Below are 144,179 nucleotides of genomic sequence, written 5' to 3'. Positions count from 1 at the left end.
AAAGGAACAAAATACTAATATACACAATGTAGATGAATCTCAAAGCCAATATGCTGAGTAAAGAAGCCAGACACGAGAGTGAATACTGTGTGATGACAGACAGAAAGCGGATTAGTGGCTGCCCAGGGCTGAGGCAGGCTGGTATTAACGGCCCAGAGGAACACGGGTGATAGAAATGTTCTGTATCTTGACTGAGGTGGTAGTTACATGGGAGTAGACATTTGTCAGAACCCATCAAATGAACACTTAAAATGGGTGAATTTTATTGCGTACAAATTGTATTTCAGTAAGATTGCTTTAAATATTAATGCAATCCAAAGTGCTTATCATGCCTATAGTATCCCACCCTCCTTTTCCCTTCTCACCTTTCCCACCTCTCTCCCCCTGCCCTCCATCCTGGCCACGCCAGCCAGCTTCCCTGATATTCTTCACATCGTCCACGCACATTCCTATCTCTAGGGCTTTGCCCTTACTGTCCCCTGCAGATGTCCACATGACTCACTCCATCACCTCCTTCAGAGCTCTGTTTAAAAGGTACCTACCAGAGTGGCTTCTCTGACCCCAGCCCTCGCATAAAGTAACACCCACCTAGTAATTCCCTAGCCTCTGCCCTCTTCCTTTTCCATAGCACATCCTGACACTGTATACTTGTATTGGTTTGCTGTCTGTCTCCCCTAGGAGCCTCAATAGCAGTGGGACTCCGTCGTAATTGACAGTACGTTGAGGCCTGGAGCAGAGTCTGGTGTGTAGGAGACAATCATTCCTTATGAATGAATGAATGAATGAATGAATGAATGAATGAGGCCCTTTGTCAAGCATCCTTTCCCTTCTCCCTACTGTTTTTCCCTTAAAAAGGGGGGAAATCCTTTAATATCAAAAAGATCTTTCTCAGAGATGTACCTACTCTACCACAAAACGGTCTTTCATTCTGAAAATTAATAACAATAATAGAATATTTACTTCTCAGTTTCATTATCAGCCTTTGAGTATTTCACCAGCTCTCTCTATTACACCTAAGAACATTGAATGGATATTTGTCCTATATTTGTATAACTAAAACACCCTAAAACAAAGAACCGTTTTTCCAATGTGACGTCTGTCTTTAACACCAGAGACTGGTAGAAAGTTAAATGTGCCAGTGACTTAAAAACTGCAGAATCTCTCAACAATGTTTTTGTTCTGCCTCAGTGATCACCCTTCTAAATGTATATTTATTTATTTACATAATTCGGATTATACACCATGATGACATACAGTTCATTACCCTGTTTTTCTCTTTTAACATTAGAGAGTATTTTCCATGTCATTAATAAATCCCGGAAAGTATAATTGTTAATGGCTACAGAATGTTACATCATATAGATGTACCATAGTTTATTTAATCACTCTCTTACTATGGAATATTTAGTTTGTCTCCTTTTAAAAAAAATCAATTATAAATAATGAATGTCATGGTGTATAAATTTTTGCCTGAATTTCTGAGTATTTCCTAGAGGCAGAATCCCAGCCCCGAAGTGTGTGTGTGTGTGTGTGTGTGTGTGTGTGTGTGTTTTAAGGTTTTTAATACATAGTCCCAATTTGTGTTTTAAGTTTTCAATGCCTAGTCCCAACTTGTTTTTGAGAAGAGAGATGACAATTTAAATGGCCACCAACAGAATATGAGAGTTCTGTGTCACTTCGTCCTCACTGGCACACTGGGCATTACCAGGTCTTAAGTCTTTGCTGATTTGGTAGATAAGAAATGCTATCTTGTCTTAATTTATATTTCTCTGATGACTGGCAAAGTGGAACATCTTTTCGCATGTTTATTGACTACTTGTATTTCATCTTCTGTGAATTGTTTATGTTATTTTCCCATTTTATAATAGAAGTGTTAGTGTTATCTTAATGAATTGTCAGAGCTCTCCGTATATAATAAGGATATTAACTCTTATAGTAATCCTTGTTGAAAATCTTTGTTTTCAGTTTGATTGCCTTTAATTGTGTTTATGTTGCTTCTTGAAATATATAAATCTTTCTACTGTTGCTTATGTTGTTCTCTGTTTAGGAAGTCCCTTGGTATCCCCGGATGATTACAAGGAGCATTGCATAGCCTATCTCCTCCCACCCCGACTTTGTTATTTTTTATTATGTAAAAGTCCACACATACATAGGGGAAGAGAAAATACATTGATTCTGGGATTTGCTTCAAGGTAATCTGCAGGGGGCAGGAAAGCTCATGGGTCCAATGAGAGTGACCATGAACCAATGGTCATTGTAGTTAGAAGCTCTCTCTACTTTTGTAAGATAATGTGATCTGGTTGACACATTGGGGGGCCAAAGGGCAGCCCTTTCCTGACCCCTTTTCTGTGATAGACACTGTCCTGGAAGCCTCTCATCACCCCCGTTGAATCCTACAACCACCCTTGGAGGAAGGAATCACTAGTCCCATTTTATAGATGAGGACATTGAGATTCAAATGGATGAATTACCCAACGTCACATCATGGGGAAATGTCGAACCTGGATCTGAACTCAGATCCTCCTGACCCAAGTTTCATGTTCCTTCTACTAGAAATATCTCCTTTGGAGCAGGGAATTAAATGGAAGAGAAGGTGTGCTTCTCGCATACAGGTGGGCTTCTCTCACACAACTTACTCCCAGGCTCCTCTTTGGCACACTCCCAGGAGAAGGGGCTCAGATTAGAAATTAATCTGATTTGTTAAAAAATAAGAAATGTAATATTTCTTGTTCGGTTGACTTTATGGAACAAGATTCAGGCCTGCTACTCATTCATTTCATCGTCATTGTTTCAGGGGTCAGTGTTCGGCACCCACAGTGTACCAGTTAAGTCTCACTTTCCTTGTCACGTCCCTGCCCTGCCCCCACCCCCACTTCCTCTCCACCCCCCTCTTCCCAAGAGAGACCCCTGAAAGCAAGGCATTCACCCCCAGGCTTGGCAAGGCTTTGGGGTCTAGGCGGTTCTCAGACTCCAGAGGCCAGATGCTGAGAAGAAAGGAAGGAAAGGAATCCCTAGATGCCTCTGGCATCTAGGCAAGGCCTCTAGGGAAGCTGGCGTCTCCTACTCAGGAAATCCCTGATTATCTGCCAAAGACTGAACGTGAAGTTCTCTGACAATACCAGTGAGGAGGACACGTTTTACACAACGACAGGACTATATCTCTGGCTAAATTGGTGATGGTGGGAAATTGAGACAAAAAAGCAGGAAATTTAAAGGGGGTAGAGGGGTCGAGGGAGAGAGAGAGAGAGAGAGAGAGAGAGAGAGGACAATGTGCACAGAACAGAGAGAGATAGAGAGATAGATACAGAAGCAGAGAGAGTCATAGAAACAATCTCCAAGAGACCAAGGTGAGAGGTAGAGAGACAAGAACAGATAAAGACGACCCCACAGACAGGGAGGGGTGCTTGTGGATTGAGTGAAAAGCTATAGACACAGGAAGGGTACCCAACATCCGCCCCCCCTCAGAAAAAGAAAAAGACTTGATTTGAGGTCACTTACAATAAAGATCCATGTGCAATAAACAATAAGCATAAAAGTACAAATTCAAAACCAAGCTATTATGGAAGAGGGGAAAAACTAATGATACCCAAGACATAGCTGTCGTGAACTGCCACTTGAGCGGTCCACAGTGAACCACTGGGTTTCCATGCTCTTGTGTACCACCTCCTCTTGACTCTGGACTGTCCCCATGACCCGTTTTAACCAGTATTATGTGGCGGAAGGGACACTGTGCCAATTCCAAACCTAGACCTTAAGAAGTCCTGGCAGCTTCTTTTTTTGTGTGCGTGTGCTCAAGAAACCAGCCGCAAAGCAAGAAGTCTGAGGAGACTGAGGCCAGCTTGCCACTGTGAGGATGCTGAGCTCACCACCTGGAGAGGCCATCGAGCAACAGAGGAACTCAGACCACAGTGAGATGCAAGGCCCCAGACGATACAACCCACATCAAGCTGTGCCAGCCAGCCCTCAGCTGAAGCCACATGGAGCAGAGACGAGCCCCCCACACCAGGCTCTGCTCACATTGCAGCGTCAGGAGCGAATACTAAAATGGTTGTGTTTTAAGTCACAACATTTTTCATTGTTCATTATGCAGCAATAGGTAACTGAAATACTGGCTTACTCTAATAACAGAAAGTAAATCCAATGGATTCCATCATTTTCTTTGACTGGATGAGGTGGGAGACTTGGTGCACATCTTTTCTCTGAATACCCACAAATGACGCTCAGCTCCTAATGGTAAAATCACCAAGGAAAATCTCAAAAGAATATGGTCACACATACACACACACACACACACACACACACACACACACACACACACACACCTGCTAGAGGATGGTAATCACGCTGCTGCTGCTGAGCACAGGGTGATTGAGGGGGGCGGGGGTAAAGACAATGAGTGCTTCTTGTTTTATTAGCACTTAGCATATGTCAGTTTGTCCCATATTATACATGAGAAGACTGAGGCTCGGGGATATGAATGACTGCCCAGGGTCTTACACCTTATACTTGTCAGGGCCATGATTTGAGCCCAGACCCACCATTAGGGCTGTTAGTGTTCAACTAAATCAAGCAGAATAAACAAATCCCTATTTAGGAGCTCTGAATTCAGAGTCACCTTCTGTGTCTCAAAGACTCAGAAGCTGACATGCTCACCAGACCTTCTTGTCTGGGGAAAGGGAGAAAGGACAGGCGGTGCTCTCACCCTCTCAGGGTGGGCTGCGTCTTTGGTGGGATCTTTTATCCAGACCAGATCCCCAGGCAAGGCTCCAGATCAGGGCCGCCCCAACCCCAGCCCTATGCATTTGTCAGATGGGCCGGCAGACCCACTCCTGGAGGAAGGGCTTGACTTCGCAAGGCCTGGAGGAGAAATCGCTTGACTCTGAAATTGGTTCCAGGAATGCTTTTGCTCCCATTATTATACTGCCTTCCCTGACACCCCCTCCCCCAGCACTTTTTTTTTTACACTAAACTTTCTCTGAATTCACCTGATTTTTCCCATCTCCTTTACATTCTTTATAGCAATGGAGAAATAATCACCACTTCTCCAGCAGGGTGATGGGAGTGTGCAATATTAACTGTAAATCAGGCAGAAATTGGTAGAAGGGGAAGGGTTTGATGAGGTGCAGAGACATTATATCATTTTAAAGCACTTTTCTGGTCTCCGGTAATCCCCATGTAAATGAAAAGGAGGCAACGTGCCTTTCTCTCCGAGGCTGCCGATAGGAATGCAGAGAAAATGTTCCTGGAAGGGAGAACCCAGGGCCAAGAAGGTTGCCTGGGGCCTGACAGAGGAGGCAGAAATCCCCGGGGCTGTGCCCCCAATCCGTCCAAACCAGAGCTGAGCATACACCTCGGACGTAAATAATCCTGGAAGTGCTGTGACTTCTTGGAAGATAAGGACTCGGCTTCGGAGTGGGGAGGACAGGCTATGCGCCAACAGTCGGCAGACCTGTGTCAAACCACCCTGTAGCCCAGTGGACTCAACCAGGAGTGGCACTGCCCCCAAGGGGGAGTCTGGAATGTATGGGGACGTTGGGGACTTTGTCAGTGGTCGCAATGACTGGTAGGCACTACAGAACTTGGTAGAAATCAATGATGCTAAACATCCAAAAATGCATGGAACACTCCCACATAATGAAGAACGGTCCCTCCTAAAATGCCACTAGCTCCCCATGTCCCGTGCCTTCCTCATACAAAGAACATGGTTTTCCTAAAAAATGAACACCTATCAAGACCCATCTCTGCAGGGGCCATCACTTAGTCTAGGCTTACTGACTGCTGGTTTAACTGAATTCAACTACCTCCATGTCACCTAATCTAAGATGTCACTGATTATAAAGGAAATCATTGTTTTATATACTACTAAGAAAGGAAAACACACTGTGACCCAGTGCTTTCTCATCACTTAGATTTTTACTTTATACTTATTTAAAATGTTCTTTCATATTTATTTAATCATTATTATATATCAAGGAATATTGTAAGTACAAAGAATATTATATGTGCAATGAATTGCTGACAGTATCCTAGCCTTCCTACTCAGGGTCCAACTCTTTTGGATCATGTTTCAACTCGGAGTCAGCAATATCCATATTTTCCCACACAGTCTCATCCTCTGAGACATCAAGAGTGTACATGATGCTGAATTTCTTCAAAGAGCGCTCCACCAGCATCTCCGGGATTTTCTTCCAAGCTATTGCTATCCATATTGCATTTGGGATGCTGGCTCTTTCTTGATCTTTTCAGTAGGTGTCAACAGGAGGTTTTCAGACAATAAACAAGACATAGGAGTCTCCTTCCTCAAATGGTCGCAGAATATTTTGTTGCCTGACCCATCGAGGTGCTGGCTGTTGGTGCCCAGCTGGGCCTCCCAGCATAACCAAGGAGGTTGCACATGTTCAGTGAGTGATGGTGACATCACCACCACTACTTGAAGAGTGGCAGTTGTAAAACAATAACAGAGGCCCTGACTGTAGCGATGCTAAAATGGGAAGAGGCAGATATTTTGGAATCTATGAAACGTAGTATTAGAAAATCAGTGGGCCTGCATGGATCCATGCCCAGAGCTAGCATGCATACACACACCCTGGGAAACTTTCTCAGAGACCAGGTCTTCAGACATGCCTGGGCTGCCTGTCCCAGGTGTGTGCTGTAGGGGTGGCAGATTTAGCAAATAAATATACAGGACCCCAGTTAAATTTGAATTTCATATCCAAACCAAATAATTTTAGTATAACTAAGTTCCAAATAGTTTATGGAATATTCTCCTACGAAAAAGAAATCGTTTATCTGAGATTTGAAATTAACTGGGCATCTTATATTTGATCTTATCTGGCAACCCTACTATGGTGCTTATTACAAAGCTAATACATGCAGATCTGGCCAGGATGCTGGGCGCCGCCTTGGGTGTTTGCAGGTCTCTGGCTGTCCCACTGGCTCTTCTCTCATGCGTACAAGCTCACGGCAGGGATGAGAAGGCCTGCTTTAAGCCCTCCTGGCTCATTTATAACCAGCCATGAACCACAGTTTGGCTCGTGAATCACTCGTACTGCACTTACTAGTCAATGAGTTTGGGATAATAGGGAGGAGTTAGGCCAGGCCAGGGGCCTGGGGGTGGGAGTAGGAGGGTCACAGCCCAATGCAAAGACAGACAGACCTTCACAACCTGGGGCGAGGCTCCAACAGAGACACTGAAGCCATGCTGACTGAGGGTCTCAGGGGGTTTTCCTGAGCAAGGTATATTTTGGACAAGTAGAGAAGTGGAAACAAGCTTCCAGGCCGAGGGAATGATTTGCACAAAGCAGCATAAATATGAAGGTGCCAGAGATGCTCTAAGAAAAGAGAGAAGTCTGGTGTGCTTGGACTATGAGGTACATTGGGAAGAAATGTGGAGGGAACCAAGGTGGACTCTGTGATTTTGGACTGTTAGGGACCACTCTGAGCCAGATTCCTGACCATCAAACAGACAGGTACTCAGCCTGAGAAGTCCTAGGGCACCAAACAGTACGGTGAATACCACTTCTGAGAGCACGAGGATTAATGAAGGATTTCAGACATGAGATGCTCACAATGAGATCTATTTTGAAAATAATCACAACAATAGTTCTACCACCTGTGGAGTACTTATTACCTTCCGAACACTTTGCTATCGTCAAAAATAATAGTAACAGAAGCTACTGTGTAGGTACCACATATCAGATTACCATGGCATTAGGTGCTAGGCATGGTGATAAGCACTTACAAGCATAATCTCATTTGGTCTTTACAACATCCCTCTGAGGCTAGTTTTTATTATCCCCATGTCTTAGACAATGAAACTGACACTCAATGCAATGACCAGATTTGCCCAAAGTCACACAGTCATTGGTGGCTGAGCCAGGACAGGAATCCAGACTGCTGACATTTAGGCCCAGTTGCCAACTCTCCCTGAGTAACTGAAACTCCTAGAAAGCCACAGAGGTTCCCTTGCATGGCATATTCTGCAGGCTTCCCTGGGAGATGGCAGAAGACGTGGCTCTCCAAGCACAAAGAAAGGCTAAAATCAAAATTCCATGTGCATCTTAATTTCCATGCGTATTTTCAATGACAAATGAGGCTGCAATTAGAAAGCCCCTAGCCAAAATTCAAGCCACATGCAAACAGACTGCGGTCAACATCCACAGGGGGTCGGCTCAGCTCAGGGAACCAAGTCTCAGTGGGAGGGTCCCTGAACTGGGGGTCCCCGGCGTTTGCAGCCTAAAGGACTAGAGGCAGGCGCCTGATGTCCCTGCCAAGTGCGTGCAATTACAGCAATTCTCTCAGTGCTGCAGACTCCCGGGAAAGAGTCATCTGTCCTTCGGTTAAACTGATTAGGAATCACTTTCTCTGTTTCAGAATCATTCCTGAATCTCAGCAGTGAGTAGAGTTGCTGCACAGACTTCCAAATCAACATGGCTCTTAACTCTTCCAGGATCATCCCAGATGCCCTGCGCAGTCCTGGGGGTTTTTGTTTCTGAGCCCTTCCACTCTTGCCAGGTTATTTCGTAGCATATTACCTGGAGGGCAGTAGTGTTCACTCCTTTCATGTCTCACCTTTGGGAAGTTTGGCAAATGCAGTTCAGGAGCTCCTCCTCCATCCCATTCAGGGTGGTGGGTCCCTCTGGAGCTTGGGTGGCCTGGGTAGGGCCAGAAGGCAGCCCATGGGGTGCCCATGGTTGGTCAGCTATGAGATGTGGACTCCTGTGGCCCCTGGCCTTGAAGGTGTGATGGTTTCTCTATCACACCCAGCTCCTGGATAACTGTAAGGTGCCCGGCAGCCCTTTTATAGAAGTTTCTTACCTTTGTTGGCATTATTCGTCTGTTCTCTGTCATAGAACAATCTCGAAATCTCAGTGGTTTACCACAGCACACATTTATTAGGTTGGTGCAAAAGTAATTGCGGTTTTTGCAATTATTTTTAACCTTTTAAACTGCGATTACTTTTGCACCAACTCATATTTTCAAATCCCTGGGTCTACAGGTTGACCTTGGCTGAATGAGTTCACGTGGATCAGTGTGGACGCAGGGTTCAGGTTGGGTTCAGGCCTCCTCTGCGTGTCTCATTTTGGGGTCCAGGACACAGGGGCAGTAGCTGCCTGGAGCATGCTTTTTCCATGGCAGATCACAGGGGCACAAGAAGGCTGAAAAGAAGCAGGGATGGATCCCAGCATCTCAGCTCCACAGTGGCACAAAGTCACTATTACCCACATTTCAAAGGCCAAAGCAAGTCATCTGACCCAGGTCATCACCAATGGAGAAACATATGCCACCCACTGTGGTTGCAGGAACCACAAAGTCACATGATGAAAGGTATGGCTGTGAAATTCTAACTCAGAGAGGGCGCAGAGAATCAGAGCAATAAACACAGTATCATTTGAGTTTGCACTGGGACACCCTGTTCCTAACATCTGCAGCAGGGTAGCCTGGCACACCTGAGATGAACAGTGAGTCTGGACACTAATGGGGCCACACATCTGGAGCTGCCGTGGGAACAGGGCATGGGGCTGTGGTTCCTTCCAGAATGTACATGTGACCCCACTGTGACCCCACTGTGACCCTGTGACCTATAATCACTGAAACAATAGAACAACTTGCGCACCTGGATTCACAGGACCAATGCCTCTTCCCCAAGTACGTTGACTTGTCCTGGAGAACCCAGTGTTCTCAGAGGGGAGCTCAGGCCCTCGTCTTCCACAGCCAGAGCCTCACTGGCCTCAAAAAGACCTCATGCAGCTCAGCATCCAACAATGCTCATAGCCCACCTCACTGCAGCGATCTGACAGACACCCCTGAGTCTTGGCACAGAGACTTTCCACACTAGGCTGGGAAGGGTGCATATAGGGCTTCTCATCAGACCCCTGTGTGTACAGATGGGGAAACTGAGGCCCAAGAAAGGAAAGGCACCGTGGAGTCAGTGGCAGGGCTCCCTATCTCCCAACTTAGTGCTTTCCATCTCAGGGAACCCAAGACCTCTTAGCCCCCCGCCCCCATCGCTCATTTTATCCCCCCGCTGACCTTGTCTCTGTCGGACTTGGGCTCTTCAAGAATCCTGGCAGAAGCTGCTGGGCCAGCCCATCTGTTTCTATTTGAGAGGAATGGCATTTTCTCAGGGAGGACAAATTGGTGATGGAACCAGGGACAGGAGTTTGGCCAAGAAACCCAGGGCCTGTACAAGGCGGGGCCAGGCTGATGGAGAGGTGTCTGGGTTTCAGCCTCCAATTAGCACCCTCTGTTCTTAGAGCTGCTGACTGAGACGGCTGCTGAGCAGCTGGAAGGGAGCAGGCTGGCTGGTCAGCTGGTGAATGAGCACTAATTGGGTGTCAAGAACGCCAGGGCCCACTGGCTCCCCTCACCTCCCCACCAAACTCTCAGAGACCACCACAGAGAGCCCAGGGGCGGAAGGCAGCTAATTGGTCCGGCTTGCCCGGCAATCCCTTTCTCCACATTCTGATGCCCTGTCATTCAGCTTCCTTTGTCTTCCATTTCAAGGGCTTGGGGAAAATTGCCCACATCTGCTGAGAAGTTTCCTGTAAACCTTGGGGTAGGAGGGAAGCTCATTTTAAAAGAGGCTCTAAGCAGGGACGTTTTGGCACATTTCCCACAAGTGGTCCCAGTTGTCTTGACTGTGCAGAACTGTGGGGACAGCCCTCCTACACACTCCTTCACACTCTTGCTTGTCCATATTTTTAGACAAGAGTTTCCAAGTCACCCTAAAGCTAATGAAATACTTGTGTTGCCTTCTGCCTGGCAGCATCACTGCTCACTTGGGAGGGAAGAAAAACTATTAATAATACTTCATTTTCCCCACACTTTAACTAGAAGAAACCACACTTACTTGAGAGGAAGTAGGTGTGGATTTGAACGAGCATGTGGCACAAACACACGGCTGTCTGGTGACCCTTGTTTTAAGTACGCCAGACACAAAATGTTGAACTTAGAGAGAAATAAGACTGGAATTTCTGTAAGAGGTAGGGCTGAGATGATATTTTGAGATATGAACACAATCTGTGCTTTTGTTCCCCTGTATTTTCCCAGCTCTCTCCTACCCCCAGGCAAGTCGCCACCACTGTGCTCATTGCTTCAGGGGGAGAGGTGCAGTAAGGCAAAAACCAGGAGTAGCCCGCAAATCTCTCTGGCTTTTGTGTTCCACTGGGGAAGGGGACTTCTCAGGCCTGGACAAGTGTCCCGAAGCAGGGGGAAAGCTGGCTTCACTCTCCATCCCTTCTTCAGAAGACCAGATAGGAATCCCATCCCCACCCGAACCCCCAGATCAGGGAAGAGACAAAAGGGAGAAGAGAGAAGCTATTCTCACCAACCCCTCTGGGAGGGTCACCCAGACAGATAGAACTGTGAATAACCCATAAATCATTCTCCACCTCAAGCGTGACTCAGAAGCGACAGAAAGCCACTAGGCCATACAGGAAAGCATACAAGAGGGTGCTACGGGACCAATGACCAGGGCCAAGAGGCCTATTCCCTCACTCTCCCTCCCAATGCTTTGGCTCTGCCGGACAGCCCCGAATTGCAACTCTTCCCTATGAATAGTGATCTCTAAGAAAGACTGAAGTCAATGTCTACCCCTTAAGCTCTATGAAGTGAGGGTTCAAAGTCAAAATTCAATCTAGTAATAGAAAAAAAATGTTTAAGGTAATATGCCTTACACACATGAATGGGTAGACATGGCATCTGTGGCCTTGACACATTTTTATATCACCTTCTCAGAGGCCTTCCTCCACTACCTCACCCTCCATTCAGTCTCTATCCTCATGGCCTGCTCTTTCTCCATAGCGTTCATCATTATCAAACATTACATTAGATATCTGTGTGTATTTAGTTATTGTCTTTGCTCACGAGGGCAGTGATGTTGTCTGTTTTGTTCACTGTTGTACCTCCAATGCCTAGAAGAAAGCCCAGCACACAGCAGTCTCACTAAATAGGTGCTGAACGAAGGAGCACATTGTGTGCTCTGTGGTGACCCCTGCTGGCAAAGGGGATATTGCACCCCAACTCTATTAAACATTATCACTGCTGAACCAAAAAGGAGGAGGGAGCACTTTTCCCCGGTACTGTGGGTGATAGCATTGGGAAATTTCAGGCATAGGAGAAATTTTTTTCTGGACCTAAGACAAAGACTTAAGAGGGAGCCTAGAGATGGGTGTATAAAATGGGGTGAGGGTGAACCATGAATCTAGTGAAAAAAAGAAAAAAAAGGAAAAGAAGGAAACGTGATGGGGGGGTCGGGGAGAGCCTTTGACTCTCAGAGTCTAGCCACCGAGCTTCTCATTCTGCAGGGCTGTCATCTTCCTCCAATTTAATTCTCCTTTTTTCCCCTCTTTTATTTCAATTTAATCCCTCAGATTTTTAGGTGGGAAGAGAGAAGGTGAGGAGAGGGTGACAGTAGCAAGAGAAGTATAAGGCCCACAGTAGAGGAGCTTAAAACCAAGCTAAGGAGATGGGACAGAATGAGTTTGTCTTGACCTCCTCTAGCATCTCCAGAGGACTTTGCCTTCTGCCATTTTGATGCTGCAAATCACTTTCCCATATATTTCTTTAGTGGGTCTCTCCATGACCTGTCCTGGCAGGCAGGATAATCATTCACAAGCCCCATTTTATGGAAACTTGAGCTCAGAGAAGAAAATGACTTTTCCAAAGTCCCCACAAAGAATCCTGGCAGGGGCAAGATCCACACCCAAGTCTTCTCAATCTTACCCTTTTTTGTGTTCTAGTTCAGAGGTTTAGGTCATGGAGGAGCACCAACTCCCCCTGGGGAGATGAGGGATGCAGCTAGGAAACAGACAGTAGAACTCAGCAGAGCAGCAGAATCCGGGGGCCTCCAGGAGCCTAGAGGCGGAAGAGCTAACCCCATCTCCTGTAAAAGTTTTGACTGCAGTTATCTTCCCACGAATGCCATCATTTTATGACTGGAACTTTGATAAAATGGGAACCTTGAGGTTCTCCAGCAGGGGTCAGCAAGCCAGGTCCACCGCCCCCCCCCCCGCCCCCTCCACCCCACCGGGCATCCACACCCTGGTCTTTGTAAGAGGAAACCTCTGACTGCACCCCTGGGAATGTTTGCCCCATTTCATTATCAAACTGCTTGCAATTATCAAACAGTGCTCCCTGAAGTTGACCTTTAGCTGGGGAACAGCTATATTTAGAGAAAACCAGCCCTTTGTAATTACCCCCACTCAGATTACTTAAAGGTCGACTGCAGATGTGACAGTTTGATCTGTGGGAAGGACTGTTTCCAGGATCCCTGGATAATTATTCAAACCAGACAACAATTAGCAAATGTTTTTTGCAAATGAATCCATCCCTGTTGTTCAGCCCCAGAAGGGAGCCCAGAAGGCTCACCAGGCCAAAGTAGTACCCTGGAGATATAATAAGAACAATCCCCTTGTGCACATCCCTTTACAGTTTACAAAGAACTTCCTCTCTCACCCCCCCCCCTTACTCCTTACATCAGCTCTATGTGAGATACACATTCCAACTTTACAGAAGAGGAAACTGAGGCTCAGAGAGGTGGACTTGCCCAGAGTCACATAATTGAATCCAGACTTAGAGAGGGATCTTCTGACTCCAAATCACTTGCTCTTTCCTAAGAAAATCCCTCTTTCAGCAAATAGGTGCTGACTGTCTACTTTGAGCCTGGCTTCTTATTGTGCTGCAGAAAGGACAGGAAGACCTTGGCATTGTCCTTGGTGTTTGAAAACTCAGCACATTGGGTTGGGGGTGGGGAGAGACATGAACCATTGAAACCCCAGAGGTAGCAGCGTCTCTAGTGAGTGTCCATAAACCTCCCTGCAAGAACAACTTTGGGCATCAGACATTAAAGATCAATCTATTTAAAGAGATTAAGGAGACTTTTTGTGCAAATCCAGCAAAGACAATGGACAAAGGCTCCAGACTGAAAGGGAGAAAAAGCATAAAAATGGAGTCGACGGATATCTTCCATTAGCACATTTAAAGTAACTAAATAATGAAATGGCACATGTCATCTGATGCCAGTATGAGGAGGGATTGAGGATGTGAATGACATTCCCTTGAGCATAATTTTCTTAGTTTTAAAGTATTCCCCTGGAGCCCAGAGCTTCTAAAAAACCCATGGAAGAGCAAGTTAGGCAAAGAGGGTCTCAAAGCCCTACTTTCCTTAACTCAGAGAAGCTCCATTTATATCTGTCTTACATTTTGAGCTTCCATTAAAGAAAGGAGTCCATGATTTTTAAAAATGTAAAAACTATTGGTTTATAGACTTAATCGTAGGTGTGGTGTTTAAAGACATTTATTAATACAAATTACCATGAGTATCGACTCCACAATTTCTTAAAGTACAAAAAACTAAAAGATAATTGTTGACATTGTCTTTAAACAAACAATTCAGGTCAACTGACTGGTCAATCATCAGATTCTAACAAGGTGAAATAATGATTAAAAATAAGAATGCCAATATTGAGCAGTAACATCTATTTGGAGCTAACTGTATGTTAGGGACTATTCTAAATACTTCACAGGCATTAACTCGTTGGCTTGTCCCCACAACCCTGTGAGGTGGGTATTATGGGTCCTGATATCACCCCCATTTTATAGGGACGTAACTGAGGCACAGAGAGTTCACAGAAGGTGATTCAATGAGCCATGCACTTAGGTTGAGTGACACCAACTGCACAAAGGTGGGTGGATAGAGCTACAGAGAAACTGCAGCCCAAGTGAAAGAGATGGAGGAGTTCCGGTAGACTTCGTTTTCCCTCTCAACCGGGACAAGGAGCAGGAGAAGGCTACCAAATAAGTAGGAACTTGGATCCCTCTCACAGCTGATGGTGACGTGAGCTCAACAACCAGGGACTTCTAGGTGGAGATGGGGTGGCTACTGCATCTCATCCCAATTCAGAGGTTCTGCAGTTTCCAAATGATGTGCATTTGGAGATGGAGGGTCTTTTGAACAACCCAGGTTTTGAGATCTCAAGCTCACAAGGGCACCCAATAGGCGTGGTGTGGAGGGGGTCACAGTCTTCATTATATCCCCAGTTGAACCTCCACTGGGGAGAAATTAATACCTCATGAAAATGTGTATTTCAGGTTTGCTCATGCTAGGCTTAAGAGAGAAAAAGAAAGAGAAGGAAAAAAAAACGGCAAAGTTTTAATAAACTCTTAGTAGAAACTCCGCTGTAAAGATACTGTGTAACTCATTAGGGAAGATATTTGTCGAACACTTCAGAAGCACTCATTTATCTACAAACAATATTTCTTTTTCCACTTATTATATCAGATTTCCATTATTCTATGTATTCATGCAAATCCCCAAAGGCCTGTCCTGGCTGCAGTCCCTTTCAGTCAGCTGATATTTACTGAGCAACTTCCCCGGCTCAGGCCCTTGGCTACGCTCTGGGGTTGCAGTGGGGAAAGAAAGGCATGGAACTCACCAGCTAGGTCTGCACTGTCCCATACCATAACCGCTAGCTAGCCCATGTGGCTATTTTACAGTTAGCGTTTAATTAGTTAGCTAAAAGAAAATAAAAACTTAATTCCTCAGTCACACCAGCCACGTTTCGAGTGTTTAACGTGTGGACCGACTTGTGTTCTGTGAACACAGTGCAAAGAACACCCCCACCATTGCAGAAAGTTCCATGGGAAGCCCCGGTCGCTAAAGCAATGCCTGTATTGATTGGGAGGCAAACGTGTTTTAATCACTAGTTACTCTGTACAGTCATGGTTGCCTATCCTTCTAAATATTTGCTAATTCTGGTGTTTAAATCAATGCAGACTGGCTCAGCTCAGGTTGGTACAAATGAGTAGTTCTCGGATACCTCTGGACAACGTGAGTTTGGTAGCAAAGAGATTCTTCAGGAGGACATAATGTATAGACACAAGCAGATGGCAGTGTGCAGTGCACCAGCTCCCCGGAGCAGGCACTACAGTGTTTGTACACATGGACTCACATATACTCACACACATGCACACGCGCACACATGCTCCGGCTCGCTGGGATACACACACATTCATTAACACACACTCAGACACGCACGTTCTTACACACCTGTGATTTTATGTGCAATCACATCCAGCTCTTACACACACACACACACACACACACACACACACAGTTTTACACAAATGCATCCTGCGTTGCTACTGGATTGTCACACATGATTGAGTTGGCTACAGTTAAGTTCTGTGGCTTTTCGCCATCCTGATGTAATGCAGAAACACATGGGCCAATTTTTCTTGCATTTTCCAGATTCGAGATAAATGGTCGGGGAGCTCCACGGTGACCCTGTCCCTGGGATCCGTCCATTCATTCACTGTTCAGCAAACATTGATTGAGGGACTAGAAATCCACGGAATCACAGAGGAGTGTTGGTAACTGAACCACAAAAATCCCATTGTGAGTAGCAGACAACCCCGGAGAGGGGGAGGGTGTCATGTTATAGAATCCAGGGTCTGAAGTCCCTACCCTGGGACCAAAAATGCAAACAGTGACCCTATCACCTTCCCACCGCCACATCCCCAAATCCAGTTACAGGGCGTGCATGCAGCAACCAGCTCAGCTCTCAGGTCCCCCAGGGTCTGCCTTGGGAGCTTCACCCTTCGTCACCCTTCCTGGGGCAGCACCCTTCCTGTGTCTAGTGGCTGAGCGAGGTGTGGGTGTGAGGGCTGACCATTTCTGCCAGAGATGGACACCTCGATGAACACACTTGTTCCAAACTCCCCATCAGGTTGGCCATGACCTTGTTGGGCTTGCACCATAGTTTAGCTTCTTCCCCTGCCCAATTCTGCTTAGGTTCCCTCTCCTTCACAGGTGTTGATATAACATCTTGTTATCAACATCTGCTTCTAGAGAAGGCAACCTGCAACAAGAAGCCTCACCCCTGCACTGTCCATCATAAATCAGCCATTGTCTGTGCCCACAAGGCTGCCCCTGGATATTTCCAAACCTTTGGAATCCAGGAGGAGGTGGGGAGAGGGTGGCCCTCCAAAGCAGCTGCGCTTTGCCCAGACTTCACCAAGTCTCCTGGATTTCCGTTTATTTCTGTGCAGGATTTCTTGCACGGAATCTTACCAGGTATTTCATAAAAGGAGAGCTCTATCCATTCCTGGCCCTCTCCCACCACTACCTGACGAAAACACTCAAACCCAGGCCAAATGGGAACAGTGCATATCATCTGCTCTAACCTTGTCCCCAGAACACCCCTCCCCTCTTCTGCTCTAAAATAAAAGCTGCCACGCAAATCCATGGTTATGAAGCAGACCCAGGATGGGGGGCAGTGGGTGGAGAGAATTGGGGGAGGAGCAGGAGTAAGCCCTATTCCACATGTAAAACACCTATCCCTGAGCCTGGTCCACAGTGAGTGTCCAATAAATGAGAGCTATTATCATTATCATTATCATTATTATTATTATTATTAACCATAAAGCTATCACCAGAAGTCAGTCTGCAGGCAGCGGGAGGCAATGTGGGCTGCTCCCTACTCCAGATCACTGACCCAGGGTAAGTGGTGGTAATTACGACTTTGAGGAATACTAGTAACAGTGCCAAGTTCCAGAATAGCTAAAGCATTGAGTTGAGAGGCCTCTGGCTCAGCTCGGAGCTACCAGGCTGAGCAGACATTTGCACAGTTGGCCATGTGGCAAGGTGAGGGCAATTCAGGGACACTCTGGAAATACTGTCCCTCCTGGCCCCCAGGAGAGGACAGAGCCCCTCGTGGGCACACAGTGGGGAAGGGGATTAGTGTCAGCATGTGAAAGGACCACAGGATTGCAAGCCTGTTGCAGCGACCCCAACCCAGCGGCCTGGGCCTGTGGAAGCCCTTGTGTGCTCATTAAGGACCTCTGCATGGGCCCTGCTTCATAGGGAGCCACAGGTCTCCATGCAGCCTGGTGAGGCCTCACCCCAGGCTGCGCTACGCTGCCAATTATTTGCCATGAAAGCACCACATCGGGATGAAGCCTCATGGGACTCGCTCAGGGCTGCCTGCACAGACTTGCACGAGGCCCAGATGAACGTGAGGCTTAGGGCCCAAGAAGTTGATGGTTTCCTTTCTGGAAAAGCGATTCTTTCCCCCCACCTCCCTCTTTAAAAATTTGCCCCTGCCTTACCCTGAATAACCAATAGGCAAACAGACAGGCCCAGTGAAGTCTCAGCCATTGAGAGAGTAGCTAAAATTGTGTATTTCCTGCAATTCCCTATGCCTCTCTACCTCTTCCAGCTGCAAGTCCCAGGGGCAGCAGAACACAACAAGGCAGGGCAGGGCCCAGCAGTGAGCTTCGGGTAGCCCAGCACCTCGCCTCTATCTCCTGTCTCTTCAAAGTTCATCAATTCCCTCTAACTGGGAAGTGAAGGTGGGGATGTCCCCCAAATTCCTCCTGGCCAGGGGCCTGAACTTCTGCAGAATGCTTTGGCTCAGAGTGCAGAATGAGCCTCCATTTCCTCATGATAAAGCAATGGGGTCTTTTTTGATGGCTTCCATGATCAATTACTTCCCACCAAGTCCACACCCCTTGAGGTCCAGGCACTGAACCATCATACTCTTCCTGCCTCCAAGCTTTTGGCACACGCCATTTCTTCTCCTTGAAAGGTCCTTCTCCCTCATCCACCTGTGAACGCCCAGTCATTGGTCAATGCCCATCTCAAGAGTCAGTTCCTCTTTGTAACTCTCCTTGACCTCCTTCCCCCACCCTCACTCTATTCCCGATATGCACTGAGCCCCTCCTCAGGGCTCCCCCTACACTTTGAGCTTCCTCCTAACTTTGCAATGCCCTTGTCTGTCTCCTTGCAAGCTGCTCCACAGTGGGGGACCCTGACCCTTTCATCTGTGTACCTTTGGCATCTGGCAACTGGAAGGCATAGTTCATATGCATTTCAGTGATGTAAAATGGACACAGGTGGAAGGAAAGGACAGAGAAAAGAAGGGACTCAGAAGAAACTAAAAAAAAGACAGGGAGAGAGAATGAAGAAGAGAAGAAGGGAGAGAGAGAATGGAAAAGAGGGAGAAAGAGTTGGAGAGATGGAGAAACGGGGATAAGAGCAGTCACTCACGGACCTGATCCTTTCATACTTTCTGTGGGAAGCTCCTTGTGCCAATGCTACTCCTGAAGACCTGGGAATGCCTGCCTGGGGAGACATCTGAGGTGGCAGTAAAGGGCAAAAGCAGGAACGCCACAAAGGGTGCACCTGGAGAAAGTGCTATGATGTCAAGTGGCTTCTAAGCCAACCCCGAGGTAAACCACACGCCAGGTTCTAGTGAAAATCCTGGCTTGAGCTCCACATACTCCTCCTGCTTTATTCTCCATCCTCCAATCTGCCCACCTTGGGCCCTGACCCTGGCCCTTGACCAAGCACTCCTCTGGCCTGCAAGAGGTAGCTAGCCTTTCTTCCTCTCGCCTAAATCAAAACCACTTGGAACATTCTCTTCATTCTAGCTCCCTCCCTTACTCCCCAGTCATGTCTGGCTTAAGATATTAAAATTCTAAACTTGGTTAGAATGTAAACTATTTCAAACTGATTTCTAAATAATTATTCCCTATACTGTCTACATGTGCTAAAGTGAGACGCATACCTCGTTTTCAGGCAGATCCTCATTATAAAACGCGGGCTAGGTGGAAACTCAAGAACTTTATTTACTCATAAATCACGAGGCCCACATTTCTCCAATGAATTGCCTATCGGTGCCAGGACAGCAAGGCTAAAGGAGCGCTGAAATGGACATGCATCTTGCCCCTCAGTTCACAGCTCCGGTCCTCTAGTTAACGCTGGGAACAGTGCCCACTCATAGACCCCACACACTGTGGAAATCTGCAGGCCTTTTCATAGTCAGCAACTTGAGTTTGAGAGACTCCATACCTGGCCGAACCTCCCAGAGATGGATCGATCTTGGTCCCCTATGCTGCACAGAGGCCAAATGCCGGCTGAAATGAATGAATGAAAACTAAATGGAGGCGTGAATGAATACATGTGTGTGGGGAAAAATCAGCGAATGAATATGTGAATGAGTAAATGAATCAGGACATGAGGAGATCCACTGAGCACTAGACGATACTCCAGTTGGCCAGGTGGCACGATTGCAAGATCAGGCCCTGGCAAGCTACATCACAGCCTTTATAAACACTTCCTTTTTCCATGGCAGGTGTGATCTGCTCTATGGAAAGATATTTAAAGCTTAGAATGGGACACAAGCATATTGTCCCTTGCACTTTAATGTAAACCAGCCAAGGCTTCACGATGATTTTCGATCTCAAAACCTTCAAAGACAGCCTCAGAATTGAAGTCCGGGACTGTCTGGGGCCAAGGCGTCCAAGGAAGACATAGGGTGCTGCAGGAGGTAGTGGGCACACGGTCGATGGGGTTTGTTAGCAGACACTGGCTATGATGAAGATGATCCACTTCTCTGACAGGCAAGGTACCTTCCGAGTCTGAGTCCTCTGTGCTCCATGTAAGTGGAAAAATCATCACCCAGGTCCTTACACCCCGAGTTTTTCCCTTTGTGTGACACTTCAGTACCTGATTTTTTTTTCTTTTGAAGCATTCAATAAACAGTAGCTATATGTCATTCATCTGTGAAATGACAGTCTGGATTCCCAAACATAAAAATTCCATAGCAGCCCCTCATGGCATTTATCATAGTTTAACAAAAATATGTGGGAGTGTTTGATTCAAGTCTGGTTTCCCTACTAGCAGATTAATATTTCTCCTCTTATTTTAGAAGTCAGTGTAGTATGGTGCTTAAGAGTGTGAGCTGAGTTCATACTCTTTCTTTTTTTACCTATACTGTGTGATATTGGGCAAGCTACTTAACTTCTCTGTGCCTCAATTTCCTCATCTGTAAAAAAGAGGCTAGTACCTGCCTTACTGGGGTTGTTGTGAGTGTTAAATGAAATATAACAAATGCACTTTGAACAGTGCCTGACACACAATAAGTAACCAAAGCTGTTATTTTAATATGTACTTTATTTTTAGAGGAAAAACTACAGAGTCACAAGTATTTTTCCTCAGAATTTTATAAATATTTTCCATTATATTTGAGCATAATTTGAAGATAAATCAGACATCAATCTTGTCTGATAATTGTTTTCTTGTTGTCTGATAGTTGTTAGGATACTTTCCTAAGTTTTTAATTTCCTTCAGCGTTTCTTCCCAGCCCTTAGTGGATATTTTTGTTTGAAGATGTGTCGTTTTTTTAACTCAAGGACATTTTCTTCTAATAGTTCTTTGATTACAGTTTCACCTCTGTAAAGCTCTCTGCTTCTGGGACTTCCACGAAATGGATGGTGAATTTCCTGGATGTCCTCCGTACCCATTTTTGCTTATATTTCTTCGTTCTTTTTAAAGTTATTTTCTTTTTCCTTAAAAATTTCTGTGAAACCTCCTCATAATTTTCATCTGAGTTTAGGGAGAACTTCTCAAGCTGCTTTTCTAATTAATCAGGTTGGTTTCTGAAGTTTCCATTCTGCTATGTGCAGCCTTAATGGAATAGAAAGAAATGGAAATCATAGCTTTCCTTTCTAAGAACTCTTTATTGTTTTCAGATTGATCTTTTTAAATTATCTTAACAACACCTCAACTCTCACTAAAAATACAATTAAAAGGGCTTTTTAAAAGCTCTTCCCTAATTTCCTGAAAGTATTTCTTTTTCTGGGTATAATTTTGCTGAATGTTCAGATTAGTCCCTCAGGCCCTCTCTTGGAATCGCTGTCTTTTCACAAAACCAGCAAGCAGCTTTTCACCATTTACTGATACTTGTTGATGATGCCTAGAGTTGTTTCACTTTGGATAATCTGTTGTTGATTAGTAAGTCACTCTACCTTTTCCCAAAAGTGACAGGGCAATCAGCAATTAGGGTTTATAAATTAGAATGAGCTTTAGCTACAAGTGATAGAAAATCGAAAATAACAGTGGTTTAAACAAGATGTAAATTTATTTCTCTCTTGGGCAAAAGAAATCCAGAAGTTGTCGGTCTAGAACTGATAATGGTTTCCAGTGTCAGGAACTCTAGCTCATTCAATATAGTTGCTCCTGCATATGGTCTTTATTTCATAGTCCAAAATGAATGCTTCAGGTCCTGCCATCACGTCTATAATCCAGCCAGCAATAAGAAGGTAGAGAAAAACAATCACACACCCTCTCTTTAGGAACACTTTCTGAAAATGACCCTCACCATTTCTACTTACATTCTAGTGGCCAGAACTCAATCACATGACCATACCTACCTGCAAGGGAGGCTAGGAAATGTAATTTTTATTCTGGGTGACAAGCTAAAACATTCTACGAAAGAAGAGGAGAATGAATATTAGGGTACAGCCAGAACTCATTCTTTTTTTGCAATCTTGGGGGTGACTGTAGGAGGAGTAAGCCTTCCCTCTTCCTTCCTCTCTTGCCAGAAGTTTCTGACATAGAACTTTGCCGTTCTTAATTTCCATCTGCATACCACTTTGATCCAAGAAGAATTAATGGGCTAAGGCAGAGTGGACTTTGTTGTCACTCATTCCACTACTTGTCCCTATCTGGACTCTCCTCGTCTTTTGTTTCATTTTGTTTTTTTGCTAAACTTCCCAAGAGTTTCAAATAACTAAGATCTCTTTGTGGTTTTCCAAAATTATGTAGAATTTCCCTGTTACTTTGGTTGCAGCAGTTCAGCAGGAATGATGAGAAAAAATCAAATTCGAGAGCTTAGTGGGCATCTTGGTTCAAGAACATAAAATACAAATTTGAACGTATGAGTCCTCTGTTTAAAATCCTGTCCTCAATAAGCACATGAAAAGATGTCAATATCATTAGTCCCTAGGGAAACACACATTAAAACACCATGAGATACCACTACAAACCCACGAGAATGGCTCAAATTAAACCACGTAGAGCTCCTGGAATTCTCGTACATTACTGGTAGGAATGCAAAATATGACAACTTTTGAAAATAGTTTGGTAGAAATTAAATATACGTTTATCATCTGACCCAACAATTCCACTCCTAGACATTTACTCAAGAGAAACGAAAGCATGTGTCCACACAAAGACTCACACATGAATGTTCATAACAGCTTTATTTGTACTAGAAACTAGAAAACAACCCCAATGGGCATCGACAGGCAAAGAGGTACACAAATGGTGAAACCCCACGCAATAAACTACTTATTCAACAATGAAAAGGAACGCAGCGCTGATACAACATGGATCAAACCCATCATGCAAAATTCATGCGAAAATAAACGAAATGAATCTATACCGTGACAGAAAGCAAATCAGTGGGTGCGTGGGCAGGGGGTGGGAGTGGGGATTAACTGTAAAAAGGGATGACGAAACTTTGGGGTATCATAATTGTGGTGGTGTTTGCTTGAGTGAATGAACTGGTTAAAATTCATCAAACTGTATACTTACAAGAGGTGCATGGGTGCATTTTACTGTGTGTAACATACTGCAGTAAAGTTGATTTAAGAAAGGAAAATAAAAAACCGTCCTGCTTCCTATGTCCGAAAGGATAAAGCTCAAACTCTCTGAAAAACATACCGTGTTTTATGATCTGGCCCCTGCCTCCTTCTGCAGCCTTCAAATATCCACGTGATCACTGTGACCTGCTCAAAACTCCAACCAGCTATGTCTTTGATGAAGAGAGTACTATGCGAGGGGAAGTCCATTATAGCTTAATAAATGCAGTATTCTTGGCAGATACTATCCTTCAGGTCCTGGGATGGGAAGAAGTAATAAAAGGAGATCTAACTGGCAAGAGGCCTAGGAACTGTTGAAAGAAGGCTCTCTATGTGCCCCCATCTTTAACACCTAAATGTCAGTGCCCGGCAGAGCTTACCCACTGCAACAACATGCTCCTACATAAGGATTTTTGCCAGGACAGCCCCGTTATTTTCCCGCTTGGAAACAAATTTTAAAATTAAAAAAAAAAAAAACAAGCAAAAAACCTCAGATACTTTCAGTCACTCATTCTACACCACCCGTAATTTGTCACTCTGTCTTGAAATCTTCCCCTGCATGGCTTGGCTTTAATGGGTTCAGCATTTAGTGAGCGAGGCAGTGGATTATGTGCGAAATGCATTAACCTCTCACATGATTGTAAAAATTGCCTTAATAAAATAGAGCTAAATCCTACTTAGTAGCAATAAAACAGAAGCCACTACGTTCCAGGATGCTAATGACCCGTGAGTCATTCCTTTTGATTTTAGAACGTTGAACATTTGGAATTTGTCCCTTTTTATGAAACTTTTAAGCTTGGATAACTGCTGGAAAATGACACCAGTTAAAATAAGTTTCCTGCTCACAGATAACCAGAAAGCCAAGGAACGTCCATCATCTTGTTAAAGCTCCATCATCCTGAGACAGCCTGAGAGTTTGAGGGCACAGATGTAAACGGCAAACAGGAAAGAACTGATTATAATAACTAATATTTTCCTAGTGCGTTCCTGCTTACAAAGCTGTTTTTCACCTATATCAACTGATTCAACTCACATAACAGACTTGTGAAGTAGGTACTGTTATCTCCGCTTTTTAGATAAAGACATTGAGATTCAGAGAGCTAAAGTAATTTGTCCACATTTTCACAGCTAATTGGATGAACTGGTACTGGGAGCCAGGTCCTCTGAAGTCAAGTCCCACACCACCTCTAACTGCTGTTTTCAGCTTTATCTTTAACAACAGTCACCTCTTATGAAATGGAAGCAAAGGGCAATGGGGGCTTAATAACCTGAAACATGGCAATGCTTTAGCCTCCTCCCTTCCCAGCAGAGTGAGGTTTATCACGTCAGCGTCTGTTATCTTGTATCAATACCATGGTTTTCTGCTGGTGCTTATAATAACCATAATAACAGGAGCAGTCATCGTGTAATAGTAATAATAACAAAAACAGTAATAATAGTACCCGCTATTTTGTCTGAGCACTGTGTCAGGCACCAAGTGTCTTGCGTGTCTTATCTCATTGAATCCTCACCACAAGGTGGTAAATATTACTACTATTCCCCATTTTCCAGATGAGGAAACTAGGGATCAGAGGAATTAAGAAACTTGATCAGTCATGGGTTAACTATACAATTGCGCCCAATTTTTGACCCCTCCTCATGTCAATGTGATTTTGTAGAGCTTCCCATAAAGAAGTGGGGATATTTCCATATTCCTTGAATCCTGTCTCTGACTTGCTTTGGCCAAGAGGATACAGCAAAAATGATGATGTGCCAGTTCTGAGTTGGTATACTTCCACTCTCGCTCAGAACCCTGCCACAACCCTGACAACAAGCTCACGCTTACCCACTGAAGGATAAGAGGCTAGCTACATGGGCAAAGCTATTTGTTCTAGTTCAGGCCATCCTAGACCAGCCAGCCCCCAGCTGACCCACTAGGTGACCACAAACACATGAGCAAGCCAAGCCAAGATCAGCCAAGTCTGGCTCAGACCAACAGAACGCCCCCCCATCAACCCATAGATGAAGCAGAAATAAGCCACTAGGTTATGGGATAGTTTGTTATGCAGCAGTAACTAACTGATACAAAATGGAAGCAGGACTTAAACATTGGTTTTATAGGCTCCACAGCCTGGACTCTTTCATATATGCCCTGTGGATAAGTCATGCCCTTCTAAACAACTCCAGGCAGAATGGTTAGGAGAAATGTCAATGTCATCCCTGGGAGATAGGTTAGAATTCCTTGTGCACTAAGACCTTGGGCCATTGTCTATTTAGGTACGAAAGGTTAAGACCCAGATGCTTGGGTTCTAAATCCAGTTCTGCTACTAGGTCTGCATAACCTTGAGCAAGCCGTCCATTTCTGTAAGTTTCCATGATCTTATCCATAAGATGAAAAGCTCAGGATGTATTTGCTCAAAAATTAATGTTTGCCAACAGTTGCTGTGTTAAGCAATGTGCTACATGCCAAGGATACAAAACTTATAAAATTCTCATCCTTAAGAAGAAGCTCATAGTCTAATGGAGACATAAACATTGCAAACAGAAAAAAGAAAAAAGAGGCAACATATAGCTGTTGTGTTGGGTGGAATAATGATTCCCCAAAGATGTCCACATGTTAGTCCTGTGCCCGGGAATTTGTGCCATTCTTCAAGCTCCAGCTCAGGTCGCAGCCTCCTCTTAGGAACCCTCCCCACTCCCTTGTTTCTTTGTGTCCATCACAGGAATGGAGCCTTCTCCACGGTGCTTGGGAATTGCCTATTTACCTATCTGCCTTTCTACTTGTACATTAACTATATTTTTGTATTTTCACTATTCTTGATGCTCTGGCATCTGGGTCTCGCTGAACAAGGGAGAGACTGTCTCTCCCAGGGCTAACTAATTCTTAGGACAGAAAATTACTCCCCTGCAAGTGAGCCATTCAAATTAAAGCAACCCATCCAAGCCCATCTCCTCATTCACCCCCTGTATTGGGCTCTCACAGGGCTCTTCCATTCCAGTATTCCCCTGCCAGAATCAGCCCTGGGCCAGGTACCAGAAACTCAGGACAGCCCCTAAAACCCAGAGCCCACTGAAGTTATTCAATCTAGCCAATCTGAAGCTGCTTACCCTGCTTTGCCTGTTTCTTCCTTCAGAAACCATAATAAAGGCTCTTGCCCACATTTCCTCCCACTCCTGTCTCCTGACTGACCCTGGTACTTGCCGGTGTTACCCTGCATATTGTGGCAAGCACCCTCCTCTTAGGAACTGTAACAACTTCCTTTTCAATGGCAATTGTCTCCTGATCTGTTGGCCTCACCACACCGGAATAACAATAAAACCTACATTTTAAAACAGCTTGTCTGTGAACTCCTCCAGGGCAAGGACTTTCTCTTATTGCTACCTTGTACTGAGCACTCCCTGAGTGATAGGTGCTGTGCTCAGTCTTTTACCTGCATTATCTCATTGATTTTCACAGCAGCATGGTGAGGCAGGTACTGACCACTCCCAATTTACACACGAGGGAAGAAAGCCAGCGACTGGAAAAGCCACGATTCAAACACAGGTCTCTCTGGCTCCCAGCTCAGCTTCAGGTTACCCCCCTAAGAGAGTCGTCTCACACTCAAAGGCCCCAGACTCAACCTCAGGACCTCTGCAAACAGAGCTGCTAGGCACAGGTGCACAATTTTCACAAAGGCACCTGACCAGTGGAGCAGGACAAGAAAAATCAGCGCCTGTCACTTGCCAAGCTGGGCACCCTCAAGGCTGTTTCCCTCCAGGGGGCTCCTTTTTCCAGTTCTCACTCAGGTGCCAAGTAGACTAGCCCTACATAAGAACAGCAGTTTGTTAATGTCTCCTATGATGTCTGCTAATGTCATTTCTCCATTGCATTGCACAGGGAGGTCACATTCTGATGTACATTCCAGTACAAACATCAGGCTGTCACAAATGTGTCAAACCAAGGCTCAAGGCTTCAAGCACTGAGCTCAATTGTGCCCTGCCCGTTTAATCATGCTCTCATTCCCTTTTTGTCTATCATAGACTGAGCCTGTTCCTCAAATCAATTCAGTTGTCTCTGCAAGGGGGGATTCCCAGAGACATGTATTTTAAACACCTTAACTTTTGCCAGTGTAATATACCTGTAAGTGATGATAGCTTTGCGACTTGAGCTCTATGATAATACCAAGTAGTTCTTGTCCCTCCAAACCAACCTTTGGAATTATAAATGACCCCGTCTGAGTTCCATGAAGCAGCCTGACCCCGGACACTGTGAGACCTCTCCTGCCCTTATGAGCAGGGCACGTACTTTTTGTCCTAACAGATGGACTGGACCAGCTCCACTGACTCATAGTCCCGAGCTCTTGCTTTTAAAAGCAATCTCTTAGCTCTGCCACAAGAATGTCATTTTTGCAAAAGATATGTACACAGTCGTACAACCATGGACAACCTCGGAGAAACTGTAGGTACACAGTGAGGACCCAAAGCTGGCACCAAACTGTGGGCACATAGTGAGGACCCAAAGTGTGGCTCTGTGACTGCCTGTGTTGCTCCAGATCAATGACACTCCTCAGCCCTTGACCACAGGAACCCATGAAGTCATCAGATGATGCCCTCTGTGCCCCAGGCAGTCACAGCATCACACTTCCATCACAGCCAGAGAGCCAGCCCCACAGCCTGGCCTGGGAGGTCCAAAGACACAGGCCACATGCAGAAGTCCCACTGACCCTGCCAAATGGCCCAGAGCCCCCACTGCCTTTTATGGATCTGCCTGGCTTTAGAGCAGGCTGAGAGGCAGTGCACAGAAAGTCAGTCCAACCAGGAAGCGTTGGGCACAAGAGGAATGGCAATGTGTTTCAGAAACCATGACGCATCACATAAACAGTCTATAAATAAAGGGTCCCGCTGTGAGCACTACTTTTGTCACACACCTCCCCACAACCCTGATTTCCACCTCGCCTTTACCCCCGGAATGAGTTCTTGCTTTAGAATTGGGTGCAGCTTGGTTTCGATCTCAACTTCTCCACCTACGGATTGTGCAAACTTAGCCACATTCTTCAACCTCCCTATGCCTCAGTTTCCTAATTTGTAAATTGGAAGTAAAAATAGTCCTCCTCCCGTAAAATTATGAAGAGTGTATGGATACAGAGCTTAACACAATGCCTGACACAGACTGATGAACCCGTCTTCACACTCTCTGGCCTTTACAGATGCTGTTCCCTCTACTCCTAATTCCCTTCCCGCTTCTTAGTCTTAGAATTCCTTTTTTGCCTTTCGAGGAATTCTTGACACTACTCTTTGAGGAAATAGTCCCCATCTCCTATAGCTGTGATCAGCACAGCATCTGGAGTGTCCACACAATAGAGCCCCTCCCCACACAATAGACCACACTCACCACACGGTTCTTTCTCCCCAGCTGTGAAATCCCAAGGACAGGAATTATGTCATCCATCTTTGGACCCCCAAACTATGGTTCCATGCCTGGTACAAAACAGATGCTCAATAAAGGTTGGCTGACTTAATTTGAGTAATGAATTAGTTATACTCATCAATGAGGGAAAAGCAAGGAAAACCCGGGTAGAACCTGACAGCTGTGTAAGGCATAATGGGCTTAAGTCTCCCTTTGAGAAGTATAATAAACCCTACAGCAATGATTCTCTACGCTACTGATTTCCTTGGTCTGGGTTGGGACTTGGGAACCTGATCTTTTAACAGCTTCCCCGGTATTCTAGTGCACAGCCAGGTTTGAGAACCACTCCTCTACCATCCTGTCACATGAGTTCAAAGGAGGGGCAGTTCCTCAGGCTCCCCATATCTCACACAGCCCCAAGGGGTGGTGCCTATTTACAGGGCTGGTCCTTGGGCTCATATCTGGCAGCTAAGCATCATGGAAAGGGCCAGGTGAGAAAATGGGGCTGGACAGACAGGTGGGGTGCAGAAGACAAGTGAAAGGGGTCTGAACTGAGGGATGGGTCTCTACCAAAACCATCATCCTTCAAGACCTAAGTCAACCCTCACTTCTGAAAGGGATTTTGCTCAGGCACCTCCATGCCCTGAAGCTGTCTGTAGCTCCTGCCTGCTTCTCCCCAAGGCAGCACTCTCCTCTGAACACCCTCCAAGAATCTCAGGGATCCTCAGATGGTTGGTGAATACCAAGGGAAAGTGAAAAGACTGAATTACAGAGTATTTTTTTTTAAGCATTCTAACTGCCTTCATAGGTAAAAAGTTCTCCCACTAAAAACTAACAGAATAGACCCAGAGCTGCACTAAGGAAGAGAGAAGTAACTTGCAATTAGCACACTGTTGGTGTGTAAACAGCAGTCTTAAAGTAGTTGAAAATAGTTGGTTTGCTTGTATGAATTAACATTCCTCTGCAATGTTATGATAACAATGGCCTTCCTTAGTTTTCCTGAACTCTCCACCTAATCTTGTTTACATTCTTTTTAATAGTGAAAAGGAAGCTGGTTTTACTGGCTACAAATCATCTTCGACTGCAAACCACTGAAGTCTGAATTAATGAGCTTGAACTGTGTGCATGTGCAGCCGGAAGCTGTCTCCGCTCCCTTTACATGAGTTTTTCTTCAAGGCCCATCTCTCAGATGACAGAGCCTCCTTCCCCTTGGCAAATTCTATTACTATCCCTCCTCCCCATTTACAGACAAGAAAGTGGAGGCACAAAAAGCTAACCCAAATTGCCTGAGTGGCACAGCACCTGAGCCCAGGAAATCTCTCCCAGCGCCTGTGTTCTTAATCACAAAAGTCCCAATCTTGGAGAAAAGTGTCAAATTCTAGCTCTGCCATCAACCATGTTCTCTCCTGCTAGAGAGAGTAGCTAACGAGCCCTGGGGCTTCCCCGTGAGGCCCTGCATGGCATGGCATGACCCTTCCTCTTGGGAACTGTAACAAACTATCTTTTCAATTGCAGTTGTTTCCTGATCTATTGTCTTCACCATACCTGAACTTGTTTTCTCATCTGTAAAATGAGGATAATAATGCTGACTCTTAGGTTTGTTGTGGAGAGGAAATGAGATGATGCAGGTAAAGCACTTAAGGCTGCATCTACTCCACAGTAAGAACTTAATGAAAGGCACATTATCTCTGGCCTCGTTCCTGTTGTTGTCATTTGTACTCTTTGCTCCTAACTCCAACATTGTGCAGGTGAGGAAACAAAGACCCAGAGAGGTGTGACATAAGGCATTCTACCCAGTGTCCCATGGCAAGTTGATGATGGAGCAGGCTGGAACTCCGGTCTCCTGGCTGCCCTTCTCCAACAGCTAAATTCCCATGCCGGAGGCCTGCCATTCCCTCTGCAGAAGCTTTCTCCCACTAAGAAGGTCTTGCTTTTGAGGTACACATGCAGGTGAAACTGTCAAGATTTTCCTTTTGTTTTGCTCCCAATTTACTCAACAAGCTTTTCAACACGTGACGTAAGTAACGGGAGATGATGTGAACACGCATGGCTAACCCTTTAAAGCTTGTAATCAAAACCTTTCAGGAAAACAGAGAGTGAATTCCTGCTAGGTCAGCCTTTCTTTATCTCTGGAGTTCTTTTCGAATTCTTTGCAGGTGGTGAGTAGGGGTAGGGTGCCTCCACTTCTCCCACCTCCCCAAATTGGCCTCAGCAGAGCTGCCAGGGACCTGTGACAGTGTAGATCACAGATGAAGGGGCGGCCTCCCATAAACAATTGTCCCATCCCTCCTCCTACACCAAACACTGCCTCACTGCCATGGTTCTCTATCCTGGGACACAGTCATTCAATATCCAAGTGTAATGCGGGGTCTCTGGTCCTGTTCCCCGCACAAGATTGCAGGATATGGTGAGGCCAAAAAGAAACAACAACGGAGCCATGGATAGGGGGTTCATCCACTATATTCTCAATGGCAACTGGTCAAGACAAAAGCAAACATCCGCCAGTTCCCCAAGGAGGGGTCTTCCTGCACCTCCGTCTCATTGGCGGCTGAGCAAGACACAGGAAGTAGGATCCACATGATCCGCAATCCGCCATCTGCGCTTGCTAACCCCACTTGCTAGCCGCAATCCACCACCCACTTCTCTGCCAACCAACCAACCTCCTAGCGTAGCCACAGCAGTTATAGCAGTGGCCAATGGCCAATCGGTAACCACTGCTGGCCACCCAGCCGCAGCGGATGGCAATCTTATTACAGCTGATGGCCATCTAATAACAGAGCCAGCACCTTTCCACGTGAGGCCAAGAGCCTGGAAACTGCTCCCTGGGACTCTGTCCCCACACCAAGTCCTTCTGAAATCAAAACCCCTTGCATACAGTTTAAACAACAAAATAAATAGAATGGTATTGGTTTGACCCAAAGTAAAAATAAAAATTATCTATGAGACCATACAGAGATCAATAAATGATTGAACAAAAAATAAATGAGGGAGAAGAGACCAATTTCCTGTGCAGAAGAATTCCAAATAATTTATGTAGCTACCGTGTCCCCAGGGAGATGGAGCATAACTCCCCGCCCTTAAGTGAGGGCTGTGCACAGTGACATTCTTCCAAAGAGGACAGGAAAGGGGGAATAAAGGGTAACTTTTCAGTGGAGAGATTTCACCAACAGAACCTCTGTCAGGTGATCTAGGTTTGTACCAACTGTGATAAGTCGTGTAGGTCATATGCACCCTTGATACGATGTTGTGGGGACAAAACCCCCAAAAAGCAGTTTCCAGGCTCTCGGCCTCACATAGAAAGGTGCTGGCTCGGGTAGTAAATGGCCATCAACTGTGATCAGATGCCAGCAGCTGTGGCTAGTTGGCCGTCAGCTGTAACCCGTAGGCCATTGGCCACTAATATAACGGCTGTGGCTACGCTAGCAGGGAAAGGAATGGGGGCTAGCGAGAAGATGGTGGCTGGCAAGCGCGGACTGCTGTTAGGCAGATTATGTAGATCCTGCTTCCTGTGTCTCCAGCCCAGCCGCCAGCGAGAATATATTGGTTTGACTCCCCTACTTATGGCTCCGTGGGTGTTCCTTTTTGGCCTTACCGTGTCCTGCGTTCTTGGGCGGGGAGCGGGAGCTGAGACCCTGCACGACGAATGGTGCAGCGAGCAGGGTCCCCTGCGTGACACTTGGCGTAGTCGGCAGGATACGGTGCTGGCCAAAGCTTTCCGAAGGGCAGTGGAGCAGTTTGTGCGTATGAAAGCTCAGTCTGAGGAAGACCAGGAGGAGCAGCTGCCGGAGAGCTCGATTCCCGTGGAGGGGTGGAAAGACGTGGATGGTTCCCCAACCAGCAGAGGCCGGAGAAAGCGGAGAAAGCGGAGAAAGCGAAGGTTGTTGCCGCCCTGTGGGCTGGGAACTGCTTGTTGAGGCAGCCCGGATGCAGGACTTTTAGTCCCAGGAGGAAATGCTTGCTGAGTCCTCCGTGGGAGATGAGGGTGAGGTCAAGGTTATCCCTCACCCCCAGGACAGCCCTGGCGAATGACTATGGACTATGGGGAATTGCCTTCTATCCCTAATTTAATGGACGCTTGACTGTTTGGGAACATACCATCATGTAGTGGGACTGGTTGATGTTTGCTTTTGTGTCTTGACTGGCCGCCATTGATAATATGTAAGCACCTTGATGTGAGCTGCTGTTGTTCCAGCACGGTACCCCGAGAGGCACAGAGAGAGAGTGGCAGTGCCCTGAGAGCCCTGGCTGTGTCCAGGAAGTCTGGCTGTGTCCAGAGAGAGTGGCAGTGCCCTGAGGCCCTGGCTGTGTCCAGGAAGTCTGGCTGTGTCCAGAGAGTGGCAGTGCCCTGAGAGGCCCTGGCTGTGTCCAGGAAGTCTGGCTGTGCCCAGAGAGAGTGGCAGTGCCCTGAGGCCCTGGCTGTGTCCAGGAAGTCTGGCTGTGTCCAGAGAGAGTGGCAGTGCCCTGAGAAACTCTGGCTGTGCCCGGGGAGACAGGTGGTACCCTAAGAAGCCCAGGAAGTCTGGCTGTGACCAGAAGTACTGTGGTGGTCCCCTGAGAAAACCTGGCTGTGCCCGGGGAGACAGGTGGTACCCTAAGAAGCCCAGGATGTCTGGCTGTGCCCAGAAGTACTGGTGGTGCCCTGAAAAACCCTGGCTGTGCCCAGAGAGCCTGGCTGTGTTCAGGATAGTGCATTCACCTCCAGGCTCCTTGCACAGGGCCCCTCGCAGAAGACGCTTGTCGCGTAGATTGTGAGGCGAGACCCTGTAGGGGTGGAGTGTGGGGACAAAACCCCCAAAAAGCAGTTTCCAGGCTCTCGGCCTCACATAGAAAGGTGCTGGCTCGGGTAGTAAATGGCCATCAACTGTGATCAGATGCCAGCAGCTGTGGCTAGTTGGCCGTCAGCTGTAACCCGTAGGCCATTGGCCACTAATATAACGGCTGTGGCTACGCTAGCAGGGAAAGGAATGGGGGCTAGCGAGAAGATGGTGGCTGGCAAGCGCGGACTGCTGTTAGGCAGATTATGTAGATCCTGCTTCCTGTGTCTCCAGCCCAGCCGCCAGCGAGAATATATTGGTTTGACTCCCCTACTTATGGCTCCGTGGGTGTTCCTTTTTGGCCTTACCGTGTCCTGCGTTCTTGGGCGGGGAGCGGGAGCTGAGACCCTGCACGACAAATGGCGCAGCGAGCAGGGTCCCCTGCGCGACAGATGTGATGAAAATGGTACTTCACCTCTGGGCTCTTCCAAAAACTCACAACCCCGGTCTAATCATCAAAAGAATATCAGACAGATCCCGGTTCAGGCACATTCTGTAAAATACCTGGTCTGTGCTCCTCAAATTTTTCAAAGTCATTGAGCAAAGAACAATCTTAGAAACCGTCACAGCCAAGAGGAGCCCAAGGAGACACGATGACTAAACATAATGTGGTCTCCTAGATGGGGTCCAACAAAAGATAAAGGACATTAGGAAAAAACTTAAAAGTCTGAATGAAACAGACTTTAATAAGAATGTATCAAGATTGGTTCATGAATAATAATAAATGTACCACACTAATACAAGATGATAATAATAGGGGAAACTGGGTGTGGATTATATGGGAAATCTTGTACCATCTTCACACTTTTTCTCCAAATCTAAAACTACTTTAAAATAAAAGTTTATTTAAAAACAACAACAACAACAACAAAAAAAGAAAATCTGGTCGAATAGTCCAGGACAGACCAGCTTATGTTGCATTACCTCAGAATCATGAATAATGCTGGAAGGCCATTGTCATGCGGGGCGGCCTGCGGGGTCTCAGCTCCTGCTCCCCACATAAGAACACTGGACATGGTGAGGCCAAAAAGGAGCACCCACGGAGCCATAAGTAGGGGAGTCATATCACATTCTCTCTTGCTAGCCCCCATCCTTTCTGCCAGCGTAGCCACAGCAGTTATATTAGTGGCCAATGGCTTACGGGTTACAGCTGACGGCCAAGTAGCCACAGCTGATGGCCATCTGATTACAGTTAATGGCCATTTACTACCCAAGCCAGCACCTTTCTATGTGAGGCCGAGAGCCTAGAAACTGCTTTTTGGGGCGTTGTCCCCACAGCCATTTGTTCCACAGTCTTGGAATTCTTCATTTGGGGGAAGTGGGAGGAGGGAGGCCAGGCACTGAGTATGTGGGCAGAACCTGCCTTCCCTCTCCTATCATCTCCCTTTTCATCTGCTTTAGACCCTCAGCTTCCACATAGCATTTTTACTGAAACAAAGGATTCCTCTGCTCAAAAGAATGAAAGCTACTGACGTAGTCCAACCCCATCACAAAAGGCCCAGAAGGAAAAAGGAGCGTTCTCCCGGGGATTCACCAAGGAAGGGACAGAGCTGAAGCTGGAGCCACACATGGGGTGGCGGGAGTGAGGGGGGGAAGAGGGGTACCTGGGACCACCCCTCAGGTGTTGCCCAGGCTCTCACCTCTGAGCCTGGGGCTCCTTGAGGCAGGTACAGTGTCAGGTTCATCTGTGTCTGTAGAACACAGAAGAATGCCCGAGAGGGAGGAGCTCAGAGAGTCCCATGGGATGAATGAATGATAGTGTTCCCAGCACATGACTGTTCCAAAATATCAATGCTAGTCAAGCCTAGAAAATTCTGCTGACATTTCAAATAAATGCAAAATAGAGGTCTCCCTGGTCTGTGTCCCTATATTTGATTTTATTAAAACAGACTCTTCTATATCTTTCATTGAGCCTGGATACTGGAGACTGGCTTTGGAGAGATGTTCATGCATTCGTTCATTCATTTTAAAAGCTTTACTGAGTATCTTCTACATATTATTAACAATAGGAGCAATAATATTTATACAATAAGCATCCACTGAGCACCTGCTATGAGTCAGTCTCTATCCCAGGCATGACACATACAGCCCCAAATAAGATAGACACACCCTTACCCTCAGAGAGCTTACATTCCAGTGCCCTAACAGGGGGTCCTAATTGCTGTTCGACGCTTTCTGAGTGCCAGACATTGTGCTCAGAGTTTCTCATTTAATCCTCACAACAGCTCTATAGGTAAGCACTATTGATGTCCCACGTTTTAGATGAGGAAGTTGAGGCTTAGCTATTTGTCCCAAGTCACTCAGCCAACAAGTAGTTGAGCCAGGATTTGAACCCGAGCACTATGAATCAAGAACACTCCTCCTATGAAGGAGTCAGCGTGGGCCGTGGGGCCTGGATGATGCAACACACACCAGGCACCACAGTCAAGTGGAAAATGAAGCAGCCCTTTATTACCAGCAGCTGGCCATGAGTCCAGCGTCCCTTTCTTACCTCCTTGCACGCAGGACTCCATGGGAAAAGCTGAGGCACGGAGTAAGCTTTGCCAGGAAGCCTGAACCTCCAAACCTAGTCTCCACGTGACTTATCTCTCAGGCTCAGGCACAGAAGCTGCATCAGAGAGGAGGGTGGCAGGACTGGGTGCCAGGCAGAGGAGGCTCAGAGCCCCTGTTCCTACCTTTAAGACACAGACACGCCACCCACTGGTACAGTTTGTTCCAGAGAATGTCCTTACTCTGATCAATCAGATTATTAACATCTCCTCCAGTGGGAGGGTACCATAGGAAGGGATTACAGAGGGGGCACTTTCCCAGGCACGAAAGAAGGCATAAGTGCTTTCTTATCTACACACAGAGAGGAGATATGGGCAGAAAGGAAGAAGCATTCCGTTATTACACTGTGGGCCAGAGTCTGGTCTGATCACAGGTGATCTAAGGAGAATTAGACGGGGTTCCTGTTCTAAAGTGACTCACATGTGGCTGAGAGAAACTACAAACTTACACATGAATCATACAGCCCAGCAGGACTGGACCAGCTGGTTAGGGTGGGAAAGGCTTCCTAGAGCAGGGGAAAGCCTTGCTTTCTTCATTCGAGCTGGGTTTTGACGCATGCGTTAAAGTTCTCTACACAGAGAAGGGAGAATAAGAATCCAGCAGTAAGGGCCAAGATCCAGAACATAGCCTCAGGTGGGTCAGGAGGCTGAAGTATTGAGTGTGCCTGGGGCGTGGACAGTCTGGCAAGAGTGAGAGGAAATTAGGCTGGGAAGATGGGCAGCAAGTCAGACTGCAACTTGTGTGTGATGCTAGGAAACTCGGCCTCTTTTTTCAATAAGCAATGAAGCTAGGGATAAGCTTTGAGTGATTTTGTCAGGAAAGGGGAGAGTTGTGGGTTGGAAGGCTTATGTGGTCAGATTTGTGGTTTAGAAATTTATTCTAACAATCAGTCTGAAGAATTCATTTTCATTCATATAATTGTCGGGCACCTACCATTCCCTGACACTCCACAAGCGGCTGGATATACAATGGTGAAGTGAATAGATATAATTCCAGCCATGGTTGAGCTTGTGGATTGGCAGCACAGATAGGTGCTAGCTAAGTATTTAATTCCAGTTGTGACAAGTCTATCGAGGAAAAGCCCAGGGGATGATGAGTACGTATATCTAGGGAATATATAACCTACTGGGGATATCAGAGAAGCCTTCCCTAAACAAGTGGCATTTGAGGTGAGACCTGAAAACTGAGAAGCATCTGCTCAGAGGGCTACAGGAAAGTGTTCCTAGTGTGAAGGAACAGTATGTGCAAAGGTCCTGAGGTGGGGAGGAGCATGGCACAGTAGAAAAACACAAAGGTGGCCAGTGTGCCTGGAATATAATGAGCATAGGCGAGGGTGGGATTGAAAAGGGGGGACAAGAGCAAGACAGGACAGGGTCTCAAAAGCCATGGTAAAGATCTCGGATGTGATCTTATTATCAGAGTCAAACCACTAAACAGTTTTAAGAAAAAAGATGACAAGATCATGGGATAATGTAGCAGTTTAGAAAGACTTTCTCCTGTTATGTGGAAAACGTATTGGAAGAAGTCTCCATGAAAGCCAGGGGATCATTAAGAGGTAGAATCAGCGAGATTTGGTGATGGTCTGTTTTGAAGTGAAGAGGAAAAGGGAGAATGTGAGTCTAAGGATTTGAATTTAGAGGGAAGGGCAGATGACAACCCAGAGGGCACACAAAGGAGAAAGAACTGGCAGGTCTTGGCAGGGACCAGGGATGTCTGTGCGAGAACACTTCTTGCAACTCTCACTATTCACGAAAAAAAGCACAAAGGGGAATTTCCAAAAGGTGGGAGGGGCTGGGCTGGAAAAGAGACCAAGAGAGGGCACTTCTAAAATCTACTGCTTGTACCTCCCAGGGAAGCTGGCAGGGAGAAGTTGGGAATCTTGTGAAGCCCTGTCCTGACCCCACAGGGGCAAAACTTTTCTCAGCTAAATGAAGCAGAATCAAGGATCTGAAACATATTGTACCCATTAGAAAAAAAATGCAAATCAGAAAGTCAGGCATTTGTGTCCATGACAACAGGGGGGGGGAGACCATATTTTGGCAAATCTGAGTTCATTTATATTCAAATAAATATTTCAGTCTATGACTCTGGCACTTTTTTGCATGAGATATTTCAGAACCATATTGAATGTCGCTCTCATGCTAAGAACTTGAGAATTAAAATGAGGGCCAATTTCAAAATCTATCAGGTTCCAAGATTTAGGTTTGGTTTTATCTCAAGGAATGAAAAGGAATGATAAACTACGGAGTGATTCAGCACATTTGTATATAGACTTTTTAAACTGGAAAGCCCAGTTCCATATTATCCTCTGCAGGCCCTTCTCTGTTAAAATGGAAAAACAGGTCCAAACAAGGCTAAATATCACACAGTTAATCACCAGAAACTCCAAGATATTATCTCTAGTAAATCCTGTAATTCCCCACTAAAATCACCAGCAACGTTTTAAAATATTCCCTTCCATCCTTTTTTCTGTGCATATATCTTTTACATACTAGTTAAAGTCTTAGTACACATACAATTTTGCACGATAAGCATTTCCCCCAAGTCATTAAAAACTTTTCATATACAAGAAGAAGGTAATGCATGAATAATATCTGCCCTGTAAATATACTATAAATTTACTCAATCATTGATTGAATTCATGGTTGACTATTTAGTCTCCAATATTTTTATCATTTAAAAAAAACAATGAGTTAGAAAAACAACAACAACAATGTGTTGGATATCTTTGTATTTAAATCTTTACTCATCAGATGATTTCCTTGGGCTTGATTCTTAGACATGGAATTATTGGGGTAAACAGTATAAGCATTTGAAAGGCTCCTGATGTATCCTGTGTTCCACAAGAGGTTATACTGTTGTTAGTGGAATGTGAGATGCTGATCTCAGCATATGCTCACCAACACATTACACACCACTCCAGGCATCAAGGAACGCACGCCCAGTGAGAGGCGAGACGAGAGACACCCAAATAAACCACCTTCTACCTGAATTTAGAGGAGTAAAGGAGAGGTGCCCCTGCCATTGCAGTGGGGAGATTTCCTTAATTAGGTGCTGACTTTGCTTTCTGGGAGAATCTTCCATATTCATTATTTTTTGTGGCTCCTGACTGAGCTCTCAGAGATTTTTTCCTTGTCCATTATCCATTATCTTCCGTGGCCACATCTGAAGTGGGTGTAGAACATTCCTTCCTTTAAGGCTGTGCAACTTTTGTAGCTGCTTTCTTGCAAATTCAGGGACTCAGGAGTTGTTGTAAGGCTAATTAGCCCAATCTCTCTTGAGCTCATCTCGTTCTTGCAATACAATGTCAAAAGCAGAGAGTGAAATCCAGCACAGTATCACTTTGTCTTTTCCAACTGTGTCCCCTGGAGCAACAGGCTCAGGAGGTGTGTGGTCTCCCTGCCAAGTCAACACAGGTGACAATTGTACCACAGGTTTTGCCCCTGTATATCATGGGTTTCCGTATTTCCAGCCTCCAAGATCAGTTTCCACCAAGGCAATGTCCCATATTTTAGGTTTTTGTAACCGTAACAGCCCACTTCTGGTACCAAATTCTGTATTAGTTAAGGTGATGCTAGCTGCTGGAGCATATAACCCCCTGCGTTAGTGGATTACCATATATAAGTTTTTTAAATATATTAGATACATAGTGCAATGTGAATTGTTGTTTTTTTTTTAATTCCCTTAAAGTCTAAGAGGGGGTCTTGATCTGACCAGTAAGCTGTTGTTCTCTACTAAGTGATTCTACTGGTGGCTCTGTCATTTTCAGTCCTTGGCTTCTGAGGTCACCCTGCTCACCTGTATCAAGCTGGGAGAGGGAAAGAGTCCAGGGAATTGAATGTTGGAGTTTTCCTGGCCAGGTCTGGAAGTGGCTCATATCAGTTCCAGTAACATGTCATTGGCCAGAACTTAGTCACATGGCCACGCTTAACAGCAAAAGAGAATGAGACATGCAGTCATCTACAAGGCGACAAGGAAGACAAATGGCTTTGGGTGAATTCATAGCAGCGTCTTCCACCCCTTTCAAGGTCCAGCCCCACGCCTGCACTGTTCATATCATTCACCTCCCCCTAATCTTGGCCCTGTCAACAGAACCCACCTTTATCTAATATGCTGATATTTTGTTCATCACAAATTTTTTTCATCAATTTTGACTTTTTAAAATATTGCACAAAAATACTATTTATCTTAAAGACCCAGTTTTTTGGCCTCCCCTTAAATTTTGCCTTGAGGTGAGTGTCCATTCATCTCTCCCAAGTCCAGGCCCTGCTCATGCTGCAGAATCAGGAACAGGAACCCCACTTGGGACTAATTTTTCCCCAACCTGAGGGACTTATTTTCCACTTTCTTCTTTTTCAAAGGAAAGCTCACCCGTGAGGTTCCTCCATCATTTTTTATCCCGTATGTCATGATGGAAATAGAACTAGGCAAGGAGGCAAATCCTAATTCAGCCACAGACCAGTTAGCTGTGTGGCATGGCACCAATTGCTCGACCTCTCTGTGTCTGCTTATCTGTAAAGTGAGGATCACAGTCCTGAGTCATGGGGTTCCTGTGCTAAATAAATGAGCACATGAGAAAGACCTCGGGACCAGGATCATGAAGGCATATAATAAATATTGTCAGAATCTGAGTCCAAAATGAAAAGGCCAGCCCTGGCTAGGTTATATGTAAAACACAGAAACAAATTTTTGTCCTCCTTTTACACCTCAGTCAGGAGTCAAATGAAATGATATGTGCAAGGAGTCCTAAAAAAGAATGAAACTTGTGGTTGTACATCTACAACCACATTGAGGCTAGGTTGTGACCTGAATTCGCCGCCCCCCCCCCCCCCGAAATGTTCTCACTTTTAAATAGGCTGCTTGGTGGAGCAGGAGAGGGATGGGAGAGAAGGCAGCCTGGGGTGGGGTGGGTGGTGACTTTGCCTCCTTTTAAGCACAGTGATTTTTCCTAGCAACGCCCATCAACCTGAAACTCTACCATGCCTCTTACAAAATACTTGCCAGGAGTTCTTCCCCGAAAGGGTCCAGCCCTTGCCACAAAGCATTTTTAGCACATTCAAACCAGAATTTTGAGCATTGATTCAAAGCGGTCCTATGACATCATGCACGGAATATATAGAAAACTTCCATGAGTGGAATATTTGATTTAGCCTCGTGGCCAACTGCACATCTGTCTGGCACAGCTGCAGGAGCCACGCACTATTCCGGGCACTGTGGGGAGAAGTAGAGTGACAGGCGGCATGGTCTCTGCTCCTGAGAGGCTCACAGTTATGGGGCCTCTCTGAAGTGGATAGACACATGAAACCAAAACACACCTTCACAACGCAGAACTCTTTGGGCTGCAAGTAACAGATACCCAACTCAAGCAAGGAGATAGTTGGTTATGAGAATGTTGGGTCTCTCACATCACCCGAGGAATAACCAGAACCAAGAACATGAATGCTGCCAGATCTCTCTCTATCGCTCATCTCGCCCTCTCTTGTGTGACAACTCCTTGAGGCCTGGCTTTCTTTTTCCACACAGTGGAACACATGGCTGGGCTGCCAATAGCTTCAGAGCTTGAGATGGGATGGTCTTAGCTGCCCCCCAAGAGAGCTAAATCTGACAGTCCTAGTTCTAAGTCCAAAATTCCTATGGCAAGCATTGATGGCTTCTTTTGGAAGCCTTGAAACAACCAACTGTGTCCAGGGGACAGAATTAGAGCACATCCACATGGCTCCCATCATGACCACTGGCTGGAGGAGGATCAATTCCTGGGAAGGGGAGAGGGGGCTGGAGAGATCCCCTGAAAACCATCCAAGGTCCTACACAGTCAAAACAGGGATGCTAACAGGAGTTCAGAGAAGAAGCAAAAGCCCTCAACCCTGGGGCTGTGGCAGTCATGGAGGACTGCTTGGACAGGTAAGGCCTTGATGAAGCAGTATTAAAGGGTGTTGTATCATGGGGGCCCATATGAGAGAGGACCAAATGCACTCCAGGTTTCTCCCCTCTACAGAGGACAAGGGTGAAGGACAAAGGGGAGTAAGCCATTAACAGCCAGCCCAACTATCTGTCAGATACTGTGGTAAGCCTTTACATGCCATTAAATCAATGAACCCCACCTCAAAAAAAGAGCCTGCGAGGGGAAAAGGAGTACCCTATTTTACAGATGAGGAAACTGAGGGTAGCAGAGATTAAGTAACTTGCTCCAGATCACACAGCTGTAAATGGAAGAGCCAAGCTCTGAACCAGGTGTGTGTGCAACGCTATGCCACCTGGCCTGGCTTTTGGTGCCCCTCTTCTACTGCCCTCACCCACTCTCCAGCACCCTATGGTTTCTGCATAAAAAGATGCCTCAGCAGAAATACATTTGCCCTGGTCAAGAGGACTGCAGCTGAGAGAGAGTGAGGACTTCAAAGAACCCACAAGAGAAAGGAAAGCAGTCGCCTTTTGTCATCTGCTCAGTTTAGAGAACAGTAATGCTAGATCTCCACATACCAGTCAAAACAGAACTTTCTGGCCCCCCTTACCTCTTCCTCGTCTTTACGTTCCATCCCTGGAGAGGTCCCAAGGCCGTGGGTGATATCTCTAGCTTCTCTCTGCTGAGGTCCTGTGGCCAGGTGGCCCTCCTGGGCAAGACCTCACACTGGTTTTCTGTCTCTTGTGCACCTTCTCAGAAAAGTCGCTGGCATTTTTTATCCCAATAGATGGGAGTGCAAGGCCTCGAAATGCAGCAACTTCTAGGAGGCTACCACAGCTGCCTCATCAGTCTCTTGACCTTTGGGTTTCTTAGGTGCAAATCAAATGCCAGTTAACTGTGTCCCTCAAACTAGAGGGGATGTATACCATGTTTCCCCAAAAATAAGACCTAGCCAGACAATCAGCTCTAATGCATCTTTTGGAGCAAAAATTAATATAAGACCCAGTCTTATTTTAGCATAATATAAGACCGGGTATTATATCATATCATATCATCATATCACATCATATCATATTATACCAGGTATTATATACTATAATATAATGATATGATATGATATGATATGATATGATATGATATGATATAAGGTCTTATATTAATTTTTGCTCCAAAAGACACATTAGAGCTGGTTGTCCGGCTAGGTCTTATTCTCAGGGAAACAAGGTATTAAACTCTCCAAGGGACCCAATAAAGTCCTTTCTTAAGACTTAATGCAAGAGGCAGGTATCTCACAGTCCTCTCCTTGAGGCTCAATATCATCCCTTTCCAAAGCTTCTCTCCCCAAATCCTCCTCTCCTGTGTGGTCCCTGCCATCTGGTTTAGAATTAAAAGGCAATGGGTCCCAGCCCTCCCCGAGGACAGAGAGAGAACTCACAGCACAGGTTTTTCTGAAGAAATCCTCCCACATATTTTCTCCAAATCTTTGATTCCTCCTTTTTGTACCTTCAGCATGGGTTCAAGAGTTGTCAACTATCACCTTTGAAAACTTCTCACATGATTTAGCTCTGTGCTCTCCTATATAGTAACCACAAGCCCCCTGTGGTTATTGAACATTTGAAATGTGGACAGTTGCAACTGAGATGGCTTTTGAGTATAAAATACACAATGTCTTTGGAAGGCTAAATACAAAGAAAGAATGAAAAATATTTCCTTAATTTTTAAAATGACTACAGATACATGCAGTATTTTGGAAATATTGAGTTAAATAAAATATATTATTGGAATTAATTTTGCTTGTTTCCCTTTACTTTTTAAAAAATTGATACAAGAAAAAATATCAAATACATATATAAATACATACTTTTAGAAATGAAACCAAAAGTATGATCCATAAAAGAAAAAAAATGATAAATGGGATTTCATAAAAATTTAAAATTTTGCTTTGCCAACGACACTAACAAGAGAATTAAAAGGCAAGCGACAAACTGAAAGAAATATTTTCAAACCACACGGGTGACATAGGATTGGTATCCAGAATATAGAAAGCATTCTCAAATGCAATAATAAGAAGCAGGCAAAGGGCTTGAGCAGATAATTCACCCACGAGGATATAAGGAGGTCAAATACACACATGACTATGAAGGTATTCAACACCATAGTGATTAGGGAAATGAAAATTAAAACCACAATGGATACCACTTCACACCAGTTAAAACGGCTGAAATAAAAACTATTGACAATACCAAGTGCAGGTGAGGTTGAGGAGCAACTGGAGTGCTCATAAATTGCTATTGGAAATGCAAAATGCTGCAGCCACTCTAGGAAAAGGTTTGGCAGTTTCTTATGAAGTTAAACATACACTGACCATATATCCCCCAGCAATCCTACCCCCTGGATGTTTACCCTAGAGATATAAAAATGTATGTTTACACAAAACCCTATATATAAATGTTTGTAGAAGCTATTAAGAACTGAATGTTTCTATGTATCCCCCCAAAATTCATATGTTGAAATATAATTACCAATGTGATGATATTTGGAGGTGGGGACCTGGGGAGGTAATTTGGTCATGAGGGTGGAGCTCCCATGAATGGGACTGGTGCCCTTGCAAAATAGACACCTTCTTTCTGCCACGTGAGGATTGAAAGATTGGTCAGCAGTCTGCAACTCAGAAAAGGGCTCTCACCAGAACCCAACCTTGCTGGCATCCTGAGCTTGGATTTCCAGCCTCCAGAACTGTGCAAAATAAATTTTTATTGTTTATGAGTCACCCAGTCGATGGTATTTTGTTAAAGCAGCCCGAATGGACTAAGACAGCAGCTTTATCTGTGATAGCCAAAAGCTGGAAACAGCTCACATGTCCTTCAGAGGGTGAGTAAACAAACTGGCATGTACACACCATGAAAATCTACTCACAATAAAAAGGAATTAGCTATTGAGAAACACAACAACTTGGATGAATCTTATAGACTCAAGCTGAGTGAATAAAAGCCAATCGCAAAAGGTTACATATTGTAGGACTCTATTTATTCGTCGTCCTTAAAAAGACCAAACTGCAGTGGTCGAGAACAGATGAGGGGTTGACAGAGATTATGGGTGGGGGAAGGTATGACAATAAAGGAATAGGCCGGAGGACTTTTGGGGGCATTCTATACTCTGTGGTGGTGAATACATGAATCTATCCTATTTGTTAAAATTCTTAGAACTGAATATTACAAGGGAAAAAAGCCAATTTTGCTGTAGTGTTTCTTTAATAAAAATTTTGAAATTACATTGGTGGCCTGCAGTCTATTCCACTTGGACAGTGCTGGTTGAGGCCCTCCTTGAGAATGTTGTGTCTATTTGTCTGGATCCGAGCATCCGCTCCCAGCTGGACACCATGATGCTTTCCACAGTGGTGATAGAATTTCTTGTACCATTGGACCATAAGCACTCTGTGAGCAGGAATGTAATCTTTGTGCCCAGTCCCTGGAACAGAGTAGATGCTCAATAATATTTGTTGAATGAACGAATGAATCAATCAACAGACTATATGCTTGAGCTTCTGGAGAATTAAGATAAAATATTAAATGATTTTTTTAACTCTTCCCATCCTCTGATTATCACAAGGTCCCAGGGCTCAGCCTAAGTCTCTAGGAGCTAAGACTGGGTAGAGGTGGGAGTGGGCCTGACCAGGATTCAGTTATGGGGCATAGAGGGGGCAGATATCGATGCCCAAGTCCTAGGCAAGGGCAGTGGGAAAGCTCACCAAGGAGGTAAGAGGGGAGTCATAAGGAGATCGAGAGCCGTGGGTGAGCCACACAGAGGGAATAAGACAGTCCCGTCAGTCTGGAAAGCAGGGTCTAAAAGCAAAACCTTCAGGCAGGGAAAGAGTCTTGTCAGTCCACATCATCGGCTCACATTCCTAACCCTCTGGTTTATTATGCTTTGGAAGGTTGATATTCCAAAGCAAATGGGGGAAATAGGATGCGCGCTGTCATAGATACAAAGTGGCCATGTTTTTAGCCTGGTGTATTTTCCAAGGCAAATGAAAATTATTATGAAAACAATTTATACCCAGCAGACATGGATGATTGCCTGTGATGACCTTTTGCCAGAGAAAATGGGTTTGATAAAGAAAAAATGTGGGCTCATTAGGACAAATTAGAAAAAGCAAATGATTGCTCTTAAATTATGGAAACTCCAAGACTGGTGAATTTCTCTGTCCTTTTAGGACATAAAAACAATAAAACACAAAAAGAAATTGTTTATGCAGAGAAAAGCATTGCAATTTGTGTGAATAGATGTAGTCTTGTTTCTTGGGCAGCTTTAGAATGGAGGGTTTTTTTTAAGCTAAATGAAATTTAATTGACTTATTAACTCTGCTATGAATTCTCCTTCCATAAATCTAGCAACAACTAAAAGAAGAGGAGGGAAAAAAACATTAAGAGTGAGCAAAATAAACCTTAACTTTCCATAAATACTATCCAAAAAAGTATTTCCAGCCATGCAACATGATAGAGTTGGGGGCACGATGTTGGGGCTGCCACTAAAAGAATGTGAAAGCCCAGGATTGCAGAGGAAAGGGGAGAGAACGGCGAGACTGAAGATGTCACTCAGGAAAGTTTCAACACCCTCTTGCCTCCCTGATTGTCACCCATGGGCACACTGAGCTTTACACTTTATAAAGTACTTTTCTATACATTATCTCCTCAAATCCTCACAGCAATCCTTATTCATTTATGACCATTTCACAAGTGAGGAAACTGAGATTAGACAAAATTGGTGACTTATCAGCTAGTAAAAGTTACAGGCAGGATGAGAATCCAAGACTCTCCACACTCTCTCCCAAGCAATCCCTTGCTCTCACTCTATTTTAGGTACCTTTACGCATCAGAACCAGAATTTACACAGTCCATATTATCCCTCTGTAGGGAAAAGCAGACAGTGGCCGGAGAAGGAGGAGAAGAAGGGCTCCCTAAGCAGGGCTCCTAAAACAGTACTCAGAGAAGACATAGGTATCAGAAAGGATAACCTAATTCCCACATCAGAACCCCAAAAATCTCAGTGTTTTTAAACACACACACAAAAAAGTTTTATTTCCTGTTCAAGTCATACTCATAGTTCAATGCAGGTCAGTGGGTGCAACTAGGCTCCATACAATCACTCAGGAACTCAAGCTCCTTCCATTTAGTAGCTCCACCACCTTTTAGGGACTCAGAGTCCTCCACTGGATCACTGCAAAAGCCAGAAAGCAGAAAGAAGGAGGATATGGAGAGTTTCACGAGGGAGGCAAGCCTGGAAGGGGTATAGTTACTCTGCCCATGTTCCACTGGCCAACAGGAGTCACATGGCCCTACCTCCACACAAGGGAAATGTAGTGTACCATGGAAGGAGGGAAAAACACAGATGTCGATGGAGCAGTAGCAGTCTCTGCCACAATTTTTTAAGTATTTCTTTGAGTATGAAGTATTTTCCCTAGTGCCCATAGAAGACCCTTTCTATGAGCCCCCAGCCAGACTCTCACGGCTCTGGTGATTCTCCAAGTGGGACCACCTGACCACAGAGGGCCAGACCTAGGACTTTTATTTTTTCAGGTTGGAGCAAGTGGACCTTTCAGGCTTCTATAGCAAAACCTCTCTATATATTTTCTTCCAACGTAGCTGAGTGAAAGGGCAAACAGAAATTTGAAAGCGATGATTGCTTCCTTTGTGGGGGAGAAGGATACCTGCTGAGTTCGGAACATATATGAATTCTGATTTGCAATCATTTCCACTATTTATGAGGTCACTGGACTTACTCCTGCTGAGTCCAATTTACAAAGAGCTTTGGTTGGATCAGGGAAAGGAATATTAGAATCCCATTGACTCGGTGATGGCCAGAGGACGATGGATACCAAATGCAAGGAACGTATCAATGAACTGCAAAGAAGCAGAATCCTCCATGTCAGCTCCAACACACTACATCTAAATGGGTGGGATGTATATCTCTCCAGGTAAACTAGGGGTGCTGGAACTACCAACATTGTGATTTGACTACTCACCCCAAAAGCAGACAAGGGACTTTTCCAAGTGAAAAACGTGTAAGGAAAGATCAGGATGCCTGAGATAAGCAAAAGAGTTGTCCTTACACCATTATCACACCTCACTCCCAGGGCAACTGCATTCTGAGCATTGGACTCTGGTTCTGACCCCTCTCTGGCATTCTACCACCAAATAGCCAACATTCCCCTAAGTGTCCTATAGGCACATCTATTTCATCTGTTCAAATCGGAACTCATCTCTCCATCCTGACCCAGTCCCCGTGTCTGCTTCTCCACCTCCATTACCATCTCATAAATGGTGCCACCACGACACAGTCACCCAAGCCACTGACCTAAGAATGAAGGATGCCTCCCTCTCCTTTACTCTCTGCTCTACTCCATCACCAAGTTCAGCCAAATGGCGCTCTCAAATCTGCTTTCTCTCTTCCATTCCCATTGTCACTGTTCTCCTGGATTAAAGCAACTGTCTCCCAACTGGATTTTCTGACAGTGAAAATTGCCACTCCCCTGCCATCATAAGAAATCAGCCTGGCTGCAACACACGCCTGTTTAAACCCTTCCATGGAATTCCTTCACTAGTTAACGAGGCTCCTTCTCAGTCTGACTCCTGAAGCCCTCTCAGATGTGATCCCTTGGTCATTCTGCCTGCATCCCACTCACCTCTATACACCAGGTGACTTGGAGTTCTCCTAACGTTCCTCCTGACTTGGATACATGCTATTGTCTCTGCTTCCAATGCTCCTCACACTCCCCACTCATTCTCTAGGTAGCCACACCCACCTGTACTTCCACTTATGTGGAAGCCTTGCTAGGACCCCGGTCTGATGCACATGCCTCTCTTCTGGTGTCCTCCCACCGACATGATAGCACTTGGGATGTTGGGGGTCATCAGTGACCTTCTTCCTTCCCACCTTCCTCTCCACACCCCACCCTGGGAGCTCCTCGAAGCAAGGACACTGTCATTTGAACTCTCTGGCTGCCAGCACAATGTCTATGAAAGAATAGGCACTCAGTAAATGCTGAATGAGCACTTGAAGTACTAAAGAAATGATGCAGGAAGGGTAAAATTCTGTTCAAATGGATTCTCCATCAAGTGGGTAGTAAGAAGCTGAGCTCGGGGCATGGGCTGCTGAGATGAATCAAGCAATCCAGACAGTTCAGTCACCATGTGCCCAAGCGATGTGTGTGTTATCAGAGAAATAAAACATATTCACTCAGCCCAAAAGCCAAATACTCAGTCACGCTTCAAGTACACCCTTTGAAAAAGAGCCTCTGAAACTACAAAGCAGATGTTGCCACTGATGCCATAGTCAAACAAGATAAACCCAGAGGGGAAAACAAATTCCTTTGTGAAAATGTCTATTCCTGTCACGACTGCCTAGTGCCAAGGATCAGACATCACACAAACCAGTGTGAATAAAAAGGTGATTTGGAGTTTGTTTGTTTGTTATTATTTCTAATGATCTCAAAGTAAATTTATGTAGAGATGAGAAGCACGTCTCTGAATGGAGATCACATGGATCCAAAACCAGTTCTACCACTTTCCAGCTGTGAGAACATGGCAGACAGTTCACTACTGGGAGCTTGTGTCCTCAATCTAAAAGGGGGTGAGAATAGAATTACCATAGTGTTGTCAGTGACATGAGATCATCTATGTAAAGGCTGAACAAAGCCAAGGTTACTAGAGGTGACGTGAATCATGTATGTAAAGATTTACTTGCCAGCACAAATAAATGCTGGCTGGCAAATACATGTTATTGTTTTTATTCAGGAGACTGTTCCAGAACTGTTCCAGACTGTTCCTTTCTCCTCCTGGAGAAAGGAAAATGAGGACATCACAGGGGCTGGTCTCTCCATCTTGCCTTCTCAGCTGTTCTGCCCTGTTTACCTTTCTCCTCGAACTGCCTTCTTCCACTGGTGGTGTCAGCTCCCCCATCCTCAGCCTGTCCAGGTTTCTGTCCTGCCATGGCTCTGACACTCCCAGGTTTCCTAGTTCAGCAGGCAGATTCAGTCTCTCTGATCACCAATACTTCATTCCCAGGAGAAAGATAATGTTTGGAACAGATAGCAATCAGGTGTACATACCCTGGCCAGCCAGTTATAGTAGGGGAGCAGGAGGAAGGAAAAGAGAAAGAACAGGCTCACCTCTCATTACCACGAGTTTTAGGAGTGCCAGCTCCTCCACTGACTGTGAGCTTGGGCACATGACTTAATCTCTTTGAATCTCCAATGCCTTACTGTTAAGTGAAGATAATCCTGTATTTTTCACATTTTATCATTCTGAAGTTGGGATATGCCTTACAATTGATGTATGCATTTAATTTGACAGTGTCCCCCCCATCCTCTAAAAATTAATACATGGATGGTGTGTCTTAGAATTGAGGAATTACAGAACCAAGACCTATCGCACCGAAGATTGTGGGGCAGATTGCGTAAGTCACTGCAAATAAGTGCTTAACAAAGTGTCTGGCATATAGGGACATTTCCACAAAAGGCTATTATAAACAGGGCACTTAGACTCCCTCCCCAAGCAGGAGCCTGAGTAGAAGAGCCTACTTCTGGAAGCGCATGTGTCTGGAAGGTGACAAACGTCTCCAACACAGTTTCAACCAAGTAGAAAGCTGGCAGTTTGAGAATTAGATGAAAAGTAACCACGAGTTCAAGTGTAAAGTCTTATTTAAAACAGAACTTGCTAAGAACAGAAGGGCCAGGCATGCAATGCATAGAACCTGGTCTACAGTGCAGAAGAACTGAGTTTCAGTCTCTTCTCCACCACTGCCTGGTTGTATGACTTTGGATAAGTGCCTTGGTTGGGTTCTCCCAGAAGCAAACCAGAGGAGTCTGAGTACAGGGAGTTTGTTTGGAAAGTGAAGAAAACACTGGCAGGGGCATGAGGAAATGAAACGGAAGGGAAGACAAACCATAAAGGGTGCATTATTGCCCCAGTTAGTACAATGGGCAATGAAGCTTTACCCCACTAAGGAAACTGGTGGTCAGAGTAAACACACAGCCAATTATCCCATCCCCAGGGAGCAAGGAGACCGGAGTATGTATGTACCAACTCCTGTCAGTCATTGGCTGAGGTCTGCTATGAGAGAGCACTTAATTCCCCCAGCCTCCTATAGAGGTGGGGGAAATGGACTTTAACAAAGTCCTCAGGTACAAGAATGCAGGTTCTGGCAGATGGGAAGTAAACAGAAGTATACTGAAATGGTAAGGGCACGGTGAAATGGCACTGTACCAACAGCACCTGCTGTAGAAGATGCAGCCCCTTTAGTCTCAGTTCCCCACCTGTGACATGGCAATAATGAAACCTAAATTGAAATTTTGTATTTCATTCTTTGATGTAACCATACATCTCCAACGTGGATGTATTAGCCTAGGTCTGATCAGGAGAGAAAGCAGAGTACTTTGAACAGGGAAAGTTTAATATAAGAACTAGTAACTACAGGTGACCCTTGAACAACATGGGGGTTAGGGTCCTGACCCTGTGCAATTGAAAATCCACAAATAACGTTTAACTGTACCGTTGGTCCTTCACATCCACAAATTCAACCAACCACAGATATAAAACAGTATTTTCGCATTCCCAACCATGGTTTCCCAACCTCAGATTCCCAAGTGCAGATCAAAATTACAATTTTTCAATCTGCAGTTGGTTGAATCCATGAATGTAAAACCTGCAGATACAACGGGCTGACTGCATTTATTGAAAAAAATCCACTTACAAGTGGACTCATGCATTCAAACCCATATTGTTCAAAGGCCTACTATATATCAGGAGTAAAAGAACAAGTAAAGAGAATCCTAGAGAACATAGGAGCAACCACAGCTACCCCCAAGGGCTGAGACAGAGCCCTCAAGGAAGAGCCTCCACCCTTCACCCCTGTGCTGAGATTTAGAATTTGTTGGGGAGGGTCCAGACGAACTCCATGCAGAGGCAGAAGGAATAACTCTCTTTCCAACTCTGTACCACATTTTGGGCCTAGAGCCTCAAAATGCATAATAAGGATTTTCTTAAAATTCTGCTCATGATTATCTTACGCTGGGATATGAAAAGGGAAAAGCAAATACTGGACATGTTCATGTTTTTTAAGAGCTGAGATAAGAAAGCAGAAGTAACTTTACGTCCACTAACAAATGGTGATACAAAAATGTGTTTATTTCTGGCATTACTATATTTTGATGTCCTAAAAATGACAGAAGCAGCTGGACCAATGAGCAGTAAGAAAGCCCTCAGTTCTGCTATGACAACGATGGGTGAATGTAAGCCAATAGGAAGTAAGTCTCCCCTTTAATGTAAGCACCTTGGGGGAGATGGGCCAATGAGGAGCCAGGGCCCATGACTGCCATCAGAGCAGGAGAATACTGAAAACAAAATGAGAGCTAGACATAGGTCAGAGCTGCTGCGTGAGTGCACTGCTGATTTAGGTGACATTTTGAGACCCCACTTGGTTTGCCAGTATTGACGAGCAGTCTTCTCTCTTTGCCTCACATTTCCAACTCAGCTTATAAAGAGGGTTACATTCAGCAACACTCTACCATCTCTCAACATCCTCACACTTACTTCCCTAGATTGGGAAGGGATGGCTAATCTGATTGGTCAGATCTAGACATTCATTGGACCACATTTTATTAGTGGTCAACGTTGCCGTGGTTGATGGCAAGAAGTAGGACATCCCCTTCCTCTTGCACATGGGCTTTATCCCACTACCTGGGCAGGACAAGCTCTTCTCTATGCGCTCTCTATTCTACCCATGACTGAGGGAATGAAGCAGAGCCCCCGTTCTCCTTGTCAGTTGCAGAAATGGAGAGGGGCTTCCTGCTTTATGCTCCACCCCTTAGGTCTGTTTGTTAATCAGGCCCAGCCTCATTTCTCTCTTTGGATTCCATGAAATACTCCAACATCCTTATAATAAGCCCCCATTTTTTTTCTAGCTCCAATTGAGTTTATGACACTTGCAAGCATTGGTCCTAATTCACGCAGAGAAAATTAGAAATGAACAAGTTTGGGAAATATGGGCCAATGACAGGCAGACAACTTCTGATGAAAATAAAAGGGGGGAAGGACAACAGCAGAGTCCCTGTCCCAGCCTGAGACAGCTGGAATGCACATCTTACTTGCCTAGTAACACTGAGATCTGGTTGAATTTCTTGGCTTCCTGTGTTAACAAGCTCCTGAAGGCAGCTGCCAAGAAGTTATTTAGCCATGGTCAGAAAGCAGCCACTTCGTCTCAGGGGAAGAAAGCCAGATGCTAAGAGTAGCTCTCCTGAGCTCAGAAAGGAAAATTGGAAGGGCAGGATCTCAGTTCTGTCTTCTCATTGCACCCCAAGTAAATAGGCCTCTGTCCAAGATGGTGCCTGTTATTGTGCTAAATCCCATCAGCCCCCTGGGTGGGTTGGGATAGGATGTTTCTCCAGCTGCTCTTATTGCTGTTGCTAACTCTGAGGCTATCTGCATACGTGAAGTTTCCTGTGAAAATAATGCTGTCATCGTCTCTCTCTAACCCTTTTTGTCCTAGAAGGCTTGTACCCTTTTCCTGCACCGTCCTGGTCTCCTTCTGCTCTATACCCACCTTCCTCAGTGTAAAAACAAAATCCCCAGGCTAGTTCATGCCCACTCAACCTTCATCTCAAGTGTCACCTCCTAGCGAAGCTCTCCTGGACTCTCCCAACCTAGATTAGTTCCCCTGACATGTTCTCATAGCTCCCCATACCTCTCCTCTACAGCCTTACCACCATTTGGAACTTTATATTTGGATGAGTGACTGGTGCCTGCCTGCCCCACTAGACTGTTAGCTCCATAGACCCTGTCTGTTTGGCTCACTACTTATTTGATGTACCTGAATAGGTTAGGCACGTAATAAATAGTTGAATGTATGCAGAGTGGTCAAGGCTCTGAAGTCAGACTGGCTGGATTTGAACCCAGATCCAGGGGAACAACATAGAATAACAGAATAAATATAGGAAGAACCAAATAAAAACACTTACGAAAATAGTGCCTATCACAAAATAAGTGCTCGATAAATGTTTACTAATATTAGTATTGTTGCCATTGGTCTGACCTGTGTTGGTGGAAGATGTAGAGAGGGGTGTACACATTTCAGCTGGGGTCACTAGTGTGTGTGTACTGGGGTGTTGGGGGCGTGGGCACTGCCTTCCACAAGTGCCACTCGGATAGAAGGCACAGAAAGACATGTATTTCTGGGAAGGATCAGCTTATCAGCACTGCAGCCAACCAGAACATGCTCCCTCCAGAGCTGGGTGACTTTGGAATTATCTCTCATTGATATTTCATGACCAATTAAGTGGCTAAGGATGAATTGACATCATCAGAACAATGCCATCAAATTGTCACCTTAAAGTAATCCATGTTGTGAACAACAGGATGAGAATACCTAAATGGATTAGTCTATGGAATCCATAATCATTGGGCGAAGTGAGATATCAGTGCCATCAGTGACCACAGTGGTTTCCAAACAGTAACAGTAACAGAGGCCTTTTACCAAGAAAACATCTTACAAAAGATCCAATATATAAAACCAAAAGGAGTGGAATAGCCTTAGTTGTATCGTTTAAAGCCACTAAGTTCGGGTGGTCGGATGGCTCAGTTGATTGGAGCGCAAGCTCTTCACAACAGGTTGCTGGTTCAATTCCCGCATGGGATGGTGGGCTGCGCCCCCTGCAACTAAGATTGAAAATGGCGACGGACTTGGAGCTGAGCTGCGCCCTCCACAACTAGATTGAAGGACAATGACTTAGAGCTGATGGGCCCTGGAGAAATACACTTTTCCCTAATAAAAAAATTTTTTTTTAATTAAAAGAGAATATTTAATTTTCAAAAACAAAAAGTCACTAAGTTCGTGGTAATTTGTTGCAGCAGCAATAAAAAACCAAATACATCCCCTTTATAGCAACATTTTCCATCCAACCCTATAAGGGTCTTCTCCATCCAACCCTATAAGGGTCTTAGTTCTTTAAATACAATGCCTCTTTCCTCTTCTGCCCACCTCCTCCAACCCCCCAGGGGCTAATTCTGTGCTTTGCCCAGGATAGGTAAGAGCAAATATCTTCTGGATCAATGAATACCCTTATTAGCCAATATTTGGGAATGCCCTCGGTTGTAGATTCTAGAATGTAGTTAACGCCAGAATGATTCTGAACATTCTCTGATGATTCAAAAGATCCTTTATATTATTGCAATCCAGAGGTCATAATCATAGGAATCAGTGTGGAAACCAACAAAGGTACGAGTTGATCCCATGGCGCTGCAGGATTCTGAGTGCTCCCAGGTATCTAAGAACAGCAGGACATTGCTGCTCACATGGGATCACAGGAAGTGATAGCGCAGTGAGCTTGAGAGTTGAGCCGTGTAGTCCCAGCTCCACCATTGCCCGGCTCTGTGGCCTTGGGTAAGTTTCTAGCCTTCTCTAGGCCTCAGCAACCTCCTGGATAAAATGAGGAACTTGGACAATGTCATCCCCCAAAGTCCTTTTTGCTGTCAGCTTTTCTGGCAACTCCTTTCTAGCATTTGCCAGAAATTTCTGGCACTTATAAATGCTCAAGAAATTGGACTGTAAACCAACCCTTTTGCTGATGACTGACACATCTGGTATTTGGGTTTCAATGTTGTCTCCTAAAGATGTATTGAAGGAAAATACATAGTCCTGATTGGAAATATGGCCTCAAAACTTAGCTACTTGTTCCATGGGGGAGGTCTACACATTGAAAGGAGCTGCAGGGCCCACGGAGTCACAAGTACATAGGTATGTACAATGGAGAAAAAGAGCCGCAGTCAGAAGGCTGAGGGTTCCATAATGCTTCAGAAAAGGACACCAGCCTGAGGACTGTGGCTTATCCTTGCCCTACTGCTTGTTCTGGGCAAATCATGTCAACCTCTGAGCTTGTTTCTTTCTTTGGTTTTCATTATAAAATATATCATACAAAAGAGCGTTTAAAACACATGGGTACTGTTTGAAGAATAGTAATGAAATTAAAATCCATGTACCCACGACCTTGGTTAAGAAATAGAATATTGCCAGTATCTTAGAACTCCTATAAACTCCTCCCATCTTATTCCCTTTCCTATCCCTACCTATGCCCACCTCACCCTAAAGTAACCACCACCCTCAATTTTGTTTTAATCATTTTTTAGATTTTCTCTATAGTTTTACCATCTATATATGGATCCCTAAATAAAATATTATTTTCTTACATGTTTATGGGTCTCGTAGTATCGGTATTATTCTATGAATTATTTCTTTCACGCAACATTGATTTGAAAGTTCATCTTGGTTAATGCATATAAGTAATACATTACATAGTAGTGATAGATTCATTTTTACTTCAGAATTGCATTTCATTGTATAAGTTTAACACAATTTATTTGTTATACCGTAGATGGGCACTTTGGTTAAGTTCACTGTCTTTGCTCTTACGGAAATGATGCTATGAACATCTTGTAGACATCTTCTGGCACAAGAATTTCTTTAGGATGTGCTCTGGGAATGGATTTGTTGCGATATAGTATATGTGTACATTCAACTTTGCTAGGTAATTACAGTTTTCCAAAGTGGTTGCACAAATTTATACTCCCAGCAGAAGTAGATGAAAGTTTCTATTAACTCTGCATCCCTACCAACACGTGGTACTGCCAGTGTTTTTAAATTTTGGCGATCTGATGGACGTGTAATGGTATCTCCCTATGGTTTTAATTTGCAATTTCCTAATTATCAATGAAGTGAAGTATCTTTTCATATGTTTATTGACCGTTCATGTTTCTTCTTGTGGAAAATACTTGCTTATATGTCTTTTGCTCACTGGTCTATTCTTTGTCTTACACATTCACAATCATCTTTATATATTCTGGATATAAATCCTTTGTTGGTTATGTGTGTTTCAAATATCTTCTCCTAAGGTATGGGTTGTCTTTTTACTCTATGCTCCTTTTGATGAGTAAGTTCTTAATTCTAATATAGTCAAAGTTATTAATCCTTGTATTTATACTATGCATGTTTCATGACCTCAGGTTATGAAAATATTCTCCTATGTTGTGTTCTAAACATTTTCTAGTTTTTTCCTTCTTTTATAATTATTTAATCCACATGGACTTTATCTTTGTATAGATTGTGAGGTGAGAAACAAATTCATTTTTTTCCCAGTAAGGACAACCAATTTTCCCAGCACTATGAATTGAATATTCTATTCTTCCCTTACTAATCTGCAATATCCACTCCAATAAGAATCAAGTTTCCATGTATGCGAGATTTGTTTCTGGGCTCTTCCTTCTGTTCCATTGTCCTATTTATCTATCACTGCCTTAATTACTAAAGCTTTATGATAACTCTTGCTATCGAGTACAGTGTATTCTTCTTTAGAAGGATAATTGATGATGATTCAAAAGATCCTTCGTTGCACTACTATATAAGAATTAGCTTGTCAAATTCTCACCTCCAATTAGACGTACAATTCTCACAAATTGTACATCTAATTGGAAATGCATTGTATCAAAAGAGTGGTTTGGGAAAATTCTATCTTTATAATATTGAGTGTTTTGTCCAAGAAAAGATATATCTATTTATTTAAGTCTTACTTTAACATATTTCAATACAATTTTATTTTCTCCATAAAAACTTACATAGCCTGTATTATATTTACTCCTGGTACTTTTATACTTTTGTTGCTAATGTGAATGGTTTATTTTAAATTAAATTTTCCAACTGATTGCTATCAGTAATAATTCAGTTGACTTTTGTATATTGATTTTGTATCCAGCAACCCTGCTAAAGTCTCATTTTGATTCTAATAATTTGTCTATAGTTTCTTTTGGGTTTTCTACATAGTCGATCACAGACCTGCATATAACAATCTTTTTGTGTCTTCTCTCCTAATACTTATGCTTTGTACTTAAATTTGTTTTACATATATATCTCGACATTAAGCTGGCAAATGGGGTAAGTATTATCATTTTTCTCATTTTCACAAATTAGAAACTCAGGGCGGTTAAGTAACTTGCCCATTTCCACAAAGGAGGAGTCTCAGAGAGGTTAAGTAACTTGCCTAAAGTCTCCCAGCTAAATATAGACAAAGTCAGGACTCAAACCCCAGTGTAGCCATTCCAAAATCCATGTTTTAATCACCAATGCAATGGCTGCCTTTTCCCTTCCCCATCACACAAATATATTTGAGATTTGTGAAAAGAAAATCTTGGCACATAAAAATATTGATCTGCCATTGAGGTGAAGGGTTTTTCTTTCTTTCTTTATTAAAAAAAAGAGGTTATTTTGAATTGATTAATACATCTGTACCACCCTGAGCCAGAAAAAAACTAAAGGGGGAAGGACTTAACATATTGTTTGCCATGTGTTCACTCATTCCATCCTAATAGCAACCAGCAAGTTGGGTATTAGTGTCTCAATTCTGCAGCTGAGAAAACTGAGGCTCAGAGAGATGAATATAAAACACCAATAATCGAAAGGGAAGCTTTCAGGGGCAAACAAAACAGCAAAATGTGTATGTTGCATCAAAAAAATTTTGGAATAGCCTCTAAGTATACTTTGCAGTTTAGGTTTACCGCCTCCAGTAAATACAAAAAGAACCTTGGAAAGGTTCCTTGTGTGTTCCCTGAAGGTCCATGGAGACAAAGAATCCCTCCAAGGAGTTCTTCATGGGGACTGAGAAGGGAAAAAAAAAGGAAGTCGCTTGCTCCTTTGAATTCATTCATACATTCATTCAGCAAATACAGTATTTATTAAGGGCCACCCATCCAAGTCCTGTGGTTGCTGCTGGGAATACAGCTGGGAACAAGCCAGTTCCTGCCCTCATGAAGCTTTCAATCCAGCAGGAGAGTTGGGTATTAAACCAGTAATCACTGACTGCATCCGTAGTAGCCAGCTCCAGGCCCCACCATCAGGCAAATAGAAATCCTGTGTGAAGCTCAAGCAGACAGTGCTGTGCTCCTAAATATCTCCAGGTCCCTTGTAGAAGCTGCCACAGCCCTGCGGCAAGCTGGTGACCCCCCTCTGGCTCCCCGCCTTGGTTTGCTGCAGCTCCCACGTTGCTGGGAGCCTGTCCATCAGAGTGCCAATCGCAGGGGAAATTGAATCCAGGGGCTCTTTCTAGTCGTGTTTGCTCACTTTTTTCTTAGCATGATCTTTGGTTTCATTATATTTAGGTATTTCTTTTATTTATCCATGCACCAGGAAAAAAAAAAAAAAAAAAAGGAAGGTGCCTCTTTAAACCAAGCGTGAAATGTATTAGGAACCTAAAGTTGAGAATAATGGACTTTTTTCCTTCTGGAAAGCTAGCCTACAGGAGAAAAAAAATCCATTGAAATAATTTCGTTTAGTCCTAAGTATAAAATAACCGAAGTCAAGGTGTCTCTGCTGTTATTATTTTTTCTGATGTTTTTGACACCCGCGTGTGGGGTTCTCCGGCGTTCACAGCTTCCAGAGCTATGAGCTCCCACTTGGTAGATTCGTAATACTCCTTAATATTTTCATTTTGATGTAATTTGCGGCCCCAGCTTTTTAAATATCCGCTCTGTAATAATGTTTAATTTCAGGGGTCAGTCCGCCAAGGAGTATATTAAAGCTTATAAAACTCATTTCCAAAGCTCAAATATCAAGCTGTGATCAGGTTAGGAGGGCAGCATCTGTGAATATTTCATCTTTTATCATGCTGATAATAAGGAGATGACAGAGGCACATTATTACAATGAGAGAATTGCTCATTTCAGGCCTGGTGCTGGAAGCTGGGGTCTGCAGTGTGTATTACTCAATAAGAGCAATTCTGATATGAAAAGCAAGTTTACTGAGGCACCACTGTGTCTTATTTGATTGGAATGAATAATATATGGAGCTGCCTTTCGGGCGGCTGCGGGCCGGGGGAGGGGAGGCTTGCATGGAGAGGTGCACTTGGGGATAGACGGCGAAATAATTTATCAAAGGATGTGTTTTATGGCCTGAAAATAAAGTTAAGATAACCACTGTTTATTAGAATCATTATTTCGGAAATCTGTATTCTGGAAATCTTAAACATGTGCCGGCTTACGCACGAGAAGAATCTTGATCTGTTGGACGGGCAGCGATGCTGCGTAATTATCTCTTTGCACATAGGAGCTGAGTGAATTTGACACGCGGGCTGATTCCTGCCACATTCTTTATTGGCAACTTTCATTATTGCTTTGCGTCAAGTCAACTTCATCAAGCGGGAACCTTAAAACTCTGGTCTTTCTAGTAGTGAGATGACGAAATGCCATAAAGAGGGAGTGCGTCTTTTGCCTCTTAGGGAAAACCAAGCATGAACCACCTCTAATGATTGCCCCCCACCATACAGCCACCACTGCACCCACACCCATTCTCTCCCCCTCTATCATAGTGGAAGAGGGGTGTCCCCTGGTCTAAGACTAATCCTTCTTTCCATGCCCTCGATCTGATCCCCTCCCACCTGTTCTGGCCCCTGTGTGGCGCCATTCTCCCATCTCCAACGTCTGTAAGGGCTCCCTTTCCGCTGGCTCCTTCCTTTCGCCTTATGAACGTGATCAAATCTCTCCCATCCTAGTAAAAAGTATCTTTCTTAACTGACCTTCCGCCTCCCTCCAGGTCTCACCATAGGTCTTGTCTTACCTTCTGCTCCAAGTGTCTCATAAGAATTGAATACACTTTATTGTCCCACCAACTCACATGGCATTACTCCTTGCTCATTTCATGATGATTTCAGTACCCAGGACTCCAATGAGACCACTCCCACCAAGGTCACGGATGCCCTGCTAATTATGAAATCCACTGGGCACTTTTCATTCCACACCTATCTCTACCTCTCGGCTGCATTTGTCCCATTATTTCAGGACACCACTCTGTTGATTCTCCTCCTTCCTAATGCCCTGTTCCTTCTCTGGAGTTTCCTTTCCTGGAAACTCTTCCTTCCCTCCCTGACAATGTTGGTGTTCTGCAGGACTGCCCCTTGACCTCTCCTCACTCTGCCCTCTCTACTGGACAGCAGCATTCACCTCTGTGACTGTAACTACCATATATTGGTTGCTGACTCATGACTTATGACCAATAGTAATTGATTTGCAATCCAGCCTCTTTCTTGGAGCTCCAGATCCTTATATCCAACTGACTGCCCCACTGACCCTCCAAATATAGGTGGAAAATTGAATGACCAACACAAACACATACACACTGGTCTCTTCTTCTCCCTCCTCCACACCTCCCCCTCCCCCTCCTCATATCTTAAATGAAAATGGAACCCTAAAGGCAGCCACCTAAGCCTAAATACAGGAGAGCACCCCCAACACCTCCATTTACAATCAACTGTCGAATCCTATTGATACTTTTATTTTCTAGAAAATAAATAGATCTATTGTTGTTTCTGATTATAAAAGTAACACACATTTATTTAAAATTTTGAAAATTTTAAAAATAACCTAACACCCTCCCTCCATAGATATTCATTGTTAACATTTGATAAACATACATTTAGCCTTTTCTTTTTATTTGTTATTATTTTTCTTTTTTATCTTTATTAGATTTATTGGGGTGATGTTGGTTAGTAAAACTATATAGGTTTCAAGTATACAATTCTATAATACATCATCTATATATTACATTGTGTGTTCACCTCCTAGTCAGTTCTCCTTCCATCACAATATATTTGACCGCCTTTACCCTCTTCTAGTCTTTTCTTTTTAATTTGGACATTCAGCCAAATTTATTGAGTGCTACTATGTGCCAATCATAGTGTTGGAGATATATATATTTCCTTTTCTTAAATCAATAAATGGGATCTTAATATACACATGCCATCTTTAATTTAACAAGGAAAATCTTTACATTTCAATGAATGTAAATCCACATAATCCATTTAACTAGTTACACAGGATTGCACTGAATGGCTATAGCATAATTTACATAATCAAGTTCCTACTAATGGGTATTTAGGTTATATATAAAATTCAATGTTATCAATAGCAATAAATATCCTTATATGTAAATCTTTTCTCACTTGTTCAGTTATTGCTTTAGAATATGTTCACTTGTTCAGTTATTGCTTTAGAATATGTTTCTGGAAGTGGAATTGTGGGATTCAAGGGTATGAACATTTTTGAGACTTAATAAATGTTAGCAGAATGTCCTCCAATTATATTATAACAATTTTCTCTCCCACCAGCAGTATGAAAATTTCTTTACACCTTCTTGACACTGAATGTTATCAATCTGTAAACCTCTGCCAATTTGCCAAATAACATTGTATTGTTCAATTTTGGTTTATTTTATTATTGTTGAGATTGAGTATCTTTTCACACTTTTGTTGGATATTCATATTTCTTTTGTAAATTGCTTATTCATGCCTTTGCCCATTTATTTATGACATTGTTCTAATGTTTCCTGTTGGTGAATACAAACTCTTCCTATATTAGAAATAACAACTATTTTTCTATCATATATGTTGCACGCATTTTTTAACCAGGAGGTAATTAGCTTTCTATGTTTGTTTATGACACAGTTAGAACAGCAATTTACAATTTCATATAGTCTAATCTAATAACTTTTTTCTTTATGGTTTCTCTTTTGGACGTCACATTTGGAGAGGACTTTCTCACACTAAATCATAAAAGATAAAAAGACATTTTCCCATGTTTTCTTTCAGTTATTCTTAAACTTTAATTTTTATATTTTAATCTTTTTCCTTCCAAAATTTCTCCTGGTATAATATTAACTTTAACTTACAGAAAAGTACCTAAATCAATATGAATATGGAATGATACTGCAAAATTTTATGACCAAAAAAGAAACTCTCAGCAAACTAAGAATAGAAGGAAATTTTTAACCCTGGTAAAGGGCATTTATGAAAAAACAAACAAAAAAACTACAGCTAACACCATACTTAATGTTTTTCTCCTATTATCAGGAACAAGGTGCGGATGTCCACTCTTACCATTTTTATAAGCTTTGTATTGGAGATCCTGGCCAGTACAATAAGAAGACGCACACCACACACAAACACACAGGGATTAGAAATAAAAGTCATAAAGATTAGAAAGGAAGAAGTTAAGTGGTCTTTTTTGCAAATTACATAATTGTAGAAAATTCTAAGGAATCTACAAAAAAAAAAAAAACACCAAATAGAACAAATAATTTAGCAAAATCACAGAATAAAAGATCAATATACAAAGATCTACTTCTAGATTTAGCAGCAAACAATAGGAAAATGAACATTTTTAAATGAGACAATTTGCAATAATGTCAAATAGAAAAATAAATGCTTAGAATACATAAGAAAAGCCTGCAATACCTCTACACTGAAAACTATGAAGTATTACTGGGAGAAATGAAACAAGATCCAAATAAATGGTGAGATATATACCATAGTCATGGGTTAGAAAAGTCAATATTGTTAAGTTCTTCATTCTCCCCAAACTGATCTATAAATTCAACAAAATCCCAATCAAAATCCTGGATAAGTTTTTTTGTACAAATTGACAAACTGATTCCAAAACTAAGTGGAAATCCAAAGGATCTGGAATAGCTAAAATAAAATATATAAAAAAAGAAGAAAGTTGGAGAATTTACATTATCTGATTTCAAGATGTATACTATAAAGCCTAAGTTATAAAGAGAAAATGATATTGGTATAAGGGAAAACACATAAACCAATTGAACTGACTAAGTCCAAAAGTAGGTCAGTGTACATATGGCCAATTGATTTTCAATGACATGGGCACCAGCATAACTCAATGGGAAAAGGATAATGTTTTAAACAAATGGTGTTGTAACAACTGGAGAGTCACATGACAAAAAAGGAAACTCAACCTCTACCTCACACGACACACAAATATTATTTTGAAATGGATCATAAATATAAAACCTAAAACTATAAAATTTCTGGAAGAAATCATAGGAGAAAATTTTTTCAATTTTGGGTTAGGCAGTGATTACTGAGACAGAAAAGCATTAGCTATAAAAGGGAAAAAAAGACAAATTAGACTTCATCAAAATAAAACACCTGTGCTTTCTAAGAGACACTTTCAAGAAAAGGCCAGCCACAGACTGGGAGCAAATATTTGCATCACATATATTTTCAAGGTGCTTGTGTCAAGAATACATTTTTAAAAAATTCTCTATGGCTCAATAATAAATAGACAAACTAAGTCTTTTTTAATGGGCAAAATTTGAACACTTCACAAAACATATACAAAAGGCCAATAAACACAGACAAAGATATTCAACATCAATCACCAGAAAAATGCAAATTAAAACCCCAGTGAGATACCACTTCATACCCACTGAAATGACTAAAATTAAAAGACAGACAATTCCAAGATCAGATAATGAGGATACAGAGGCACTGGAACTCTCATACATTGCTGATTAGAGCGTGTAATGGTAAAACCACTTTGGAAAGCAATTTGGCAGTTTCCTACAAAGCTAAACATACACTTACACAACCCAGCAATTGTACTCCTATACAGTTATCTGAAAGAAATATATTCATAACATCCCCAAACTAGAAAAAATCTAAATTGCCATAAACAAGTGAATGGCTAAACAAATTATGCTATATCCAGTCAATGGAATACTACTCTGCAATAAAATGAACTATGGATACACTCAACAACATGAATAAGTCCCAAAATAATTATAAAGTAAAAGAAGCCAGATAAAAAAAAGGCACATGTTGAATGATGTATAGGCCTCAGTTTATGATATACTAGAACAGGCAAAACTAATCAACAGTGATAGAACTCAGAGCAGTGGTTGTCTGGCAGAAACTTGGCATTGGGGGCACCAGGAAACTTTCTGCAGACATGGGAGTGTTCTATATATTAAACGAGGTGGTAGTTACACAGATACATACCTTTATCAAAAGTCATCAAACTGTATGCTTAAAATGTGAATTTTATTGCATGTAAATTGTACCTCAATAAAGTTGATTTTTTTAAGAAACTAGAACAGGATTTTGACAGCTTCTCAATGGCAGTATCTTTTCCTAATGTTGCTAGTTCTTTTCTCACCTTTTCCCCCCACATTGTTTAGTAAGAAAAGTATTGGGTGATACATGGCAGACTACCCTAACTAAAATTCTTTTGATTTTAAGTAACAGCAGTCTAATTCAAAACAGTTCAAGAACAAAAGGTGGGCTGTCCAGAACAAGTATCTCGGGCAGAACTAGCAGGATTCTAGTACATTCCATTCCAGGAGTATGGAAGCCCTGAGCCCTCTGGTGCGTCTGCATGGACATGGCAGGAAGGGAGAGGTGGTGTATAGCTGCAAGTGAAAGCTGGGTAATGATGCTTACCACCCATCCTTCAAGACACAGCTGTATGACACAGGAAGAGGCCACCTTCCATCACACTCTCCAGGCACTCCCTCCCGCCCACGCGGCCACTCCATTAAAAGACCAGCCCAGCTTTATTAGCAAGTCTATCACCTCAGAAGCAGGAAAAGTGCTGCTCATCCCATTTATTGGGCATATTATTCTCGTCAGCGGCTTTTAGAGGATTTTGCTAATGGCTCAGGGACTATATGCACCATCACAATTAAGACATTGCTAATAAATTAAGTTTTATGGACATAAATCAGCAGGTATGCTTATTCAGCTGTTACACCTCACTTAGAAGTAGGCTTCGCATCTTAAGATGAAGGATATTTCTATTCAGGAGTTGTAATGGCCTTGTTAATGGAATATTAATTACCTTGATGGTTGGACAGCAAGATGGCTGTTTCTGCTCTCTTGTCACAAGTGTTCTTAAAGAAAAACATTTTTCCAACTTTCTGTTACTGTCACTGAGGGATGTCAGCTAAGCCCACTCCATTGTCCCCAGCAGAAGGACAGAATGAAGCTCAGCCTCATGGGGTGAGTCAGATAAACAAAGCCTTAAGTGAGCACAGTGAGAGTATACAGACAGCTCACCTTCCCCAAAAGACTGTGCTGAAGGAAAAGTTGGGCTGAGAATTAGGAGGTCCGGCTTCTCAACTCCTGTCATAGTCAGTTCAGGCTGCCACACCAACAAATATTGGTTTCTTACAGTTCGGAAGCTGGGAAGTCCAAGATCAAGGTACCATAGATTTGGTACCTGGTAAGGGCCCACCTCCTGGTTTATGGACTGCCGCCTTCTCACCACGTGCTCACATGGCCTTTCGTCAGCATGTGCTTATAGAGGCAGTGAGATCTTGGTCTCTTCCTCTTCCTAAAGGGCACTAATCCCAACATGAGGGCCTCAGCCTCATGACCTTATCCAAACTTAATCACTTCCCAAAGGCCCCACCTCCTAGTATTATCACACTAGCGGGTTAGCGTTTCCACCTTTGAGTTCTGGGTGGATACAAACATTCAGCCCATAACATCTCCACTCCAACAATAACCAGCAGTGTGACCTTAAGCAAGCTACTTACACCCTCTGGGCCTCAGTTTCTCACTTATTACATGGGTATAATAAAGTGACCGTGAGTAAAATTAAGTGAAAAACAAAACCCTTAGAAAAATATCAATATTGGACTATTTTGTGATGATCTTGCCAACCCCATGGTAGAAACACCACTCCCCAAGGATGGGAATCAATTTTGCCTGCAAGGGGGTGAATGTTCTGACTGTCAATCATCCTATAATGTTGTTAATCCAGGAGGAAGAACCAATCCTGCATTGTGGATAGAGGGGGATTCCTTTCTCTCTGTGAATGCACGAGGGATTCTTTGGCCCCAAACTGCAGAATGGAAGGTCTAGAGAAAGTGGGCTGCCCCAACCATGTAAAGTGGGCCAGAGAGAGCAGCGCGGCAAGTCTCCACCTTCCCTCAGCAGCGTCAGGGCTGAAGAAGCCCAGGCACCAGCAATGCGGAAAGGCCCCCATGTTCAGGATAGTCAGCTGCAGGGACAACAAGTGCATAGCCCTGTCATCAACAGTGCAAGCTACTAGGACTGACCCTGCGGACTCAGGAAAGTGGGACCATGCCATGAGAATAGCTTGAAGAGGGCTGCTTTCCAGCAAGAAGATAGGTGACAATTGAACCATGTGTGGGGGGAGGGGGAGGTGTGGGAAGGTTGGTCCTGCCCCGGTCTTAGACCAGGTTTGTCCTGAAAACCTGCTCAGGAAAGGGAGAGCCTACTCAGGACCCAGCACACCTGGTCCCAGTCCCTGCTGTGCCCCCAAATCACTGTGCAATCTTACGCAAGTCTCTGCCCCTCTCTCTCCCAACCCAATGATCTCAAGGTCAAACGACCTCTTCCTCTGAGACATACCAGTTAAAATTGCTTCAGAACGCACATCACCTTTCTTTTCCTCATCCAAGAGAAAAATTCTCAGATCCAGGGACCTGCTAGGAGAATTTCTTTCTTTGCATCCATTTAGCACATCAGTTCTCACATTTTCTGCTTGAACTTCAGAGCAAAGGATTTGGAAAGCTGAGCCTTTGTCTCTTTAATGCAGTGTTTTACATATTCTCCTGGACTTTTTTTCCGGGTCCTCTTTGCCTTTGAGTTGCCCACCGCAGACGAGACCAGCTCCCTGATTGAGGCTGAGACCCATTCTCTCCACAGCTAATTGGGGCAGCTGCCCTTCCCACACACCCTCCCTTCCTCCTGCAGAGATTAAAAATCCAGCCCAAATCGGGAGGCAGAGAAAGGGTGGAGAATGCGGAATAGGCAATGAGAACACCAGAAGTGGGGTGCAGGGTAGGGGTGAGAAGGTTGCAGACGCAAGGTGTTTGGAAAGAAGCTATGGTTTGCAAGGTTGATGAATCAAAACCAAAGCAATTAATGTTGTGCATTGCGTCTCTGGACTGCAAGAGGCCATGGAACCATGCCTGGGGTGAGAGGCTGTCACATAAGCTGTTGAATACTCAATGTCAGTAGCATCCAGGAGCCCCTAGGCTCATCCCGGAGGTGGGAGAGGGAAGGAAGGCCAGTCTGTGACAAGGTGCCCTTCCTTCCCTGTAGCTCATTATCCTTTACTCACTCCACAATGAAACTACAACCCCAGAAACAGAAAACTGCTTCTTACCAGGAATGGCCTGCAGAGATGCCTCGGTCAGCTATTGCTGCATTACAGGCCCAGTCACATACCACAATAAACATTCATTTAGCTCAGGCATCTGCAGATCAGCAGGGGGTCAGCTGATCCAGGCTGCACTCAAGTGAGCAACAATAAGCTGCAGATTGAACCTGAATTTGTCCTCATTTCTCTGTCTTTGGTCCAATATGCTAGCTAGGGCATGTTTTTCTCATGACGATGACAGAGGCACAAGAGAGCAAACAGAAACATGTGATGCCTCTTGAGGGGAAGCCCAAGCTGGCACCCTATGGCCTCTGTCCCTTTTCATTGGCCAAATTACGTCACATGGCCAAAGTCAAAGTTAAGAGCCAAGGAAATATACCTTGCCTTGTGGGAAGAACTATATTCATATGGCAAAGGACATAGACACAGGGAAAGATAAAGAATTGGGACCATTAATGCAGTCTACCAGAGGCATGTGCTTCATAGTTGATGGGACACTTTTTCACACTTTCCTTAATTTATAACTCTTTATAACGACTCTGAGAGCCAGTGATTATATCTCCATTTTTCAGATGAAGAAATTGAAACTCAGAACGAAAAGAGACATGCCTGAAACAACACCGTCATTAAGCATAAGAGACACAAACCTTTTCATTGAACTTCAAGTCTAGAATCTTTGCCATAACCCCATAATCTTTGCCTTTCCTTAAGAAGACCCTAGAACACCTGACATTTGTGGCAGAGTTCCCCATTACTTACATAATTTTATGGATGACAAAAAGGACCTAGATATTCTTAACCATAAAATAAAGGATTTGGATGAAATAAGAAACAGCAACTATCTGGCATGCGTGCTTCCACTAACCATTCTCACAGCCATGGCAGACATCACTAATCAATGATGGCACTCTTTGCTCATGAGCCTCAAAATCTTTCTCCACCAGCATTGGAGACAGCCACCGCTAATGAGCTGGAGAAGACATAGAAAATGAAGATTGGTTTTAAATGCTGTATAAACCTTTTCTGAGGCTTGTTCAGCCCCAAAAGACTATAATTCTGAAGCCAGCAATACTGTGGAACAACAGCATGAAAAGGCCAACTTCTAGAAGAGCCACTTCTAGTCGCAGGTCTGCTAAGTTCACTCTATGTGGGAAAGACAATGAAACTTCTCTGAGCATTTGTTGCACCAGTTTTGTGACCTTTAAAAGCATTTATTTCAATTGCATAAACATAAGTTGGGCACCCACTGTGTGCCCAGCACTGCCATCAAGGGAATAAAGAAACAAACGTGACACGGTCCCTATTCTGGAAGGAAGGCAGAAGTATGGAGGAATGTTTTGATTTCTGAGGTCCAGTCCAACACTAATATTTTGCTAACACTGATACTGAAAAGCACAAGACGTTGTCACAGAACTCATAAATCCTGCAGGTTCTCCAAGCTTGAAGATCTCCTCCCAGGTGGGAGTGTGGGGTTATCAATGATGGGATCTGACCTCTGTGTGGGGGTTACCATGCCCTCCTATTCTCCATGCTCATAGAGTAGAAGGCAAACGTAACTTCTGGGCCAAAACTTTCTAGGCTTATATTCCAGATTTTAGGCTCAGACAGACCTAAGTATAAATTCCAGCTCTGTCACTTACTAATCTTGTGCCTTCCACTCACTAGCTGAGCAACTGGTTTGCTAATCTGAAAAATGGGAGAATAATCATCGCTGCTGGTAGAGTCACTAGCAAACACAGCTTATCCCTAGGCTCCGATGCTGGCTCACTGGGCGGGTGGGCCAGTCCCCAGGCTGCCCTCTCGATCCCCTACCTCTACTTCCAGAGGCCCAGACATGAGCCTTGCCCTGATCAATCAACTCATGAAAAGAGATGGACACCCCAAGATGTGACCTGCCGAGGCTAAGACATGACCGAATTTCCATTTAGATAGACTTCCTGGCAGCACAATAATCATTCTTCAAAATCCAGGCTGGGGGACTCATTTTGGACAGGACAGACCAGTTGCTGGAAGATTTTGAGTCTGATCCCCACTATCCCTTGGTTAGTTCCCCAGTATGTCCCCCTTCCAGCTCGATGAAGTCTCCTTTTAGGGGAGGACAGGAGGTTTCTCCTCTTTGGGAATTTTCTCCTTCTGTTCATCTTTACTTTATTCAAATAAAGTTAATCTGATTCATATTTTCTCTATTTCTCCACAATTGCAGTCTTCCTTTGCTTCCTTCCCCAGAGGCCCCGAGGAGACCCTGGACCCACCAGGCCTCTTTTTCCTCAGGCATCAGCCATATCACCAAGACCTCTCTCCCACAAACACAGTGTCATCAATTTCTAGCAGGATCTGGAGCCCTTGTTTGCCCATAGCTGTCCTACTGCCTGTTTAATTCACTTCAGCTCCATTTCTGCCCTCTTTTCTTCCATACACACCTGGGAATTTGTGGGGGCACCTGGGAGGTGGGGGTTATACAAGGAGATTGTTGCCCCCTTCGACCACCTATCACATCAAGTGACCGTCCATCTGCAGTGGGAGGGAGTGGATGAGGGATTGAGTGCCTGTGTCCATGTGTGGAACATATACTGCCTATGTGTGGAAAACAATGGCTCACCTGCGTACGGTCTCCGGTATAGAGTCTATTCAGTGTTTGAGCTTGTGTGTGGTGTAAGATGCATCTGTTCTTTGGGGAGGTGACATGTATGGCTGGGGTAGGAGTGTGGGTTGTGGGGAGGGGGACCTATGAGGGAACTCACACTAGTAAGGTAGGAGGTACTTGAGCCTCCTGTTTCAGACCAACCTGTCACGCCTGCCCAAATGTAGAGAAATGATTACCACTATATCCCAAATAGTGTCAGCCACTTAGAAAGGGGACCCAGGTGGAGATGAACAATAGGCTAATCCCAAGAAGGAAAACAGTATGAATCAGGCTCAGGCCCAGGACACCTGGAAGGTGGGGTGAGACTCTCAGAGGAGGGGTCTGAGCCCCCACTGGTGACAGATGGATGGAGGGGCAGACAAGGGAAGCACTGGCCCAGCACGGCCTTCAGGAAGTGTGGCACAGAAAGACCTGGGCTCGAATCCTCTGCCACTTACTAGTTGTGTGAGCCCAGGGAAGTGACTTAACTTCTCTCAGCCTCAGTTTCCTCAACCACAAATTAGACTGCTATATAGATGCAAGTAAAGTAATACTGGCACACAGTAAGGACCAGCACCAAGGAAGTGGTCATTACATTGCTTCTTACCGTTATTATGCTCCCCGGTCCCACCCCTGCTCCTGTCACAGGAGCCTCTGCCAGAAGACCCAGTCCTGCCAGACCAGGACGACACGGAGGTTTTGCCTCACCATGTCCACCAGACATGCTGCCGTAGCCCCGAGATGCATGCCCCTCGGGGGCACCCTCAGGGTTCCTCCTCTCTTGTCAGAGCCAGGGGCTCCCTGGGAGGGCAGCTGCTGTTTGAGGAGATGGCACAGGTGTGTGGGAGGGGTGTGTGTGTGTTCAAGGGCAGCTGTCTACCTTGGCACTGGACCTCCACCCAGCCCTTCCCACAGCCCAATCCTGGTGAGCATTTGTTCATTCATCTATTCATTCATGGCTTGAGAACCTGCCAGGCACTCTTCCAGGTGCTGGTGACATGTGATTGCAATTTGGCTATAGGTATTCAGGCAATCCAGTATAACATGCCAGCTTTAAGTATCAAGATATTAATACTTTGTTGGTATAATACCATTATTTCAGTATTTTTAAAATTTAAAACCTGAGTTATTTCCATCTGGAGAATTCCCTAGGAAATTTTATGCCACAACAAAAGTTCTGGTTAGCCAAAGAAGCACCCCTTTAGCAGTCCATCTGTCTATATCTCTCCTCTGCGACTGTTAAAATCCCATGACCTGGATCACTGGTATGTCGGTCATGCTGTTTGCTTTGGTTGGTTTAAGTGTTACTGGTAATTTATACTTCTCTCCAAGTCAGTCTGGGTTCTGCTGTTTCTCTGATGGTCCTGATGGATGAGAGGATACATTAAGGTAAACAGAAGGAGGAGGATATGGCAGCAGGATTAGGGGATGGGGGAGGGACAAGGAAAGAATGAGATTACCAGATCTTTTTACCTTCCTTTCCTCAGGGCTAAATTCACTCGGCTCCCCTCCCAGAAAAGAGCCAGACCCCTTGTTGGCACCCAATTTCTCCTCCGCTAGGATAGTTTTTTTTATAGTTTATTTAGAACATCATTATCCTGGAAGAACAAAATTGTCTCAGTCCTTTACCCTGGCTTTCCCTCAGAAAGAACTTAGGACAAAATGTAAAAGACTTTGGCAGCCATATCTCATCTTTTTAATGAAATACTGATATTTGACACTTTCTTCAACACCATATTGTCGTTTTGATCCAATATTATAATCACTACAATACAATGGTGAGCACAACTCCCTGCCCTTAAGGAATGTATACTTTAGTGGTGGAGACACGATGAAGAGAGCATAAGATATTCATAAGAAAATATCAAAGAGTGATATGCTTGGATCAGTTACTTTTTGCTGCATAATCAACCATGCTAATATTCTATGACTTTTTTTTTTTAATTTTTTTTTTCTATGACTTTTTTTAATGACCATTTATTCATGCTCATGAGACTACAGGTCAGCTCGGCAGTCCTGCCAGTCTTGTCTGGGTTCCCTGTTATTGGCTCCTGGTCAGCCAAGTGGCGCTGTTTCTGGGGAAGGCTGGCTGTTGGCTGGAGTGCCTCAGTTTTTCTCCATGTATTCTCTCATCCTCCAACAAGCTAACTCAAGCTTCTTCAGATGGCGATTGCTGGAGTCCAAGAGAAAGAGTGGAAGACTGCAAGGCTCAGAGCTGGCACACCTTCACCTCCAAAACATTCTATTGGTCGAAGTAAGTCTTAAGTCCAGCCCAGATTCAAAGATTGAGAAAATAGCTTCCATTTCTTGGTGGAAAATGATGCAAAGACACTGCAAAGAGGTGTTGATGGAGGGATGTAAAATTGTGGCCATTTTGGCAATCAATGACACAGGTGATGACGAAAATACAAAGGAGTAGTGAGATATGAAAGTGACAGGGATGAGAACCTACTTTATATTACGTCAGAGAATACCTCTCTGAATAGACAGTATTTGGGGGGAGACCTGAGTGATGGGAAGAACAGTTATGCTTCAAAGATTAGGTAGATGAGCACAACAAGCAGTGAGAGCAGCATGTGAAAAGGCTCTGAGCAGGAAACAGTTTTAATTGTGTTCAGGATTCAGAAAGAAGTTGGGTCTGACTGGATTAGGTAACTAGAGAGGGAGATTAATTTAGAGAAATAGGCAGAGGGTAATCATGTTTGGCCTTATAGGTTATGGTAAGATATTTGAATTTTATTTTAATTGTGATAGGAAGCCATTGGAGGGTTTTAAACAGGGAATTGAAATGATCTGATTGAAATTTTGAAGAGGTCACTTTGGCTGCTGTGGGGAAAATAGGCTAAAGTGGGAACAGGCAGGAGTGAAACCAGGAAGATCACGTAGACTATTGTAATAGTCCAGGCAAGAAATAATCATGACAGAGACCAAAGTGTTAGCAGCAAATGTGGCAAGAGGTGGGATACTCTAAAATATATTTTTGAAGCACAGACTATAGGACTTACTAATGGATTAGGTGTTACAGAAGAAAAAAGAAGTGAAGATAACTCCAAAGCTTTTGCCGTGAGCCTCTGGGTGGATGCTGATTAGCAAATGAACCACACTGCTAAGATAAAAAGACTGTGAGAGGAATGCATTTGGGGGAGAGAGAAGTAAAAGAAGAATTTTACTGTGGGCATGCTGAGTGGAGAGGCCTGGTAGACATCATGAGAAAGTGTCAAATACGCAAATCAGATGTGTGAGTCTGCAGTTCAGAGGGGAGACTGGACTGGAGGTACTCATTTTATGGTCAACAGTATATCTAGCATGAGGAGATAAATCTACCAGTGGAGGGAATGGATAGAGAAGGTGCCATATGCCAATACTCAGAAGTAGAACAGAGAAAGGAAAAAGGTAAAAAAGAGATTGAGAAATGGCCAGTAAAGTCGGAGCAATAAAGAAAATTTTTCAAGAAGGAGCGAGTGATCGCTTCTGCTTCCAGACAAGATGGAGTAACAGAGACCAGATACCCTCACAGCTTAAACAACTAGAAAACCAAAACATTGTTTCACAATAACAATGTTCAAGCATTGTACAAAAAATTGCAGCACAGCATCCCTGAGAGAAGGGAAACAAACACCGTAAACCATTCAATTGCACCAGCTCACCACCTGGAGGCAGTTTCCAGGCATTAGCAGAGGGATTAAAGACCAAAACAGAACCTAGCAGTCTGACGGAGCTGAGAAGTCAGAGATGAAAGTTCAGGGAGGCCAAGGTGGCTAGAATTTGCAAGGCAGAGTACCAGAAAGGAGTGACCTAGACAGAGATTTGCAGAGTTGTTTCCTCAAGTCTATGGCTGAGTACTGATCTGTACATACATAAGCAAAAACTATCCAAAGATGGAGAGAGAACCATCAGAAAAAAAAATAAGCAGAACAATTCCCAAAGCTCACACAGGATGAGGAACAGACCTTGTAATACATGGTATTGGGTAGAATTCTAAGAAGGGAATTGTCTTCGAATTGGTGCTAAATTATGCCTAGACCAAAGTTACTTTGCATCTGCCATGACAAAGCTTAACAGGGTTGAAAGGATCCAACTGATTCTGAGAAACTATGCACCAGAAAAAATATCTAACACTACTTAAATAAATGCGATAAAACCCATCAAGCAACAATGTGTAAGTAATAATAACTACTATCTCATAAAAAATTACCAGGCATTCAAAGAAATAGAAAATTTTTTTCCTCCATAACAAGAGGAAAAATCAGTCAGTAGAAACAGACCCACAGATGGTGAACTAGCTGACAAAAACAGTAAAATAGCTATTATAAATATACCCCATTTTTTAAGAAGGTAGAGAAAAACACGACCACAAGAAGAAGAGAAATAGAAGATACAAAAAAATAAGCAAATGCAAATTCTAGAGATTGAAAAATACATTGGATGATATTTAACACTGCAAAAGAAAAGATCAGTGACCTTGAAAAGATAACAATAGAAACTATGCAAAATGAAGCATTGAGAGAAGAGACTGGAAATAAAAATGGATCATTAGATCTAGAACAAAATAAAGCAGTCTAACACATGTGAATTTGGAGTTCCATAGAAGGGGGGGACAGATATAATATTTCAAGAAGTAAGACCAAATAGTTTTCAAATTTGGTAAAAATTATAAACCCACAAATCCAAAAAGCTCAATGAACTCCAGACTGAATAAATCTTAAACAAAAACAAAAACTCTAAGGTACATCATAATCAAAATACTGAAACTCGTGATAAAAAATAATAATTTAAAGAGAGCCAGACCCAGAATACATAGACAAACAGAGATAAAAATAACAGCAAACTTCATGTCAGAAACTATGCAAGCCAGAAGAAACTAGGAAGACATCATTAAGGTATGGGGGAAGGGACCTAGAATTCTTTATGCAGCAAAATCATCTTTCAAATCCAAAGGTGAAATAAAGATTTATTTAAACAAACAAAAGCTGCGACTATTTTTTTCCAGCAGACCTGTACTACAAGAAATGATAAAGGAAGTTCTTCAGGCAGAAAGAAAATAATATCAGATGGAAATTTTGATCAACACGAAAGAATGAAAAGCACAAGAAATGGTAAATATGTGGATAAATATAGAAAACTTTTTTTCATATTCAATCTCTTTAGATAACGATTTACAGTTTAAATTAAAAATAATAAGAATGCATTGTGGATTTATACCATATGTGGAGTTTGTAGCAAAATTTATTAAAGCAAAAAGGACAGGAGAGGGAAATGGAAGTGTACTGTTGTAAGGTTCTTACACTATATGAAGTGGCATATTGTCTGATAAGTTTGTGATAAGTTAAAGAATCATCTATAAACCGCAGGTCAACCACTAAAAAATGCAACAAAGAGAAATAGCTAATAAGCCAATACTGAAGATTAAATTGAATCATTTTTTAAAATTCACTTATTATAAAACAAGGCAAGAAAAGAGGAGGAAAATAATATAGAACGGATAGACAAATAAAAAAAAATGCAAAATGGTAGATTTAAACCCAATCATATCAAAAATTTCATGAACTATTAGTGGCCTAAACAGCACAATTAAAACGCAGAGAGTGTTAGATTGGACCCATCTGTGTATTATCTACAAGAGATTCACTTTAAATATAAGGACATATGTGATTAAAAGTAAAAGAATATTTTTGAAGTATGCCATGCTAACACTAAAAAAAGAAAGCTACAGTGACTATAACAAATAGATTATCAGAAAAATCACACACTTATGGAACACACCACTCAAAACAGAAGAATTATTTTTTTTAAGTGCACATGAAACATTCCCGAAGATCATATTTGGGCATAGAACAAGTCTCAGATAAATTTAAGATGATTAAAATCATGCAAATTACGCTCACTGGCTACAATGGATTTAAACTAGAAATCAATAACAGATATTTTTTCTCTAAAATCCCTCAAATATTTGGAAATTAAACAACACAGTTCTAAATAACACATGGATCTAAAGAAACCGGGAATGAAATTATAAATATTTTGAACTATATAAAAATTAAAATACAACACATCAAAATGTGTGAAATGTAGCTAGAGCAACGCGTAGAAAAAAATTTATAGCATTGAATGTTTATACTAGAAAAGAGTGAGGACTGGAGAGGATGGCAGATTAGGTAAACTCTATGCCTACTGCCTCCTGTAATCACACCAAAATTACAATAAAATTATAGAATAATCAACCTCAAGAATCATCTGAAGACTAGCTAAACAGAACCCATATAACTAAGGATATAAAGAGGCCACATCAAGACTGGGAGGAGGGGTGGAGACGGGAAACCGGCTGATCTCAAAACCATAGGTAGTGCTTAAATACTGGGGGAGACACCTCAGTGGCAGAGGTCCCTTTGGAAGAAGGAGGGCTCCCCAGCCCAGGGGTTCCCACAACATCTGACAGTGAAAATCAGCAAAGACTCTACCTGTCCATCCCGGTCAGATGGAAGGTGGCTGGAAGCGCAGAAGTCCTCTTAAAGGTTTCACACACAGACTCACTCGCTTGCAAACACTCACCTAATCTCTGGTGGAGGGACGGCAACATGAAAGGCTCCAGAGACATGCAGGGAAAGACTGAGTTGCGTGGCTTTCGGACAAGGGCTGGAGGAACAGCAGCCATTAACCCTGTGTGGAGCTTGGCTCACCTGCAGCCTATAGAAGGGCGCCATCTTGTCTATGTTGAACCCGCCCCCAAAGGGCCAAATCTAAGACTGCATTGATCTGGTAAAATCCATGCACGTGCACTACATTGGTAAGCCCTGGGTTTCTGCCCCATACAGCTAATACTAATACTTCATTGCTTGGGGTACTCTTGGCTTTCCGCCCCACAGCTGCAGAAGTCTTTTACAGCAGCTGATGGCCTGCACTGGCCTGGAGAACTTTTGGTGGTGGGCAGTGAGTCACAACTTGCACTACAGCCGTTCTTGGGCAGCTCTCAGAGAGCTGCAGGCCTGAGTCATGTGATGGCTGGCCCTTGTGTTTTCAGGGCATTTTGTGAAGTGGTCACAGACCAGGCACTGGCATAAGAACTGAATCTGTATTAACTTTGTAAAACTATGGGCCACACCTTATGATTCCCTGGGACCCTGCCCCACTCAGCTAGTGCTTCATCACCAAGGACACTCTCAACACCGAGTCAGCCCATGCACCTAAGGAGGCTCTTTCAGTGGCTGAGCCTTATGGTCAGCTGGCAGGTGGCAACAGGCCTAGGGAGCCCTGGGCCTTTTGCTAAACTGTCTTAAGCCCATTTCGCAGTGAGGCCACCCCCACATGCTTCCAGGCCCACCACAGGCAGCAACCAACCATATCTAGCTTTGCAGCTCCTACCAGGTAGCCCCAGGCCAGTTACACGCAAGGCTAAAATTGGCCTGCAGAGGAGCACCAGAAACAACACACCCAGAGGCCAGCTTCAGACCACACCAGAGCACTAGTTGGTTAGCCCCACAAGCGTACACCCAAAGGGTGGTCTCAACAGGCACAAGAGCCTGCATGAGGCAAATTCCCCTATGACAGCTCAGCCCCCACACTGCAGCTCATACACTGTGGGCATAGCCAGCCCTCACAGTCAAGTCAGCCTTGGAGTCAATCCTACCCACTGATGTGCCAAAAGCCATCAAGGCTCACCTACAATAGGAGCACACACACAACACACTCAAGGGACACTCCTGAAACATATGCACAGGAGATCAGGGAGGCTGCACCATTGGATCACACAGGACATATATTACATGGGGCCATCCAGCAAAGACTGGGTGACATAGAAGATCTACCTAATACATAGAAGCAAGCACAGAGAGGCAGACAGAATGAGGAAACAAAGAAACATATCCCAAATAAAAAAAACAGGAGAAACCTCCAGAAATTAGAACTAAATGAAATGGAGGCAACAAACCTACCAGAGAAAGTTTAAAACACTGGTTATAAGACTGATTAAAGAACTTAGTGAGCATTTCAACAAAGAGATAGTAAGGATAAAGAAGGACATAGAAACCATAAAAAAGAACCAATCATAAATAAAGAATACAATAACTGAAACGAAGAATACACTAGAAGGAATCAACAGCAGATTAGATGAAGCAGAGGATTGAATCAGGGACTTAAAAGACAAAGTAGCAGAAAACACTTAATTAAAGCAACAAAAAGAAAAAGAATTAAAAATAAAAAAGATAGCTTAAGGGACCTTTGGGAAAACATCAAGCATAACAACATTCACATCATAGGACTACAAGAAGGAGAAGAGAGGGAGCAAGGGATCAAGAACATATTTGAAGAAATAATGACTGAAAACTTCCTTAATCTGCTGAAAGAAATAGACATACAAGCCCATGAAGTACAGAGCGTTCCAAACAAGATGAGCCCAAACAGGCCCACACTAAGATACATTATAATTAGAGTGGCAAAGGTTAAAGACAAAGACAAAATCAATCCTAAAAGCAGCAAGAGACAGACAATTAGTTACTTACAGGACAATCAACTGATTTCTCAATAGAAACTTTGCAGGAGAGAAGGGAGTAGGAGGAGATATTCAAAGTGGCCTACAACCAATACTGCTCTACCCAGCAAGGCTATCATTTTAAATTGAAAGACAGCTAAAGAGCTTCCCAGACAAGGAAAAGCTAAAGGAATTCATTACCACCAAGCCAATATTACAAGAAATGTTAAAAGGACTTCTTTAAGCAGAAGAAAGGGGAAAACAAACAAACAAAAAGAAGATAAAAAATATGAAAAATAAAATGGCAATAACTATGTACTTATCAATAATCATTTTAAATGTAAATGGATTAAATGCTCCAATCAAAAGACACAGGGTAGTTGAATGGATAGAAAAACAAGACTCATGCATATGCTGTCTAAAAGAGACCCACCTCAGATCAGAAGACACAGAGACCAAAAGTAAAGGGATGGAAAAGGATACTTCACACAAATTTAAATGAGAAAAAAGCTGGGGTAGCAATACTTATAGTGAACAAAATAGACTTTAAAATGAAGACTATAATAAGAGACACAGAAGGACATGACACAATAAGAAAGGGATCAATCCAACAAGAGGACATAATCCTAGTAAACATCTATGCACCCAACATAGGAGCACCTAAATATATAAAACAAATATTGACTGACATAAAGGCATAGGTCAACAATAAAACAATCATAGAACGGGACTTTAACACACCATTGGCACCAATGGACAGATCTTCCAGACAGAAGATCAACAAGGAAACACACTAGACCAGATGGAGCTCATTGATATTTTTACAGCATCTCACCCCAAAGCAGCAGAATATACATTCTTTTCAAGTGCACATCGAACATTTTCCAAGATAGATCACAGGTTAGACCACAAAACAAGTCTCAATAAATTTAAGAAGATTGAAATCCTATTAATCGTCTGCTCTGACCACAATGGTATGAAAGTAGAAATCAATTACAAGAAAAAAACTGAAAACACACAAACAATGGAGGCTAAATAAGATGCTATTAATAATGAATGCATCAATAATGAAATCAAGGATGAAATCAAATGATACCTTGAGACAAACAAAAATGAAAACACAATGACTCAAAATCTATGGGACACAGCAAAACCAGCCCTGAAAGGGAAATTCATAGCAATGCAGGACTGCCTCAAGAAATAAGAAAAATCTCAAATAAACAGTCTAGCTTTACACCTAAGAGAACTGGAAAAAGAATAGCAAACAAAGCCTGAAGTGAGCACAAGGAAGGAAATAATAAAGATCAAAGTGGAAATAAATGAAATAGAGACCAGAAAAACAACAAAAAAGATCAATGAAGCCAAGAGCTTTTTTTTTTGAAAACATAAACAAAATTGGCAAACATTTAACCAGACTCATCAAGAAAATAAGAAAGAGGACCCAAATAAATAAAATCAGAAATGAAAGAGAAGTGACAACAAACACCACAGAAATACGAAAAAAAAAATTAAGAAAATACTACAAGCAACTATAAGCCAACAAATTGAACAATCTAAAAGAAATGAATAAATTCCTAGAAGAATACAATCTTCCAAGGCTCTATCAAGAAGAAACAGAAAATATGAACACACCGATTACTACTAACAAAATCAAATCAGTAATCAATAAGCTCCCAACAAACAAAAGTTCTGGACCAGATGGCATTACAAGTATATTTTATCAAACTTTCAAGAAAGATTTAACACCTATTTTTCTCAAACTATTCCAAAAAATTCAAAAAGAATGAAGGCTCCCAAGCTCATTTTATGAAGCCACCATTACCCTATTCCAAAATCAGACAAAGACACTATAGAAAAAGAAAACTATAGGCCAATATCCCTAATGAGCATAGATGCAAAAGTCCTCAACAAAATATTAACAAAACAAATTCAGCAATACATTTAAAAGATCATACATCACAATTAAGTGGGATTCATTCCTGGTATGCAAGGTTGCTTTAATAGCCACAAATCAATTAATGTGATATACCACATAAACAAAATGAAAAATAAAAATCATATGGTCATATCAATAGATGCACAAAAAGCATCTGACAAAATCCAGTATCTCTTTATAATAAAAGCTCTCAGAAAGTGGGAATAGAGGGAACATATTGCAACATAATAAAGGCCATATATGACAAACCCACAACTAATATCATACTCAATAGGGAAAATTCACCTTAAGATCAGGAACAAGACAAGGATGTTCATTTTCACCACGTTTATTCAACATAGTACTGGAAGTCCTAGCCATAGCAATCAGACAAGAAAAAGAAGTAAAAGTCATCCAAATCATAAAGAAAGAAGTAAAATTGTCTTTATCTGCAGATGACATGATACTATATAAAGAGAACCTCAAAGATACCATCAAAAATCTATTAGAACTGATAAATGAATTTAGTAAAGTAGCAGGATACAAAATTAATGTTTAGAAATTGGTTGCATTTTTATACACCAACAATAAACTCTCAGAAAGAGAAATTAAGAAAACAATCCCATTTACAATTGTATCAAAAAAATAAAATACTTAGGAATAAATTTAACCAAGGAAGTAAAAGTCCTGTACTCAGAAAATTATAAGACATTGAAGAGAGAAATTAAAGAAGATACAAATAAGTGGAAACATATACCATGCTCATGGATAGGAAGAATTAATATAGTTAAAATGTCCATACTACCCAAAGCAATTCAATGCAATCCCTATAAAAATACCAATGGCATTTTTCACAGAACTAGGACAAATAATACTAAAATGTATATGGAACCATAAAGACCCCAAATAGCAATGACAATCCTGAGAAAGAACAAAGCTGGACGTATCACACTACCTTACATCAAATTATACGACAAGGCTACAGTAATCAAAACAACATGGTATTGGCATACAAACAGACACATAAATCAATGGAAGAGAATAGAGAGCCTAGAAATAAATCTATGGCTATATGATCATTTAATCTATGACAAAGGAAGCAAGAATTTATATTGGGGTAAAGATATTCTATTCAATAAACGGTGCTGGGAAAACTGGACAGATACATGTGAGAAAAAAAAAAGAAAATGAAACTGGATCACCTTTCTATGCCCTACATATGAATAAATTCAAAATGAATCAAAGACTTAAAGGTAAGACCCAAAACCATAAAACTCCTAGAAGAAAATTTGGGAAGTAAACTCTCAGACATTATTACCCTTAGTAATATTTTTACTGATACATCTTCTCAGACAAGGGAAACAAAAGAAAAAAATACACAAATAGGACTACATCAAACTAAAATATTTTTGCACAGCAAAGGAAACCATCAACAAAATAGAAAGACACTCTACTAAATGGGAGAAGATATTTGCCAATGACACATCTGATAAGGAGTTAATATCCAAAATTTATTTAAAAAATGAATACAGCTCAACACCAAAACCACAAACAACAATCCAATTGAAAAATGGGCAGAGGACGTGAATAGACATTTTTCCAACGAGGACGTACAGATGACCAATAGACATATGAAAAGATTCTCAACATCACTAATCATCAAAGAAATGCAAATAAAACCCACAATGAGGTACCACCTCACTCCAGTCAGAATGGTTATCATCAACAAATCAACAAACAAGTGTTGGCAAGGACGTAGAGAAAAGGAAACCCTTGTGCACTGTTGGTGGGATTGAAAATTGGTGCAGCTACTATGGAAAACAGTGTGGAGGTTCCTCTAAAAATTAAAAATAGAACTACCTATGACCCAGCAATTCCACTCCTGGGTATTTATCCAAAGATACCAAAGCACTAATTCAAAAAGATATATGTACCCCTACATTTACTGCAGTACTATTCACAATAGCCAAGATAGGAAAAATGTCCATCAATAGATGATTGAATAAAGAAATTCAAATTCCAGGACCCCTGCTTCCTAGTTGTGTGTGCAGGCCATTTAACCCCTCTGATTCTCAGTTTTCCTGTCTGTAAAATGGGGCACATGTATGACATCAAACTCCAAAGCAGTTAGTGGATATCAAATGAGATAATGCTGGGGCAGAAACGTCATCAGCCCATCCCCATGCTTTCCCCAACCCCCACCATTGCCCAATACAGAACTGTGGGCCCTGCTGGTCCTCAGACTATGTTGCCAGAAATGGGACCCTGAGCTCAGGCCTCAGAAGGGAGCTGATTTGAGGTCTGTGTTCTCGGACACTAGCCAAGGCGGAAGCCAAAACCAGCATCTCTCAAGAACAGGTTTTCTCCTCAGGGGCACCGTGTTCCCTCTTGGTGCAATACAAGCAAATAGACTGTGTGTTCCTCACGCCAACTGCAAGACTGGCAAAGCGGGTGTGAGATTAATGGCTTTCCTGTACAACAAAGGCCTTCCTGCAAAGCGGCAGAATTCAATATGCAAACCCCACCACCCAGGCCTCAGACCCACCCTCCCGGCTCGGTGGACAGCGGCAGCTCGAACCCCATAATGTATGCGTGCTCCGGCTGCTGGGCCCAAGTTATTATTCATTACGGTTTTCTATTACCCAGTGATAAATGACGCCCCCAGGCTGGCGTTGCCCCCAGAATGCTTATTACGGCTCACTTAAGTAGGCGTTGATTTAGCTTAAATCGGTTGTTCTGTTCAGCCCAGACACAGGCCTGCCCCAGCTCTGCCTGGAAGACTCCCTTCACCAGAGCTTAATTGAATTCTAACTACTCGTGGCTTCCTATTAGGGAGGGGTGGGCTAGGAGGCCCCAGCCCGGTGGTCTCTCCAGCCGTATGTAATCCTTATCTGATAAGGGCCTTCCCTTTGACTCTGGACAATAAATTTTGACAACAAGCAACTCCAGTTAGGCCAGAGAGAACTTTCTGGATGGACTCAGCTCACAGGGAAATGACGAAATCTCAGCTAGAGGCAGTGCTTGGGGCGTCACTGTGACTGTCCCGAAGCCCAGCATCAGGCCACTCAGGCCATGGTGTCTATGGGCTGCCCTGATCTATCCATCAAACTTTTTGCCAGAGAGACAGAGCCAGCCTTGGCCCTCCGTAAGGACACAGCTGGGTATGTCTGGGGAAAGAGACACTGTGGCTACAACAGCTAGCACCACCACCTTCATTCAAGAAGGCGAGATTCACCGAGCACACAGTGTGGGCCAGGGGCTGGCCAAGGCACTAGGCACACAGTGATGAGTAAAACAGACTGTTCTCTTTGCCATCATGGAGCTCACATTCTAGAGTTTGATTTATTTGTTGCCAATTATGTGTCAGACATTGTTTTAAGGGTTTCACACATACTACCCCATTTGTCTCCGCAATCTTGTACTGTTTTTCCTGTTTTACAGAGAAAGAAATAAAGACTTGGGAACATCCACTGAATGCAAAGGTCACTTAAGTGACAAAAGGTCAATAAGTGATGGAGCAGAATTTGAGCACAAGCCTATAACCACAACGTGATACTTCCTCCTGTCTACATTGTTATGTGTTATCACACCATTGTATTTGCCTAGCTTATTAGAGGTTACAGTGCACTTTTCACATGTATTGCTAAACCCCACCACAACCTCCTAGACAGTAGGTTCTACTGTCGCCATCTATATATAGCTTCAGGTGTGAAGAACAGGGGCTCATATTAGATGGACCTGGATTAGAATCCTTGCTCTGTCTCTTACTCATTGTGTGATCTTGGGCAAGCTATTTATCCTTTTTGAGCCTCCATTGCCTTGATTTAAAATGGGTGATGATAATAGTACTACCTCAAAGGTTGCGAGAATTAAATTGGAAATTGTTTGTATAGCACTTAGCACAATACCTTGTGTATGATAAGCTCTGGTCTTGCGCCCTTGGAAGGAAGGAGGCAACACCTAGGAGAGCAACCATTCTTGGTGGGACATAAAAAGCTGTCTTCAATATGGAACCAGACTGGGAACGTACCAACAGGAAGCCAGACCAAAATCCCAGGAAGGCCTACTGATGTTTGGGACAGAGAATTTGTGCAGAGACAGAGTCTCAGGCCTGGAATCTTCAAGGACACAGGTAATCATTGGGTTATTTTATATTGCTTCCTACCATTGCCTTTTCTTTCTCCCTTAGTAAAGTTCTTTTTGAAAAAGCCCACCTATGTATCAGCAGGGGAGCCCAGGGAAGCGATATTCATTACATAGTAGTAGTAGTAGCAGTGATGGCTGTCATGGATGGAGCAGCAAGAATGTGACAGGTCTACACTCTGTGCTTGACACACCTCGTGTCACTGAACTTCACCACACAGCTCTGAGGCAGCAGGTACCATCCCTATCATGCACTTTACAAAAAAAGAAACTGAGTCTCAAAGAGATGAAGGAAGTTGCCCAAATAATTGAGCCATGAGTAGTAAGTAGCTAAAACAGGATTCAAAGCTGCCTGGGTCTAATTCCAAAGCCCGCCTTCTTACCTATTGTGTTTACCTTCCCTCAGAGGGGAGCATGGCCCCCACCCCCACCCCCTCCTGATGGGATTCTGAGGCAATTTTGTAAGCCCACTCCCTTCGCCTTGTTCTTGCCGTTCCTAAGAGCACTGCAAGCTAAGGAAGACCTGAGAATGGCTGAGAGTCAGACACAACCACCACCTTAAAGGTGATCAAAAAACCACAGAGCAATTTTCAACTAACTGAGCAGATAATAAAAATGTTCCGAGCCATCCATCACATCCTCAGCGTAGTCTCCCAGCTTGTTTTTGCTGTTGGCTTTTTCTTTTAATTAAAAATGGAGATGCTGTGTCCAGTTTTTCCCTCTCTGAGCTTCTGAACTTGCTACCCAGGTCTTGGCCAGAGTCAGTGGGGAGACATTGCAATTGTAGAAGCAGGGACGCATCAAAGAGAAAAGAGAGGTCCAAAGTGCATGTGTTACCCAGAAAGCTAGGTCACCTGCTGCATCTCCAGGGTCCTCGGGTCAGTCCCTTGTCGGCAGGGTTCCAGTGTAACAGAACACACACACACACACACACACACACACACACACACACACACACACACACGTGTCCACCATTCCCAGGGCACATGCCACATGCTGCCCGGCCCTCGCATTGATCTAAGGCTGGAGAACGTCTTTTTTAGACAAGGTCACCTTTGGCTGCTAATAAGGCTCAGCTATGGAATTATTCATCAGCTTTAAAAAAAAACACATCATTTTCATCACGAAAAGTAATATAACTATGTTACAGAAGAATTGAAAAATAGAAAAAAAAAAGAAACAAAAATAAGCCATAATTCATTTACCCTGACACAGCTCTATTAGCATTCTTGGTGTGTTTCCTTTCTCCTAAGCTCTAGGTTTTACCTCATTGTAACTGTGGGGCTCTCACAATTGTGTATCCAATTTTTTTGTGGCCTAATAGTATATCCTAAACACTTTTCGGTATCATGCACCATCTTCATAACTGCCGTTTTAATGACTGCCTAGCACTTCATAAAGTTGTGCCATCATTTACTTAGTGACATGACGAACATGTCACTGTCATATAGTAATGCTGCAATGAACATCTTTATAGTAAACATCTTTGTTTTCTTCCCCAATCTTTGGGATTATTTCCTTGCAATAACTATTCAACATAAATGCAGAAACTGGGTCAAAAGGAATGACCAGTTTTTGATTCTTCGTTAATGCTACCAGCATAGGAAAGTAGCTTATTCACTGCAACATTGTCAACACAGATGTTCCCATTTCATTCTCACAGGTTAATAAAAATGATACCTCTTTGTTGTTTTGATTTGCTTTGGGGGTGGGAGTGCCCTAGAGAAGGGTAACAATATCTTGTCTTTTTTAAGAGTTAAGAGCTTTGGCCTCAAATAGATTAGGGGTGAAAATTCTATCAGTGCTTTACATCATTGCCTTACTTAATTCTCTCAAGTCTTATCTGTAAAGTGGTAACGATGGTGCCACCTACCTACAGAGCTGGCATTAGGATTACATGAAATGATTTATCTTAGTTGAATTCCTGGCATATGATTAGCACCATATGTTTCTGGTTGTAGTTTATCAATAACTTTAAAGCACTAAGAAGTCTGATTATTACACCATCAATAAACATTCATGGAGGCTCTGGGGACGCAAGAATAAATAAACCATAGGTCTTGTCCTTGAAAAACTTCCACTATGATGGGGGTTAAACAAAGGAGAATAAAGCAACTGCTTAGTGTTACAACTAAGTGCAGAATAGGCTCTGCTAACGCTGCATACGAGGTACCACCTGAGGGAGCTCAGAGGCAGAGCCATACAAATCTGGGAAGGGGGAGCAAAGAGAACATTATGGAAAAGGCACACGTGGAGATGGGCATTGAAGAATGGGTTCTCATGGGCAGATATGGGTGCGGGGGAGACACAGGGAGGAGCATTCCAGGAAGGGACACAAGCATAAGCAAAGATCTGGAAGAAGGGAATTTCATCCCGAGTAGATAAGGGAAACAGCCACTAGTTCCACCGGGTTCATGAGCTATAGAGCTGGCCACACTGGGCAGCTGATCTAATTCCAGGATGAGCCTGCTTCATGGAATTCTCCGCTGACTCCCTCAGCCATCTGTTAAAGCTAATATTCAACATGGCCTATGGGCGCGCGGGGGGAGCTTAAATTAAAAAGCTTCTCTCTTAGAGCTGATTCCTAAAACTCCTTGAGATCAAAGGATGATAGTAAATAAGACCATTCCAACCAGAACCCCAGAGCACTAATCAGTGCCTTGTCAGAATGCACAGCCCTGACACACTGGGGAGGGAAGAAGGGTGCTGTGTCTTGTCAAGAAGACTTACTTCGAGAGTCTCTTTCACAGGGTCTAGCTGCTTCCTCAGTGGAGCCCCAAAATGGCACTGTGGCTGGAAGCAGTAGATATAGCTCAGCAACATAAGGGAAGGTTTGAACAACCCTCCAAGACCTCCTCCATCAAGCCCTCCACCATCCCTATTGCTAATCAATGACTTGGTCCTCAGTGCTAACACATGCTTTCGTCATCCTCTCTCACAGATCCATCCACATTCATTTTCTAGTTAGCTACAATCATATCTTATCTCCTGTACTCACCTGTTAGATGGCTGTCCTAGTCCATTCAGGCTGCTATAACAAAAACCATAGACTGGGTGGCTTAAACAACAAACATTTATTTCTCACAGCTCTGGAGCCTAGGAAGTCCAAGATCAAGATGCCAGCAGATTCAGTGTCTGGTCCACCTCTTTGCTCACAGACAGCTGCCTTCTGACTGTGTCCTCATGTGGCAGAGGGGTGAGGGAGCTCTCTCAAATCTCTTTTATAAGGGCACTAATCCCACTCAGGAGGGTCCTGCCCTCATGACCTAATCACCTCCCACCTCCTAATACCATCACATTGGGGATTAGGTTTCAACATATGAATTTGGGGGTGGGAGAGGCACTTCAGTTTATTTATAGCAATGTCAAATTCCTTGAGGGCAGGAATGATCTGTTTGTCTTTGCCTTTGTTTCTTTCATTCCCGTTAGGAAACCCACTCCAAAGTAACTGAAGCAAAACACAATCAAGCAAATGGGGATTTATCTGTTCACCGGGTGGAAACAGACCCAGTCCCGTCAGGAGCAAGACTGGAACTAGGAACCCAAGCACTTGAGCATCTTTAAGCCTCTCTCCTCTTCCTCCCTCCTCCTCTTCCATCTTCCTCTCTCTCAATCTCTAGCCCCCTCCCCCTCCTCCTTACTCTCCTTTCCTCAGATCCACCAGATATCCAGTCTCCTCTCCAGACATTATTTCCTCTTTTCTTCTGTGCAGACCAGCTTCTCCTTGCTCAAGGCCCAGAACAGCCTTCCTACAACATCTTAGTTCAATTCAGCAGCTTCGAGGACCCAAGCTCCTCCAGTCTTGATTCCAAATTTCAAGGAGAGAAGAGAGAACATATTGGCCCTATTTGTGTCAGATATTTACCCCAGATCCAAGAGCACTCATGATACCTAACACTTATGAAGCACTTTTTAAGTACCACATACAGTTCTAAAGGCTCACATGTATTAACTAATTTAATCCTTACAACAAGCCTTGGAGGTAGGTGCTACTGTTAGCCTCATTTTAGAGATGAGATAAGTACCATAACAAAAATCTAGTTTGCATGACCAAATTCACAGCTGGTAAGAAATGAAGCTATGACATGAACCCAGGGAGTCTGACTCCAGAGCCCAGGCTTTTAACACTATCATATATTGGCCTTTGACATGTGGACAAAGGACAAGCTCAGTGGGGAAACAGGGCTGCAGTAGCCCATCCTCAGCAGTGAGCAGTTGTCAAAGAAACATCATCCTTAAAACACTCTTTACTCGTGCTTGAAGTAGTGGATGGACGGATGGATGGATGATGGATGGATGGATGGATGGATGCATGGATGGATGGATGCGTGGGTGGATGATGGATGGACGGATGGATGGATGAGTGGATGGATGGATGGATGGATGGATGATGGATGGACGGATGGATGCATGCATGCATGGACGGATGGATGGATGGATGAGTGGATGGGTGAAAATTTGACAGTGCCATCGCCTCCTTGCTCAGCCCATTTCACAGCAAAAGACTCTATCAGCAAAATCACAACTTTGATAGTATCCTGGAAGTTTAAAGGAAGAAAGGAGAGGGGCCCAGGGTTTTATGTTCCCTTTGATATTGAAGGGGCAAGAGTTAAAATTTCAAGGCAGAAAAAATAACCCATGCCTGCTTTTTATCCACAGATTATCTCAGGTGAGAAAAGAATGGCAGAAAACGCTTAGAATATAAGGAACCAAAGTAGGTAGATCATTCAGGGGAGGAAGGAAAGGATGGAATTCTTGGAGGTTTCTGCATGGGGCAGAGACCAGTTGGCACAGAGCACCCATGATGGGGAGTTGCTATGATGAGAAGGTGTTGGGAGTGGGAGAAGGTAATGGACACTAAGATCTGTGGCCTTTGGACCCACAGGAACACCTACACTCCTATGCCTAGTGTAACAGAAGGGCAGGAAAGCACCCCACCTTCTTATCCCCGTGCCGGCTTGGACAGGAAGCTAATTCACAGTGACCAGAGTGGACTGATAAAACCCTTCAGGATGTTTGTACTGCTCAGCAGTAGAGGGAAGGTAAGAAACAGACCCAACTAAAGCCTTGATCTTGCCAGCCTAGAGGGGTGGGTACTCCAAACAGGTGAATTAAAAGCAGTGTAGTATCTCTTAAGCTCTAGAGTTTTCATTTAAGTGCCTCTATTCGAGTACTTCCTGATGGCCAAGAAGCCAGTGCTTGTCCCCAGGTGGGAATATTCTGTGTGAATCCTTCTTTCCAGCAGCAGCTTCCCCACGATTTAGCTCTCTTCCACGGCTGATGTTGCTCTGCTTCCCATGGACCCTAAATACAGAATATATCAACCTTCTACTTAAAAGTCTACAATATATTTTCATTGTCCTCAGAATAACATCTAAATTCTTTAGCTAGCCTCCATGAGATCTGACCCCAGCTTCATCCTACGTCCTCCTCCAAGGTCACACTGGCCTTCTTTCCATTTCTTGGGTAAGCCCTCTTGTCTCAAGGGCTTGGGGCATGCTATTTTCTCGGCCTGAATGCTCTTCCTTCCAAACACCTCCACTGCTCACACACACACACACACACCATCTCTTTAGATCTCAGTCTCCCTAGAATGCCTTCAACACTGGGTTTTAAAAATCAATGTTCACATTGAGAGTGGTTGTGTTTCAATCCCCTTACCCTTCTAAAAAGAGTTCTTATTAAGTCAGTAGTGCATTTTCTAATCACTGGGGTATGTTAGATTTCAAAAACTACGGTAATTGTTGAATGAATGTAACACAAGCCCTCTGCTCCTTCCTCTCCAGCCCCTCGTCCCCTGAACCACCCTTTCTATACCCTTTCCCTGTTCTGATTTCTATTGCAGTCACCTGATCCACAGCGACTCTCAGGAAACTCCGGCCAGGACCGCCTTCTTTATGAAGTAGAGGGGCGGTGTGCCCCCCCATTTATCACGGGCACCTGAGATCTCATATATTCAAAGATTCTGGTACCGTGGCCCAGGTGAGAGTCTCTGATCTCTGACAATCGGAGCAGCCAAGCACCCTGTGGAGTTTTCTGCAGAAGAACCAAGTTTTTTTCAATGTTCTAGACTGAATTATTATAGCCAGAGGGAGCCATTCATCAGCTCTGACACTGCAGGAAGCTTCCTAGGCAAACAGCTTTATTGCTGCGTGAGATTAACCCAGACTGTAGTAATTTGTAACAAAGATAAGAAAATTGCACTGGTCTCTTAGAAATAAATCTGAATTCCAGTGTGGACAAAGGGGACTTCAACTTGAAATCTGCTATTTCAGATATAATCAAATTTATAACAGCCCCTGACGAGTATAAAAAGCCAAGTGCAGCTTCTTGATGGAGGTGTCATTTCAGGACCCACCGTTATGAAATCAATTTAGCTGGTATTCCTAATGGGCCACAAGTCTGAGCCCCACCTAACTTTCATGGAAGATTGTTTGGCCTGTTTGAGAGTTATTCTCTCACTCATCTGACTGCATGATATGAGATGTCATCGGGCTGCCAATAGGTGGGGGCATGTGGGGTCAGGGGACCTGCCTCTTACCAGCTGTAAGATCCTGATGAGCCAGAGATGATAACAGAGGCCCCTCCTGAAACCATTGTGAGGATTAAATGAGATAAGAATGTGAAAGTGGAATACAGATGTCAGTTATTAATGAGAGTCTGTTAACCTAATAGATACCCTGGGTTGAGCTCTTACAACTGCATTGGGCAAGGACTTAACTTCACCAGCTTGGCCTCATTTAATCCTCCCAATAATTGCACTGTAAGTGTCTCCATTTATAAGCGAAGACACTGAAGGCCAGAGAAGTCATGGAACTCACCCAAGGTCACACAGCTGGAAAGCAGCATGACATGGATTTGAACAGCTGCTCCTGGCCACTCCACAGTGCTGTCTGCTATACATCCGTCTCTGTGTTAGCTACAGAGATGTAAAAGGGACGAACCTGTAGTGCCAGCCCTGCCAAGCACACAGCCTGGCTGGGACACACACCCATAAACAAATACCTTTACTACATCAATAATAAGGCAAGCCCACTAACTGTTTACATGTGCCAGACACTGTTCTAGGAGTTTCATACAAATCTCATTTGGTACTTACAAGACCCGAGGGGGAAATGGACACTGTTATTACCCGACTATATGGATAAGGAAACAGGCTCAGTGAGGTTAAAGGACTTACCTGAGATCATCCACTCGTAGGTAGTGGAATCGGGAACTTAACTTGAACTACGTGCTTACTTTTTTATTGCAAAAGCAGATGCTACAAGAGAGAACTGCTGGAAGGACCATGGGAATCTGGGCTTGAAAGGGGGCCAAAAATTTCCCCAGAAGAGGTACCTCTTGAGTTAGATGTTGAAAGAGAAGCAGGACAAAGGGGAGAGCTAAGCAAAATCTCAGATTGACCTGCCACCTTGAATGACCCAACCCATGCTACATTAGGTGCAGCCGCCATTGTCCCCCTGTATAATACAGCAGGATGGTCAGCTGCACTGAGCTGGCTGTTGGGAGGTTCCTCTAGAGGGCAGGGACCCATGGTACCCATCTCCGCACATCCAAGGCCCACAAAGGCCTGGCCCAGAGTAAGAGCTCCATATCCATTTGTGGACTTGAACTGAGTCCATAGAAACTTGGACCTAGGAGAGCTCTTAAAGATGGGGTCATCCAAGGTCCTTGTTGTACAGGTAGCACACTGAGACCTAACGAAGGAAAAAAATGAGAGAGGCTTTTTAAAATACATACATACATGGGCCCAGAGGTCCCAAAGTAAAGGTGGCAGCAAAGCAGTAGAATGGAATCAGGGGAACTAGCATTTAGTGGGAACTGGGTCTGGGCTGGTGGCCCGATGGTGATGACGACTGAGGACAGAAACCATTAGGAGGTCAGTCACATAGCATGGAAGTTATTGCCAGATGGACCTCAGATTAATTTGGGGTTCTGCCTCTCACTGGCTATATAAGCGTGAACAAATTAATCTCTCTGAGCCTCAGTTTCCACATTTGGAAAATGGAATAATAGCATCCATTGTAAGGTTATTGAGATTCAGGGAAATGATGCAAATAACTCTATAGTGCCTGGCACATAGTACTCAATAAGTAATACTAATTAATGGGGTCCCAGTTACACCATTTTTTGCCAACCCCACTCAGTAGCCTGTTGAACTGATTCCCCTCCCACTCCACCCCTTTCCCTCTTCTGCCTATCAGAGCCTCCTCAGGGACTCATAAATTCTGCAAAACTGGTGAGCCTCAACGACTCAGCCCCACTACAATGGCCTAAAATGTCATTTTAAATAAGAGGAGGGTGATGTGGATTGATCGAGTTCCAGGATTTTACAATAAAGCACAGATGCTTCTTATTGTAGTCTACTAAAAACAAGATTGGGTGGGGTAGGGGTGCGGTGTTCATTTTAGAAACTTACAAGAAAAGTTTCCAAGAATGTATCCACTGCAGAGTTGAGCTCAGAGCTGGGTCCTTTTGCCAATAAACCCCACATGTAATCGTTTTCCCAAAACCCTTCCCCTTCAAGGGTTCGTCTCTTTCGTACTTTGCCTGTTAAAAAAGTAAATATTTTTCAATGAAATTCAGCAATCAATTAAACACCAACTCTCTTTAATATAAACGTTGAACCAACAGCGGCTGCACATTCCAACAAGAATATTTAAAGCAATTAAACTCAAGCTACTTTTAAAACAAATTCTTTTAAATGCTAATGACCATTGTTTTCACACTTGATAAGTAAAATTTTGTGTCGAGCAAGGTTAGATGATTGCAATGATTTAATTGTACTTCTCAAAGAAAGGAAAATGTTAAGAAAAAAGCTAAGATGGACCTCTTACCACATTCCTACCGCAAAATGTCCTGTAACAATAGAGCCGTGATTTGCTGAAATTAAAATGCTATTATGGTGAAATTAGGGCTTCAATATTTTTAGCAGCTTTAATAGGCCTTGCATTTTAAGGGACATCTGATAATAGATAATTACATTTCATCTTAAAGAAACTGAGTTGTTTTCTTAAGGAAAATACTTTTCTTTCTTCCAGAGAGGTTAAAGCCGAGCCATCATTAGAAGCAGCACCCAGCTCGAGGTTCCTGCTTCAGCTTGGGAAATAGAGATTAGCATATAAATAGCCTTCGGTGCCTGCTTGATTCCAGCTATTTTGCGTTTCAATGTGGCATCAGAATGCACTTAGCAAGAAATGTTCGAGAGGAGAAAGAGGTTTGTAATATGTCGCTTTTATAGAGGGGGGAACTCTAAGTATAAAAGATCATCCACTCCTCCGTGAGTTTTTTTTTTTTTTTTTGTATCCTTTCAATGCCCCAATTACAGACTCCAAGGAGCCAACAGGCCCCCTAGAAGGGAACCTTAGTTTACGCTGCAGCTCTTTCTTTGGACCAAGAAAATAAGTCAAAATGGTGCACAAGAAATAAGGTAAATACTCCGGCTTCCTCCTGAATTCAGTGGGAGCCCTGGGGGGCACAGCCATGCCCTTTCTCCTCGCCCCCACGCCACCCATCAGCAGCAGGGATGTTGGACAGCTCCTCCAGGACCCATTTTTGCTGGAGCCATGAGGAAGACTCCTGGCTTTCTGCCTGGAGGCAGGCTTCCCTCCTGGGAAATCTCAGGGACTGGGCACAGCGCCCAGGGTTCTTTCTGCCCTCCCCTTCCCACGCCCACTCCCATCCCTACACACACACACACACACACACACACACACACACACACACACACACACACACACGTATTCTGCCTGACTCTGGGTCAGGCTCTGTCTTGGACTGCAACAAGAAGATTCTTAAAGCCCACTTTCTCTCCTTTGCACAGGGCAATGGGCAGGTCTGAAAAGAATGGTGCTGCGCAGCTGTTTGAGGACACACAGTTTTCCTTGGAGATGACAGTAGCAGAGGAGCTCAGGCCAAGCAGGTGGGACCTCGAGTCTAGTTTCTGGGTGGCTTGGACAAACCTGCAGCTTGGGCTGTAGTGCCGGTTCCCCTGCAACTGGCTGGGTGATGCCAGCTCCAAGCCTGAGTTCCTTCATCTGTAAAAAGAAGAGCTACTGCCTGTCCACTCATGGGGCCAACAGAGGGAAGAAATAAGAAAATGGGTGTGAAAGAACTTTGTGAGCTCCCTCTCGGGTTAGCATTAAGTGATTAGGGTATTGGTGAGGTTATGTTCTGGACTGTCTGTCCGTTTGTCCATCCACCTTCTCAGCTCACCCATGTTCCTGGGATTCTGCCCAAGCTCCGTAGCTGAAGTGAGAGGGGTAAGGAATAAATGCTTGTTTTTGTTTTTTCGGGAAACCTGTTAGGAGGTAACAGCCTTCAGCTGTTGGACAAAATGCGCCCATTTGGATCGTTTGGAGACGGCTGTTTGAAGACAAGGGCTGTGGCTTAAGGTGCAGCCAGACCTGGGTGGGCACCAGGTTCCTGCCTCACCACTGCTGGCATCTGGGGTATGTCATCCGCTCTCTGAGTCTTTTCTTCACCCTCCAACCTGCCGGAAAGTCCTTCAGAAACTGTAAAGCATGGGGCCTTTGTATCCTTCTCGTCCTTTCTGCCTGCACGCAGAGGGAGTAAGCACTGTGCCCAGACGCCGCATAGCAGCAGGGCTGCACTAGGGTCCTGGACACTAGTCCCCTCCCACCTCATCATGCTCCCAAACCCAGCAGTCCTCAGCATAGGGAAGTATCCTGTTAGGGTTTGGGCACTCCCTTGTCTCTACAAAATTGGCCCAGTCTCTGCAGGGTCCCTCTCAGGCTGCACCATGTCCCGTAGACCCCACGGGCACTGCCTTTCTGGGAAGGTCACCACCACTTCCACGAGGCCCCCGGTAAGCTGGGGATTCTCACCTGGCTGCACTGGGAGCCCTCAACTGGGATCCTCAGTGGGGAAGGTGCCAACATTCAAAATCTGTATTCTTTTTCCCTCTCTATGCTGCAGCTTCACTCAGTGCTGACCGAAGAATAACACTGATCCTGGACTTCACGCATGAAGCCTAAGTTTTCATTCCCAAAACACTATGTTGGAACAAACGGGGCTCCTTACAAGGAAATTTGAAGGGGTTTCTTGGGTGACTTGATGATGTGGGACAGAGGGCGCAGTGGTCTCAGGCCAGAGGTCTGGGTCCTGGTCTGCTCTCTGCTGCTGGCCTTGGGTGAATTCTTTCCACTGTGTGATCACATCTATAAAGTGAGGGTTCTGCATCAGACAGACTCCAGTGGCCCTTGATGCTCAAACTCCTGTTCCTTCCTAGATTTCTGTTCTGGATGTTTGCTGGCCTGAGTGCTTTTCCCTCTAGCCAAGATACTCAACTTCATCTGTCTTGCCAACCCAGGTAACTACAAAATCAGCTTCCATTTACAGGATCTTATCTCTATTGTATACATTAGGAAATCGAAGCCCAGAGAAGTTGACTGACTGACCCATAGTCACACAGCTATGAGTGAAGAGCCAAGTTTCAACCTCAGGCTTCGACTCAACTTCAGAGCTTATGTTCTTAATTATCGCACACTGTGGCATTTCCTTGGGTGACTGTCTAGTTACTGTTTACAATCAATATGATTGTAGAACAATCTATGTCTCTGATGCCTAAAATTATTTTCCAAAATATGATACAAAGAATGCTAATTCTACTCAATGTTAATCATTTTCCTTGGGAGAATAAAAGGGGATTTCATGACCAAATGAGTCTGACATTGAGTGAAACAACTAAATGGTTTCTTTTTAACTGCAGGGCTTCTCAGAGCCTTTAAGATGTGAATAAGGTTCATTTTAAATCTACAAAAGGAAAAGAGTAAACAATTTTCCCCAAAGCTATTTATTCATACGTAGATGCCCCCCTTCTCTCCTTTTTTCTTAAGCAACTTGTGTTCCACTAACAAAGTAAGATTCTACAACTTTGCTACTCAAGTGTGAGTATGATCCTCAGACAAGCACCTGAGCTAGTCAGAAATGCTAAACCCCAGACCAAATCCAAACCTGCTGCATTAGAGTCTGCATCTTAACACGATGCCCAAGTGTTTCATGTGCACAGTAAAGTTTGTGAAGCACTGGTCTGCAATATACATTTCGGGAAACACGGCTGACTCATCAAGGCTGGTGTCCATGCATGAGCCATAAAATCCAATGGTGAAAAATGTATCAAGCATTAGTTGGCATCACGTGGACCAAATAACCAGATTTATAATTAAGTCAAGATGCTATAACATCACTCACAGAGACATGAAGAGAGTACCCGCAACAGAAAAGTTTCTCCCTGTTCCCAACAGGATGTAAACATTGATGGAAATGCAGGGATTATGAACACTCTTTGCTAAAGGAATTCCTAGAATGTGGGCATGGAGAGCATTGCATACCTCTTCCTAAAATGTGAAGATCTTATTTTAAATTTCAGCTTTATTGAGGTATCATTGACAAAACTATAAGATATTTAAACTGTGCATGGTGGTTATTTGACGTATATGTATTGTGAAAGGATTCCTGCCCATATAGTTTATTAACCCACCCATCACCTCACATATTTATCGGGTTTTTTTTGTTTTGTTTTGTTTTTCTGGTGAGAAGATTTAAGTTCTACTCTCTTAGAAAATTTCAATTACACAATGAATTTTTATCAACTATAGTCACCATGTTTTCCATTAGATCCTCATACCTTATTCATCGTACACCTGAAACTTTGTACCCATTCACCCACCTCTCCCTATTTCCCCCAGCCCAGCTACTTGCAACCACTTTTCCACACTGTTTCTATGAGTTTGACTTTTTTGTTTTCAGATTCCACATATGAGGGATACCACACACTGTGTGTCTTTCCCTGTCTTGCTTATTTCATTTAACATAATGCCCTGAAATTTCATCCATGTTGTCACAAATGGCAGGATTTGCTTCTTTCTCGTGGCTGATTTTCCATTATGTATGTATACCATATCTTTATCCATACATCCATCAATCTACACTTAGGTTATTTCCATGTCTTGGCTATTGTGAATAACGCTGCAATGAGCATGGGAGGGCAGATAGCTCTTCCTTAACCTGTTTTCATTTCCTTTGGATGTATACCCAGAAGTAGGATTGCTGGGTCATAAGGTACTTCTATTTTTAATTTGTTGAGGAACCTCCACAATTTTCCATAGTGACTGTACCAATGTACATTCCCACCAATAGTATACAAGGGTTCCGTTTTCTCCAAATCCTTACCAACCCTTGTTATCTCTTGTCTTTTTAATGGTAGCCATTCTAACAGATGTGAAGTGATATCTCATTGTGCTTTGGATTTACAGTTCTCTGATTAGTGATATTGAAAACGTTTTCCTAAGTTTTTTGGCCACTTGGATGTCTTCACTGGAAAAATATCTATTCAGGTCCTCTGCCCATTTTTTAATTAGATTTTTTTTTTTTTTTTTGCTATTTTACTTTTTTGCTAAGAGTTATGTGACTTCTTTTTTTTTTTTTTTTTTAAAAAGACTTTATTGGGGAAGGGGAACAGGACTTTATTGGGAAACAGTGTGTACTTCCAGGACTTTTTTCCAAGTCAAGTTGTTGTCCTTTCAATCTTAATTGTGGAAGGCGCAGCTCAGCTCCAGGTCCAGTTGCTGTTTTTTCTAGTTGCAAGGGGGCACAGCCCACCAACCCTTGTGGGAGTCAAACCGGCAACCTTGTGGTTGAGAGGACGCACTCCAACCAACTGAGCCATCCAGGAGCTCAGTGGCAGCTCAGCTCAAGGTTCCATGTTCAATCTTAGTTGCATGGGGCGCTGCCCACCATCCCTTGCAGACTCGAGGAATCGAACTGGCAATCTTGTGGTTGAGAGCCCACTGGCCCATGTGGGAATCGAACTGGCAGCCTTCGGAGTAAGGAGCATGGAGCTCTAACCGCCTGAGCCACCAGGCCAGCCTGTGACTTCTTTGTATATTTTGAATATTAAACCCTTATCAGTTATTTGCAAACATTTTGTCCCATTTGGTAGGTTGCCTTTTCATTTTGTTGATGGTTTCCTCTGCTGTGCAGAGGCTTTTTAGTTTGATGTAGTCTTGTTTATTTCTGCTTTTGTTGCCTTTGCTGTGAAGGTCTTTTAATTCTTAGAAGGAGTGTAACTCCATTTCCTTTGATCCCCTCTCAGTCACAGAAGTAGTCAAGGTTATGGGCACCCTGAGTTTACCATTGGTGTATTCTTGGGAAATGGCCCACTGGTGCCGATCCTGGCATTTCAGAAGGCAGCCTCAAGGGTATAAAAGCTTGTCAAGGTTTTAAAAATCACAGTTGAAATGACCCACTCATGCAAGATAAGACCTATGCCTAAAGAAAACTGCCTTTGCTTTTGGCTGCAAGTATTTCAATTCATGTGGTCACACTCTCTCAAGTTGATCTGACATTTCAAGCTGCAGCTTAATATATCTTTGCTCAACACAAGATAGGGAAACAAATTGTTTTTACTTAATGACTTCAATGTTACGAAGAGACAAAATTTTTTCAAATATATGGGTAGAGAGGTTCAGTAACTGACCCAAAGACACAGAATTTGTAAGTGATGGCATCTGGATAAAATAGATCTGTCTATTCCCAATCAGGACTCTTACCACTACGGAGGCAGCCCAAAGACACAAGCACACTTTGTCATACTCTTCACATTTGGCTCCTATGGAATTTATTCTTCCCTAAACTCTTCCTGACTTGCCAGATACATTCTTTCTTTGGGTTTAGAACTTTTCATTCATCTTTATTAAAATCCTTTTTCAGGTGCTGCCCAATATACAAGCTGGTCAAGATTTTTCCCCCCATAAATTGTCATGCAAATCATTTTCTAGTGCACCCCACAGCTAGAATGACTGCCTTCCTTGTCACGGAGCAAAAGGCCTTGTCAGAGACTGAGCTCCACAGCCCCTTTGGGAAACCAGGTAATGAGTAACCTGTCAATCAACTTGGATGCAACTTACAGCCAAAATATCCCAAATGGAACTCCTAATTTCTCCCCATGTCTTCCCACCTGCAGTATGGCGCCACCATAAATTTGGTGGCGGGTGGGGAGGGGAGTTTATTCCTCTCTATTCTTCATCCCTCGTATCTCAAATTATCAGCAAGTCTTTTGCACTAAACTTCCAAAACATATGCTAAATTCATCACTTCTTGCCTTCTCTACTGTTAACACCATGGTCATCTCCCCCCTGGACCACTGCAAGAGTCTCTTATCTAAGCTTACCTCTACTTGTACGCCCTCCAGTACATTTTCTACAAGACACCCAGGGTGATCAGCATCAGATCATACCACACGCCCTGTTTAAAATCCTTCCCTACCAAAATGTAGGCTCGATGAGATGTGGGATCCAACTTTCATATTCATCTGTGTATCCCTAGTGCCTACAACAGTGCATGGCCCAGTAGGTACCCAGTAAATACTGCTTACATGAATGAATGGAGTAATAACCTTAACTACAAACAAGAATCTTCTGCCTTAATTCTTTTATTGGTTTTTCTTTCAATTCTAACATTGTGGTTGGTTTTCTCTAGTTTCTGAGGAGATGTCAACATATATAGACTATAAGCAATTTATTCCTTTCCTTCCCTCCAGCCAACAGAGGCAAAGTAAAAGAAATTTGTGACTTACACGCACAGATGCATCTCACTTCAGTTATGTTGCTTGAGAATAGATGGGAGATTATGCTGATTGAACTGGACATTTTCCATTTTTATTATCTTAATTATAAACACAAACTATTGGGGGTAAAAATCAAATGGAAATCTGCCTATCAATTTCACAATTAGCATCTCATTTCAAGAGACCAATCAACTTAAATGAGGGCCAGTGACCTTAATCTTTCCCCAAATACAGTGCTTCATTCCTCTTATTAGTTGAAACTCTCCAAACTATGAAATATTTGGGTTAACCCCATGTTTGCATCAATGATGTTATTACCACATTTAAATAAGTCAAGGGATTTTTGTGACCTTTGTGTTACGGTTTATATGGACAAAAGCAGAAGACTAAATCTGTGCAAATCAAGTAGGAGAAATAACAAGGCCACTTAAATAGGGCCTCTCTTTTCATTTATTTTTCTAAGACTGTGAAAAGAAGTGTGATTTTTCAGGAGATTTATTTTGTCACCGATTAGCTAAAATTAACCCACAAGGAATGTAAATCCCAGAAGTCAAAGGCAGCTAATTTTAATCACAAGGGTCTATTTTAAAACATTCTCTTTGTGATATAGGAGGGAGAAAATTTTTGATTTTTCAAAAGGAAAGAAACAGAAAAGAACAAATTTGACCTGGCAAACAATGCATCAACAGCACATCAATAATACCCCTGCAGGGATTAGAACAAGACCATATATTCTGCAGAGCTAACCCCTTCTCCCAAAAGACCAAAGGCTCCACTTACATAAACATGGGAAGCTGTATAAACAGGTAACAACCAACCATTAGAACTGGACAGGCTAAATGTCCTGTGATAGACGAATGGATAAAGAAGTAGTGGTATATATACACAATGGAATACTATTCAGCGGTAAGAAAAGAAGAAATAGGACCATTTTTGACAACATGAATGGATCTTGAGAGTATAATGCTAAGTGAAATAAGTCAGACAGAAAAATATAGAGGACCATATGATTTCACTGGCATATGGTATATAAAACTGAAAACAACAAAAGAATAAGACAAATTAAGGAACAAAAACTCATAGACAGTAGTTTAGTGGTTACCAGAGAGTAAGGGGGAAAGGGGGTTCTAGAAGAGGGTAAACAGGGTCTAATATATGGTGATGGGAAGAGAACTGACTCTGGGTGGTGAACACACAATGTGAGATATAGATGATGTATTACAGAATTGTACACCTGAAATCTATGTAACTTGACTAACAAGCATCACTCCTATACACTTTAATAAAAAAATAAAAAAAAGAACTGGACAGACTAGTGGACAGACTAACAGGTTTGTTAAGAGCTCTCTGGAAAATTTCACTTTGGAATAGACTTGAGGTGCACACAATGACAAAACGACCGGAGAAACATTTCAAGGTCAGCCAAGAAGCCGCCAATCCTGTCCACCTGACTCCACTGATTGATGTGCCTTGAGTAGCTCCATCCAAGTCTTTGCTGAAGTGACTGATTCTTCTTCCACTTGCCTGTATTGATGATTGGCTGTTGGGGATCTGTTTGGCTAGCATTCTCAAGCTGCAAGAAATAGAAACCAACATAAGCTAAGTTTAGGCAGCAAAGGGGAATTCATTAAAAGTATATAGGACTGTTTCCCAGAACTCAGGGCCACAAACAGCATCAGACCTCAAGTTACACCCTCCTCTGTTTCATTTCTGTTGTCCTCAGCACATCTGCTTCTTAGTTCACAAGGCAGAAGGAAATGGTCCCCCCTTGCTCCTTAGTTCCAATCTGGTCTATTCCAGAGACCATTCCAGATTGTACTAGAATCTTTGGGTCTCAAATTCTAAGAAGAAAGAATCTGAATTTCTAAATTTGGGTCAGGTATTCACTCTGATACATTCATTTCAACCATGGCTAAGGAGAGTGGGTCACATGGTACAGACATGGCTACAGGAGGTTGTAGCCAAAGATGAAAAGGGAAATTCAGGAAAATCATTGTGAACTGGATAGTATCCCCCAGAAGATATCCAGTAAAGGACTGCATTGTCACAATGAGAGATAACTTAACTAGCCTAACACACAGAGCCAAGGCCAAAGCCAAATGGATATTACTGTACCTCTGGTCAGACCATCTCCTTTGGGTGACGAGGCACCCAGTTGGGATTGTAGCTGCACAGCATTCTGGGAGAAGAACCCTCGCTATACTCTCTGAGAACACACTGCATTCTTCTTCACACTGCTTATAACAATTTATAATCCTACGTTCATTTGTAAACTTATTTAATGAGCATCTCTCTCCACCATTCAGTGTCAAACTCTGTGAGGTCAGGTACCATATTGGTTTCACTCAGCTTCATATTCTGGCACCACGCCTGGCACATAGTGAATATTCACTAAAGATTTTGAATGAATGAATGAATGAATGAATGAAGAGGCCAGGGAAGTTTTTCCAGATGATTTGGTACATGAATTGAATGTTGAAAGACAAACAAGTACTTTAAGATAACAAGTGGGGAGAGGGAATGACAGGTACAAAGGCACAGCGGCACATAGTACAAATACCATGGAAACTGTGAGGTACGTTGTGGCAAGAAATCTCGCTAGAAAGGGGAGGTGGAGGCCATCTCATAGAGCGCCTTCTGTAGAGATTGGAGGATTTGAATCCTCCAATCTCTGTAGAGATTGGAGGATTTGGAAAGTACATGTCTAGATTTTAGACAAATCTATCTGATGAGACTGTGGGAACTTGATTAAAGGCAGGAAGGTGAATTAGGCAATTCAGGTAGTCATCCAAAAGAGAAAATAAATGGCAGTGGGAAGGGGGAGAAAAAGATTTTAAGAGCTATTAAGGAAGTAGAATCAGCAGAAATTCAAGGAATATAGTTTTCTCCATTTTATTACATAGTTATGTATGCACATCTTATCTTCCCTGCAAGACTGTGAGCTTTTGGCTCTTTCTTCTTCATTCCTGGGCTACCAGGGCTTGCACAGTGCCCACCCAACACACAGCAGGTTTGTTGAAAAAATAAACTAACAAATGATTGAATGACAGCCACTAACCAAGAGTGGCAACAGCATGCTGGGGTGAGGAGCCAAGCAGTGTCCTTTGAGGGTTTTGTAGAACCTTAATGTTTGTATGTTTATGTTGCCTCCAAAAATGCTTAGAGCTCCTTACCTTATGTTATATACACTTCAACCCCCAGCACAGGCCTGGCCTCAGGGAAACATTTCTGTTTAATCGGCTGAACTGGAATAGACTGAAATGGAATAGAACGGAGTTCCTAGTCTTTAGACACTAGCTAACATACAGACGTGAAGGGGAAGGGGCAGCTGGCAGAACTGCCCCCCTGCAAAGGCTGAGGGTAGATGGGGCAGGAGCTCTGCCCAGTGCTTCTGGGAGGATAACTTAACCTACCTAAACTGCCCTTCTCAACGAAGTGCCAGGAGAAGGGAGGATAAAACGCCTTCAACAGACCAAAAAAAGCTGGAACATCTGAGCAAAGATCAGTGTTCAAAAGACTCAAAGAGCTGAGACTAACCCTGAACAAATTCCAGAAGCTTCTGACCTTAGGAATGATGCAAATGAATGAAGGGTATTCCCAGCTTTGTTCTCAGTAAACATGTGATGAATGAATGAATGAATGAATGAACAATTAAATGAATATTTTCAACCTATTCACGGCCCATTTTAAAAAAGAGTTAAGACTGGAAATATGTAACTTGTTCATGAGTAGAGATATGTTACCTAGGAATCTATTACTTTCTTGTTCTGTATTATTTACAAGCTGGAAAACAGTTTATTTCAAACATTGATTTTATTTTAATAACGATTCATATAAGGGAATCATGAAGTAAGTAGATCATGTCAGCCTGATGTTCTGCACTCAGAGCAAGCCTGGCTTTTCAACCCTCACAGCAAACTACACTTTCACCTGAACATTCGTTGGTGGCAGCTCCCCTAGCTGGAGGCAGAAAGCCCAGGGGGGAGTAAGTAGCCCATGACTATTTGAAGCCTTATGGTTGCCCTTAAAATCGCCACTGTCCTATCGTTCAACATTTCTCCATTATTCTTCAATGCAAATTCTCTATACACACAAACCAGTCTGACTGAATTGAGTATCAGAAAGGAGAAAAGGAAGAGAAAGCTGCATTTTGTTTAAAAAAAACAACAACAAAACACAAAAATCCAAAAGACCCACTACATTGTAAATATTTTGGCAGGTTGCCTTACATCTTTGGCATTATTCAGGTTTAACTTATAAATATTTCCTCATGGTACTAAAAACCTGTGTCCAAAGATCACTTTGAGCAGTTGAATGATATTCCTCCTAAGTAAGCCAAACCACGGCTTACTTAACCATCAGCCTCGTTGTGGGCCATCAGGCCTGTCTCTACATTATTAAATTATACACAGTGCTGTAATGACTAACCCTGTGCATAAAGACATTTTCATATATCAGGTTAACTAGCTGGAAGAAATTCTGGGACCAGCAATTGAGGGAGATAATGGACACAGCTGTGCACTTTTTCTAAAAGAAGACATTGTCTTTGTTCCCTCGACAGATTATGAGGCAGGACCAAGACTGTGATGTCTGAGCTCCTTCTAGCTTGAAGAACCACCTAAACCAAAACTCCCCATGATTGGCTGCCTCAGAATCTCGTGGGTGGGGCCCAAGCCTCTGTAGTTTTCAGTCCTTTTGGGAGGAACCCCTGGGCCTCACTCCACAGAAAGAAATCCATCACAGGTGCACAGTTCACAGAGGACTCTACGGGTCAGGACTCTTCATTAAAAATGACCGATGACAACTGCAGGTGACTTAAAGAGCAAAGAAAGACCATGTGGTAGCTCACAGCGCCAATGGGGAGAGGCGGCTCAAAAACCGGTAGAAACACAGGAAACCAGGAGGAACCTGGGTAGAACATACTGTCCCCACTCCTGGAATCGCCACCTCTAGCTGCTGCCCCAGGGCCTCCAGGATGCATTCTGATCTGTCCCCTACCTCTGGGCATCACTCACACCAGAAGCACTGCACTGTGCAACAGCATGTGGTTGGCCGAGCATGGATCATGTGCCCTTGCACATGGGTACCTGACCCCCTTCCTTCCCTGTACAGGAGGCAGAGCTTTCCCTCCCACCTACCTTCCAAATGGGAGAAGTGTTCGGATACTCGGCAATCTCGAAGACAAATATCTGCTGTACACCCCCTTGACCTTTATTACTTCATTGGACTCCCATAAGAACCCTGAGAAGGTGGCAGAGCAGCACTTACTCCCCATCTTACCAACAAGGAAACTGAGGCTCAGAGAGAGTAACTGACTTGTCCAACTGATGGTAGAGGTGGACATGCGCTCTTTCTGCTCCTCAGAACTACCTGTTCCTGGTCTGATTCTGTGAAATACTGACAACGAATGTGTCTCATTTGAGCAATGAGTTATTGGAAGAGGATCAGCTATCACGATCATTAGATACTGTACTTCATAAACTTACTGATCTGCACATCATTTGTCTTATTTTGTTGTTTTTGATGTTAATACTTTTTGCTCCTGGAGAAAATACTGGGCACAGTGGCCTCATGTGTTCTGCCATTTATGTATTAAATTAACACCTCGATGCAATGGCTAGAACTTAGAAGTGAAAAATCAGGTCCTTGCAGCCAACCCCAAATGTCATTTATCTTAGCCTTGCATATTAGGACGACTGTTTAAAAATGCGACTTTGAAGTTCATTGGAAACAACAGTGTTTATTGTACTGTTTGGAGGACTGTCTTAGTTCATTCAGGCTTCCATAACAAAATACCAGACTAGGGGGCTTATAAACCACAGAAATTTGGTTTTTCACAGGTCTGGAGGCTAGAAGTCCAAGATCAAGGCACCAGCACAGCCATGTTCTGATGAGGGCTGTCTTCCTGGTTCACAGCCAGCACCTTCTTGCTGTGTCCTCACATGATGGAAGGGGAGCAGGAGCTCTCTCCGATAATTTTATAAGACACTCATCCCATCATGAGGGACAAGCTCCAATGACCTAGTGACCTCCCAAAGGCCCCACCTCCTAATATCATCACATCCGAGGTTAGGATTTCCACATGTGAGTTGGGGGAGGGACAGTCACAAACATTCAGACCATAGCAGAGGATGAAATCTCAAAGAAGACAGTTGGAACTCCTGAAATTTTAGAGCTGTGCTAAGTCTCCAAAGCACCTTGCTCTTTCTACTTGTGCCTTTTTCTGGACTTCAGAAGCAGGCGGGAGTCCAGGGTGGAGGACCCAGACCTCTCTGGAAGTGACAATTGAGATTGGGAGACCTTGAGACTGGAAGCCACATGAGGCTATGAGGAAAAAAACGCATGGAGAGAGGCTGGAGTCCATGGGAGACACAGGAACCAACAGGAGATGAGGCCTTTGTGACTTGGCCTCTGGACAGGAGGCCATTTTGATATGGACTAACACACAAGCCATTAATATTTCATCTTTTTAATTACCAGAATAGTGGATGACAAACATCTTTGCCTAATTCTTAACCCCAACCCCAGTCCTCAGCCTCAGGAGTTTAGTGAAATTAAGTAATCAGAAATGGAGTGTGGTTCCAGAATGTCTGTGGTACACGTTTTTAATAACAAAATAATTGTATGTAATTATATGTTCATTCTTATGTGGTATATGCATAGGAATCTAGGGTACAGCCCAATAGTACTGTCATCTCTAGAAGTGGTAGGATTAGAAAGGATACTCATTTTCCACATCATGTATTTTTGTAAGGCTTGAATTTGTTTTAAATGAATATTTCTTTGGTCATCAGGAAAAATAAACAAACAATCAAGATAAATGTCATCTTTAAATGGTGGTTTTCAATCCTGTCAAACCAAGCTGACACAAGAACATTAAAACGTCTCATGCCACAATATGGCTACATCAACATGATAACATCCAAGAGCCCTGCTTCGGGCCACAGAAGGATTTGAGTAACATTCTGCTTCCCCACCCTCCTGCCACCCCTTGACCTGTCCCAAGCTCACTGGGATACCAGGAAGCAGCCCGTTGGCGCTTTGTAGTTGGGCGTTTTAGAAATTTCCATGGATTAAAATGGATTAGTGGATGAAGAAAAGATTATTTCCCAAACTGTCACCAAGAAGAAAGCCCATCCTGTGTGTCCATTTCACCATTTTCCAGGGACTCAATAGAGAAATGTGTATAATATATAAATAATAGAATGCTGAGATTAGGGGAAGAATGGGGGAGTTCCTAATGACCTGACTAGAAGATGAATGAGGGAAGAAATAAGGTGAATGTGAAGTGATCTAATTCTGGCTGGTTATTAGAATTATAAGCAACTGCCCGGGGCTTTTAAGTCAAGTCATATCGCTGTAGAGTTACTGTCTAGAGATGCGCAACAGGAAGCGAGAAGCTTCTCATGCTCAGGCGTCTTGGCCAAAGTGTCAAGAATGTTGTCCAGTTTGAAAACCGACTTAATAACATGAGTGTCCCCTGCCTGAGCCAGGCAGAGACCTTTGTGGTGCAAAATGTCAGCACACTATTTCTCTCTCACCCGGTCAAGGCATCTTTTCTCCAGGTCACACAGTAGGTGTGTGTCAGCCAAAAGAGATGGGTAACTGCCTAACAGTGTGTCTCTGCCCCAGGCCTCTCTGTTCCAGGTCCCCAGTGAGGGAGCCCAGAGGAAATGTCAGCTCTTAGAACAATTCAGGGTCTGCCCCACCTTCCCCTGGCAGAGACAAAACCCTAGAGACACAAGGATGGTGTCCAATCCCCTCTCAGCGTGGGACCCACCCCCAGAGCCCAAGATGTAGGCAAGGAACTAAGATGCTAAGGCCATAAAGAGGCTCCCAGAGCCAGCAAGGGCAAGATGTGGTCCAGAGATGAGGGAGCAAATATGTGTGGAGCCTCCTGTCCCAGGCACTGGGGATATACTTGTGACCAAAGCCCCCTGTCCCTGCCCTCCTGGACTTCATAGCCTGCAGGGGAAGCTGACTTGACACAAATGAATACAAATAAGATAGGTGATAACTGCTCCAAGGAAAATAGGATGTCCTGAGATGTCACCTCCAGGGGACCATGGTCAGATTAGAGATAAGGCTTCCTCAGAGAAATGGCATTAGGTGAGAATCTACAGGATGGAGAGGAACCGAGTGTTGCAGGCTTAAGGAACAGCATACGTCAAGGCCCTGGGCTGCAAAAGGCCTTCAGACAATCAGGAAGCAGCAAGGAAAGGAAGGCTGTGAGCAAGGCCAAGAGCAGGACAGACAGGCAGCACAGAGAGCAGCACCGTCAGGAGCTTGGGCTTTGGAGCCAGAAAGACTTAGTCTCCAATCCTGGCTCCGCCCGCTGCTAGCTATATAATCTTGAGTAAAGTAAGTGCCTTTACCTCTCTGAGCCTATCTCTCAAACACACCAAAAAAAGAGGATAACAATCCCTGTGTCTCAAGGACAACAGCAGGATTAAGTATAACCTCACAAAGTGTTTTCTTGGCACACTAACAGCCCACAGTAAACATTCAAGGGATGAAAATTAGCTGAGACCATCGGATGGTTTAGGAGTGGCCAAACTGTGTCTTCCCCTAGTGACACTTGTCCTGCTGTAACTTTTTAATGCTCGCTCTGACCTCTGATATCCCCACACAAGCCCCGTGTCTTTGATGGGATCGCCACTTTCAATTATTCTGCAGCTGCCAATCTCCTGCTCATTTCTTTTGCTTCACAGCTGCGTCCACTGAGGCTCTCATTTCCACATCATCCCCCGCCTACCTCTGGTCCCTTTGGCAATCCTGGCTGGGGCTGGGGTGGGCATTTCAGGCAGCCCTAGTCTCCTCTAGGAGTTGGAATAAAGCCAGTGCCCCCAGGCCTGGTCACAGTTTCTCAACCATGATCACTGGGCTCCACTGCTGCTTAGTCTCAGGAGCAAGTCCTGGGACCCACGGAGCCCAGACCACTTCCTACCCCACTCCACCCCAGGCTGGCCCCTCTCAGGCCTCAGACACCTGACTTTTGTCTGGCCTAGCACCTCCGAGTTCCCTGGTCCCAGCATTGTGATTACAACCCAGTGGCCTCAGTCTGGCCCCTGCTTAAATCCTTCCTGTTTGTCTCCTGCCCACAGGAGGCAGTCTTGCCCATGGGCCACAGCACAGTCACATGCAGACAGAGCTTCAAGGGCCAACAGCCACCTATAGGAGTCCCAGGGACCCCCATCACCTGCTTCCTGTCACCCAACACATTGGCCCTCCCAGGAGCACAGGTGCCAGTGTCCTATCAAACAGCCATACAGGGACTCAAAGCTTTGGGTCATCCTGACCACTTGGCCAGGGCCCAGCTGCCTCCTCGCTAGCCATGCCTTTGCCCAAGTCCCATCTCCATGCATCGTCCCTGAGCCAACCTGCATTAGGACACAGTGGATTTCTATGCTGGCATTCTTCCTTTCTCTCCAGCCCTCCTGCAAATCCAAATCTCAGCCTCCAAAGGACGTCATTGTTAAAACACAATCCCAAGTCTGTGGAAGAAATTCTCAGGAAAAATATCTTTTAAACAGCAGATTTTTTTTAATAGCTAAGTTTGTTGAGCTAAATTTGTAAATGCAGCAGCTACGGCTTACATGCTTTTGTGGATCGTCTCAGTTAATCCTTGTTAAAGAAAAAAAAAGAAAAAAAGAAAAAAAAAAAGACCCTCCAAAGTAGGCACCACTATTATCCTCATTTTACAGAAGAGGAAATTACAACTCAGAGAAGTCAAATAACTTTCCCAATATCACACAGCTAATAAATAGGATGTGAGATTCAATCCCAGGGCTATCTGACTTCAAAGTGGGCAATCTTACTCACTGAACCACACTCCCTTCCCACTATCAGAGACCCCAGGCCCCCAAGAGATTATGCCATTTGACCCCTCTCTGTACAGGAGAAAAATGAGGATCCAAGAGGGACTTGGGCTTGTCAAGGCCACACAGTGAAGTAGGGTCCAAGCTCACCAGCCCAGGGCTCTCTCATCCACATCAAGCACCTGCAGGATAAGTAACGGATATGTGGCCAATGATAGCAGCCTCTAGTCTCTGGAGGATTATTCTAAGACTTGAGACACTAACTATTGTCCAACACCATGCTAAGTTGAGAAAAGAGTTAAACTCTGTCTATTCAAAAATATCCTGGGGAAGCAGGAGCATTACTTCAGGAATGATCCTGAATTAAGAGTCCAGTAAGGGCCCTTTTGAGATCCCCAAATGTTTCAATGCACCAGGAAAAGCTGCTATGTGTACTGACATGTGGCATGGCCGGATCCAGAAGCTCCCTTCACACTCAATCTTTTGGATCCCAGGTCTTGCCTCCTTTTTACTCCATTTTTCAGAACCCAGGATTTGGAGTCCAAAGACCTACACCTTGGTTTATGTAAGTGATGACAATAATTGGCTCGTCTACTGAACTTCTTTTTCAACAATTGGCCACACTCACAGCCCTAGAAGGGGCAACCTGACATGTCACGTGTCTTCCACCACATCCAGAGCTGATTGGCCATGGATGGACACCTGACCAAGCTGGCCCGCTCAGATTATCTCCACCTGAGCATTTTGGATGAGGACCCAGAGCCTGTGGCAGTTAGCTCTCGGGAGTGCAGCTCAGAGGTCAGGAGATTCAAGGCTGATGCTCCCACGAATTTGAAAGAACCACAATGGGCCTTATGCAAAGAGACATGTGAACAGAAGTTAGACTGTGGAGAAAGCAGAGAATGAAGAAGCCCTGCAGAGATGAGAGGTCTTGAAGTTCGTCTTCTGTGTTGAAGCTGGGCAGGACAGCTCAATCATCCCTCCCAAACACATGGGCCCAATCCGAGCACCCACAGCCACTGCAAACATGCCTTCAATTCCATTCCTGCGCCATCAGTTCCAAACCATTCAAGCTTCAAAGCAAGTGAAATGCTTTCTCAGTAAACGTTCCTCCCACCTCTGGCCACAAGCAGATAGGATAAGTCAATTAGGTCACGACTTGTTCCCCCCCACCCCACCATATACACCTTCTTTGTACCTGGCCAGACAGCTTTCCTGGGGCCTTGGCAGTAAGGGCTTCTTGAAGTATCTGAGCCATTTCTAGCCCTCTGGTTCAACTTGGTCCATGGGACAGCATCTGCAGTAGACATTTTCAGATGCTTAGAATCTTCTTTTCCCAAACTTCCCCATCTCCACCAGTTGGGACTGTCAATCATATGGTCCTGCCTCCGCAGCCTAGGTTTGCCAATCAAAATACCCCAATCCTACTAGACTTGGGGATTAGTGGAGGGGTGAGCACATGATCCAAACAAGCAGACTCTCCCAATTGCTCAGGAGGAAGCCATGGGTAGTGTTGAACCAGGACAGACAAGTCCAAAGTAAAAGTGGAAGGTACAATGGCAACTTCGGGCAGGGGTTTTCTCTTTCTTACATTAGCTAGGCCCAGAATGCCTCTAGGGCAAATATGAGATGGCCATTTCCCTAGTGTTGGTAGCATTCAGTGGGGCCATATATTAGTCAGGACAGACTATGATAGGTTGCAGGAAGACCTAAACCATAAAATCTCAGAGATAGAACACAATAAAAGTTATTTCTTACAAAAAGTCAGGCTGCCCACCTCTGTGAAATATTTGGCCCCAAGATTTCTGTGACAGAGGCAAAAAGAAAGATGGAAGAGGCCCACCAGCTTTTGACTGCCTTAGCCCAGTAGTGACATATGTCACTTCCACTCAAAGTCTATTGGCCAGAACTAGTCACATAGCCCTAGCCCAACTACAAGGGAGACTGGGAAATGTATGTAAGAAGGCATATACCATGTTTCCCCGAAAATAAAACCTACCCACACAATCAGCTCTAATGCATCTTTTGGAACAACAATTAATATAAGACCCAGTATCATGTTATGTTATGTTATGTTATGTTATGTTATGTTATGTTATGTTATGTTATGTTATGTTATACTATGTTATGTTATGTTATATTACCTGGTCTTATATGATAGTAAAATAAGACCAGGTCTTATATTAATTTTTGCTTCAAAAGACGCATTAGAGCTGATTGTCCGGCTAGGTCTTATTTTCAGGGAAACACAGTAGGTATCCAATGAGCACCAAACGCTTAAACCACATGAAATTTAAAAAATCTTCAAACAGTTTTTGAGCCAGAGTTCTTATTTTCTTTGTATTTTCTCCAGGGCTCCAAAGAGCCATGGTTTTTAGAGGGGAATCCCGAAACCCAGAACCTGGGAATCATTTTGTTTATCCTGCCTTGAGGAAAATCCACCCCATTTGCCTCTCTAGTTAAACCCCAGCTGGACATCAAAGTTGTCCCACACTGACACACCAACTCAAGGACAGGGCTCCACTGCCGCCACCCCACGACAAACAACCAAGCCGACCTAGGACTGCCTCCCACAGCCCATCTGGGAGTCGTGGAGGTTGTGCTGAGAACTACACCAAATCATCCAGGCTGCAACTTCTGTGAAAAATGCCCTATCTGAGCAATTAAGCCAACACAAACAAATTGGCCCAGAAAATCAAGGCTCCCACAAGCGCAGGGACGTGATCTTGAAGGAAGACAGCATTTCCAGCCTTGTACCTCTTAATCAACACAATTATGCACAGGCCTTTGCCGACAGTCCCCCTGCTAGTCTCTACCCAAGCCCCAGATATTGCTCAATTGGTAACAACCTAATTAGTGAAGGAAGCAGAGCAGGGAGGGAGCGGAGCAGTCATAGAGTTCCTTTTCAGGAGGCTGCTCACCATCAAAGGAGCCATTCCGGGCAAGTGGACGGCTCTCCTGAGCCGAGCTCAAGGTGAGGGAAAAATGGCAGCTCCACGCTTGTAAATCAGCACTGCCTAATGTAAACAATGTATTCTTCCTGCTTCTAATGAGCCCATTTTCCCCCAGCTGGAGGAGGCCAGCACTGGCAGGGAGGCCTTTGATGGGCTCCATTGGAAGCTTGATGCCAGTGTGGAGGCATTCCTTTCATCTCAGCAAAGAGAAACACCCCCCTCATATCACCGGCCCACCTGGAAGACAGGTCTTTTACAATAGCAACTCTGGAATCAGCTGTGGAAGGAAACCAGATGGTTTTGCTTTTACTCATCTTGATCAAATTAGCCCGGAAGCTGTGTGGCTTCCTGGAGGCGGAGAGCGATGGGTGCTGATGGGGCAGGATGGGGCAGGTGTGGGGGGGCGGGGGCTGTCACAATGGAATAGATTATGCAAATGTATTCATTTGTAGAAAAGCGAATGTTCTTAAGGAAATCATCTGACTAAATTGGGAAAAATTGTTTTCGATCAATGAGCAGAGTTAGACCAAACTCCCCAAAATAATCTGCACTTTCCCCACTCATTGCCAAGAACGCATTTCCCTCTGCTTGCATAGCCGGAGGGTCAGCTGAGGACCAGGAAATGGGAGGGGCGTGGAGGTTGGAGCAGGCAGAGCCCTTCTCAAGCTGCCTCAGGAGACACAGCTGCCACCAGGACAGAGATGGAGGTGCCATGGAACAGCCTGGGACTTCCTTGCTCTCCCACCCTCCCCTAGAGAAACCACATCTTCCATTTCTGCTTGTGCTTCCCTTGGTTGGGACTCAGGGTCAGTGGGACTTGGCTGCTGAAGGACAGATCCCTAAGAAATCCGAGTTGGCCTCCTGTGACTCTCCTTCGCCCTCTTGCCCCAATGTCATCCTGTCTCTTTTTGGCTCCACATTCCTGATTTTGCCCCAAAGCCAGACCTTTCCATGCAAGGCTTGTATTTCACCAGGTAACCTCTGCCCCACAGTATCCCATTTTCTCCCTGCCACAGCCCTAGAAAGTAAGCAGACACACCATGCACCAAGACTGCACATGCCATACTTTTTTCTCATTTGTTTTACACAAGTGGAAAGCAAGGCTCAAAGAGGTTATTCAATTGGCTTAAGTTTACTCATATAGTAAGTGCCAGAAAGAAGGTAAACAGAACCTGTTTTAAAGGTGTCAAAACCAGTAACATCCCCTTCATCACCCCCCCATGAGTCTGTGATTTATAATAAGAAATATATATTTTTGGTCTTCATCCTGTTTCTGGTTCACATCTCCTAAAACCCTTGAAATTTCCTAAGTACTAAGCATTATAAAGGTGTCTTTTGTTATGTTAATGAGGTGACTTTTGGAAAGCGCATAAGGTTGGGTGCTGGTTGCCAGTGGAGCTAAACACGTGATTAGAAAGTTGAAACTTTTGATCCCACCCCCTGACAGCTGGAGGTTGACTCAGTTGCCAATCGCCAATGGCCAATGACTTGTCAATCATGACTATGTAATGAAGCCTCTGTAAAACCCAAAAAGTATCACTTGCCAGCCCTTTTGGGAGAGGTTCCACACTGGAGAACTAGAATGCTTGCATGTGCCACCATGCCAAGCCCCAAGCTCCATGAGGACAGAAGCTCCCTTTGTTCAGGACCTCACCCTTTGTATCTCTTCATCTGGCTGTTGATTTGTATCCTTTAATATCCTTCGTAATAAATAGGTAATCTAGTGAGTAAATAGGTTTTCTTGAGTCCTGTGAGCAGCTCTGGCAAATTAATGGAACCCAAAGAGAAAGTCTGGGCACGTCTGCTTTACATCCAGTTGGTCAGAAGTGCACATAACAACCAGGACTTGCAGTTGGCATCCCGATTTGAAGGGTGTCATTAGAACCTCCAGTCTGTAGCCAGTCAGAATCATAGGTAACAACCTGGGCTTGAGACTGGTGTCTGAAGTGAAGGGCAGTCTTTTGGGACTGAGCCCTTTACCTTGGAATCTGATTCTATCTCCTGGTAGATGGTGTCAGAATTGAGCTCAATTCTCTGATATCCTGCTGGTATCTGGAAATTGTTTTTTGGTGTGGGGAACTTACATACACACACACACTGGAATTGGGTCCAGAACCTATTCATTCCCTCCTAGTCCTCAGGCTCTTACACTAGCTCACTCAGCATCCCTGAGAAGCCAGGGCAGGGACCAATGTGCTCATTCACTCAACAGTAACAGCATGTTACAGTAAATTCTAAACAGAGCCTGGATGTGTGATCCAGGGGTCCTACACTCACACTCACACACACACACACACACACACACACACACACACACACATTTTGATCATTGCAGCCAAGGAGACTTCTGGAAAAAGAACTCAAAAAATGTCACCACCTGGGGCATAGCTACATACACGCGGTACGCAGACATGCCCAGGAGTCTGGAACCCACAGAAGTCAAATCCCAAGCAGGGCCTGTGGGGTCCTGGGAGAGACTCCACCCTGGGAAGAGCCTGACTCATCAAGGGCCTGAGGACCAGAGAGCCATGGTACTTCTGTGTGGCTGCTTCTCCTGCCTGCCCCACCTAGCCAACTGGAGGAGAGAAGCTGGGAGACATAAAACCCAAAGAGTGGTAGCACCTTGGGGCCCAAGCACTCCTGCTTCGAGACCCCTCTCAAAAAGCAAAACACGCCAAAGGAGGCAATTCCCACATGCTTTGCAGCAGAGTGACAGATACGGTCCTAAGGGGGTAGTGACGATGTTCCACAAAGAAGAGGAGGGAGACCACAGCTCAGAGCAGCCCCCTCCCCCTGCAGCAGAGACCCAGGTGCTGTGGTGGTCAGGCCAGATGGGGGAGGCAGTGCCCCAGCTAGAGCCACACTGTGCGGTGTAGGGACAGAAACAGTGGCTGCCACAGCACTGTGATTAAAGAAATCTAGAGAACTTCATGGGAATGCAGTGAGTGACACCCCTGATATCTGCTGCGACCCCTTGAAGTAGGAAATGACAGGGACTAAGCTCTCCCGGTCCTGCAGAAAGGGGCTGTTGGGCACAGGAGATCCAGGTCTACGCAGTAAGGGAGCCTCATTTATACCCAAAGGCTGTTTGGTTACACCACTCGTACTAACTAACCCACATTGTGGACCTACCCCCTTCACCCAGGGAACACAGGCATGCATGGTCACTATTTTTGCTCTCAGGAAGTTCCCAGCCTAGTGGAGGTGAAGACAGATGAACCAAAGAAAATTGTTCCACAATCACTCCCTAAAGCACTGCCTATGAGAGCAGAGAGGGACCACTGCATGCTACCTGAGTGAGTCAAGGAAGGCTTCTGAGAGGAGACGGTATTTGAGTTGGGCCTTGACAGTGTATAGGAGTTCTTGAAGTAAAGCTGGAGGAAGAACAAGCCAGGCAGTGAGAAGAACCTGAGCATAGGCCTGCAGGTGGGAGGGCACTTTGGGGGTTCCGTGGAGCTAGAACACAGTGTTGTACCAGGGGCAGGGGAGCAGGAGGCAGGGGGGTCAAAGGTGCTCATGAAGAGCCTGAGGCCATGACAGGGTATTTGTGTTTAATGCACACTCAGAACCTGAACATGGGAAGGGAAGTCAAATCCTCACTTGACAAGTGTGTATGGCGTGAGACAGGGAGGTTAGAGATGAGTGCGCCCTCCAAGACTGTGAGACAGAGTGAGAGAAAAACGCAGATTTCACTCTTAAAAGGTTTGGTCCCAAGAAAGGGCGGTACCTTCCTCGCTCCATACCTAAGAGGTGTGCTCAGGGGAGCCACAGCTCAGTCCCCTTGACTCTGGGTGGACCTGTGATTTGCTTTGACCTTGAAATGCAGGCTTTAAGAGAGTTGGCAGTTTTTACTTTTCCCTCTGGAAGTTAACTGCCATGTAAAGAAGCTCAAGCTAGACCACCAGACATCTGGGCACTGTGATGCAGCCATGTGAGTGACCCCTGTTTCAGTATGGAGAACAGAACCACTTAGGTGAACCCAGTCAACCCACAGAATCATGATATGGAAATTGCCACTTTAGGCCACTAGGTTTTGGTGTGCTTTGTTACACAGCAACAGCTGACTGATACAGGAGGGATGGAGAGATGAGGAGAGACAATTATGAGGGTCAGCAGAAAAACATCACGAAGACTGTACACAGTGTATACACAGAGCCAGGCCTGTAGCTAGAGGCTCTTTGTGTGTGTGATGGGGGAGGTGCTGCAGACTCAGGGCAGAACCAGAGCTTCTGTATCTTGGAATGTACGGGGCAATGTCAAAAGGCAAAATCCCTTGCTTCTATGTGATTTGACAAACAGTTGTACACCCTCTACGGACAAGCTGCTTTTGAAGCCAGGGGGAAGAACTCTGCTGGAAGCTTCCTTGGGGGTTCATGGTTCAGTTCCACATAGAAATAAAAGCTATTCAGAGGAGGGAGAGAGCACATCAGTTGTAGGGGTCATGATAGGCTTTGTGGTAGAAGAGAGCATTTCAATTGTTTCTTCAAGGACTGGCAACCTTAGTTCAAATATTTAAAACCTTCCTAATCCATGCAGAGAGAGGGAACTTAGGAGTCCAGGAGCCATGTCTTCTGGTCCGGGCATTATGACCCACTAGCTGTGTGATTTCAGGCATATTACTAAGCTTGTCTGAGCTTTATCTTTAAAATTGGTTTACTTTACCTGTAAAGTAGTAATCTATAACATTACCCACCTCACATGTTAGCTGTGAGGATTAAAGGTAAGTGTGTGACAGTATTTTGACTTTTTTTACATAGCACTTTTTTCTCTTCCCCACTGTCTTTGATTATAAAGGTGAAAGTTTGTCTAAACACTCCTGGTGTGTTGCTAGACCTGCCCCACCCTAGCGGGTGACTTTAGGAGGGAAACTGCCTTGTGTGGCCCTCTCTGTATCTCTCTTCTCTTCAGTGTCTGCCAGCTGGCAGGGCACACACATTCTGCTCTGCTCTCTGCCACACTGGGAACCCACAGTGCTCAAGGGCACAGGAGCCTGCCGATGGGCCCATGGAAGTCAAGAAAGGGTACAGAGGGTGAAAAGTGGATCTGAGGGCAAACAAAGTATCTAGCACATCACCTATAAGAGACTGGTTCAATAAATCATAGGGTATTCATACAAGTGAATAACATTCAGCCATTAAAAGTCACGTGGCAAAAAAATATGAACAGGAATTCATTCCATCTTTCAGTGAAAAATACATAGAAAACATACAACATAATACAATATAAAAAATATATACCCACATAGAAAATCTTAAGGAGGTTATTTCTGGGTGACACAACTATGGGTCATTTTTTTTCTTCTTTTTATTCTCTGAATTAAAAAAAAAAATGTCCGTACGAGTACATTTTTGTACGGACAAACCCATTATTGGGGTTTGAGTGGACTCCATAAATATCCCTGTTTTCCTCACTTAGGCTCTGAACTAACTGAGAATACAACAGAGTAAGACAGGTAGAGATCAAAGTATCCATCTTATTATTAATACTGCGGGGTTGGAAGGGGGGCTTAGATGTACAGTGACAATGGGCTTCCTAAAAATGAGCCTCTGAGTTAGACAGACTTGCACAGGCAGTGTGGTCAGCTGCCCCCACAGTGGCGGCAACTGGCGTTGACATCACAACAGAAATGACACCATCATCGTCACTACTCACTGAACAGTTACGGTGTCCGAGAGACTGCGCTGCGTGTTCTGTGTGCATTAGCACATTTAATCCGTACAAGAATCCTGACAGGTGGTTCGTTATTCTCTTTTTTCAGGTAAAGAACTAGGGCACAGAAGGTGAAGTCATTTTCCCAAAGTTACATAGTGGGCAAGCTGGAATATGAAGTCGGAGTACCCAAGTCTAAAGTCCATGCTCTTCCCATTTGGAGGGACTGTCCCTAAGGGCTATCTCTGAACCTGCCTGTGAGAGGGAAAGAAAGGTCTGGCTGTAACACAAGGATTTGAAACAGGTTCAAAGTCAGCCACAAGAGATTTCCCAAACCGCTTGTGATGAGGTGCATATTGACAGAACACCCACTAGACACTTTGTCCTGGCACACAGCACAGCATAGTGGGAAGTCAACTGGCCTTGGATTCTAACAATCTGGGACCCCAAAATGCTTGCGTGACCCCAGAAAAATCCAGCTCCTTCTGGGCCTCCACTTCTCTATCTGTGAAGTGAGGGTGTTTGGGCAGGATGACTGGCAGGTCCCTTCTAGCTCTGATATGCTGACGTTCTCAGGAGGCTCTGAGGCCCCAAAGCCAGGCTGAGTTGTGGTCCTGCTGGGCCTGAGTGGAGGGGAGCCTGGATCTGCCTAGCAGAGCTCACCCTGAGCCCACAGGCGGTCGGTCTTGGTCAGAAAAGAGGTTTAGTTCTGAAAACAACACTGTTTCATCCAGCACACGTCTCCTGGCCCAGCTCCCACCCTCAGCTGAGTCCAGGAGAGAGCCAAAGACAAATCAACACATAATACACTTTTCCCCAAAAATCTCTGAGAGGCCTGACAGAACCTAGATCAGCCCACTTTGAGGACCACGTAATAAAGCAGCAGCAGTCGATATGAAGTTAAAGACCATGGAAATGGAAGGAGCTGTTACCACAATAGCCAAAGTAAGAGCTCAGGAAAATGGTGGCATGTGCAACAGCTAAGAGCATGTAAGTGAGACCCCAGTGCAGGAAGAATCCTTTCAGCATTGGTCCCAGCAGCCTCACTGCCCCCAAAGGCTACATATCATGAACACCTGTGACTTTCTGCCCAAAACTTTCTCTTTGGAAGCAACTCTCAACCAATGACAGAGACAATCGCCCAGCTTCCTCAGCCCTTGGGTGAGAGAACTCTGAGATGTGTTCAGACTATCTTCCAGAGTTCCCAGGGGGTCACGCTCCAGATGACCTCAGTGGAACTGGTGACACTCTCCCTTCACTGGCTTCTTTGCCTTCCCTGGTCCACTTTGCCAATCCCCCACTGATATTTCCTGAGATCTGTTCCCAAATAAACTACTGGGACTTGAATCCTTGCTTGGTGCCTTTGTAATGGGTCAGCCCAGCCAGGTTAAACTCCATTTCCCAGAATTCCATTTCTTGTATGATTCTGGTTAAGGTTGGCCACAAAGAAATCCTTGTGGAAGATTTGGAGGGCAGAGGGAAGCAACAGCCGTTTTGTAGCTCACACACATTGTAGCTGAGAGGCTGACAGCCTGTTGGCGTGAGGGCCACACCTGCTCCACTTTCCCTGGACCTTCCTTAGGCTTCTCTGACCACCAGCTCAGGCATATGTGTTTAGCTCTGTGACAAAGGGGGACAGCCCATTCCACCTAAGGCAACAAGAATAGGCCCCAATTTCAGAGAGTTCTCATGGGATCCCAGCTTATCCTTGCTCTCCCTCACTTTCCATCCATCTTCCCTTCTGGGCTGTCTGCCCCGTGGACTTCAGCCTCCAATACCAGGCACTGTCACTACAGCCTTACAGGGGCTCCCATGATGTGTAAGGTCCAATCCTTGTAACAATTCCCTTAAATGTAGATATGTGTTCTCCCAGAAGTAAAAGCAGAGACAAAGTATACCAGCGAGGGTTCTGGCAAACCTCCTCTAGGAGATGAACATGGTGGTTTTGTTTCTTCCTGGTGGCAGTTGCCCCTCTCTGATTGAATTTTCACCCATACACCTCATCTCAGAATCTGCTTCTGGGGGAACACAAACCAAGACAGGCAGGAACTGCCCGGATCATCCCCGGGCAATTCATCCCCGGGATGAATCAATTAGAGATGGAGTCCCCACAGATAGACTGACACAGAGTCAGGGACATAGCATCCTTAGGACAATACTGAGATGCCATTTGATCCCTCCCCCCTCCGGCTGGTGGGACCCATATGCTACATAATCAAGCTTTATACTCACACCTCACACTTCCTCCTGTTCTAAGAAAACAACATCGGCGTACTCTCTAGCATCCAACAAGAAATATTTCTGTTAAAATGTCAACAGCATTATCACTTTGATTGTAGGTGGTGGCATATTCCCTGACGCTCAAAATCAAGACCCTCAGTGCAGATTCAGCCTATTCTCTGGGGTTGAATCCGAAACCGAGTTCCCAAGAATTAGAAAAGAAACATACAACACTTTATCCAGCAAAAGGAATTTAAGGGTCAGCTGGAATTGGGCTGGGACTTTCTAGGGATTCTAGAAGGTTGGGACCTGTGACGCTTGGGGATCCTCCAGCTTCACAGTCACCATCTCTAAGCAAAGTTGTTTGTTCTGTGCTTGGCTTTCCCACACGGTTCTGAACAACCATGCATTGACTGGCCCATATACCACCAGGCCACAACTGACCCTAAGCGTGAGAAGAGCAAGATGCTGATGCGAGCCAGCATCCCTGGCCCACAAGGCAGAGCGTGGACGGAGCTTAGTGCATGAGATCAAAGAAAAGGTGCCAGGTATCTAGGCTCTTATGGTCCCAGAACACTGACCCTGGAAGAGCCCTCCAAGAACTTCTACTACTCCAACCCCTCCCCATACAGATAAGGAAACTGAGGCCTGGGAAGGAGAAAGGTACACACAAGCTATGAAGTACTTGAAGACAGCATGATGACTTGTTTGTCTCTGTCTTCTCAGAACCAGCATGGGACCAGACACAGAGTAGGCATCAATAGCTGCTGAATAAATGAATGAATGAACAAAGGAATGAATGAATTCAGCTGGTCGTAACAAACCTAGAACTGAAGTCAAACCTCCTGACTGCCAGATCCTTCCTCTTTCTTCATGCCTCCCCAAACTCATCCTCAAACTTACATTTGACCAAAAATACAAATGCCTTTCTATTATGTACCCAGAATTCTCTTGGAATATTCACCCAGAATCCCCTTGGGTTGCTCACCTGGAATCCTGGCTCTTCATCTCAGAAAGTAGAACTTTTGGAAGACCAACCAAAGGCATTTTGAGGGCAAAGGCGTGAAAATTCTGGCTGCTAAAACAGCTTTTCCAAGTGCATTGGACGAAGGTCTCCAGCTGTGAAAAGGAGCATAGAATTAAGACAGCTTTCAGTCCTCACCACTATCTCCAGCCCTGCATTCCCCACATAATGGTCACTGGGAGATATTAGCATCTAAATTATTTTAAGGAGATATAATAAGATTCACCCAGCAGGCCATTAATGACGAAAGAGATTATTACTGGAAAAAATCCAAGACTGACTTTGAGCAGAATTGGTTCATCTAAATGACCCTTTCCCTGCACCTCAGATGATCCTGGTCCCCAGAGATTATACAGATTTGAAAAGTAACTGCCTTGGAACATGCTCACGTTTATGCAAGAGGATCTTGCGGAAGGAATCTCTGGAGAATTAAGGTCAGGAGTGCATAGCAGTGAGATAAATGAGATGTTCCCTGAATCGTAAGAATCCTCTGTGGCAGAATTTACAGGAAGTATCTCCAGTCTCCATATTTGGCAGACATCCAGCCAGAGTTGTCAAGTATTAGATTAATTTTAATTCAATGCAAAAAACCACATTAGTGTAGTGTTGCAATTGAGAGTTGAAACATACAAAAAGCCAAGAGTCCTTGAAGTGAATCATTCTAAAGCCTGAGCATCATTTCAAGTGTCCATCAAAAAAAGGCACATTCTTTTCAGGACATTCCCCAGCTATCTGCCACTTTCGAATTGTACAACTTAGCCGGGTAAATGAGCCATTTGGCAGTGACCTGAAGGTACGGAGCTGTTGCTTAATGTTACTTCACAGGTCCTGATCACAGGAGTTAAGGTTCAGATTCCTTGACATGGCATTCAAGACCCTCCATGATCTCGTTTCAAATGCCCTTCACAACCTCATCTTTTAGGACAACCCTCCATGTTTTGCAGGCTGCCGTCATGCCAGCCGTTTGATTACTACTGGTAACTTCCTGCCACACTTGACTTGCACTCCTCACTTAATCTGCTCCACTCAGAGCCCTGAAAGGGAGCAGCCCCAAATACCATGCATTACCAGGGCATCTCCTCTTCCAAGCCCCAGCTTAGTGTTGAGGGGGAGCAGAACATCAAACCCTGCAGGATCCCAGAGCTGATGGAAACTCATCACCTCACAGCAGACTGGCCTGAATTGAAGAAGCTCTGACAGTTAGGAAATTAGAAAACTCTTGGGACAGAGATTATATGGCCCTCAGCCAGCTAGAGTGAGTACTAGAATCCAAGACTTGAAAGAACCTGATGGTGCAGAGGTACACATTCCTAAACCAGCATTCCTGATGGGAGTGGGTATTTGGCCACGATGAGCGAGTGATAGGCTACTGTTGGAAGGGCAGGGGAAGGCACGAGAAGTCAGTTTCCTTACTTGGGTCTCATTTCCCTCATCTGTGTAAGATGGGGGACCAGAGTTGGGGTGGCAAACAACCAATTAGTGTGCCCCACTCTCCCTTCCCCCTTCCATGGCAGAAATTGCTAATGGAGTACCACGTCTTTCCTCCCAACACAGCTTCCAAATCTTTCTCAATACAGTGTTCCAAACAATCACTACAGCCTCCTTGACTATGAAACTATTTGCCAGCCCTAGATATGCTCTACTCTCCCAAGTATAAAGAGAAGTGTAGAGCATGCCCACCTTTCAGCCAGCAATGGCCCGCTCTGTCTTTCTCACATGGAATCTCTCTGACTCTCACCTTCCTGCCTCCTTCTGTCTCTTATAAGGACTCTTGTGATTACATTGGGCCTACCCAGGCAACCAGAGAATCTCCCCGTCTCAAGATCTTTAATCACATCTGTAAATTTCCTTTTGCCATGTAAGGTAATGTATTCACAGGTTTGGGGGGTTAGAATGCAGACATCTTGGGGGGCCCACCACTATTCTGCCCACCACAGATAACCTCATGGGATTGTGTCTAAGGAGCAGATAAAATGAAGCATGTAAAAAGCTTTAAACCCAGTGCCCAGTACTTGGTAAACGCTCAGTAAATATAACTCATATGCTGTGATGTTCCCCACCCTCACCCTGTGCTTACTGCAAATAAGTGTTCAATAAATATTAAAGACTATCGTTGTTGGTATTGTCCTTGGGCCTCCCAGCACTGCTCCTTCGCATTGCTTCACTGGCATTTGTTATACTATATAGTACATAATTGTTTACATGTCTCTTCCCCCATCTCTTCAAAGAAAGCAATGCAATAGCGTCCCCCAGACCTGGCATAAAGTGGGCTCCCAGGAGAGGTTCCAGAAAAGGCTGAGTAAGGGCAGAAACCCATGGCTCTCAGGGGAGTGGGCATAGGTTTGGGGTAGATCCCAGGCCTCTGACTCTCGGGACAAAGGTGGGGGCCACCATCCAGCCTTCACTTGTGGCCCACTGGGCTGGGCAGGAGAGATTGCGCAGCATGACCCCACTTCTGCTGGCCCCTCGATAAGATGCCAGTCTTCTAGAGGAAATGTCCAACACAAACAATTAACCTTGATGCACAGGAGCCATGCTTGGAGCCGAGCGGGAGCTAGGTCTGCATTTGGGCAAAGAAAGAAATGCATGACTGAGATATCAGCCACTGGCCTGGAAATTTTCCGTTTAGCAACGTCACTCTCTTCTGTTGGGAGAGCACAGTGCTCACACACATGATGTGCATGATGTACACATGTGTGCGCATGTGCATGTATATGTCTGTGTACGCATGCGCGCGCACATGCAGCCACATGTGCCTGGGCATGCACACACATGAACACACATGCACATGCTCACTACCCTCCAGCCGTATGGACTACTTGACTTCCTGAACTCATCGTGCCCTATACTGGCCCCTCACTCAAGGCCTTTTATACCTGCTACACCCCCTTTCCGGAACATACTTTACCCTTGACTGTTTTCACCTAGCTGCCTCTTCATCCACACTTGAACTTTCAGCACTCAATATTTATTGTAAATGACGGTTTACTTTTTTGCCCGAGCAACAAAATACACAAGTCTATTTTGCTTATGTTTATACTCTTAGTGCTTAGCATGGGCCTGTGATGACTGTTTGTAAAATGAAAGGGGAGGTGGATGGACCGATGGATGGCCATAGAAACACATCCTTAGTTCCTACCCAGGCTTACTGCAGGGAAATTGTTTGAGCCTCGGTGCCCAGGATATCTTGTCTGTGCCCCCAAATGGCCATAATAGTTTCCTATGCACGGACTCCTCCAGCGCTCTTGGGGCATTTCAGAATAAGGAATTAGGGGTACCCCATAGTTTAACTATGATCTAGAAGCACATTCAGGATCTGCAAATAATTATTCCTTCAGGTTAGCCCAGTCCTCTCGTGGACATTTAGAAACACTGTGACTAAGTGAAAGCCCATTGCTGATAGCATATCAGGGAAATCTCCGTGAGGTACGGTGCCTTGTCCCACTGCAAACTGATGGCCATGCCAAGCTGAGAGATAACAGGGTGAGGGCTCCTGGGAGGAGCTGGTGGCTGAGGACAGGGATGAAAAATGGCTACTTCGAGCTGGGTTTCCGTGTAGGTTTGTTTTAAGACAGAACAAATGAGGTTCCTGCCCTTGGGGAAAGCATTCTTCAGACTTTTCTCTCTGGGAAAGACAGGAGTGGTGGGCATAGCCTGGATCATTTATAAAACTTACATGGTCCTTCCCCCAACACCACACCTCACTACTACTCCTCCACCCCCACCCCCTGAATCTGGCACCCGAAAGAGCTCAGAAAACTAGCCTCCCGACGGTCTTACTCTCTCCTCCGTCCTCCATGCCAAGCCTGTTCCTTTTCCTGGGGTCCCCCCTTGGTGAATGATGCCACCATCCACAAACCTCATAGCTCACAAACCTCTTGTCCCAAAATCTCCTCTCATTCTCATCCTGCCCCTCCCCCATCTCATGAGCCTTAAGCCCTGTCAGTCCGTCCTCTTAAATAACTGAACGCTCCTTGCTTTCCACCACATCTCCCCATCCTGAATCAGCCTTGTCATTCCAATCTGAACGGTTGAAAAAGTATCTCACAGCTCCCCACTTTTTCAGCCTCTTCCCAACTCAACTCATTCTCCCAGAGTCCTCCTTCTAATATACATTCATTCCTTTGTGCAAAAGCATCTTTTGAGCACCAGTTATGTGGCACGCCTTTTGTTTAGTGCTGAGAATGCAAACATAACCAAGACGCAGGGCTGGTTATCATTCTCCTGTTCGAAGGCCTTTGATGGCCGGCCACTGCCTGCACAGCACAGGCCATTGCCCTTAGCACATCAGCAGGGCCTTGCAGGATGAGTCCTCAAATTAACCTCTTTGGCCACAGCTCCCCCCAAAAACCCAAAGGTTCGATCAGCACAGAAGAAGTCACTGTCCCCCACACCACACCCTCTCCTGACCCCGTGCCTTTCTTTCTCCCACATCCTTCTTTCTTTTCCCCTTATCAAAGTCCTCCCCCTCCTTCAATGAGAAATGGCTCCAATGACATTTCTTCGGTGGAGTTGCCATAATCCTCCAGGTTGGAATTAATCACCCAATTCTCTTCGCTTCTAAAGCATAGCTCTAAAACCAGCATTATAACATTTATTTCTTCCGGGTTTGTGTTTTAGGTAATGAAGTGGAAATTATTATCTAACGGCTGCCACCAGGATTTCTCTTAGGGAGGAAAATGTTGTCCTTTGGGAAAATACCTTGAGCTCTAGTCCCCAGGTCCTTCCCTCGGGGTTCTCATCTGTGTTCCTGGGAAGGAGGGAGGGACGTTCCCTCTATGTACTGCCTCCCCCAGGGTCTTCTCTGAGGAGATGGCACGGAGCAGAAACATGAATGAAATGAGCGAATTATGGAGGAAAGGCCTTCGCGCTGGGGTGAACTATTGGGATGGATTCAGGGAATTAGATGCTGTCACTAGTGTGTAATCTTCTTAGGGGCACAGGAGCCTGCTCAGGGCCACCTGTGGATCGTGTCCGCAGGAACCCACGTGAGCACATGCGTGCACAAGTTCTGCCCTCAGTTTCAGGAGCTTCACAGACCTTCTAAAGCCTTGCCGTGAAGATCTGGGGGGGAAGAAACCAGTCGGTGCACGGCTGCCCTGCAGCATAAAAGGTGAGGCTGGAAGAGGCAGAAGGTGAGGCCAGAGCCACAGGCAGAAGGCCGGTCACAATGGGTCTTGAATGACAGGGGGCTTGGGCCGGTTCTCAGTTGATGGGCGACCATTGATACGTGATATCAGAGTCATTAGAAGGTGCAGAAAGATTTAGGAAGAGATGCAGACAAGACATGATACAAGATAGCAAGGATGGGGAGAAAGAGGACAGGAGAAACATCTAGAAGAGGAGTTGTATTAGTTTCCTATGACTGCTGTAACAAATTAACACAAATGTTGATGGCTTAAAATAACAAAAATTTGTTCCCTCCGAGTTCTGGACGCCTGAAGTCAGTTTCAGAGGGTTAGAGGCGAGATGTTGGCAGGAATGGTTCCTTCTGGAGGCTCCAGGGGAGACTCCCTTTCCTCGCCTTTTCTGGCTTCTGGAGGTTGCCTGCATTCCCCATGTCAGGACCCCTTCCTCCACTTATTCCAACCTCTTGTTTTGATCATCACATCTCCTCCTTCCTTTTCCATAGTCTAATATCCTTCTGCCTCCCTTTTATAAGGATGCTTGTGATTACATTTAGAGCTCACTCATATAATCCAGTATAATCTCCCCATTTTAAGATCCTTAAATCAATCACATCTGCACAATCTTGTTTGCCATATACGGTAATAGTCACAGGTTCCAGGAATTAGGACACAAATATCTTTGGGGGCTATTATTCAACCTACCACAGGGTTAGACTGACAAAACTTGGCACTATATGGGGTTGTGTGAGCTAGAGGGATGGAAGGTGTCCTGGAGGCTGTGTGGTGGCCAGCTTGAGCTGCCACCCAAGGCTGCCTCCATTCATCAACACCGAGGGCAGAGAGCAGGGGCCCCCTATCGGATATGTCCTGCAGGCCACCCAAGATGGCCTTCAGGTCTAGAGTTCAGTGGTGCCTTCAGGAATGGCCCCAGAGGATGGAGAGCCTGCTGTGAACGGTGGGCCAGTAGAGTGAGAGAAGACTGAGAAGAGCCATGGAGGGAGGATGGAGCCTAAAGGGAGATGAACAGCCCATGAAGGAAACCAGAAGCAGCAGCCAGAAAGGCTGAAAGAAAAGCCCGTGACTGCAGTGTCGCAGGTGCTGTGGGGATTTTCAAGGTGAGGCGAGTCATTCCCAGTGTGGTGTCCGAGGCAGCAGAGATGAGAAGTAAAGATGAAAACAGAAGCATTGCCGTTGGATTTGGCCATTAGCAGGTTTTAGGGAAATGGAGGAGCCAAAAGCCAGACTGCACAGGACTATGAAGGGAAAGCAAACTGTGAAATCCACTAGAAAAGAGACAGTGACTTTTTAAAATAAGTAAATAATTACTAGCCTTCATCAATTGCCTGCTCACCTACCATGATCTCAGTTCATAATCTGCACATCAACCCGATGAGAAGTTACTATGGTTGTCTTTGTCACAGGTGAGAAAACAGGCTCAGCAGGTAAAGGAGCTTTCCCAGAAATACACTTTCCAGGAAGCGGCAGCACCAGGATTCAGTCCTAGGCTGTCTGGCTGCAGAGCCCTGGTTACAAGCCACGAGGCACTTTGGCCTGCACCTGGTACCTTCACACACTTTTCACGGGTCACCAGCTGGGTCATCCTAGGCTCCGAAACCAGACTTTTAGCAGCCCATGTGTAGGGGTGGGCTGCGTGTGACTCACTCCTCTGCCTCCTTCAAGGCGCTTGGAGAGTCACTTATTTGTACAAACTTCCATGTAAAAATCCTTCCTGCCCTATAGAAATCCTCCTGAGGCAAGGTCAGAAGCTTTGGTCTCTTGTCCCAGACTTCTACTGAGCAGGAGGTATGGTGGCTTTTACTGGTCTCCCTAGACGTCCCTCTGCAACCTCACTAGGCAGTCACAATTCATCCCTGGAACCGCTGAGCTCGGAGAATGTGTAGAACACAAGGACTGCTCGGGATCCCGGCACCTGGGACCAGGATACCCGCTCCCTGGGCTCACACAGCATTTCTGTGAGGCATGCTACCACCGCACAACCTGGCTGGTCCTCCAGTGCTCCAGTCACACAGAGGAGACCCTTTCCATTGTGGGTGGCCACCAGCAGACAGACCTTCCAGGACCAACCAGGTCCACTCTGACCCCAACCTCTGGTCTTAGCCACAGCCTAAACTCTGCCAGGCTGAGGTGGCAAATGGCTGTCTGCCTGGCTAGGCTCCTACCAGGAGTGAGAGGGATGGAGAAAAAGGAGACAATCTCTGTTTACTCTGTGGTCTCAATTGTTTGGTGTGAGACCTTTGCCATCAATCTCTATACATATTGAGAAAGAGACAGTTAAGGGCACAGGTGCTGACATAAGATACCTGGGATCAAATCTGGCTCCTTTACTTACAAACAGGGGGTGCTGATGAATCTTGTTACTTCTTGGTAGCTGAATTTCCTTATCTGTAAAAGTGGGATAATACTAATAAAAGTATACCAAGTTAAGTGCCTTAACTATTACCCTTGTACAGAAGTTAAAAGACACAATCAATCTGGTTTCGAATCCCAGCTCCTATTAGCTGTGCAGCCTTGGGTGAACTGTAAAGTTCTCTGTGTCTCAATTTCCTCATCTATCAATCAGGCTGATGACCATAACTGTATCTACCTCATAGAGTTATTATGAGGATTAAATGAGTTAGTGTTCCTCAATCACTTAGAAAAGTGCCTGGTGCAGAGTAAGCACTGTGTAAATCTTAGATATTATTATTTAATAAACATTAGCTATTATTATGAATATACATTGTGTGGTTTTTACATAAACAAGAGCATATTGTCAATGTTGTTCTGCAACTTCTGATATTGCTAACAATGTGTCTTGCATTTCTCGGAGGTATTTTCATGTCAGTACTAAGGGGGTACCCTGCACTTTTGAACCACTGCACCACCACTGGTTCACTGCACTGAACCATAAGAAGGAAGTACCCAGCTTATTTAACTGTTCCCCCTATTGGTGATCACTTAGGTTGTTCCTAAGTTTTCGCTTTTATAAACCATGTTGCAAGGTCCTCCTTGCTCTCTGATTACTCGTGTGAGTACTTCTCTGGGACAGGTAACTATAGGGGCATGGGTGGGTTGCAAGGTATGTGCATTTTACTTTTTGATGGATGCTAAGTGGCTCTCTAAAGAAGCTCAACCAATTCACATTACCACCCGTAGTGCATGAGACTACTCATTTCCTTCTTCTTCCCCAACATGAGATATTTTATCCATATTTATACATTTCTATCAGTCTGAAAGGGACATAAAGCTCATTTTACTATGTATCTCCCTCTTTCTCCAGAGGGTGAGTATCTTTTCATATGTTTGTAGCCATTTGCTTTTCTCTTCTGTGAGCTGCCTATTTACAGCTTTGGTTTGATTTTCTGTTGGGTTATTTGTCTTTTTTTTATTGATTTTTAAGGCTTGATGATTGATTAGATGTGGGGAATTTGGAAGGCAAAAGAATTAAAACTCACACATGGTCTTTGGGCTTGGACAAATGTGGAGAGCACGGGATGGTTTACTGGCCTGGGAGCACCGAGGGGACAATGGCAAGGTGCAGCTACAGATGAGATAGAGGTTGGGCTCCGGCCTCTGGGCTGCTGCCACATCCTCCAGCCCTCACACACAGGGTGGCTTGGCTCTAAGTGGGACCCTGGTCCTGCAGGGCCCCAGACCAGTAGCATTAGTGATCTTAATTCACAAACAGCCAATAGCTATTGAGTACACACCATGTGCCAGTTACCATTCTAGGCAGTGGGAACACAACAGTGAAAAAACAGATAAGAACCTGCTCTTGGTGAGTTTATGTTATAATATAAAGGAGACAAACATAAATAAACGAGATGTCAGACAATAGTAAGTGCTGTACAGGCAATAAAACAATAACGATAAACAGTACAGGTGGCGAGTGCCTTAGGTTGGGTGGTCAGAGAAAGATTTCTGGATTTTGGGAGGCAACATTTGATTCTAGATCTACACGATGAAAAGGAGCCCTGCCAAGACCTGGGAGAAGAGCATTCCCACACAGATAATAGCAGGATTCAAGGCCTGAACCAGGCAGGGGCCAGATGTTACAGGAGTGGAAAGAAGACCAGCCTGGTTGGAGGTCAACAGGTATCGGGGTCAGTGGGGAGAGGTGGTAGGAGAAGAAGTTGGAGAAATGAAAAAGGGCCAGATTGGGTAGAGGCCCTTGAAGCCATAGCAAAGAGTTTGGAGTTTATTTTCTGAGAAAAGGGAAACTCTTACATGACTCTAAGTTTCTAATTAGGGACGGTCATGATATGATTCATGCTTTAGAAAGCCACTGTGCAGAGAATGGATTATAGGGAAGCAAGAAGAGAAGAAAGAAGACCAATTTGAAGGCTATTGAGGAAGTCCAGTGCCAGATGGTGGTGGTTTGGATGTGGACAGTAATAATGGAGATGACGATAAATGGAAAATCCAGGGCTACATTTTGGGTAGAACCTACAGAACCTGCCAATGGGCAGATGTAGGGAATAAGGGAAAGAAAGGAGTCAGAACTGACTCCTAGTTTTCTGGTCTGAGAAATTGGATGAATGATTGTGATCTATTTACTTAGATGGGGCAGGGCAGGGTAGGTACTACTGATGTGGGCAAGAGCAAGAAGAAAATCAATGTTTTATTTTGGATATGTTGCGTGCAAGGTGCTTATTTGACATTCTGGTGTCAAGTAGGCAATTGGACAAGACGGGCTTAGGGAAGAGTCAGAACCAAAGGTATAAATCTGATGTCTTCTGCAGACAACTGGTGTGGTGCATATTTATTGCTTCGTGGCTTGAAATCCAACCACCCACTTTCCCAAAAAGCTCCCAGGTCTCCCTTTCAATAGAATTGTCCTGTAGGCGTGGCGGGAGGCTAATTCCCTGTGCACAACAGCTCTGACCAGACAAGTGAGCTGGAGAAGGGGAAGGAGAGGTCATTGAAGGCCTTTGCACCTTCTCCACCCACTTCCTGAGGCAGGCATGTGATTTAAGTTGGGCCCATCAGACCCTCATTCATGATGCTTTGAAGCTCCATCAAGTACCTCAAAGATGGAGGGCAAGTTCAAAGGTCACAATCATGTTGGTGGCCAGCATGTGTGAGTATGAAACTCTCCCTGAGGCCTGACCTTCACTGCAGTTCCTGCTGCCAAGCCCCCACCTCTTTTCCAGGCCTGGTTTCCCAGCTCCCTCCTAGTTTGGCAGCACCACAATAGACTTTCAAAAGATTTACTTTTTGCTTACAGCAGCCAGAGTTCCTTTGTGTTGCTTATAATCAGGAACACTGACTAATATTTATATTTAATGCCATGTGGCTAGATGAGATCCCCCAGGCTAACAGTATAGAGAAAGAAGGATGGAGGAGAGGATGAGTTCTCTTACAGATGAGCTGTCTTTGGAACAAAGACTTAGAGACTACTATAGACTAAATTATATCCCCACAAAATTCGTGTTGAAACCCTTCCCCACCTACCAAAAATGGTATTTAGAGATGAGCTCTTTGGGAGGTAATTCAATTTAAATGATGTCACGAGGATGAAACCCTCATGATGAGATTAGTGCCTTCACAAAAAGAGACACTAGAGAAGTTGCTTCTTCTTCTCTCTGTCTCTCTGTCTCTGTCTCTCTCTCTCTCTTTCTGTCGCTCTCTCTGTCTCCCTCCCTCCCTCCTTCCTTCCCTCCCTCCCTCTCTCTCTTTCTCCATGTGAATGTACTCAGGAAAGACAAATGTGAAGACACAGCAAGAAGGAAGCCATCAACAATCCAAGGAGAAAGCTCTCAGCACACACTAACCCTACTGGCACCTTGATCTTGAACTTCCCAGCCTGCAGAACCGTGAGAAATGCCTTCCTGTTGTTTAAGTTCCCTAATCTCTAGTATTTTGTTATGGAGTCTGAGTTTACTAAGACAGAAGCCAAAACCTCTAGGGCACCAAAAACTCCCAGTGGGGAGGATATTACTCACCTCTTCAGTAATTAGCCCCGCCTGGAGCATCTTCTCCCCAGAGCTGGATGGTTCTCAGGGATAAGGAGCAAGATAAGGCCTCCTAAGTGGGGATCCTGGTGTGGTAGGAGATGGGGTATTTCCTTTAAGAGCAGAAGGGGATGAGAAGAATAGTCATAAGGATTTGTTACTACCAATGTGGCCATCAGGACTTAGCCCGGGAGCTGATCTCTCATAGTGTGGAGGACACAGGCAATGTTACAGTGATAGGTTAAAAAAAGAAAAGAAAAAAGAAGGGGAGAGGGACACAGCCAAAAGGGAGGAAGAGCCCCTGAGACACTAAATAGAGCAACTTTTCCTATAGCAGGAGCCCTATGGGAGTCAGATACCCATAGAGTGCGACCAGCTAGGAGGCCGGACAGCACCGGTGGCATTAATCTCTGAGAATGTTCACCATCACCCCCAAGTCCTTGCTCCTGCACCTGGGCCCCATTCCTCACCATCCCAGCAGCAAGGGTACCAGCTACAAGTCTGTGTGGACTGGGATAGGGCCTACCCCCAATCCTAGGGGAGCACTCGGGTTGGGGGTTAGGCAGGGATGGGCAGTACTGAGGTGAGATGGAGAAGGAAGACGTGCTCCCACCTACAGAGTATCTGTAAGCTGGATTGTAAAATTGGAACACTCCCAGGCCTGTAGTTTTCAAACTTTACAGCGCATCCAAATCACCCAAGAAGCTGATTCCCTGGGATCTATATTTTTCATAAGCCCCAGCCTCCTACCACTTCCAGGTGATTGAGAAATCCCAGACTTTGCCAAAATCTTCCAAAGGGGCATGCATATCCTACGTTCTGCCTTCAGCAGGATTTGCCAATTTGGAAAGCATCATTTTCAACTGGACCTTTTGTAAGGAAAAGAAGGAGAAGACAGGGGAGGAGAAGAGGGGAAGGGAGGGGACAAAGGGACAGGAGGGAAAAGGAGGGGAGGAGAGGGGACGGGAGGGGAACAAAAAGAAAAAACTTCAAAAGTGTTTTCAAGTCAAATTGCAGCTCCCATGACTATACCCTTTAACCCCGAAGGTTAAAAAGCCCCATTGTACCTTTCAAATGTCAATCCCAGTGCTGAGCCTGAATTATCTAACCTTCAGCTTTAAAGAGCCACAGCAAAAAGGTCAGAAGAAAAACTACAGTACTTGGCAGGAAGTTTCTCGGCTGTGGATACTTGAAAGGTAGACTTTCAGAGGGACACAGCCAAGAGAAGTCACCCATTTAAAATAAAAGAGCCTCAGCTAAGCAAGTCAAACCTTTGAAACAGCTTTCCTGTGACTTAATTTGACCCCTTATTGTTTACATAACTAGAAGGAATCTCTGGAAAACACAGAACTAGGCTCTCACCCCATGTTTCAAACATTTTGACAGCTGCTGAATGACTAGAACAGCATCCCCCAAAGTGTGACCCGCAGTAAGGGATGTGGGGTGAATGAAGGGCTCCTTGTGGTTAAGTTTGTAAAGCACTGGGTTAAACCAGGTTAAACAGGTTTTGTTGCTACATGCCTTGTCAGAGCCCTTATTATGCTAATGCACATTGGTCATTGCCAGGACTGCAAAGTGGGCAGTAGCTCCAGACCCGACTTCACCACCATGGAGCCCCCGTTTTAAGCAGCAACCCTCAGCCCTAGGGCTCCATGGAACCCCTTCAAGATGTACAGCAAGCCCCTCAGTCTGGAACCCACACCTTCCACACCTCACCCCAACTCAGATTTCCCGCCTCATTGCCTTACACACACACACACACACACACACACACACGCTCCACACCTGAAATTCCAACCACACCAGCTACTTGCCCTTTACAAAGCGTTTAAAACACTTTCACTCAGGCTGCTGCCACCACCAGGAATGCCTTCCCTCCATCTCTTTACCCTCAAACTTCTACTCATGTTGTGAACCGTTTCTCGAACATATGGCCTCCGTGGACCTTCACCTGCTCCCTCTTGCAAAAACGAATTGCTCCCTGCTCTGGACTCTGTCACAGCACGGATCCACCTGCACTGTGATTAGCCCAAGTCTCTCTTTTATTAATTGAGAGCTTTGAAAAGACTGGGAGTGTGAGCTGACTATGGAAATGTGTGGTGGCAAGACTGATAGCTTCCATCTGTTGGCACTTCCTAAGGCCAGGCATTCCTGTAAGCTCGTGCATTAACACATGCAATCCTCACAGCCTCGCTCACTGGGTAAGTGCAATGATTATCAAATATTATCCCTCTTTTACAGATGAGGAAGCCAAGACTCAGAAAAGTGACCTCACCCAAACTCACATGGACAGTGAGTGGCAGAACTTGGATCCAACCTTAGGCTCCGGAACACTACAGTATTTCAATGAAGAGCAGCCAAGGCCAGCCCAATCCCAGGGCTGGCTGATTCAGCAGGGGCACGATGTCATCCACGACTCAGGTTCCTCACATCTCCCCATTGTACATCCTCCGTGAATCAGCACTGCTCTGGGGCTGGCTACCTCACGGTGCCAAGAAGAGGCAACAATTCCAGCCATCACATCCAGACGTGACAATGTCCAGAAAAAAGAAAGGGAACATGGAGTGGAAGTTAAGGGCATTGCCTCTGAGCCAAACAGCTTTACTTCCTAGGTGTATGAGCAGAGGCGAGTTAGGAGTATGCAAAGCTGTAGGAAAAATGGAATGGTCCATGTGGAAAGGAGCTCCCGTCTTCTACCTTTCACCTCAGGTTTTTGCCTATAACATGCTTCCACCCCTTCTTTACCTAACACACACTTATTCTTTCTTTAGGAATGAACTTCAACCTCACCTCCTGCAGGAAGCCTTCCCTGATGGCACCCCATCCCCAGGCTCGGTTCAATGCCCCTGTTGTGTGCCTCTGAGTGCTCTGTACATGTTCCACTGTACTCACCTCCCAATACTATAATTACTTGTGCCTTTGTGTCTTCCACACTAGATTATGCGCTGAGGGAAGGCAGGAATCTCATCACCCGCCATCCCCAGTAACTGCTTCAGTACCCAGCATACAAAGAGCTTAAAAATTATCTACTGTTATGTTCAAGCAGAAGACAAAGGTCACTTAATGAAGGGATTGGGGCATGGGCTTGGGAGTTCAGCTAGATCCTCTTCAGGCCTGAAGGTAGACAATGTTCAAGCACATCAGCTTGTCTTTATTTGGGGGTCAGGGAAGCCTTGCACCCATGTCCAATGAACAAGGTGAGCCATGGGCAAGAAAATGGCTCCTTAAGTTTTCTGCCACAATCTGGGATAACTTTCCCATAAATGTAGTCAAGAGTCATGAGGCAAAGCGCAGAATCTTAAGTCACGCAAACTGTACCAGAGGCTCAAGTCCTGACTGCCGCCTCCTCACCATGTTTTTGGGCAAGTCTCATCGTCTCTCTGGGTCTTATTGTCCTCATCTGTAAAGTGGGGTTAACAGCAGAACTTCCTCCAAAGGGCAGTTGTACAGACTAAGTAAGACAAGTTATATACAGAACCAGGTACATAGTAAAGCCCCAATAAATGTTGGCTCCTCTTAGCAGTTTGCACATTCATAGCGACAAAGGAGTGCAGAAGTGGTGACCTGTTTTATAACCAGCGCTCTGGGCTTCGTCTCTGGAGCCCCAAAGAGACTTTCTATTCGGGGTGGCATGATAAGCTAAGGGTGGAAGGTTCATTGGCCGAGCACAGTACTGTCCCTCAACAAAGATGAACTCACGAAGATGGAGATGAGGTCATCGACAGCCTGAAAAATGCAGGACGGTGGGCAGGGTTGAAGCCAAGCTCTCTGAGCAATAATGGCTAATTGCATATTGAGTTGGGAAAGTGTTTTAGGAATAGAACTTTCATTAATTTTTCCTCTAGGACAGTTTTAGGAATCCCGGCAGCATACATTGCTCAAAAGCTGAACAGTAGGTTGAATGAGTACTAGCCAAGGATTCGAGTCACTTCGACTCTTGTCCTGGTTCTGCTTCTGGACCTTGAACAGGCCCCTTGTCCCTCTCTGGCCTCAGTTAGTTTCTCGGCAACCTCAAAAGTGCCTTTGAGTTCCATGGCAGGTCTTAGAGCCTGATGGCTAAGATGGTGGCCTTCACTGAGTTCAAATTCCAGCTCTACCTCTTAGAAACTGCAACCCTTAGCAAGTCATCCAACCCTCTAAGCAAGTCTGGAACTTGTGTGAATTGGGGATTATAATTGCACATATTTCACAGGACCTACTACCTCTGTTTTCCTACCAGCTCTTATGAGGATTAAGACAGGCAATTGCATAAAGCTCTTAGCCAGTCCCCTCTCATGAGCACTCAGTAAGTGGTAGCTATTATGATTATTTCAAGTCGGTAATTCTCTTGGCACTTTTGATGACAGTGAAACCTGGGAAAACCTCTCACAGACCATGCGTGCATCTGACAGAGATGCATGTATTCCCTCCAAATAGGGACATCCCAGCCCAGAGGACAGTGAGGAGCGGGGTCCCAGGGCTTTGGAGCTGTTGGCTTCATTCAGCCTCAGAATCCCTTTAAACCAGTCAAGCACCTTATCAAGGTCATTGACTCTGAGCCTCAGTCTCACTCCGCACCAGGCACATTTGGCTACTTAACGGATAGCTTCTATTTTCAGCAGGGACTGACTCCACCCCCAAAAGAAAAAAAAGTATGTGTAAGGTTTGGGGAAGTGACAAGCTGTACTTTGTATCCATTGCTAGTTTTTTTAATGTTCTTTTTCAAAAGGCAAAAGAAAAACTTGGGCTCTACTATTTGTTAAAAACCTGGGCTGGAAAATCAGACAGACTTGAATTTAAATCTGGGCTCGACCACTCATTATCCAATGTCAAATTACTTCATCCTCTAAGACTCGACTGACTTTCTCATGTGTAGAAGGGGGTTAGAAATAGTACCTATCTCTTGGGATTGCTGGAAGGATTAAATGTGATGATGCAGGTAAAGCTCTTAGCATAACACCTAAATCCTCAGTAAGAGTGTGATGTTATCATCACCAAGAAAAGCTAGTGGAGAGTTAAATTAGCAAATGATAAAATTGTTAAGAGGCTGTGAATATTCATTAGGTAAGCCACCAGTGGTGGTGTTTAGCCAGTTGGTAGGCATTAGCCAAGCACAGACAACCTAAGTGGCTACTGAATACTCAGGCACACTATAGAGAGGGTTGACCCAGTCATTCATGCTGGTCCATGTTAACAGAGACCTAGCCTCCCTCCCAGCCCTGCCCTTTCTTTACTTGCTGGGTAACCAGGCTAGTTCCTTCCCTTCTATAGATGTTAGTTTCCTTACTTATTAGAGGTAAGGATTGGACTGGAAGGTGTTTAAATTTCTAAATCCCTATCATTTAAGGATTGTGCTAAATTCCTACGCAATTGTCATTTACACATTCATCTGGTTACCTAATCATGTCCCTAATTAAGTCTTTCATAGTTATTTAAATTTGTCACCTTTAAGCCTTAGAGTAGATTTGGAGAGAAATGATATCTTTAAATTTATTTATACTCTGCCTTGGAACCTCTTGCAAAGAGGGCATAAGCTTTGGAGTCAGAGAGCCTGGGCCCAGCACGGAGGTCTGCCACTTTCTAAATGTGAGACCCTGGGAAGGTCACTCACCTCTCTTAGCCTCAGTCTACTTAGCTGTGAAATGAGAATAAGGACAACTTCCACACTGGACCACTGCAAAGATTACAGGCCAGAGGAACGGTTCAGAGGAGGGCAAAGAAATTCAGGCCATTCCATGCCAAGTCAATCTCTCAGGGCTTTCGCCAACAAAGTGGGGGTAGACACTCACTCTCTTCTGCTGCATTTACACCTGGGGTCTGCTCGCACCATCTCTGACTACCCCTAAGGATCGGGTCCACCTGATAACACAGTTAGCACAGAGGAAACAGAGAAGAAACCACATCTGAAGATGACAGTGGAGCCCCAATGCCCATCCATGATGCTTCATGTTACATGAGGCAAAATGTCATTTTTTTCTGGAAAAAGAAAAACTAAGTGAGATTTTATTTTTTCCAAGGAAGCTATCATTTAATATATAACTTATTTCTTATGTGTATTATTTATTATGTTTATACCTCTTCTCACTAGAATGTAAGCTCTATGAGGGCAGGGTTTTTGTGTCTTTCGTTCACTGATATATCCTTAGCACCCAGCTCAGTGCCTGGCACATAGTAGGTACTCAATAAATATCTACTGAATGAATAAATGAAAGTGCCTTGAAATCTGGAGAATGCTGCAAATGTCTATAATAACTACAATGATTGATATAAGATTTCTTTTTTCATTTGCTGACTGGAATTGCCATTTAGCTGATATCCTGACATGAAGCCAGACACTCCTCAGAGTTAAGACAATGGCAAATCTTCAGTGCTTCATGTCAAAGGCAAAATGTAGGAACAGGTAACAGAGTCTTTGCATTTGAGTGTTCTCCCCCCTTTAGAGCCTGTCCCTAAAATTCTGTGTATCTCGGGTCCTATCCTTGATACTCTTCTCATGCTGCATGTTCTCCCTCATGAGCCCATCTTCTCCCACAGTTTTAAATACCTCTTTCTTTGCTAAAGCATCCCAGGCCTTTTACCCTCGTCCTGACTTCTAGAGCCAGACATCAAGCTGCTAACCTGATTATTTCACTTGGATGAACTGGGCACAGAACCAGTGCAAAGTGAAAATTTGGGTCCTTTGTTTAAAATGTATTACAAATTTCAAGACAGTGACAGCAGAGCATTAAACCAAGTGCCGAGCCTTCTGGTTGCAGAGTAACCTCCCAGGTTACATACCCAACAAAGCTGGCTTTGACCGCACACATTTCAAACTCAGTATATCCAAAATTTAACTCAACATCTCTCTCCCAGCCCAACATGCTCCTCCTCCTAAGTCCCTTGTCTTAAAGAACAGCCCCACCTTCTACCCAGTGACGCAAGTCAGGGTGCAGCCCTTCACCATCCTCACCACCGAAGCCTACTGAGTCTAGTGCCCAGAGGCCTCTGCCATGTATCTTCCCCTCTCCTTTCCCTCGGATGCTCCCCTAACCTGGCCAAGGTCCTTCCTGCAACAGCCTCCTAACCACACCCTGCCTCCCATCGCACACCCGCTCCAAGCCATTCTGCTTCTCATCGCAGAGTGACCTTCCTAAAGTGCAAATCCTTAACATAAAGGCCAGACTCCTCAATACGACATATAAGGCCTGCGTGATGTGACTTCCACTTCCTCACACAGCAACACCCTGATCTTTGTTTAGCTCCTCCCCACATGCCATTCTTGTGGCTTGAAACACCCTCACTCTTAGCCCTTTCCCCTTCCTTAGGTTTCTGCCTAGAAACCTCATGCTTCCTTGACCACTGGAGATCCAGGTGAGCGCCTCTCTTCCAGGCACCCTTAGCCCTTGCTCTTCCCCCATCACAGCATTATTCATGAAACAGTATAATTCTGGTTTGCTTGTCCAATCCTTCAATAGGTAGTGAGCTGTTGAAGGTGTCTCTACATTCCTGGGACTGGCACGGTGCCTGGCTACTTAAGGCCATTGTAGCTCTATCTGAGGCAGGTTCAAAGTAGGAAAACAGAGGCTGGTGATCTTCCAACTGATGGACCAAAATTAAATAAACATGTTCCATCAACTCACCTTTTACAAAGTCTCTCTAGAAAAGATATGAGAGACACCAACCACACAAACAGGGAGGAAAACAGATCCCTGGGTAAGCAGCAAACATTTGTATTCCCCATGACTTCATTTTCTGGTATCCCGATCATTTAAAAACTTGAAAAAGAACAGGATGTCTTTTCTTTACCCGCATACCTAATTATCAAGAATACTGAAACTGTTTATATCATTTTAGGGGAATAAGATAAGAAAATGTCTCAAGAGGAAACATGACCCATACTTTAAAAGATGGACATCATATGCGGGAAAACATTCTGAATGAGATCAATATAAACAGGGTTCACTGTATTTTAAATAGCAGGATTTAAGTAGGCTTTTATTCATAATCACGATGGACAGTCCTTTAAATTATGCTGAAGCATCAGGGGGACAAAAGAAGAGAGGGGAGTAAGTAATGGCCCAGAAAGCCTATCTGCGGGATCCTAAATGAAGCAAAATTAAAATGCATTTTTTCCAGAAAGCCAAACAAATTATAAGTAGGAACAATTGGGTGACGACAATTCCTCTAGTAAAAAAAATATATGTAATTCTGTTTTCCTATTTATAATAGGGCTAGAAACTGTCAAGAGTCCTCCAGTTACATGTGGGCCGGTTTGAAGCTGAGCTTTAATTTAGGATAAAAATACTCAGGGAAGAAATAGGGCAGGGACTTTGGTCTAGATAGAACTGTAACCTACACTTAAGAATACCCAGCTAGTTAGTTCCAGATTTGAACCATGAAACCACCAGGGAATAAACTGTTCACCCTGAGAAAGCTAGGGTTCTGAATTGTCAAAGAATTCTTCTCATCGTCTAAAAATGCAAATAAGGAGCAATTGTTACAAGTTATGTCAACTAAAAGCACTCTCAGAGACACGTTTATTTCTCAGGGAAAAAAGAGGGTGCTTTCTGTGCTTTAGTTTGGACTTGTGAGCCCAGGTTTACAAAGTAATGCTCTGGTTTTTACAGGGCTTCTGGTTAAAGATTCCATTTTGATTTTAATGGAAAGATCCGTTAAATCTACAATCCAGGTAAGCTCCTCTCTCCTCTCCTCCGTCTACCCAGAGAACAAACTAGAAGTAGTCGACAGGGAAGTAGTCGACATAGGCGGATATTTCTAATTTACCCATAGAAAACTCTCCAGTTAAAAAACAGGTTAGCTGGTAATCTATTTAAAACCGCGGCTGACATGATAAATGAAACAGAATAAATGTATACAGCGAGTGAGCCTCCTCAAGAACACGGGGGGACCAGAGAGCTTCTGCTGACAGCGACTTTCCCGTCAGTGGCCTGTCTCTCTTGGAGGCAGCTGTCAATCACGGGCCAGCCTGCGCTCCCGGGGGAGTTCATTGTGCCCGCAGACAGTTGTGGAATAACTGCTCCTAGGCGTCGGAGCAGCAGATGGAGTGTATCTGTCAATCATTGTCACTAATTATTAACTTCTGTCACTCAGAGCAAGGCAACATCTCGGCGCCTGATCCGCTGTGATTTGATCTGCCACGCCACCTCGGAGACAGACAGAGCAACCCTTCATTCTGGTCACACTCTCAGCACTTTGCTGGGTCAGTCGCAGTGACTCAGTGTTCGCTCCCTGACTGGCTGGTACACGTGGGTGTGCTCGCAAGCAGGCTTCCGGAGGCGAGCCACCATGAGGGGTCTCCTCCCCGGGGCCGAGGCCCGGGGCGCTCCTGCTCATTAATTATTGAGAAAGGAGGGTTTTATCTTGGCCGCTGGCAGAACTAGGGCCAAAGTGTAAGAGAAGACCAATTTGGAGGGTTTTCTTCCCTTCACACCACCCTGGGACCAGCGATTATCAGCCAACTTCACATTGATTATATTCCTATGATCTTTTCTCAGCCCTCTGATTTTGGAGCTGAAGATGTCAGCCTGAATAATTAATTAAGGCATCTGTAGCAGGCTTTGCAAACAGGAGCTGAAACTAAGGGGATATTTGCTACCCTGGATTCAGAGCCTCTTTTTGACAAGACTGGGAAGGGAGCTTCTAGATCTTCAAGGCCAATGTTCCCAAATTGGGACATGACTTGTCCAAAGTCACACAGACTACTGCACTGGCAACCACAAGGAGACCTCTCACCCATGCACATACATAGAGTTCAGGAGCTCCTTTGTGCTGTGCCAGCTGCCCGGCACCAGACCGTTTGGGAGGATGGACAAAGCCCCCTCGGAGAGGCTGAGTCAGCATGGTAATCACCCACCCACACTCTGAAGTCAGACGGTGGGGAGACCTTGGATAAGTTGCTCTATTTCTCTGAGCCATGATTTCCTCATCTTCAAAACAAAGATAATTCTAGAACCTTCCTCAAAGGCATGCTGCAAGAGTTAAATGAGAATATTTCAGGTTAAAGTACCCAGCACAGTGCCTACCTGGCACATTTGAAGTTCTCAATAAATAATAGCAATGATAGTTCACACCAGACCAGTGCAGGGGCTGGTCTACTCCAAAAAAGTAAAAATTGGATTGTAAGAACCACTGGGAAATGCTCATCAATTATTATTTGTTTAAGTGCAAGTGACTAGATTGATGTTAGCCAAGCTCTAAATCTAACCTAGTTGTAATTCCCATAACTAGGTCCTTAGGGGCCCACTTTGGTGGGTTGACAAGGACTTATGGTAAGCATATCAATAGTTTATGTGTAAATAGTAATACACACTTGGCTGAGTCTCTCCAAAAGCTGTTGTCTTCTTAGATAACTCAAGCACTCCCCCTCACTCAGTTGCCATTCCTATTTGATTTTGCAAACTCTTTCTTGATGGAAGATGCTCAGGGAAGTTCCAGCCCAACCCTGATTAAAAACCAAACCACATTCCAAATTCTAAATTCACATGGTCTGACTGCATTTGCAAAAGCACCCTGCTGCTTCTAGCACCTGCCAGGGATGCTCTAGGTCACCAAGATGAAAAGCTGGTACTTTTCCCTGCCTCCAAGGATCCCACCAGAACCACTATTCCAGTTACAATGGCTGTGTAACAAAGTACCCCAGGACCAA

Source organism: Rhinolophus hipposideros (assembly GCF_964194185.1).
Source record: "Rhinolophus hipposideros genome assembly, chromosome: 8".
Taxonomy (NCBI): Eukaryota; Metazoa; Chordata; class Mammalia; order Chiroptera; family Rhinolophidae; genus Rhinolophus; species Rhinolophus hipposideros.
This window is presented reverse-complemented; position numbering follows the sequence as displayed.